Below are 135,000 nucleotides of genomic sequence, written 5' to 3'. Positions count from 1 at the left end.
AGGCGATACGCGAGTTGTGTAAGCGCTAAAGCGTTCACAGTGGTCCTGCGTTCATTAGCATGGCAGCCGCTATGACGTATTCGCAAGGCATTCCTATGAAGGTTGTACGAACTGGAAGGCTCATCAATGGCAGCCTTTTTGAGCATCATAACAATGTCGAAAATAGTAACGGTCGGTTTCAACGTGCGGCAGTTTGGGCATCTCTTATAAAGCCTTCATTTTAAGGGAAAGCCCGCTGCACCTAACTATCACAGCATAGGCGTTATGAGGATGACGTAACCTTCAAGACGAAGGGGCACTGTATCAGTAACTCATCTACTGCATGGTTCTATTCCTACCGTCCCTTTGTTGCATGTCATCGAAAAATTAGAAGCGATGCGGTTTTTCCACACTACCTTCATAAATTTATGGCTGCGAAAGAATCCTTCTGATCAGCGCTACAACACTCGCTTGATAGACTGTCAAAATTAATAAAATTCGTTTCTACTCACAAGAAAGATGCTGCTACTTACGATCTGGTGGAATGGAACGCTTGGGGTCCTTCTTCTTGGAAGCTGCGGTTGGTTCGAGACGTTGGCGAGCAATAACACCCAGCGCATCAGTTATTCGTTTTCTCGTTTATACCATTGTCGATGTGATACGCGTTTAGGACAACAGTGGAAAGCCGCAAAGGCCAGAAACCGAGTTTCGCAGTCGACATGCACCTCTATGAAATGTGGTTGCACAACGGTTAACAAGTATAGCAATGCCGTTGAACAACATCCACACCATCGATGTTGTCTGTTTGAAAGTCTACGTCACTGATAATGGTTCATTTTTACTACTGGCCAAAACAATAATATAGCTTCATTTCCGTGAAGCTGCACAAAGTAGAAAGGAGGAGTATTGTTTGGAGCGGTTCGGAAATAATAAGAAAAACTGAACGAATTTAACTGCTAACCATGTGCCGGCGTATATCATCAATCGGAAGCACAGTTGTCGCACGGTTTTAAATTGCAAGGCATATCGATAACCCTCCCCCCCCCCTACCTCCGTAAGTGTAGTTTCAGGCTGATTCTACTTGAAAATGTTTTGTTAGATTTAATGTGGCCATCCAATCTTCGTCGGTTAAAAACTTAAATACCTGAAGGCATTGAGAAGCGCCTTTAGAATTGAATGTTTAAAAACGTTTAAAAGAGCCTTTGAAAATGTTCAGCACTAATCGTAAATACACGAAAAGGAGCTTTATGCGTGAGTGAGCATGCGGCCGTTGAATGGTGCTCAGGAATGAGGTTTAGGTAAGGAATGTAAATACTCCTGATGAACGGGAGTGCAAAGGGTTCACGGAGAATCTACGGCGAGCATAATGGTCATGGGACGTTTATAGAAAATTTCTGCACCCATAGCGCGGATAAAAAAAGAAACTTGCACAAGTGCACTTGCCAGAGATTTTAGATGTAGTTCTTGAGGCTGAAAAAAAAAGATAGCAGAGGTTTAGCGCTTGTTGAACCTAGTGATACAAGCGAAAGATCTGTTAATCATGGCAGTGCAATTTTTGGCTCCGGAGTCGGTACGGAGCGCCACGGAGAGACTGAGCGACCGAGCGCCAGCGCCAAGCAGCTGTTATACCCCCGCTAGTCACGTGGTACAGCAACGGCGCCTGTCCACAGCGAGTCACGTGGTATGACGTCACTTGCCACGCCTCCTTTCCGCCTGCTCAAGGTCAAACAATAATAACAGTAATAACAATAATTGGTTTTGGGGGGAAGGAAAAGGCGCAGTATCTGTCTCATAGATCGGCGGACACCTGAACCGCGCTGTAAGGGAAGGGATAAAGGAGGGAGTGAAAGAAGAAAGGAAGAATTAGAGGTGTCGTAGTGGAGGGCTCCGGAATAATTTCAACCGCCTGTGGATCTTTAACGTGCACTGGCATTGCACAGCACACGGGCGCCTTAGCGTTTTGAGTCCATAAAAACGCAGCCGCCGCGGTCGGGTTCGAACCCGGCAAACGCGCGCCAAATTTGACCTAGGGAGTTGTAGTGCGCAGAGTAGAGCTCTCGCTCTAAAACTCACCAGTAGCTGATGCCTCTGTCTCTTTCCTGGCCGAGGCCTGCTTATCTGCGCATGATGCCACCATGTGGTCGTTAGATGTCAGGTAATAGTAAGGAGCAGAATTGCTTAATTGACGGAAGTGACTTCATGCACTTCAATACCCGCTAAGAAACTTACCTGTCGTTCCCTCCTTTCGCTTCTTCTTTTTTGATTTCTTCGTCTCTGCACAAGACACCGCCACCGCGCGGTAGTGAGACGTTTCGGCAAACAGAAAAGTGTTCTTCAAACAAGCATAAAACATGAAAACATATGTATCTATATCTTTTTCGCTATGCAACTACTATAATCAAGAGAAGCTCTGTATTCGTTGTCTCGATGTCAGAAAGCGAGCTCTGTGAGATGTGGCCGCTATAATTGGCCGCGAATGACATTTGCGGGGAACCTGCGAATGTAGGTGCTGCAGATGATTGGGATGCCGCGGTACTACATGACACAGCGAAGGTGGAGCGAAAAATTAAAGCTACGGGATGCAAGGAGGCGCTTCTTAGCTTGAGAGCTTCAGTGTTAATGGTGTTTTACTGAAATAAACACCGTGTGCGTTTAAAGCTGAGAATGTCGCCAGTAGTACCCGACATTTACTCCGAGGAAGAATAGGGAGAACTTAATAATTTCTTGCAGTGTAATGTCTCGTCGAGCAAATGGGCAGCGTCGTGATTCTAACAAAGTCAAGTCCCCGCCGTAATGGCGTAACCCGGGCTGGGATCGGTTTCATGTTTACTTATTGTAACTGAACTCCCTCATTTTGTGTGCATTTGAGGGTGCTAAAACTGCGGCATGGCAGCGCAGTCACGTGATAGAAACTTAATTTGGCGGATTTACTTTATGCTCACTGAAATAAAAGGGAACGGCCTAAGGTTTACATCGCAAAAAAGGAAATTGAAAGGGAATTTCTTCACATGGGTTAATATCGAAAATTCTATGGTCAGGTTAAAAATAAAAAGTTACAATATTTATGTTTGTTAATTATAAAAAAGAGGTGGCTTTAAAAAATATGCGGGTCTAGTGAGAACTAGCGCCTACAACAATGAGCTAGACCAGTATTCGCAGAGCAGGTGGCCACCTTTTTTAACGTTTGACAGGACTTAGCGGAAACCGTTTGCATAAGCGCACTCACCAGAAGTCTGTGATTCAGTTCCTGATAGAAAAAATAAAACAGGTGTGTGATCAGTATTCACTCTATGCATTTATCGATAAACAAAAATCATACCCAGCAAATCTGGACAGAAGCATTTTTCAGCGGGAAACCGTTTATGAACGCCATTTTTTTCATATAACGGAATATATCACTACAACAATCAATATATCCGAGATCACCTAACGGCAGACTTGTATTTTTTTTTCTATTAACGTTTTCTTCTGCCGTCAAAAGCGTTCCGAATTGGTTTTCTATGGCAGTCTTAGCTGCTCAATGAGGTCGATGGAAACACTGTAAAATAAAGGTTGTACGGGTACAATAACATTGTATGGGCATGTACATAAACCGAAAAAAAAAAGCCCGGAAGACAGGTTTACAGCGTTAGTGAGAGAAGAAAAACTGAAACGAACATTTAGAAAGTCACAAAATATGAAAGATAGCGGGAAACCTTTGTGAGCAAGGAACAGCAGTAACTCGTTCCCGGAGAGACTAACCTGTAGTTTCCGCATCGGATTTCTTCTTTTTCGGGGTCTTCGTTTCTGGGGGAGATAAATTGATTGATTGATGGCCCCAGTGGGTTATTTACAAACGCTCATGTGAACAAGAACTACAGCACGATTATAAGTACTGAGGCCCTTCATAGTATCATAACATTTATTGGACAAAGAATGTAACTTTAAAACACCGCGTAAAAAAGTCGCGGTCAGGGTGGTCTCTATAGACGCTTTACAGCGCCGTATCATGGGGGCTGCCATCTTTGGTCACGTGAGCACGCCGCCATTGCACGCCTCCTGACTGCCCCGAGCGCGCCTCGTCGCGACGGCTGCCGCGTCTGATGGTTCGGTTCCAACAGGCTGTGTTTCGGCTGATACGGTTGTAAAATAGTGGGAAGGAGACAGTATGGTTTGCCCAAAGATTCGAGGGGCACGTGAGAACTCTAATTTGATCTCTTGTGGCCTTGAAAACGGTGTCCGGTTTCATAGCCAGCCAATGGATCGATTTCCTGATACTTGTCTTTGCGTCCGCAGAAGGCTTTGCTGAATGTTTTTTTATTGTTATTATCTTAAACGGCAAGGTTTAATGCTTCTGCGCCAGCGCAGGTCGTTGTAGTATTCTGTGCATGCACGCAGACACCGCTCTAAAACGCTCGCATGCACATCGTACGCATTTGTTTACAACCTGTTAACGGTGCTTAGGAAACCGAAAATATTTTCTATTGGTTTGTTAAGCACACAAAGGTGAGAAAAATAAATAGACACACAAATGTTAACTACCATGTATAGCAGTACCATTCATCAAGCAGCCTTCACAATCTGGCGCGCAATCGTTTCGAAGGATTCCGCGATATAATTGTTATAACGCGCACAGCAACGCATTCACACTACACGAAGTTCATAATTATGTCAGTCTCACATATGAAATTGCGGTACGCTCCACTCTCGATATGCGGACATGAAAATGCTCGAGGTCTCGTTGTTGGTAAGTAATCAGCTTCTCTCTGAGCGCTGGCCTGCGGGGTAACTTTTAGTGGCTGTCTCGCATGGACCGCGAGGAATTGGCAATCATCCAGCCCAGCAGCCGTAACGCAAATGCTGTATTCCGAATCTGGTCCACGAAAAGCGCTCTACTTGGAGCGAAGTTCAAGAGTAGCACCAAGACGGCATACAATACACGGACGGTAAGCGTTGTCCGTTCGTACGGCTGTGCAGCGCACGATCTACAGTAGCGGCATGTAGGAGCATAAGTCGTCCTTCTTTTCCGTACCTGATCTGGCCTCCGGCGCTGCTGTTACTACAATTGCCGAACACCTTAACTTACGAGCAATGGGGCCTCACTACACACGTAGGCGCAACTGCACAGCAACTGAAAGCACGAAGTGACGGTTTCGGTGGCGGAACACTTTGATCATGAAGCAATGTTGCGCTCTTACCCTCGCAGATTTTCCAAGATCGTAACCTTTCTTTCTATATTGGCCATCTAGCACTGGCGGACGTGTTTGTCGCGTTCGCCCGTTCGGAAATGATGCATGGCAAAGGGCGCGAACAGGGGCAGTACTTCCTTGTGCAGTTCGGTTCCGTGAGGCTCGCAAACGATCGCATCCTGCACCTTTAACTCTCTGTCGCATTTCTTGCAATCCACAATAAAGCACGTATTTCCTCTGCCTTTCCCCATCTTCGCAGAAAGAACACTTCGGCAGCCACCCGCGATATTTCCATTACTGCATCGAGGCGTACACTCCGGCGACTTACGAGGTGCGTAATGGCGCCGTGTTCCGAGCGCGTCTGTGGCGCCATCTGGTCTCAAACGGAAGAACTGCGCGCTGTAAACGGTCTATATAGCGTCCGTACGGTCCTCGCCTTTTCTGCGTGGTGTTTTCTACATTTTTTTTGCTCCAACATTAGGTCTGACCAATTAATTGGCCCCATAGACTACAGTGTTAGCGTAATACTTAATCAAAACACTTCGTAGTGCCCTTAAAATGCACCACTATAATATAGTTTCTATTACAGGGATAGCACACACCATAAGCCTAGAGTCCACATGGCGAAGAAAGCCAAAACTACTGAAAGTATACAATCTGAATAATAATAATAATAATTGGTTTTTTGGGGGAAAGGAAATGGCGCAGTATCTGTCTCATATATCGTTGGACACCTGAACCGCGCCGTAAGGGGAGGGATAAAGGAAGGAGTGAAAGAAGAAAGGAAGAAGAGGTGCCGTAGTGGAGGGCTCCGGAATAATTTCGACCACCTGGGGATCTTTAACGTGCACTGTCATCGCACAGCACACGGGCGCCTTAGCGTTTTTCCTCCATAAAAACGCAGCCGCCACGGTCGGGTTCGAACCCGGGAACTCCGGATCAGTAGTCAAGCGCCCTAACCACTGAGCCACCGCGGCGGGGCTATATTCTGAAGTACAAAAAATTCTTAGACAGGTATGCGTGCCACAAAATATCTACCTGAGGTATCCGTCATTGGTTCCTTCCTTTCCGAGGCCTTTGACTCTGCGAAAAATACAATGAATTGGGTGTCACACATTAAGGAGTAACCCATATTACGAACAGGATCCCTCTATAACGTAGAACACTTATTGAGCTAACGGCAATAATATATTCGAAGAAGTAAACCTGCAATTAGCTCTTTTTTAGGCGCGCTTTGTTCAAGTCCGAGCATACTGTAAAGCGTTGTATGAAGTGCACCATTTGCGTTGACAGCTAACGCCGACAGGACTTACTCGAACTTTTCTTTGAGCCCCTTGACTCTGCGGAAGTAAACCGAAAACATCGCATCGCGTAATGCATTTGGCGTTGATAATGCGCTCACAGGAAATTCCAACAGAAGTGTTGCTTGTAGAACTTTTTCTTCATAGGCACGTCATCGATTTCTTATCAATAATAGCATGCGGAGCACTCCCTCTGTGCGAGCATATGCGTACGGTTTTGATTTCACCTCCTTTTTCAGCGCTTGTTATTGCACTACTCAACTACTAATAAAGTGGCAGCAGGCTGACAAACCAATGGCACGTAACCCGCTTACGTAGCTAATATCTATGAGCATTGGCGTACCATTGGAACAGCGTAAGGAATAAAATTGGCATAATACATATAACATCACATTGCCAATCGTGAAGGTGACTTTTAGGAACCAAAAATTTAAGAAAGGCATAAATGCAGGAATGTTGTGGCAGTAATAAAAAACTGATACTAGACCAGATCTGGCTGTATATGCTACAGCATCTGACACATGATGAAATGCTCAGTTATTTTTGATAGGATATATTATTCACCCGTTGGGGGGTATAAGCGCTCAGAAGGGAACTTTCTTTACCGATATTATGCAGCACTAAAACGCTGGTATTTATTATGTGAAGGGTGTTTCGCAAACTTGTTGCATTACTGGTCATAAACCCGCCGCGGTGGCTCAGTGGTTAGGGCGCTCGACTACTGAGCCGGAGTTCCCGGGTTCGAACCCGACCGCGGCGGCTGCGTTTTTATGGAGGTAAGGCGCCAGTGTGCTGTGCGATGTCAGTGCACGTTAAAGATCCCCAGGTGGTCGAAATTATTCCGGAGCCCTCCACTACGGCACCTCTTTCTCCCTTTCTTTTTTCACTCCTTCCTTTATCCCTTCCCTTACGGCGCGGTTCAGGTGTCCAACGATATATGAGACAGATGCTGCGCCATTTCCTTTCTCCAAAAACCAATTATAATTACTGGTCATAAGATAACCTGAGCACATGATACTACTAGCTTGCTCTTTCGGGTACAAAATGATAGGAAGCTTGCCCTAGTCTATAGATTCCTGAATTTCAGCCCCGCATCCTTCAACGCTACATGCGGTACCATCAGAGTGCTTTGGTCGGAGCGCGGTAAATAATTGCGAAACTGCACTGATGCAGTTCATTGCATCCAAGAGCTACCGAATAGACTGAAAAGGAATCTCAAAGGGTGAATTGAAAAGATGGCCTAGAAACACATTACCCTTCTTTTGTGTTCTTTTATTTCATTCTTATCACCCGAGCTGACTGGTCGATGTGGACGATTAGAGAGGCGTGGTGCCGATCGAATCCTCGGCGCAATGAGAGAAGCAACAGAATCACAATGGAATATGTGCAACTCGGCTCTCGGCAACGTGCACGTATGTCCACTAATTCTCAGCAATCAAAAATACAAAGAAAAGCCGCTTTGGTTAGAAATTCATTCATTTTTTTGGTTTGTGAGGAAAGGAAAATGTGCAATATCGTCTCACGTCTCGTAGGACACCAGAAAGAAATGTAATGAGAAAGGGATAAAACGTATTAATTTTGAAATCACTTCTTTCAGTTGTCAGGGGATGCTGAAAATTTCAAACGAATGCTGTGTGTTCAAAGTTAATTCTTTTGTAGCGTGTTTCGCAGCCTAAATCAGTCTTTTTAGACAGAGCCTCGACCACCAGCGAATTCTCTTCATGAGGAACTCAAGAGTGTGCAACATTAATCCTGAACTCGACGGATCTCTAGACGCGTTATATGTAACCGGCGGAAGAAGCATGGGGCCAGAAATGATGCGAATTCGAAGAAAATGAAAGATAAAACGAGCTGCGTGGATGTTTTATAGACTTGAAGGATAACTTAGAGCGTAGTGGTGACGGTACGCAGCGGAAAATGAACACCACTGCGAACTTTTCTAATAGAGTGAGACTGACTCATTACGTCATTACGTAGTTAAACACAGTGAAGTACTTACTGGTGCTGCCTGCGCTCTTTTTCGAAACTCTCGATTCTGAAACAGAAGTACAGGAACAATAAAGTATAAGTAAAGAAAGAGGAAGGGCATTTCACGCTGCTTTCCAATCCAATCCCCCCCACCTTCTTTCTCCGATCTCTCGTTCAGCTCTTTGCCTGAAACGTACAATCATAGCTGAGAAGACATGCACTAATCTCGCGGATTTCTTTGCGTGACATCAAAGGTTCGTCTTCGCCGCCTTCAAACCATGCACGCACGTGGGGCAGCTAAAAGGAGAAACACATAACTGCTCACTGCACTCAAAGTACAGATACAGTTCACCGTAATACCGGCGGTACAATTCATGCCAGCAATGAACTAATAAATGCACAGCGGTAAATAACAAGCACTTTCAAGCATTACCAGGGGATTTCAACATCTGCACTGGGTTATGAACAGGTCTTGAGCAACGCAGCAGAAGGGGAAACAATCTGAAACGTCAGATTAAATACGTATAGCTTTTTTTTCTACGTTACCTCTTCTGGCTGTGAACCTTCTACATGACACCACATGTAAGCGGTGCATAGTCAAAGGCCACATAGATGCTGGAACTGAGCGAACACTTCATTCGAATGCTTCATAACCTATCTCAGTCGCAGGTATTGCGCACATGTTGTAAGGCTATATAAGGGATGTTATGGGGGAAAAAAAGGGCTCGAAACACAACATATGATTGGATGCATCTAGTTCACACCACTATATCCAAATTGCCTGTAATAAAAACGAAAATATTTATTAATTCATATCCCTCATGGAATCCTTGTTTTGTGTTAAAAAAAGCGAAAACAAAAAGGCAACACCAATCGCGACGTGTCCTTTTATACCTTCTTTCTCTGATCGGTCGGTCAGCTCCTTTCCTGAAATAAAAAAGGGGGGGGGGGGGGGGGTTAAGAAGGCGTGCACTGTTCTCTTATAGCGTAACGAGAAATACCTATTCAACTCGAGTAAAGGAATACAGAAACTCGAAGGGCAATCAACGTGGTTCAGGTACTACATTATCGCCTCTCATGCTGGTGTTTCGAGTGTTCGGTGCAATTCATTACAAATCAAGTAAGTGCTGCCGTATTACGGGAGTTCTTGAATAGTGAAGCGTTATGCTCTCGGCAGTTTAGCTGGTCCCGAGAGGTTGAACGCCTGATGAGCCTCATCTGTCAACGACACGAAGTATTTGAACTAACATAAAGAGTTCATTTCACTTTCACAACTCGAAGGACAGCAGTGCAATGCTCCCATGAGGCGATGAATCCACGGCTACGGGCTGCACCGATGCATTCTGTGACACGCGGTGAGTCTTTACTGCTGAATAGCATGAACGTGTCTTCTAGTACATAGCCAGCCTAGTCGGAAAAAGCGGAGGCTCTTTCCGACCAGGAAACTTAATAGAAAAAAAGCGTATCGTTAAGTACAAGCCGAGCCCTCTTTAAAATGGTGCTCAACACCACGATGTCATCGCTCAGTTGCAAAGGAAGCAAGATTTTTAATTCTTCAGCTACGTTGTGGTTTTCTCTGCTCTCGTCAACTGGGACATCGCGCAAAATCAGTCTGCTAGTGACTTCGGTGTGTGTATTTGTAGTGTTGATGCTGCGAAGATCAGTGCTGCAGAAAAGAAGCGAAGAAAGCTCACCTGACATTTCTACCTCTGACCCCCTGCGTCCTTCAGCTGTCTTCTCAGGTGCTAGACGACAATCAGTGAACAGTTGAATTAAGCGTACGCGTATATTATTATTCTGTAATATGCATCATGACCGTATACCAGGAGCGAGTTCTATAGTATGCATCAATGATGACTCGCAACGCAAAAATTAGTCAGACACCGAGAAGTAATGTATTAGATTATCTGAACAAAAAAATGTAAGCGCAAAATACACCCAAAAGCGAACTTGCAGTCAGCAAATTATCATTAACACAGCCGAGTCAGTTTTAGTTATACAAGCACGTGCTACCGCTGTCCAGATGTCGTTAGTCAGAGTCGGGTCTCACAGCTGCAGACACTTTTCAGTTGAGAAGCTTTACTTTCTCTCTCTCTCTTTATGCGTTATGTACAGCGCAAGCCACTTATTTGAATCTTATATGAAACATGCGAAAAGTTTCTTACAGGTCGTTGCAGTTTCCTCCTTCATGGTCTTGCTCTCTTCCTTAGGTTCTGTTAAAGAACGAAAATGTTGCAGAGCGGAACTCTATTAGTCGCTAAAAGTACCTGCAGTCGATGGTTTGACGGCATAGAGTCTGGTCAGGAATCATGGATAATGATGAAGTTCAGGATGATGAAGTTCTATGATGAAGTTCGCTGGTTAAAGAACGAAAATGTTGCGGAGCGGAAATCTATTAGTCGCTAAAAGTACCTGCAGTCGATGGTTTGACGGCATACAGTCTGGTCAGGAATCATGGATAATGATGAAGTTCAGGATGATGAAGTTTTATGATGAAGTTCGCTGGTTAAAGAACGAAAATGTTGCGGAGCGGAAATCTATTAGTCGCTAAAAGTACCTGCAGTCGATGGTTTGACGGCATACAGTCTGGTCAGGAATCATGGATAATGATGAAGTTCAGGATGATGAAGTTTTATGATGAAGTTCGCTGGTTAAAGAACGAAAATGTTGCGGAGCGGAACTCTATTAGTCGCTAAAAGTACCTGCAGTCGATGGTTTGACGGCATACAGTCTGGTCAGGAATCATGGATAATGATGAAGTTCAGGATGATGAAGTTTTATGATGAAGTTCGCTGGTTAAAGAACGAAAATGTTGCGGAGCGGAAATCTATTAGTCGCTAAAAGTACCTGCAGTCGATGGTTTGACGGCATACAGTCTGGTCAGGAATTATGGATAATGATGAAGTTCAGGATGATTAAGTTTTATGATGAAGTTCACTGGTTAAAGAACGAAAATGTTGTGGAGCGGAAATCTATTCATCGCTAAATGTACCTGTAGCCGATGGTTTGACGGCATACAGACTGGTCAGGAATCATAGATGATGACGAAGTTCAGGATTATGAAGTTTTATGATGAAGTTCACTGGTTAAAGAACGAAAATGTTGCGGAGCGGAGATCTATTAGTCGCTAAAAGTGCCTGCAGCCGATGGTTTGACGGCATACAGTCTGGTCAGGAAGCATGGATGATGATGAGGTTCAGGATGATAAAGTTTATAATTAAGTTCACTGCATCACTGATCAAGCAAAAGAAATGGCGTGTCGGAAGCGCTACGGCTCCCGTCATTTTTTTTATACCATAGTCAGTGACCAGCGAACTTCACGCTGGTCACTAACTATATTAAAAAAAAATGACGAGAGCCATAGCGCTCCCGAAACGCCATTTCTTTAGCATGGTCAGTGACCAGTGAACATCATAAAAGTACATTTCGACAAATATCAATTAACACTACATTTTAAGTGCACCTTCTTGGCTCTAAGTCCTGCCTGAGAGATGGAAAGTATAATAATAATAATAATAATAATAATAATAATTGGTTTTTGGGAAAAGGAAATGGCGCAGTATCTGTCTCATATATCGTTGGACACCTGAACCGCGCCGTAAGGGAAGGGATAAAGGAGGGAGTGAAAGAAGAAAGAAAGAGGTGCCGTAGTGGAGGGCTCCGGAATAATTTCGACCACCTGGGGATCTTTAACGTGCACTGACATCGCACAGCACACGGGCGCCTTAGCGTCTTTCCTCCATAAAAACGCAGCTGCCGCGGTCGGGTTCTAAACCGGGTACTCCGGATCAGTAGCCGAGCGCCCTAACCACTGAGCCACCGCGGCGGGTTGGAAAGTATACATGTTTTCAGTTTTTCATAAAGTTTGTTAAGTGTTCACAAAAGCGTGGTCATGCACGGGGCAGACCATGCATTACCACCGTCTGCGCTATCCGATATTAGAAATGTGATCGTTATTTATGACTGCCTCATACTGTTTAAAGTTCCCCGAACGTGCAGTGCAAAAGCGTATTTTCACTTACGGCGCAGTTCAGGTGTCCGCCGATATATGAGCCAGATACTGCGCCATTTCCTTTCCCCAAAAACCAATTATTATTATTTTCACTTCGCCTGCACACCGGGAGGAGGTCGAATCCGTTTCATGCAGATAGATTTGAGCCACCTTGGTGGGTTGAGTAGAGTACCATAAATATATAACGCTCACTTGGTATAAAAATAACTTGCTTAAAATCTTGTGTTGTGCATTAGGCTACGCTCTAGACATGAATACGCATATGTGGGAGTGAAAAAGGGAGTAAGCTGCCCTCTAGTACACTCCCTTTTATAAAAGAGAATGCTCTAGAGGAAGCGGGCAGAGTGGGTGTGGGAACAAACTCGTGTTAATGACATCCTAGTCGAAATCAAGAGGAATAAATGGGCTTGGGCAGGGCATGTAATGCGAAGGCAAGATAACCACTGGTCGTTAACGGTAACAAAGTGGATCCCAAGAGAAGACAAGCGTAGCAGGGGGCGGCGGAAAGTTTGAGATTAATAACTGCGTGGATACGGTGGCCGCAGCTGGCAAAGGACAGGGTTGATTGGAGAGACATGGGACAGGTCTTTGCCCTGCAGTGGGTGTTGTCAGGCTGAGGATGATGATGATGATGACTATGATGCACGAGAGGGCAGTTTACTCCCTTTCAACTCCTTTCTGTTTAGACTGTTGGAGTAAATACAGTAAATGTCATTTTAGTTTAGCCTAATACACAGAGTGAAGACAGAGGAAAGCAGCCCCACAGAGCTTTACTTTATCTTTGTTCTGTAACAGGCTCGAGAAAATGCTCTGTAGGCTGCGGAAAATTGGCGAAGCTCAATTTACTCCACCCCAATGCACAGAGTAAGCAAGAGTAAAGTTATGCGAATAAATAAGAAGGAGCTAAACACTTCAGTTACTTTCGGAAACTATTGTGCGCACAAGGCAGGACATGAAAGGACGCGCATAGGCGCCAACGTGTGTCCCTTTTGGTATCCTGCCTGGTGTGTGCGCAATTGTTTCCAAAAGTATCGGATACCAACTCTCCCAAAATGCACTGCTTCTGAACTTCAAATTAAAATGATGCTCACCTTCAGCCATTTCTCGTGACTTGTAGGTGAGGCTGAGCCGACCGGAACGCAACTGGAACGAACCTTTTGAAAGCGAAGACAGTGATTAAAACGCGTATCAAAAAGTACGTATTTAACGAATTCGCACACCTAGAAGCTGTCCTGCAAGTTTAGAGGAACTCGAAGTCTGAGGGCTTCGCTTTAGCTACGACCACTCAAGTGCATAATTTGAACTGATGTCTTGAAGCACAAGCGCACGTATTTGCCTCTTGCCTGCGTCGAAATGCATCGGCTGCAACCGATTATCGAACCTGCGACCTCGACATTGCTGAGACGCAGAACGATACAACATCAAATGGAAAAACAATAAGGGTAACGTTAAGAGATACGAAGGGTGGCGGTGGTGGCGTTTGCTTGCAGGCCGGATTATAGCTTTACTCTCTGCATGTTGGCAACTGCTCCGCCTGTGCCACTTAATAGAACGGAAAAGTTTCTCCTAACGCTATACGCTAAGGCCAGTGTTATATAAAAACGTAGAGTATTTGTCGCGGTTAGCCGCTCAATCCGCTTGCCTTCATGGTACCCGGTGCGACAGGCGTTCAATGGCACAATGCCCTAACCCAAGGTATATGAGGCGGTCAGTGGGATTAGTGACAAAATGGGAGCTCGGCGATATCCTTGAAGAACAAGAAAAAGTAACGAAGTGGAGACAGGGAAAACGTAGCACCTAGGTACGTCAGATATTCAATGTGGAGCTGAGATCGAGAATATATACCAGCCTACCGTGGGCACAACTGGTATAGTGCCGGGTTAACAGGAAATGAACGGGTAATAGTTTTTCCTTGCATCGGGCGTAGTTAAAGGCTGATGATAGCGATTAGTAACCCCGTTTCTTGCCTTATTCAAGGCATAGTTGTAGACACACTTGTTGGAAGCCGAGTTATATGCCCTCTCTGCCAGCTATTTATACCATATTTAAGTTACTCGCTCTTGCTGTCAGCACCTAAAGCAGCGTACCAAATCTAGAAGAAATATGCTGAGCTGCACACTTTCAAGGTGTGTCCACAATCTTTTAAACGTATCTTTTATACGACGTAAGCGAGAGCAAGGAAATACTTTAGGAGGCAGAAAACCTACTAAGAACCTCCCCAGCTTGTCTCTTAAAGTGGTGCTGCTGAAGAAGAGCCAAAGACACGTAACGCTTAAACCTTACAACAACGTTGGAAATCGTACCGAGACGGCCGCGCAACCTGAGCAGCAACGTTTTCATGCAACAGTGTGAGATGAGACGACTTACCTTAAAAAGGTGGCAGCGTGTGTTTCGAAAGATGCGAGCTAGGCCCGTCAGAACCGCTGCTTCTAAAGGACAAAAACTATACCTCAGGCTACCTCAACAGCTACGAGCGAGCGTGCTGCCTCGAGACGGAGGTTATGATGATGATGACGACGATGATGATGATGATGATGACGACGATGATGACTATGATGATGTCCTCAGGCTTAATGGCACATACCCACAGTGGGCGATTGGCCAGGGTGTATTGCGGATACAAACGCACTCATGGGCAAGGAGTGGAGTAACTGGATAATTTGGTGTTCTAGACAGGAATTTGGACCAATAAATGAAAAAAAGAAAGAAATGAAAAATAGTGAATTCTCATTCCAGCAGAGGAATCTAGATACCTGATGCAATTATAAACTCGTGAATATAATCGCACACTGGTTTCAGGGCATATCCCTTGGCGCTTGCCCCGAAGGAGAGGAGAATCGGAAGAAATGAGAGGAAGCCCTAGTCGAGTCAGGGGGAACTCCAAGCAAATTCTATGAACAGAAGCGACCTGCCGCAGCAGATAAGAGCGAGTGAGCTGCCTAGAAACGCAGATCTCACGAGAGCTATCCATTTGTCCTCTTCTTCACACCGTTCGCATAGTTGTGAATATTGATTTCGCTATATTTCTTCATTAATCACGAGGTGGTTAGCAGCTCTACCCGGTTTTTTGGGGCTATCATTACCATCTTCATCTTCTTCTTTATCTGTGGGGACGTTTCCATGCGGTATGTGAGATTGGCACGACCGTAAGGTTTCTTGCCGGCCAGGTTAATACACTTACGGGGTGATCCGCATGGATCACCGCAAATACGTATAGGACCACAAGGTCCTAAATGTGTTTGAGGTGGTCAATAAAAATTCTCTGCAAACAGTGCGGCCACGAAATGCCAGCCTAGACCATATACTATATGAATGTCCACGGAACGATCTTGCCGGCCAGGTTAATACACTTACGGGGTGATCCGCATGGATCACCGCAAATACGTATAGGACCACAAGGTCCTAAATATGTTTGAAGTGGTCCATAAGAATTCTCTGCAAACAGTGCGGCCACGAGATGCCAGCCTAGACCATATACTATATGAATGTCCACGGAACGAACCCTAAACAATGGGGAGGCAGCGTTGCCCAGTTCTACCCTGGAGGGACAACTCCGGGTAGTGAGACTAGCCATAGAGGTCGCAGAGTGCCAAGGGCTCATGGGCACCTGACGTGGTCTCAGCCCCCTCCCTCCTCCTTCCTATAGCATATAGCCCTATAGCCTCTGAGCTGACGAAATAAAGTTTCACCACCACCAAGACCACAAGACTTCTTACAGGCCAGGCTAAGACGCTTGCGAAGGAATCGAGAAGGTCCAAATGTTGTAATGTAAAGGGGGGAGCTTCGTATCCAATCCAGTTTATCCTACTTACATTCGCTGTAGGATGAAAGCTTCTTCCAGTAGCTTCTATTAATACAACCGTGCGCCAGCAGTGGTCAGCGTACGCCTGCGAAGTTCCACAGCTCGTCACTTAATCTGACTATGCAGTTTTCGAGGTTTCTATTTTATGGGTATCCAGTTTATACCATTAATAAATTGGATGATCAGTCAGTCATAGGATGACATCACAAGCGGAAACGTGCAATTTTTTGGCCTCCTTAGTACTTCATAACGGTGATGGTTTATTTACACTTGGTGAAACTTTAAAGTCTTGAAGCTGTACGTTCTCCTCGATGTAGAAACTAACTCATGGAGATGGAAAGGAAAATGAGCCAATCTGTCCGCATTAGCACGCTGCGTCTTGTCATTGGACGAATATGCAGAGCAGATAGAAGCCAAAATCAGCGGCAAATTGTGTCCTCTTTCTGGAAGCCCGCGTGTTTTTGTGCGCCGTTTTGAGGTGGATCGTTACCAACTAACCCAACTTTCTACTTTACTGAACCCTCCTGAAATAACCAGGCGTTGAGTCCTCTGTGCTGCCGGTTGCCAACATCTCTCTCCGGTGTTATGTTTTTTACATTGACTATTTCTGTATTCGTAACAGTCCTTTTTTCTCCGTATCTCATCGACCTGCTCTTGTTCAATCACAACTTGGCTCCGTTACTTATGCATGCGGCTACATTAAGAGGAGGAAATTTGGCTCCATTCGTTCATAGGATCCTTCCGCCCTTCTCTTGCCGGACGCCTCATTCTCACGCGGTAAATTTCCGCTCCACCCTTGTGTCACACAGCGCAGCCGCTGTGGTCAAAAGTAGATCTGTTTTCTATACGTCAGTATGAAGCGTGAATCGCAACCGATAAACACGAAAGAACGGAAACCGCGCATTCATTTGTTTTGAAACAAACTGCTATAATGAATTTTTATGCAAGCGACGCTTGCGATCGAGTAACGGGATGTAATATATCCCAGCACATCCGCTCTGCATTAAATTAGAACTTTGCGTGCAAGAAAACACCCACTACCTGACCGAGGTGTAATTTTGTGCGCCTTGTTTGCAAGATGCGAGGCTGCGATAACGGTGGCCAGAGAATTGGATGTAACTGAAGTTAAGCATCACGTGACGTGCATCGTGTGATAAGCGACATGCGAAGCTGGACCTTAAAATTGGCTAATCGGCTCGGTGATCACTTGCTGCAACTGCGCTAACCCTAAAGTGAAGTAAACAACCTGGTTGTCAAGGCTCAGACAAGTTCGCTCAAGCTGAAGCAGGGCTCCAGTGTTGCACCCAAAGGTGCGGTTGTGCTATAACGCTGTTCCTGTTTGCTGGTAGCGCTCTTGGAAGCCTGCATTTCACATGTGGATGGAGTTTTCAAGTCGTAAGTAGCATCAGCCCAGTAGCCTACATAGTGTATACCAGTACCTGCACAACTTCATCAAGCTTTTCCGCGGTCACTGCGAGCAGTAAATGTGTTTGGCCTGACGGATATTGTTTATTACGCCACGTTCAATTAATACGGTAATAATAAATCAAGCAGCAAGTAGTTCCAAATTACAAGACTAGAAAGTGTACATAGACATGAGCACTGAGTACTCTTTATTTTAGTGAGTAACGTAGGCTAACAACAAGAACTGAGTTGTACAGAAACAATTTGCTATAGCATATCTTATACCAAATGAAGTATTATAATTCTAGGAATTCGCTAGCTTTTCTTTTAATCTGTCAGAGTATTAACCAAGCTGAAGAGCACACATGTAACAAAACCAGTATTCTTCACCCTCTACGCGTGAGATTACTTAATCGTAGCAATAGGCCCCGCATTAGTCGAGCCGCACCACAAACGTATTTTTATTTCCAGGTGTGTCTGTGATAATGGACGCTGTTGTGCGTGGAACTTGGTATGTCTATAAGCACACACCGTTACGTAATTCACATCTTGGGCTAACGGCCTATTTACATGAGCAAAACCAGCCACCGCGCCTACCCATGAATTTTATGTCGTGTGCGTAGCCACAGTGCTCTCATGGAAAGAGCGTTAAGGTAAAAAAAAAAGTGGACTGTATAAAAGGAACCTAATAGTTTTTGAAGTGTTTTGGTTTGCTATTCTTGATGGAAGTTCTTTGCTTTCTGAGAAAGTCTGCACTTACATATGATATGTGAGTGTAGAGCAAAACGGGACAAGGGACAAGTCTGCGCTTACATATGAGGAATAAAGATTATGACCAGAGGCTATGGGTGAGTGGCTTCGGAGATCAGCTGCTGATCCGAGGGTCGCGCTAAACAACCCCGGTCATAGAGGTCGCGTTTTGAAGGAGGCGAAACGCTAGAAAGCCCATGTCCTCTGCGATGTTAGCGCACCTCAAAGAACCCCAAGGCGGTCTAAACGATTTTTTATTGCTCCACTGCGGCGTCCCTCTTAAAACATGTGTCGCGTCAGGACCTTAGGCTTCACATATCAACACAAAGACTATGCACAAGAATCCATGAAGCGGGACGAAGAAGAGCACTCTAGATGCCAGCAACCCGTGTCATTCAGGAGGACAGGCCTTCTCATATTTGCGTTCAGATTTCGCTGCTTCACTTTTGGACCATTCTCCTCAATATTCTCCCATGCTTGTATATTATACAGGGAACTATTTACAGAGGGATATAACAAGCGTGTCCAAAGACTATCAACACAAAGACTATGCACAAGAATCCATGAAGCGGGGCGAAGAAGAGTACTCTAGCTGCCAGCAACCCGTGTCATTCAGGAGGACAGGCCTTCTCATATTTGTGTTCAGATTTCGCTGCTTCACTTTTGGACCATTCTTCTCAATATTCTCCCATGCTTGTATATTATACAGGGAACTATTTACAGAGGGATATAACAAGCGTGTCCAAAGTCAACTGCCTGAGATGAAATCAGCTCACGCCTGGGGTCGATAAGAGTCGTCGGAGTTCTGTGCATCCGTAATAACTTCATTGTCGTCTAGCAGATCACTACCCGCAAGTAACACGGTTTAAAACTTCATTCCAGGCAAGCACATCAAAGTGAAGACTAAGCAACCTGGCGAGAATACTCAGTCGGACCCTATTGTCAGTTTGGAGTCATGGGTTATAGAACCAGCGAAGGAATCGCTCATGGTTCGCAGCTTCCTTTGGTACGCGAGGCTTGGTCGAATCTTCGGATGCCTATTCATACGGAACCTAAGCGACAAGTCCCTAGACGAAGCGACGGCCACCTGGAAGAGCTTCTACACGCTCTACTCTGCCGCTTGGCTCTCGATGCTCGTGTTGTTCGAAGGAAGCAGTATTGTAGCAGCAACCGAATGCCGCACGAACTGGATCTGCAAGTTCACCGAGTCACTGGGCGTCGCATCCCACTGCGTCGCCGCCGTGAAAATGTTCGTGAACTTCATATGCCTGGCCTTCGGCTCCACGAAGCTCCTGGCCTTCTTAAGAGACTCGGTAGCTTTTGAGAGGTCTAATGTCTTTCTGCCTGCCTACAGATGCATGACCCGCAGCCGCTCCTGGCTGAACATGATCTTGAAAGTGGCCGTGATAGCTAGCTTGATCACAACACTGACTTGCGCGGTCGCTGTCCATTTAAGAAGCTTCTCTTCGAACCGCCAGGACTGGCACCCTGTCCTCAAATCTCTGGCCATGTGCAGCTCATTTACGTTCATATTCTACGAGTCTTTCATGTACTTAGCAGTGACGAAGTTCTGCGAGGTACTGGTGCAGTATTTGAAGGCCCAGGTTGCATGCTTCGAAGAATACCAGAGGACGATGGGACCTCAGAGGATGGCTGCTTCGTCTATAGAAGCAGCGCGCTACAACGTCTGCAAGATAAAGGTGCTCAAGGCGGCAATGAATGATGTCTGTGGTCCGGCGATCGTGACCTCCACTGCCTGTCTCATGGTCATGCTGTGCACGGCGCTCTACAGGTCGTTTCACATCACAGCAGACCAGGTCGAGGCCTGGTTGGGCGTCACCTACACGACCTACTGCACGCTCTGCTTCGTGGACATGGTCCTTGTCAGCGACCAGCTAGGAACTCAAGTGAGATACGTATTTATTACAGCATTATTAGGTTCCGCAGCACGGTTTGTGCGAAAAGTGTTTGTAAAAGCGAAAGTGCATCAATGCAGCTGAAAAACTGCCGCAATCTTCTGCCGCTCTCGAAACGAAACAGTGTCACCGATAACTATATCATACACCCGTCTCCCGTGAGAGCGGTCTTGAGAAGAGGGGATGAGTAGTTTGGTTCTTTGGTAATTTAATTGAAAGTAACCTGCGCAAGGAGTAAACGATGGACTAAGAAAGGAGTTCTACACCATCGCTCACCGCTAGCATATAGTTGTTGAATCTTCGATCGCCCGAAGAAAGCTGTGTTGATACCTTTGGCTCAGCTTAGGTGTGCATGTTCTAGAAGTGCTATCGCACTCAACTGACATTGGCCTTCAATTGGCCTTTGGGCGGTATTGCTTCCTGCTGAGGCAAACCATCATTGGCTGGGGCGATTCAGAACTGAGGCAGATAAGGTTATCCAGCGACTGACGCAGAGCATGGTCAGCTGCTGGAGAAACTCTCAAATCACTGGCATCTGCATCCACTTTCTGAAGGCCAAAACAGCCCTCTAGAAACGACTCTTACGAATGTCCTTGACGTGATGAGCCAGCAAAGCTTGGTTTGGGCTAGTTGGTTCGGGTTTCTTGTATACATAGTTCAAAAAAGACACAAGGACGACATATAATGAGACTTAACTGGCGCTTGATTCTGCACCTTGTAACAACAGGGCCTATTAGCGTCTTCCCACATGCACCTGCAGTTCTGCTTTAATCTATTCTCAGACGTAGGGAATGTAGGATTACCTTTCACGGCATGGCAAACGCAGTTCTCACTGCTATCGCTTCACGCTCTCCTGTTTAAGGCACAGAAGTTGAAGGATGCCACAAAGGCACTGAGCATGCTCGAGTCAGCGGACAGCTACTCGCGGCAGGTGAGCATTGTGCGCTTTCGCTAACACTGAACGAGGTGCCCCGACCAGAGCATGATTTCCCACTCGTTTTCTAGGTTCATTATCTTCATGACGTCATCTGTCCCGAAGAAATGTATCTCAGTGCCGCCGGTTTCTGTCGGCTTGACCGCTCGCTCCTTGTCGCGGTAAGTGCGAGAATTCGCGCCGAGTTCGTGTAAGTGTTTTAACACCTATATGTTTGAACGACGTCAGCTTATATATTTCCCTTCAGATTCGGTTTGCAAACTAGTATAGAGATGTAGGGCAAGATACCGTGGTTTGAACTGTGTATTCATGTGCCACGTAAGCACACCTTCTTTTCCGCAGATGACTGGCTCAGTCATCACGTTCACAGTAATCCTGGTGCAAACCAGCGACGACCTCAAGCCCGAGATCGGAACAAGCGGATGATCTGTACGACCTCAGCTACCCACGTGACCACTGGACTTCGCTCTTTCGGCATAGTTCGTTGGCCACCTGAAAAGTTTGCACGCGAAGCCTGTCAGTCACAGAAAGCACGGTTTTCATTCTCCTGTGCTCTTTGTGAAGGAATCTCTGCCAGGCACCGATATGTTTTGCATGTAACCCCGAATAAAATCCTTCAGCGTAACAATCCAGCGCCTGCAGCAGTCTTAAGCGCCTCTGCCGGACTTTGTTCGACTTGACTGCTTGCGTGAAGTGTTTTGAAAAGCTACTGCACCAAAAAAAAAAAAGGCTGCTTCTGCAGTGTTTTAATGAAATGTATTTCTCAGTATGTTCGGGGCCGGTTTTGGCTCCAGTGGGTAGTTATTTAGAACAGGCGCTCTAAAAAAGACAAATATTACAACGATGGAGCATATTAGGGGCTCAATAGTTTCAGTATCTTATTGGCAAAACACATAGATATTTATCAAAGTTAGTGGTGTCACATGCAAACTCCATTAAGTGTGCGAAATTTGTTTGAGCTACACCTAGTAGTTCTTTAGTTTTCTTTGTTCAAAGTTAGCCCTAATCGCCAAAACGCCACAATCAGAGGTCCGGTACTATGTCTTTAGACCTAGATGAGTAGCTTTCGTAGATTACACGTCTATATAGGCATCGGAATTCAGAAGACCTTTTGTATGCATACAGTTTTCAATAAACAAGTAACGACACAATGACTCGAAAAAAAAATAATGCTAGTTGCCTGCACGGTTGTCTTGCAATATGGAATTAGTCGTTTTTTATAATGTTCCCTGTTTATGTGGAGAAGGGTGTTAAAGAAAATATGGCTGCTCAGCTAATGCATACTTCGTTTCTCATCCGTTGCCTCTGAGAGGGTGTTTTTTTTTTCAATGTTTGTAATGTGGAGGAACGCGCGCGAAAAAAAAATCGGTTCATTGCGTGTGTAAATAAATACGTACATATAAATAGCATTAGTTTATTTTTTGAGTCTAGATGAGATATATATATGAGTGCCGTTTTTAACAGCCAGCGTGCGCGTGCGCACAATAAAAAGAGCGGTAAGACCACATCTTTGGGTCATCTATCGCGGTACGTGTGTTTGCCCGAACATGAATTATTTATACCTCAATATGCGGCTCATTTTCTCATGCATCGATCACGCTGGGCAACGCTCCTGTGCCAGCAGCGCTATGAGTGACACCAACGGCAAGATCCGCAACAGCTCACAGGACACGAATCCGGTCTCGCGCTTTCATCGGATATCCCACAACTTCTCTACAGTAAGGCTGAAATCTATAAGTTAGGCAGCCGATCAGGTGAGTGAGTCACTGCCCTTACAAACATTTCTTTAGACAGTCTATAGACTGCCCACAGACTTTTGTCTACAAAGTATATAGACTCTCTATAGACAAACCCTAGAGAACAGTCTAAAGTCAATACAAATCCTATAGACCGTCTATAGACAACCTATAGATTTATGGCCATACACTTTTAGTAGACTTTTGTCTAGACAGCCTATAGACTATGAATAGACAAAAATAAATATCTAGGGAGGCAGTGAGTCTATAATAAGTCTATATACTGTCTATAGACCATTTTTGTAAGGGTGGGGTCAAATGATGATATCGGTATACCTCTACTGATGCGTCCAGCAGCACACAGGGAAAAGTTGCACAGCACGAATTGACAACTTCGCCAAAGTGAATCAGACCTATCAAATTTTTGACGAGATTTAAGAGCTTTTAAATATTTTTCAGTCACCATCACCTTTGTAAACAGTCGGCATTATTGGGTGTGAGCCGTATAATTTCGAGTGAGCAGTAGCAAAAATCAGTAGTATCGTTCGGGCTAGTTGGTGATCGTTCATGTTGACTATAGGAGGCACGAGCACCCAAGGATGACAGATATAGAACGACACCGTAAACAACAAATTTACTACGCAGCGGTCAGGACGAAATGGCGAACTCACGGTCATGGCCACGAAGAAAATAAGAAGCAAATAGATGGGGTTAAGGGAAGCAGATCATAAAAATGTGGACACAGCAACCGGACAGGGTGATTGACAGTGACAAAGACGTGCGTAGAGAAAACAAAATTACATTTTTTGTGACCTACGTGTACTTCAAATTTGTGGCAGTAGGCACATGTCGCAACGAGTGAAACGGATTATTGCGAGTTCCACAATTAACATGCTCAAAGCAGCGAGAACTCAAGCTAGCAAACAAGAATGAGTGAACAGGACTGGAGGGTACAGTTCATAGCACTAATAGAGCACCGCGCATCTGATTACGATGCCGTCAATCAAGGCTAACAGTTTTTTCGCTTGCTCCGTAGCATCAGCGCTGTTCCCCTACGATTATCCACTACCCCTCCGACCACTGCCGTAAGAAGCCCACAATGGCCAGCGCAATGGCCGAACGCTTCAAGCCTTACGGATGGCTGTGCCGAGCGGCTGGCGCCTTCTACATACAGAACCTACAGGCCGCCAACACCGACGACATGGTCATCACGTGGCGGTGCTGGTACAGCCTCTACTCCCTCGTCTGCCTTCTGGCCTTCAGCACGGGCGAGCTGGTCTTCGTGGCGAACAACCTGCGCCGTCTGTACGCCACGGTCCGCCACTTCACCAGGTCCCTCGTGGTCGTCATTCCGGCCGTGGTCATCGTGAAGGTGGTCGTGAACATCGCCAGCGCCATCTTTGGGTCCTGGGCCATGCTCGAGTTTTTCAAGAAGTCCGCGGAACACGAGAGGAGGACTGGGTTCGACCGCAAGGAACACCGCTACGGATGCCGGGTCTCGTATATTCTGAGGTTCGATTCTGTAACTGTCTATGAAAATGGTCTTTAACCACTTGTGTGATGGTTTTTAGATTATGCTACCTCGTTTCGAGACCTTTGAGAGTGTTCCGAAAATAAAGTTATTGAACATTTAATGAGGAACCAAGAGAGCTTGGAACTTCTAAAGGGGTCGCAGTTGAGCTGGCTTTGTAATGCGGCAAAATATGAAAGGATCCACGAATAAGGGACAATTAATAAAACGGCACAGACACAGCCGCCACCTTTGATATGGAGCAGAACTTTTTGACAAAGAGTATAATACACGCCATTACTGTTGCGTATCTATGGAAATACTCGTGTAGGTAGTGGCAGTGTACAAGCTTTTACAATTCAGGAGCTGAACAACGTATGTGCATTGCCGACCGCACCAAACAGATATCCTAATATGTATAGCCCTGTGTTGTGACGCAGGTCAGCGCTGGGTCTACACCTTTCTTTTTCTTGTCATACGCTTAATGCGCTTTTAATTTTACCACGTAAAAGATTTGAACTACGACGCGATAGTCCAAGGAAAGCTCGTGGTCTGCAATGTGCGCTACAGTTGTCTATGGCAGAAGTAGCTCTTCGATATTTAAACTAACGATAAAGAACGCTGGAACTAATACTGCTACTCTATCCTGTCTCTCAACAGTTCCAAACTGCAAAGGCCCAGAGGGATATTTTCTTGTTTGAGAAAGACAGCACACTGATTAAAATGCGTTCAGAGAGAGAGAGCCAATTCGCTGGCTCGTGATAGTGACGACTACGTGTTTTCTAATTGTGTAATCCTCTTTTCCGACGTCTTTTCTATTTTTCAACTAAATCGTGGGTGACAACTAAGCTTTATACAGGTTTCATTTGTCTGTCCACTCTTGTTCCCTTTGTATGAACGCCTTTTCGTTTAAAGCTGAGCTCACTGTTTCATGGCGGAATATTTCCACGTCACCTTTCTTTTATACTTGCTTCATAGCAATCTTCCCAACACATGCTATCGTGAAAAGTCTAGCGTTAAAATGCTTGCCACTCATATTATTTTGTTGCAATTATTTATTCGCGAACAGAATGTCAAGACGGCTTCTTAGTTTAGTAAGCAAGCACTGCCAAGATTTGTTGTTTACTCTGGGCAACGGAGAATAAACTCTCCACTAAAATAACAAAAGAGCAAAATAGAGAAAGGAGGAAAAGTCACTTCCATGAAGTCCTTCGGAATGCGTCCCATACCGCTTTTTAGACATTCCCGATAAATATGTGTCGCTTAACCAATCACTCGTCTTGAAAAGGATGTGCTGGTGTAGTCCCGTTGATTAATATTTTGTTCTCGGTTAGTCGGCTACATATCATGTACCAATAAACGGCACTATAAACTAGGGCGACCAACAAGCAACACAGAAATGATGTGCCATGTAACTAATAGCAACGACTATGATAGGGAGCGCCTGTCGTTTCTGCGTTGCTTCTTTGTCGCCCATTGTTTTCCGCGTTCCTTTATGGTTATCGACGTTGGGCCATCCGGAAAATGGCGCACGTATCCAAAAGCGACAAATAACCGTGCCTTACCAGATTTAACAGCGGTGTTAACTCGACATTGGAGAATATCTCAATGTGCTCACTTCAAATTTTTTTATAATGCAGGTTCCTCATCGCGGCTTCCTTCCTTATTCACCAAATCGCCAACGCGAACATCACCGTGAGGATGCTGGATGCTGAGGGCAATTCTTTCCTCGAGTTCGCGCTAAAATCCGGAATGCTGCTGTTCAACTTCCTCTTCTTCATCTACGACATGCTGCACTTCATTGTCTTAAGACCCTGCTGCGAAGGGCTCATCAGCTACGTCCTTCAGGAGCAAAATACGCTCAAGTCTATCCTGGATAGCGACTACGTGTTCGTCGCCAAGCTTTCAGGAGTCACAGAGTTGGAGAGGGTCCGGATAAACGTGGCCTCCATCGCTAACCTGAGGAGGTTGTTAAATGGGATTTGGCAGTACTCTATCATGACGTCGGCTGTCGTACTCCTCACCATGTCGTGCATATGCATCTACAGCGCGTTTGACGATGGCGTGCCTACGGACCAGCTTCTTCTCACCATGTCCTACTGTTTCTTTTCGACCATCGATTTCGTTGACATCGCGCGTCTGAGCCAGACAATGGCCAACGAGGTAATGAAAAGGGTAACCTATCGGGCAAGCTGCTTTTTTATGAAAAATGAAAATTGGTTTTTGGGGAAAGGAAATGGCACAGTATCTGTCACATATCGGAGGACACCTGAACCACGCCGTAAGGGAAGGGATAAAGGAGGGAGTGAAAGAAGAAAGAGGTGCCGTAGTGGAGGGCTCCAGAATAATTTCGACCACGGGCGCCTATGCGTTTCGCCTCCATCGAAAAGCTGCCTCCGCGGTCGGGTTCGAACCCGGGAACTCAGGATAAGTAGGCGAGCAGCCTTAACACTGAGCCAGCGTGGTGGAGCAATTTTTTTTTGTTTGCTCGCAAAACATGCATACGCAAACACATAAACTCGTAGAAAACATCTATATGCATGTATGAACATTACGCGTCAACAATGCACCCTGGGACAGCAATGCTTTCGCATTGCCACAATTAACAAATCTTAAGTGTGTCTGCCGATTTTTTTTTCCCCAACAACTTTTTGCCGCATCACAGCTTACGACCGATAGAGTAACATGCAGTCGGGTTTGAAGGGCTAGCGAAATTTTAGGGAGCTTAAGAAAAAGTTTAGTTTTCTCCAAGCTGTTTAACCTCTATAAAATCGGCATGTTCACATGCTTCAAATGTTTCACACAGCCTTTGTGTTTTTGGCAAGGTTCGGCGGCTGAAGGAAAGCTTGATGAAGGTGACAATGTTCCACGACTCACCTGTGCAGTTTCGTCAGGTACTGTGAAACTTTCCAGTTGCCACGCTCATTTGACTGACTTCTTAACAGAAAATATGAAGTCCTTTACAAAAGTGGTCTATAGACAGTCTATAGACTTCTTATAGACTCTATTGCCTTCCTATATATATATTTTATTTTGTCTATTTGCAGTCACAAGAGTGCCTGTAGACAAAAGTCTAGTAAAAGTGTATGACCATATTTCTATAGATTGTCCATAGACTGTCAATAGTATTTGTATTGTCCATAGACTATTCTCTAGGATTGGTGTATAGCCAATCTATCGACTTCATAGACAAAAGCCTATGGACAGTCTATAAACTGCCTAAAGAAATTTTTGTATGGGAATGCGCCTTGCGTCTTTTCACGATGGAAAGTTTTGGGGATTGAAAAGCATCAGAATTTTCGCACGTATTGACCTCGTCTTTCATATTACAGTGAAAAGTTCCTTGTTTTCTTTTTTTGTTCTTTGCTTGTATTTACTCATTGCCACATGCAAGCACCAACACCGCATTACATCCTGCTCCAGACTCGATCAGATTCCTCTAGAAAAATTGTGATTGTGGGCAATACTTTCTACGGCGTTTGATATTTTTATCGGTGTTTTCCTCGTCTTATGCGAAGTTCTTCCTCGCGTTTAAATACGGCTCACCTGAGTTCGCTTGATTATGGGTAAGACTTAGCCAAATAAACAGTTTTTAAGTTAGACCATCCGCCCTTATTTTGTCTACGACATTCGCCTGGGAATTGTCTTACTATATAACGCGACTATACAAAAACTCTATCTCCTAATATCTGCGCAAAAAAGCATTTCCTAACTACTTACGTTCTTCGCAGGTTGCATATCTGCACAATTCTCTCCGCCCAGAAGATATGTTTCTCAGTGGAGGAAACTTTTTCAATCTGAACCTGCCGCTTCTAGTGTCGGTAAGTGTTGTTGTTGTTGTTTTTTTTCTTTTGGAGCAAACACTGGTAGATACAAGTGCTGCCTTAAACCTCATTTTATTGTCATATCTTGAAGACCTTGCACAAAGCCTTACCCAACCTGCGTACAGATCGCCATAGACATCAGCCTACTCATCCTCTGGTAAAGCATTCCAGCTGCGAGCAGTCAATGAACAGGACGGAATTATGAAGTAAGAGACGGTACCGGCATTACTTCGCAAAGTGTGCATATACTAGAACGGTATGGTTTGTGGCATGTGGTGTTTAACACCCTGAAAATTGCCATGGGCTGTTGTAGAACCCGTAGTTGAGGGCTCCGGGCTAATATCCCAATGGGCACTGAAAATACACTGGACGTTCAGTGGACGTTCACAGGACGTCCCACACGTCCTCAGGACATCCGAGGGATCTTCAGTGTCCATTGGGATATGAACCACATGGGATTCTTCAAAGTGCGCTGACATCACTCAAAAGTACTGAAACCAAATATAAGCATAGATAAAGAGGTATATTATATATCCGTTGTGTTCGACTATTCTTGTTCTGCTGATACACCAGCAGGTCCTCGTATTCCCCGTATGGAGTGAGAAGTGGCGTATCTTGGATGGATTATGATCGAAGATAAAAAAAAATAAAACAGCAGCTAATTTCAATCTATTTTCATCACAAGCTGTGGCTGACTGCATTCACTCCTCGTACATTCTGATTTAAGTAGGTCTTTGAGGGTGAATATTGCGCGTCTGGTGAGCATATATTTATAGCAGACGCGGACATGTTTTTCGTAGTCGCTGCCTGAAAAGAAAACATCTGTTCTGATGTGTATGAACTTGCACCGATAGTTGTAACTTTATTATTTCGTCTAGAAAAGGCGAATCTGCTTCTAGTCCACTAAAATTGACTTCTCTTTCCTGTCTTCAAGGTATGGAAAATCGTAGACAATAAATTAAATCGCGTTATCTTATCTCAGTGATGTGTTGTTGTAGTATTCTGCCCCTTGTGCCTCCTTGGAAAATTTTGTAGCTCTTGCATAGACGTCATCAGAACATTTATTGCATAGGTAATAATTATGTGCTGAGCTTCGCTAATGTTCCGTTCACGTGCCTTTAATAATGCCAGTTTCACCCCCTGGAGTAGCCGCGGACGACTTGAAACTGGAAAACTACAAAATTGTACCTCCACCTGCAGCACATGTTTTATATATAGCGAAAGACCTTTCAGGACAACGGCTGTCCTTGGTAGGACTGAGATGAGTTCATACACTGAGAACTCAGATCCTGACCACGTCGCCGTGACTCACGACCTCGCAAAATCTTCACAGCCCTTTCAGGACTCCTTTTTGAAATTAGTTTGTACAAAGCTTGAAAACATTGATTGCTTTAACCCTGGGAAATACCAATTGCTTTAGAGCAACTCTTGCCGCCTGAATGGAGCATCAACACTTTCTGAAGCGAAGAGCTTCACTACGCTAGGTAAAGCAGTCGTCACGTAGGCCAGAGAATGACCTTGAACGACCTTCAGCCCAACCACGTTAGCCGTGTATGACCTTTGTAGTACAGTTATGGTGGTGTCGAACACTTGACCCCTGACCTTGACCCATGACCTTTAGTATACCCTTTACCTTTGCATTTCACCTCTAACCTTTGACATTGGGTGACGTTTGGGTTGACCTTTGACCTTAAGAGCATTCGATGGGGTGATGTGAAGCCACGTGATGACATCCGATGGGGGTGTCGTAAGACCGCGTGATACACGTCATAGCCACGTGGTTGTGTGGGTATATATATAGAACGGCTGTCGCGAGCGTGTAGCGGAGCTGCCATGGACGAGCCTGAGACGCTTAGCAAGCGTGCTTGCTTTTCGCTGATTTCCAGGGTTAGCTAAGTTAAGACACTGCCAATTTTTTTTTCACATCGGGTGTTTCGCTATCAAGAAAACGACGTGAGTTCTGTGTTGCAGCTTGCGGGGTCTGTCATCACCTATTCTGTCATCTTGGTGCAAACCAGCGACAGCATGGAGCACATGACCACTCTGAGATTAAATCGCAGTGTCTCGGAGGCATGATCGAGGAGCCTTCTTTTCCTGAAGAGGTCACAAGACGATGACAAGACGACAAAAAAATGTTTGAAATAAACTATTTGACACGAACGTTGTCAAAAAAAATTTTTGTGCTCGCAACTGGCATTTGCCGCTCTTCTAATAAACGTCCCTCTAAATCTTGTTTTCGCTTAGCCTTTCTTCTGAGTTCTCGTTTCCCACTCAAGCGGCGGTGAAAGCAAATTATAATCTAGATGAACAGCAACTGCCTCACCTGAGTGATCGTGCCAGTAAAATGGCAAGAAACAATCATGTATTTTTTATTACTAAGTCCTCCTTCTTAACGGTAATTAACCTAAAGCTTTCGAGTGGTTCCAGCTCATTAAAACAAGCTGCAATCGATTTTTTTATGATATAAGCCAACCTTCAGAGATGTCATAAGAAATCAGAAAAATTACCCGTAGCTACCCGAGCCATGAATCAAGGTATGTTATTCTCTCATGGAACAACGGTGCATACCTGTCTTGCTGAAGCATGAGCTCTTTATCCCCTTTATTTCATTTCTGACGCCACACGTCAGTAGTTCTTGTGGTTAAGCTTTAATACCATGATCCGGCCATGGTTTGCCCAAGAATATCTGGGAAAGATATCTTTCTACAGTATTTGGTTGAATGTTGCATAAAGCATTGCTGATATTTGTACTATAAAACAACACGGAGGCGTTTTGTTAAAATGATAAAAAAGAAAGTGTTTCCAATTTAGGTTTCACCAGATAAACGAACTTTGCAGTTTCAAGAATATGGCCGCATCGATGGCTTCGCACTTTGATAAAGATGGCGTTGTGGTAATTCCTACCGCAGTCGTGGCGAGTGTCATATGCTATAGAGGAAAAGCTAATTAAAAAACACCGCTACACCTAATCTGACTATGTGTTGACAATGTGATAGCGTTCGAAGCTGTCGATGCCTTTGCCGGAAGTGGCTGGTGTGGCTTGTGGGACCCAGCTTGCTCTACTCGTACGCACGCCACCTACCACTGTTGTTAGGTGGAGTCTCAACACAGGCGAACCAGGTATGGTGAGTCACTGCTAGTGTGATGACGTTCCTTCCGTTCGGTGACGTCACTTAGTACAGCCAATGGCTACTCAACGCTTTGGTGACGTTCCTACTAGGCTGATATGACATCACTGCCGGTGGTCTGGCGACGTCATGTCCCTCCAGCCCATGAGATCTCTCCGGGCTGGCGACGTCACTGCCCGCCAGCCAATCAGAGGCCCAGGGACACGTAACTCAATTATGTGTTGCCAATGCGACAGCAGTCGAAGCTGTTGTCTTTGCTGGAAGCGACAGGCGGCGCTTGTGCTATCCAGCTGGTCTTTCCGAGCTGTTTCCGTGCATTGCCTGCCACGTGCCACAGTCGGCAGTTCGAGGCTTCACACAGGCGAACTTGGTTTGGTGACGCAACTTCCGGTTTGCGGACGTCACTCCCCTACAGCTTCGTTCTGTCGACGTCACTGATGACGTCACTGCACTCCAGCTCATCAGCTCAGCCGGACGTTCGCCACCGACTTCTTGACAAAAATCCCTCCGCAGTTTAGGGACGCACCAACCTGTCGTCAGAAAATCGCTCGTCATTCCTTGTGTCATAAATTGTATCACACTTCCAGTCACAAAGCTCTGCGTGTCGGACGCGCTCATCGTGTTTCCCGTAATAGTCACTTTGATGCCGTCTACGCTGAGCAATCTTGTGCCGACGCATATCATCAGTGTATGTGCCCTTGCACATCCGTGACTGAATTTAGAAATAATTTTTAAAAATCGCTGGTCGCGGTAGCTCGCAACCGATTAGGGCGACACACCTCCCCGCGCGTTCTCTACCCCAATGACGTCAGTGGGCAGACGGGACGACCCCGCCGTGCAGAAAAAAGTCATTCACCTGGCACTGGAGGCCGCAAGAGACCAAGAACTCTATGCCTGCCTTTAGATGCGAGGCTCCCGGCCCCCACCCCTAGGCCTGCGTGCCAGGGATGGGGAGTAGGGGAGCCTCTTCTCTGGTGGAAATAAAGGTTTTGGAATGGAATGAATGGACGAGCTTGAACGCTGGCTCTTCTGCCCACTGACGTCATCGGGGTAGGGGACGCGCTTTGAGGCGTGGCGCCCCAATCGGTTGCGACCTACTGCGAGCAGCGATTTTTAAAAATTATTTTTAAATTACAGAGCCCGCGCAAAGCTTTCACATTTGACTCGAATACCCACGACGATCACCTCTACAGATTTGTTGCACTAGAATATGCCCATCAAAATCAGGTCAGGGTCCCTTTAACGAGACCCTAACTTCTCTACCTTTGCCTAGGCAAGTTTTAGGCGTCGAATGACAGCAAAGTCGATAGCTTTGGCCTTTTTATGGGCCTTTGCAATAAGGGCTCCCTGGGTGCTGCCATGTTGTTCACTGGACTGTCCTGAACACCTCGCACTAACACGGTGCAAGTGGCGGTGGAACCGGTTTCGGACAGTCCAGAGAGGAGGCGTTTCGACAACCCCCTCGCCCGACTGCGACCTTCCAATGCGCAGCTGCAGCGATTGCGCAGTCCAGAGAGGAGGCGTTTCGACAACTCCCTCGCCCTTAAATGCACAGCTGCAGTGAATGCAGACATGAAAAGCTGAAAGAAAAAAAAACATATTCCCCAGGTGAGGCTCGAACTCACAACCCCGGCATAGCTCACGAAGCACTGTCGTATAAGTACCGTGCGCTAACCAATTGCGCCACTGGGGAACGACGGGCCAGCTCATGTATCCCGCCTCGAGATCTCATGTCGTCTCCATCTGTCCCTGCTTCGCTGTTCGTGATAATAGTCGCTCTCGTAATGTCGGGATCGTGTGTGGGTCGTCGACATACGAGTCATTCTTCTCGCTGCGTTTTTTTGCAACCTCGGGTGTCAATGCGACATTTGAAACACGAGTGAATCAATCGACCCGACGCATGCGCGTGACTACATAAGGATAGAGTGTTGGGTTAGTTGGTAACGCATTATTAAAGAGTTTAGCGCGGAAACACGATGGATAGTAATGGCACTTTATCTCTTCCCTTACGGCGCGGTTCAGGTGTCCGCCGATATATGAGACAGATACTGCGCCATTTCCTTTTCCCAAAACCAATTATTATTATTATTATTATTATTATTATTATTATTATTATTATTATTATTATTATTATTATTATTATTATTATTATTATAGTAACGGCACACAACACGAGCGCATCTTTTGCGTTCGCGTTGTGAGCCTCACTGTCAGTCTTGTGTTTCGGCGCTAAACTTTCTAATTATAGTGCGTGTCTGATTCGTCAGTCAAACAATGGATCTTTGTTACAGCATTTTATTCCTCAACGAACTTACGAAAGAAAAATATATGAACGCACAAAGAATCTCTTGTAAAAAGGCACGTGACATTTTTGGGACGTATTCCTTTCTGAAACGAACGAAAATGTAGTTACAATGTACAAAGCTGCGAGTTCTTTCAACACTGCTGTATTAGTAGGAGGAACTTAACTTTATTATTAGTCCTTTGAGGAAAATGAATGTATTTTTGTAAGTGCGTACGGCGTACAGCACCAAGATTTTTGGGTTGTTCTTGGGCACCTAAAATAACTGATTTATTGACAGTAGCGGGAAATACTTTGTACACTCCCTACTGTCGGGTATAACTTGTCTGCAGTGAAGTTCCGCCCACATTTAGGGCCGCCGCGCACAATTCCTCCACGAGAAAAAAAAAAGCCCGTTGCTAAAACTTTTCTTGTCACTTAAACAAGAAACCAATCACAAGAAAAAAATTATAAGCTCTAAAATTTTGATAAATGGCTCGTTTAATAAATTCGAACATTAAAGAGCTGATTTTGTTTAGTGTTCTGATTGGTTAGCGGAGTAATACAGGACTCCATCGACCGCGGCCCAGTGTTGAATGCTGCTTTTTAAAGCTGTATCCTACATAGTCACTACAGGACTCAGTCGACCATGGCCCAGTGTTAACTGGTCTTTTTTTTTAAGTTGTATCTTACTATAGTCGCTATTGCCCTATAGCCTGGAAATCAGCTTGTATTCTTCTTTTGGCGTCCCTGCTATTTTTACTGTCTATGTTGTTGGTACTCTCAATGTGTGCCTTAATGAAAAAGGGCTGCACCTTATTTTAGTTTACATCTGTTTCATCAATTACTTCTTCCAAAGAAATGGCCGAGGCAGACTGCGATGAAAAGTGTGGCGAGAAACCGGAAACGCGTGTTGTAATAAGCTTGTTTGTTCACCCACAGTAACCTTGCGCTTGTATGAAATACCAAAAAGCCCAGAAAGTAGCTTCATTTTCGCCTATATTCAATGCGTGTGCGTCTAGATTAGTGAAATGAATCCCAACCTCGCTATAACGAAACTGTTTATAACGAAATAATGGATATAACGAAGGAATGACGATTTCCCTTAAAAGCTCGGTCAACACGCGCTATAACGAAGTTACGGTTATAACGAAGTAATCACGGAAGCTATCCCTGTATTGAGGCCGTTGCTTTGGAGAAACATTCCCAGAATGCGGAGTTTCTGTATCTCCGGTGCTCGGAGGCCGTCGACCTTCACTTGTATAGAGGGGTTCCCCTTTTTGTGACGGCCCGCGGTCGTGTAGAGCAGCAGGATTTCGGTTTTGGTCGGCGAGCATCCGCGTCCGCTTGGAGGGTTTCCTCCGTTTCGCCGAAATTTCCCGTGTTGCGTGCACCGTCGTGTGGCAGGCTACGTGCTTCTGAACGCGAACAAAAAGCAATGGTCAAGCGCAGACGGTCCCACACTGCAGGCTTCAGACTTCAAGTGGCAAATTATGCCGAGGAACACGGTAAACGGGAGGCCGGGCGCAAGTTTGACGTCGACGAAAATTGTGTTCGCTGCTCGTGTATGCAAATGCAAGACCATGCCGACACTGCCCGAACCCGGAAGGCTTTCCGTGGTTAACAATGCAAGTTCCCAAAACTTAAAGAGGACCTCATCGAGTACGTTCGCACTACTAGGAGAAACGGCTTCGCGGTCTCTACGGAAATGATGCGCATGAAAGTAATCGCCATCGCTCAGCACATGAACATTCGTCCTGCGGACTTCAAAGCTCGTCGAGGATGGCTTTAACGCTTTAAGCAACGGCACCAACTATCCACCCGCCGTCGAACGACGACATGCCAGAAGCTGGCAGCCGAATACGAGGACCGAAAAATGGAGTGTCATCACTTTATCAACGCACTTCGGAGGGCGCATGAGTACGACCTCTCACAGGTATAGGCAATGCTGATCAGACCACCGTCTGCTTCGATGCCGCTGAAAATTGCACGGTGGAGGTGTCTCCGTGCGTACTACTGGCGCCTAACGGCAAAGGTGCAGTGATGCTATGCATCACCGCCGATGGAAGGAAGCTTCCGCCCTGCGTTGTCGTTAAGAGAAAGACTCAAGCCAAGAGAGAAGTTCCCCTGCAAATATCGTAGTCCGGGTGAAAGAATAATGTCGGATGTCGACGAATTGGCCATAGACTGGCTGAAAACAGTGTGGCAAATCCGACCAGGAGGCTTGCACATCGCAAAGCCCTTCTTGTGGTCGACAGCTTTAGAGGGCAGCTAACAGACTCAGTAAAGACTCGGCTGCAGCAGATTGCCAAATGGACTTGGCCGTAATTCCTGCTGGCCTGGAAAGCGTGCTGATGCCACTCGATGTTTGCGTTAACCGCCCATTCAAGACGGAATTTCCTCGGTGCTACACCGAGTGGATGGCCGCCGGCAACCACGGAACAACTCAGAGAGGGCGGCTGAAGCGAGCGTCCCTCCAGCAAGTGTGTGCTTGGATTCTGCATGCGCGGCGTTCGTTGTTAGTGGATACCATCTCAAAATGTTATAGAATCACAGTGCTGTCAAACGCCATGGATGGCACAGACCATAAACAGCTTTGGGAGCATGCCAATGAGGCGAGCTAGCCTGACAGCGGTGAGTGCCAATGAGCTCAGCTCGTCCGACGGCGATTAGGGCGGAAGCGGCGATGAATGGTGAAAAAAAATGTTCGTCTCTGTCGCCAGGTTTCTCATTATCTGACGCAGTAGTCGCAGCAGCACCACAGTGTGTTAATGTGTAGCTATAGGCCGGATTCATGTATAACGCGCAACTGAAAAAATTTGATGAAAAAATGCGGCTTATACATGAGTATATATATGGTACACAAAAAATTTGCTATAAAAGCTTTTAGCAAGTTTATTTCTAACAAAAGTAAAATGTAACAGTGTAGATGCAAGTATAACTTTTTGGCAACATTCTTTTCACTAGTTATCCAGGCGGCCATCCCAGCTGGCGGCCACCAAGGACATGCAGGTGGAGGTGGTAGACAGACTGGCAGCCTTGCTTCCCGTTGTTGATCACTGCAAAACCAAATAAATAAAAACAAATGCTACTGCCTCAGCAAACATCCTCCATAAGGCTTACATAGGTGTTGGCCAGGACCATGTTTGCAGCTGGAGTCGAATTAATGAGGTTTTACTGTATATGTCCATATGCGTGTTTGGAACGCATCAAAAAATAGTTTTTTAAAAGTCTAGTTACTTTCATCCTTAGCTGTTATTTTCTTGAAGAACCCACTGGTATGTGGCAAATACAAAGCCAACAATGCAGTCATACCATAAAAGCGGCCATACTCACAATAAAATTCAATACATAGGTGTCCATGAAACAATGTGTATCAAACAATGCCATCAGATATTTTGTGTATTCAGACATAACATGCACTTCTGCTCAATACCCCACTTTTCTCATCCCATGACAAAGTAAAAAAAATATGTGATCCTTAAACAGGCCTTGAACTACCGCTGTCCACCTCTCGTGTGTGACTGCACCTCCGTGCAGATATCAGTCAGGTTATACGATGCATACCAACTGCAAACAACAACGCAAAAGTGGGGTCTTTCTCTCGACTTTCCCATTATGTTAACATGATACACTATTGCAGCCAGTACAAGTGGGGGGGGGTGTCACCATTCACACTAACACGCACTGTGCCCAGTGCCCCTGCATCAGTACAGTAGTGGGAGCCAGGTTGCTGGGGGCAGCAGCACCAGTCAGAATTGGGAAATGAGGCAATGCACCCACAGACATAAATTACAAGTAAACAGAAGAAAGAAATTATTCTCAGAAAAATTGCAAAAGTTAAACATTGTACACTTGATTCTAACGTCCCTGTCGAAGATATAAGAAAGGCTCTTCTGGGACACAGCAGACAACACTGAGTATTATATTGTCTTCAAGGCATTTGCCATGATGATCAAAGCAGTGAAATGGGGCTTCTTTAACAAGACTGAATCACTAAGTCTATTTAAAGTTGAGGGTTTGAAAATTTATTCCAAGCCACGGAAGCAGCAATGGCCAGTTACATTACTTCCTCACTCCATCCTGCACACAACTTGCACTTCAGCAAATGACCATAGTGATATATCAATCTGCAATGATTATTTGAAAACCAATGGTTAGGTGTGCTATCTCAAAATCCATTTTTTACCCAATGTGAAAGCACCGCTAGCATCAGCAGCCAAGGTGATTAATTCCCCAAGCCTGTCAGAGCAGTCCACGACTGACTGCCGTCTTGGCTATTGTAAGCCAGGCTGTCGCAACAACTGAAACCACAGAGAGACAGTTGCATGCCCTGCACACAAATTTTTCCCACCAAACAGAACCACTTGTAACTGAAACCACAGGCGCAGGCCAGTCTCAAACAGTTCTTATGTCTAAGGTGTTTTATGAATTCAGCCAGCCCGATTTCACTGGCATCGGCTGTAGTTTCATTTCAGTGTCAGCAACTATAAGACACAGTGTAGTTGAACGGTTAGCAAAAGTGGCATGCGCAAACTAAAGGTAAGACCTAACCCATACCTAGCCTGTAACCATCCACAAGCTTTTCTTGTGCAGCCACTTTCTTAGCTGCCAGCATCAGGTGACCCAGCAGCTGGAACATAAATAAGGAACCAAATATAACACGCACAAATTTGCACTAGAACTGCAAAACAAACAGCACAAAAATTTGGTCACTACCCATTATTAGAGGGGCAACACAACAATTTGGGTATGGTGATGCAGGTTGGCCATTCACAAACCAGAAGCTGGAAAAGGCAGCCACTTGCATCACCAATACAGATCTAGGTTTTTGCTAGACCGCAGTTTTATGGCCGGACCCTGGCAAGAACGAAAATGCCAAGTAAAAGCAGAAAGCATGCTGGTTGCTACCAAGCTCCCAATATGGCAGTAAAACCAGCATTCTTCTTCGTATTAAAGTGGCATTAAACTGAGCTACCCATCCCAAGCCTATTATTTGTGCAACCTCAGGTGTTTTGTGGTTAGGTAATCTGCTCAAGGGCAAACTATTCATCATAATTATAATCTTATGTTCTATTCCAACGAGTAGGTTACAGCGCCAAAATAGGCTACAGCTCGTACAGCCAAAGGAAAGCTATTCACAACACTGTTGTGACATAAATAACAAACTTTAACAAAAAATACATATGACTCCATATGTACTGCGTATAAGGCCCCTTGACTTCCTCTACAAAAAATTATGAATTCCGCAAACTGAAAACAAAGAATCCGCAAAATTCCCCAGGGGAGATATAATAGTGCTTTAGAATGTCCCTCTCCCATTGTATTCGGAACCAAGGTACCATCATGAATTTTTGTTTCCCCTGAGGTTTTCAACGTAGCTAAAGGAACCTTCACTACTAGGGTTGAGAGTTTCCAGGAGGAGAAGCCAGCTCTTTACTTACCCCAGGGCAAAGCACATGACATGCAACTGCAAAGGAAAAGGCTATGGATGCGGAAAAAAGGCGGTGCTGGCCATTGGGAAAGACAAAGAATTGAAAAAGTTCAGTGGAGTAAGGGAAGCAAATAATGGTGAACCGGCGCAGGGCTAGGCAGTTCAAAGCACAGAGTAGCATGAGCACCCTGGTGACAGTACTTGCTGCTGCATGGGAGGATGTATGCGTTAAAGAAAATTAAGCTTGGCTTCACTTAAATGTGGTGTGCATGTCTGATGCATTGCCCTTCAAAAATGTCGACGTATCACAGCTTCTGTATTCTAGCATGCCATCTGTGTTTTCTCGGGGGCCTTCAGCTATGGCTGCCCTGAACAGATTTTAAGATTTTTCTTTTTTTAATTTCACCCAAGTTGTCCAACTCCCCCCTCATGATATATTCATGCAAATAAGGTATGGTTTGGTTTATGGGGTTTAACGTCCCAAAGCGACTCAGGCTATGAGGGATGCCGCAGTGAAGGGCTCCGGAAATTTCGACCACCAAAGGTTCTTTAACATGCACTGACATCGCACAGTACATGGGCCTCTAGAATTTCGCCTCCATCGAAATTCGACTGCCGCGGCCTGGACAAATAAGGTATATTAGTAATTTTTCTATCATACTGTTGTTCCTACTGATGTCTGTAACAAAAACAGCACCAAAAATGAAAATGTGGCTGTTAACACACAGTTCTGCTAAAAATGCTTAAATCCGAAATTTTTCACAGAACCAAGGGAAACTACAGGCCTGAACTATGTATGCATCACAGAAATTTGCCCTTTTATGGTGGCAGAGCAGTACCTTTAATGACGAGAATGAATGAGGAAACAACGTATGGGGGTTTAACGTCCCAAAGCGACTCAGGCTATGAGGGATGCCGTAGTGAAGGGCTCCGGAAATTTCGACCACCAAAGGTTCTTTAACGTGCACTGACATCGCACAGTACATGGTCCTCTAGAATTTTGCCTCCATCGAAATTCGACTGCCGCGGCCTGGACAAATAAGGTATATTCGTAATTTTTCTATCATACTGTTGTTCCTACTGATGTCTAACAAAAACAGCACCAAAAATGAAAATGCGGCTGTTAACACACAGTTCTGCTAAAAATGCTTAAATCCGAAATTTTTCACAGAACCAAGGGAAACTACAGGCCTTAACTATGTATGCATCACAGAAATTTGCCCTTTTATGGTGGCAGAGCAGTACCTTTAATGACGAGAATGAATGAGGAAACAACGATTTTCAAGCGGTAGATGACAGTTAAGAGCTAATCAACCAAAACTGTCAACACTGACATTGCTACAGGCTCTGCAGGCAAATATGCAAACAGGTCTATGGAACAAATGTTTCACCCATGACTGGGTTAACAAGCGTGGCCATCACCTATTACAACTATCGCTGCACTTTACTAACAGGCAAAGGTGACTATATAATTTGGAAGTCTAATTTGCAACCACGGTTCATCACAAATGCTAAGACAGCCACATGCTGAAAGAAAGTATAACTGGGATGCCAGCACTTTCGTCACTCTTTTCTACTACTACTATAAGAGCTTATTGCTACAATACCGAGGTGAGCCTAACTAGTTCACAGCATCCTCTCCACTAACAAGGCAGACCTGGCTAGCATTCGACCACCCAATAGACCACACAGTCTTGGCATACCACATGATATGCTCGAAGCATTGTGCTCCACATCAACAAAGTGCTTTCTCTTTATGGACACTCCCAATACCTGCTCAAAGGTATCCAGTTATTTAAGCTCACCCAAGCTTATGAACAGTACAATCTAGCGCCAGCTTCCATTGCTTCTGCTCATTACCATTAGGTTGTTGTTCTGACAAGAGATTTACACCAAGCAGTTTATCACCACAAACACAACAAGCTAAACACAAGCAGCATTCACCAACTACTAGGAGCATGCAAGGAGGTTGCATTACTACCAAAGGTAAGGCTTTTTAAAAGTCTTTAATAAATACACTCAGCAGACAATAATTAGTTTCACGAGCACTAACCAAGCTAGGATCAGCACATCTAAGAGCAAATAATGCTTTGTGTTCATTTCATGAGGTCAGTGGTGCACACAACTACCACTTAAAATAATAACTAAATGATTTCTACGCCCCCAGAGTTTCACTGTGGGATGTAATACATGTATTGGTGGGTTCTGGACCAATTCTGACCATGTAGTGTCTTTTTACGTACACCAATATCACACACAAGCTTTAATGCACTTCATCTCCATAAAAACGCAGCAACCATGGCCAAGATCGAATCTACAAATCCTCTCTGAGCACATCACAACTGGAATGCTGTTATAACATCCCAAAGCGACTCAGGCTATGAGGGATGGCGTAGTGGAGATCTTCAGATAATTTCGACCACCTGGGTTGTTTAATGCACAATGATATCGCACAGTACACGGGCCTCTAGCATTTCGCCTCCATGGAAATGCGACTGCCGTGGCCGGGAGAAGTGCTATGATATCTGTAGTGACAATCTGTTCTGGTAAAGTCTGCGATGTGTAGACAGGTTTTGAAAGGGCGGGCAGCTAACTTTACCGCAACATCTGCCTCGGTGGCCGAGTCCAGCATGGGAATCGGCTTCCGCGGAATGACCAGAAAGTGGACAGGGGCCTGTGGATTCACATCCCTGAAGGCAATGCACTGCACAACAAAAGATAAAGAAACGGAAGAGATGTCGACCTCAATTCAAGCCAGAGTTACCACAACCAGAGTCTATTCACACTGACTGTTTCATGCCACTGACAAGGAATGCAGTGCCATTCAGAGTTCAAAGACAGCCACAGTTGTATCACAAAGAAAACACAGATCGATTTTCAAAACACTGCACTAGGCTTACAACCAAGGTGTGACAACACCCCTTGCTCAAAATGTTTAAGCAATGGTTTCAAACATTCCAGCAGCACCTCTTTGCAACTGCTAATGTTACCCACATAATAACCTGCTCTACATGTTCACTTCACTCCAACAACGTCAAAATTTCTTTCTCGCTCAGCGGCTTCAAGAGCTGACACAGGACAACTTTTAGGTGCATTTACGTGTTCATCATGTACAATATCAAATCCGACCTCTGTACATGTACAAACATGTCTTCAGAGAAACTTAATAATTGGTTTTTCTGGAAAGGGAATGGTGCAGTATCTGTCTCATATATTGTTGGACACCTGAACCGCGGCCGTAAGGGGAAGGATAAAGGAGGGAGTTAAAGAAGAAAGGGGTGTCGTAGTGGAGGGCTCCGGAATAATTTCGACCACCTGGGGATCTTTTTAACCTGCACTGACATCACACAGCACACAGACGCTTCTGAAATTCAATTTAGTGATGCAACTCATTTCTGCAGCCAAACTTACAATGAGAAAGCCTTTCGTTAACTACAACACATATACCCTATAACCACTTCCTTGTTCAGTTTTCACAGTGACACTTGGTTATCTCACATTTTTCTTACATTGTCTTCAATGAACTGCAGATGTAGTAAGTCCACGTGCACGTTATTAAAGGTCTGCTAGAGCTAAACAATAACAGCCAGCAAAGCCGCCAACAAAACTGCATTTAACCCGCGCTGACTGGCCTGCAGGCCAGCGCTTTCAGCTGGCAGAGGTCACTTTCATCGGAAACCACTCAGCTCATCGTAAATGCACTGCCCTACAAACGCGAGATCTGGGTTGCCGCATAAAACCAGTTCGACCAATGCATATCAGACTGCTCGGCGAGATTCTTCTCGTCGTCTCCGCATACCTTGTCGTCCTTGTAAATTATGTCGGCCGGCAAGCTTCCATCAAGGATCTTGGAAAAGATGGTCGGCTTGGTGTCCGACGCTGTCGCATTCTGCGCCTTGAACACTTCGTCGCTGCTGCTGTTAGATGTTTTCGAACTCTGGAAGAGCGCAACGACCACAAGGCAACTCAGAAACAACGACGGCATCACTGTGAAAGCAGCGGTATTGGCGCAACCGGTCAGCATACCATGTAGTTTCGCGAAAGCTGCTAGCGCGCTGTCGACAAAATATAAAGGTGGCCCAACAGGTCGGCGTGGCACCGTGAGAGAGAAAAATAATGGCCGAAAAAAAAAAGTGATTTGCTTCTGCGCGTGTTTTCTTCGGACCCACTTTATTTTCTTCCGTCTAGCAAGATCGCGCGAGCTAAATCGCGAGTGTTTTTTTGGCACACACTCAAAACTCAAGACCACGCGGGTTCAATCGCGGTGTTCCAGAAAGTTCAACCGATAAGCTTTCTGCGCCCTTTTATCTATCGAGCAACTAAACGCACGTCACCACGCATCGCCAAATCCTCGGAACCACCAGCGCGGGTTCCCACGGGAACCCAAGTCCCATATCCGTATCACAACACGTGAAGGACAACACGCGACCAAAAGCTTAGGAGGAAAATAAAAAGCTCACAGAAGATAATGCGAGCCTTGCAGTCACAGAAAGCAGTCTCCTCTGCGTACTCGAGCCCGGAAATATTCGCTGGAGCGAACAAGAACTCCGAGAGACGAAGGCGACACAAACTTTCCGTGCAAAGTCAGCTGACGACAAGGCCCTGAGGGCGGCCATGTCACGTACCGCACTCTCGCGCGCTTGTGGTCTGTGTGCGCGGTTTTGTTTTTGCCGCTACAGGCGCTGCTCGCGCATGCGCGGTGGCGCCGTTAAATGCCTCTCCAACATGGCGGCGCGGAGGTGAGGCTGGCGAGCTGAAAACAATGTCTGGCCCGGGCGCCTAGTTGTGTCTCAATTTCCCCTCACCGAGCTATGACTTCTCTGGGGTCGGTCTTCGCGTCCGAGAAACGCCTAGCCGATTACTTCGTCGTGTGTGGACTCGACCTCGAGTCGGGCCTCGAACCAGACGCGCTTTCGGGTAAGACCCTTCTGTATGTCCCTACCACAGTTGGCGCAGAGAAGAAAAAAAAGAATTGTGCTGTGCTTTGAGGCGTTAAGAAGTGGGATTTTCTTATAGAAGTGTACTTCTGTGTTTTGCTTGCCGAAGCAGTTCCCTATCTTCGCAGAACGGCGGAAATTCTGTCAAGTTTGCAACTGCGCGGAAAGAAGACTGTGTGTTGCTGTTTCGCTCAGGCCCGTTTCCTCGAATCGTCACTCGCACACCTTGATGCTGCGAACAACGTAGTTGCGTGGTCTTTCGCGAAAACTTTTTTTTTTTTTGCGTGTGGTGTGATTCTGAGATGGCCCTTCTCTGGTCGTTCAGCCCAGTAACCTTCGCTAGCGCTCGGTATTTTTTTTTTTTTACTGCCGGAACGGTTTCCGCGACGGTGCGTGACCCGTCGACAAGTCGGCCGCGCCAGGAAGCGAGCTTCTCGCTGCGACAGCGCATTGTCAGAGGTGAACTCGCCACTTTCTCTTCACTTTCTCCGAGCAACCCGGATTTCGAAATTCCTTGCTCGCGTGAGCGGTGTCAGGTGCAGCATTTTTCCACCCGCGAATGTGCCTTCAACCCCGCACTGTTGGTTGAGCAAAGCAGCTCGCGTGCTGCATCGTTAAGCGCACGTGCGTTTTTTTTTCTTTTTAATCGAATCTCCCCCTCGCAGTAATCCACCCGGTGCAGTGCGCCCCAGATATCGAACTTTCTCGGGCGCGTGCTATATTTAATTCTTGGTCTCTGTATGTCTTGAGGCGTCATTTGCTCGCTGGTCCATGGCAATTCTCTAAACCGCCGCGTTTGAATCGACCTTGTAGTTTCTTTAGCTCCCCTGAAACGTCCATCGCAGACGCGGGTGTTCACTAATTAGGTTAAGGTGTTTGCGTTAATCCGAGCGCTAGTCCAATTGATTACCTGAACTCCGAGTTGTTGTAGCTGTCGCATTGCTGTATAAAACGGGCTTTGATGAAGGTTGCCTATTTATGTGACCGGCGTATTGGAAGCTGTGCCCTTAACCATAACTGAAATGTGAACTTTCACGCCGTGGTCGGCCATGGCGTCACGCTTTTCACCTGAGCAGGAAGCTATACACATCCTGTGTAGCTAGTTTCGTGACTCACACCAGCTTCACAGTTGCCATGGCAACGACATTCCGCGGTGACACATGTGAAACACTTGCTGCATCCTGAACAGCTGAGATCATCATGTATTGTGTTTTCATTGTTAACTTCCTGAAATGACATAGCGGCAGCAGCTGTGCAGGTCGTTCTTTGGCGGGATTGGAATTCAGTCGCATTGCCTGCAGCTGCATTGCATTTCATCTTTGATTTTGTGTTTAACCTGCGCAGCATTATTTGCTTAGTAAGGTGTGGGTGCGGGCTAGTTGGTAATGCATTGTAAGACGAAAAGTGCGAAAAAAACACGGGCGCAAAGAAAGGCGAAGGACAAGCGCTAACTTCCAACTGATGTTTATTAGAAACATCGAAAGATATATAGGCACATGAAAGTGGGGAAGACAGAAACTAACAATGACAGCAGCATACAAAAAGTCATATCGCTCGATACCCGCTCAGATACATCATCTCCTTTTTTGAAAGGCCGATTGATGGCGTGCTTACGCAACCACTGCCCGTCCTATCAATCTCTAGCGCCTCCAATATCTCCCTTGTGATTTGCGAAGGATGCCGGTCGATAATTACAGATTATTCGCCACCCTTGACATGTACTCAAGGTGGTTGTAATGAAAAATGTTTTTCGGTGCTGAGAAAATTATGATACCACATGCACTATCTGGCCGGTTTATTCACCTTGCAGCTATTTTACGCTTAATTCACTCGTTCAGATTTTTTTTATGTGTGTGTTGCATTCTACTGAAGGCCACGTAATCATGCTTTCTAGCTTTGAATGACTGCCAAGAGTTGTTTTAAAACTTTTTGGAAGACAAAATTGTTATGTTCTTGGACCCTGAAGGTAATGAAATAAATTAATACATGCATTTTTTGCCACTGATAGCCACGCACTAAACACCGTGCCTTGCTTTGTACGGAGTACTGGGACTCTGAGTGCAGAAAATTTTTGACTACCAGCATAACTCACAAGTGAGGAGCTGAATAATTTCTAGCACTGTTCAGGGCTAGCAAGTGATGGTTGTAGCATTGTTCATTTCAGTATGTGAGTAGCGGTAGCGTAGAGTTCAGAAGTTGACCATTGAATAATCTGGGTTCAAGAAATAGATGCAGCCTTTAATTTGTGAAAATAAAAGAAGTCTAGCTTTCTGAAGCTTTAATATATGAGATCCTTCACAGCAAACGGTATTACACGTAAAGGGTGTTATGTGTTAAAAATTATTTTTAACTGGCAAACATCAATTGATGCACATTCATTAACATGACGACTTGGGCAAGAAAATCATTCCAGCCCACGTCATATGCAGAAAAACAAACTTTCAAAATGTTATTGTGTGGGCACATTGTAGGCACTCTGCATTAGAATAGCGTTTTGGCATGCACGATAAGCTTGTCAGACAAAGTTATTGTCCAGGGTCACAGTATGAAAAAAAACTGTGGTGGAGGCATGCTACCTTGTTATCTGTGGAGGCAAGCGTGAAAAGGCGAAGGTGCAGTTTTAGTTTGTTACGTTCATCCAATATGATAGCTGAAGAAAACGAATGTCTACATAGGTGTGAATAAATGGGTATATCGCATAGCTTTTTAACGTATATCCCTCTTTTAATATCTCATACCTGGGGCTTTTGAGGTATACTCTGCAAAAAAATAAAAAGTAAATAAAAATGTGCTAACACCCATGAGTTTGAGACTGAACATTCTTTTGCAGGCATGCAGTTTGGCAAGGAAGATGCGAGGGCAAGGTTATTGCAAACTAGCCATTAAAAAGGCATTGAGAAGAATAATTTGGTTAATATGCTGGGACCAAGTTGGATCGCGGGAATTGGGAGCGCCTTCTTTTGGGGGCACATGTGAAAGGCACTTGTGAAAGTGGCAGGTAGTTTTAACTTTTATTGTATACCTTGAAGGCCCTATAATTGAGTATCGCATGAGGGCAAAGCACAGTGGACGTTGTACCTGTACATCCTCACAAAATCAAATGCTCTAGATCCCTAGAAAAAAAAAGCTTTGAGGACACGCATGAGCTGTACACAGTTTGCTGTGATTCACATACCACATTTATTGATGTGTATGAGAGGAATTGGCATGACGACTATCATAGTAGAGCGGCAAAGAAAAAAAAATTATCATTGTGAGAGGGAACAATCCATGACATCTTGGACAAACAGGTGTGAAATTGGTTATGATTTTAGGTCTCCTCGATTTGGCTGCACTTTCTGCACTAGTTCACAAAAGTGCCGTGTCAGTGTAGTGCCAGTTCTTGCAGCGCGAGTGTAGCCCGACACTAGTGCTGTCGGTGGAGCGGCCAAATCGAGTGCAAAAGTGCAGTAACTTTCGTCTGCTGCAGCCATGTGTTTATGTTTGTCGCGTGTGTTCACATATGCGTGAGATTGTGCTATGTGCATTGAACATTGTGCAAATTTGCTCGAAGTGGCACATCTCGTGGAGCGGCTATAAAATTTGTTAATTCCAAAAGTGGTGAAGAATTTGACACCATTCTTTCCGTTGCGTTGTGCAAAGTGGCGCAGGCTGGTAGACCACTGCTTCAATGGGTACTTCGAAGAGGCAACAATGAATTCGAGAGGTTATTCAGAGTACCGCTCGAGACAATCTTTTACAGTCCATACGTGTGATTCAGGCTGCTTCCGTTCTATCGAAAAGTGACTGCGGTTGTCCGCCAAGAGTTGCCTGATCTATATTTGAACTCAATATTTGAACTATTTTTGAACTTTCGGCGGACGGTGACAGCGACGTGGCTGTCAGAGGCTAACTGGCAATTTGAAGATGTGGGCTGACGGCGACCTCAAGCCCAGTCGCTGTCGTAAGCGGAAGTACTGATGTCGCAGCGAGTCACAAACGTTGCGATCACCCACGTATTATAAATCATCTCACAATCTGCCTCTTATGGAAGCGCTCCACCGTGCTGCGTCTATAATAATAATTGCACACAAAAGAGAAATAGTGTAAGCAACGTGCGAGGCTGGACAGAAAGACGAGAACCCATACGCAGTACGTACTTGCGCCATGACAGCCAGTCGCTTACGCACGTACACAGACACGCGCACATACACACACTTACGCGCACTGTCATTTCAGCTGTTTGGTGAGGGCCCGGCGCAGATGCCGCATCTTTCACGGGTACGCGGCCGTCTCAGCCATGGTCTCAACACCGCTCACTGAAACAGGCATAGTCACCGTAGCATGGCCACGGAACCGTCTGCTACGGAGCGCGCCAATCACCTTGCACTACTTGCACGAGAAGAGAACTCGCCAGGAGGCTAGTGCAGCAGTGCAGAAGAACTCTTGTAGCACGAGGCCAAATCGAGTGCCGAAGTGCAGGTGGCACAAGCTGCACTCTCAAATCGAGTGCGAGAGTGCTGCACTTCCTGAACTGGTGCAGAAAGTGCAGCCAAATCAAGAAGACCTTTTACCATTCGTTTCAGCACTTTTCATAGAAGTTATTCAAGTTATTTTTCTTTGTTTTCTTTCCCTTTCTTTTAGCAATGTAACAACACAAAACTTTTATGGGTTGAGCCAGAGGGGAGTTGTTGCTATTCCTATCGTGCTACGTGGAGAACAAATGTTACCCAAGAAGTTCTTGAAGAAAAGCTTATGAGACCACACGAGTTGTCATTTATTCTTTAGTCCTCTGTTCATTACTCCTAGCTGGTCGCTTTCATTGAGTGCTGGTTTATTTGCTGGGCCTTCCATGTCATCCTTTTTGTGTTCCTGGTCTGACTACATTGTAGTTTCTCCTGTAATTGTGCCTGTAGTGACTTTGCCACAAAGACCTATGTTTGCTTCCTCTCATTATTTGTTCATTACTGCCAGGATGCAGTGTTGTCACCTCTCTGTTTGCTGTGTGAGATGCGAACAAAGTGCGTGGCATGGCACATAGTATGATCGTGGTCGTATGCTGCAGTTCCTGCGATACATGTGCCTTATCTCGAAAGTTTGCTGTTTTCATCTTTGACTTTAGGACAGCTGACAACGACGGTCGTTCAAACCACTGTGTGGCGTGTTTATGTTGCGATCACTGCTGTCAAGCTGAGTTTCTTTTGACGGCACATGTTTGGCCAGATAAACAGTGTGTTTTTCAGCGCATTAGTGTCCTTCTTTGCCTGAGTGCTATCATAGCTACCTGACAACATTTGGCGCTTTCTTGATGTCTCAATTCTGGGTCCTGTCCCCAGGCGACCACCTGCATTTTACGCCGTTGGACCGCTGTTACAAGGGCAAGGTCCTAGCACACTACCCAGAGAATGTCCCTTGGAACCCGTTCGACCCAAGCGCCATTGGCATGGTGAGGGAAACAAAACTACTGGAATGCTCGCTGTTTTTGTTTTTAGCTTTTCGTTGTTTTTTTCTGCATTCGTTGCAGCAAATTCTGCGCTTACAAAGGCAGCCCGAGGCCCTGGGCGAGTCATTTGTTCAGATAACTGTTGGAATGCGAAACGTGGGCTTGTTGCTACTTTGATAGCAGGGCATTCATTTTCACGGATGCGTTGAAAGAAAGGTCATTTCATCGTGTTGCTGCTCCGATAAATGGAGATAATTGAAAGACAGCAGTGGTTTGCTGTTAGGCTTAGCAATCCTACGAGGTACACAGAACAGAGTGCCTCTTTGTGGGACAAGATAAGGGAAAAATGTCAAAAGACAGTGTTTGCAAAGCTGTGGTTCCCTGATATGGGCTTGCAAATTCTTTGGGGTCCCTGCAGGACTTTACAGTTGTCTGGCCACTTGCTCCTAACAAATCAATTGAATTGAATTTTATTTTATTTGTGAACATTTATACAAAGCATGTTTGAAACAACATCTGGATCCCTAGCTAAAAGCTAGTTGGGAACCATGGAAATAATATCTAGTGAAACTAAGGGCAGGCATAAGATCAAACTGTTTATATTACACATGATGAAGGTCAGATGAGGCAGTGTGTTCTGTTCCAAGTTTGGAACATGGATTCAATCATGCACAACTCAAGACTAATTGTTTAAATGTCCAGAACCGCCGTGTAGCAGTTATAACGCATGTGTGAGCTAGCAAAACAAAGTTCTGCAAAACTTTTGTTTGTCTATTGATTGTTCCTTCATATATATATATATATATATATATATATATATATATATATATATATATATATATATATATATATATATATATATATATATATATATATATATATATATATATATATATATATATATATATATATATATAGCAATGGAAAATCCAGATTCTTAATCATGTCTTGCTGCTTCAGCTGCTGTTTTGTCATCATAATATTTCTGCTCCCATTCTTCTGCAGTTTTCGATCACCTTCATTAGTACACAGGCAAAGGCCCAATAACCAATTAATTTGTGGCTGAAAACTACTTTTGCGAAGTGTCAGAGAAGTGGGTAGTTATAGCATTTGTTGTAACCTAGTGTTGATTCTTAGAAGGCACTGTCAGTTGACCAGTGATGCCTTTTAGGTAGCAGCGGATTGGCGAAGGCAATGGCTAAGCTCACCTTGCCTCCCCTTGGGCTAGGTACAGCCAAAATAAAAAAAACAGCTTGATTTGCATTTGTTGTTGTACTACCTTATGGGACACGCAGCATTACCAATTCACGCGCGGGTGTCCATCCTGGCTGCTATGTTGTGTGATAGCGTATGTGGCTGACCTGCTGCATGTTCACCTTGAAAAACATGTAAACGCCGCATCACACTCCGATAAGATAAGGGTAGTGTCGGCAGAGCTTTCAAGTGGCAGAGGCACGTTTCTTCACCCCAGCGGCAGAGCTTTCAAGTGGCCGAGACCCGTTTCTTCACCCTGGCCAGAGGCGTTGTCAGCACTCAGAAGGAGGCTAGGTCGTCAGTCCGCACAGAATCATTATCAGTGGTCAGGTTCATTACAGGACAAAGGCCACTCTGTGAACGATTCCCGGCTACTCCTGTCTTGCATCATTGTGGTCATGCTAGAACTTGTTGGAGTAGAACAGGATGGAACACGAAGGGAGACGACGGGAACAAGCACCACTTCCAACCGGCTTATTGCACCCACGATGTACAAATATATCTTTTATCGTCATATGCACAGACATGATAAAGCATGCACAAAGAACCGCCAAGAAGAAATTCTTTCAGTGTGCTTTATCACGTCATTCTTTACCATCACACACTTGCATGTGTGTGTGTGATGAAAAGTTATGTGCATATGTGTTGTGGGTTCAGGAAAGCAGTTGAAAGTAGCACTTCATCCCATCGTCTCTCTTCATGTTTCATCCATTTTTTTTTTCACTCTTTTCTTTTTAAGCATCTAAAATCAATGCCTGCAGATTTCCCAACTATGCAAGCTAAAACCCACGAAGTACAAGGCTAGTATAGCCATCACTGCAGCCTACTTGAGCTTGGGCCGCGCTTTGACACGCAGAGGCTGCAGATCAGCTCATCGCAGTATCTTTCTTTCCCTGCTTGCAGCTTACTTTTCTGTAAGAAGAATGAAATGGGAGCACCTTGCATGTGGTGCTGAAGTTGTTGTTAACTATTTGCATCATCTGTTATTAATTAATGAGCCCTCTGTTTTTCTATATTGCATTAGCTTTTAGGCATACGTTTCAGTTAATAGGCAGCGAGGATTTTGTTTTCAATACAGAAGTACATCCTAGAGCTTGCACACTAGACTTTCGCATGAACAATTGGGTAGCTGCACTGCGGAGCTGGCCCATATTACAATCGGGGATCAAGCTCACCTTGATAACATAACGTTCAGGTATTGTCTTCGGCAGTGTGGTCTGTATACATCGACCGGGTAGCATACACTTCGTACAGGGCTGTTTGAGTAGGGGGACATAGATCATCCGTGTCGTCAAGGTGAGCTTGGAAGCAGCAGCAGGTGACGATGTAGGAGAGTTTCCATATGAAGGAGAGCAAAAATAGAGGCAAGGCAGGTAATCCGTCACAAGTGCGGTCGGTCGGACTGTCATTTCTGCAGCAGCTACATCCGTCAATTTGAGGGGTGTGTCTGCAACTCTTTTTTTTTTCACGGTGCCTTCTCACGTATGTCTGCCTCTCATCTCGCGTGTGCAGCTCTGCCTGCCACATGGGCTGTCATTCCGGACGCAGAAGCATGTGCGGGAGCCCTTCTTCCACCCGTTTGTCGTCACGCGGGAGGACGGCTCCCGTACATACGGCCAGGCGCTCACCTTCTACGAGGAGGTCACCGACCGGCAGATCTGCTCCGCCATGCAGACACTGCAGGTGAGGATCTGTGTGTGCAGTGGATGAGTTGTAACTAGTCTGGGTAATGTTTGTCATCTCTCTTAAGCTTCTGTGCCTTTATGGAACCCTGAAATGTTTTCAATTGATGTATCCTAGTGTAACAGATCTGTAGAGGAGGTCTTTGCAGGTATTCGAGTCAAATTTGAAAGCTGTGCATGGACCCTATAATTTAGAAATAATTTTTAAAAATTGCTGCTCACAATAGCTCGCAACCAATTAGGGCGACATCTCACCGCTGTGTCCCCACCCCGATGACGTCAGTGGACAGTTTTGGTGAAACGTCGCTTGGCAGCTAGCCGAGCCGAGAGAGGGCAAATACGGACTATCTTGACCAACTTATGAACAATTCTATCGTTACAGATTTATCGTATTAGCTGTGCTAGAACCTTCTGTTTGCGTCACAGGTGTGGCTTGCGTGCAACTTTTCCAAAAACAAATGGCAAAAACAAAACAAAGAGCAGTAAGAAACTTGTGCTACGAAGGCATGACTTATGGGCATCATGCGTGATGATTGCACGTAAAGCGCAACTTAGGCTTCAGTGACTGAAAGGCAGGGGGGGTCAACAATTTGTTGTTCCACCCTGACAGCAACGTAGTGGCACGTGCATAATAAACAAGGTAGTGTTATGGCAGCAAATCACTTGTAATGCAGAGGAAAAATAGCTGTTGGTTTGTTGGGTCAACAAAGTGGAGGCCAGTCTAGGGGCAGTTGAGAGTCTCGTTGGATGATGTTAGATTTTCATAAATATGGTAGCTGCAGCTTGACATAGAGAAGACTTGATTGGGCACCCTGTTATGGATGCAGCCAAGATGATAAAGACTACAAAGATTGTATGGTGGTTGTGGTGCTAACAATGATGGCAGTGTCGTTGCATGGTCACGATCAGTTGTCGCACTTTGCTGCGATACTGTTGTTCACTTTAAATGCACTGTGGTCTCTCTTGTGAACTCTGGATGCACCTATTTTGTTGTCCTGCAGTCATTGTGGATGTTAAACTGCAGTGGAGCCGGTATCAAACCCTTGCTCTCTCTCTCTCTCGCATCGCACTGTGGTTGCAGGCGATGCACCTGACTGAACTGAGCTCGAGTGGGAACAAGGCACCACTTGCGCGGACAGCGGCCATCAAGACAGAGGCACCCGTGTCGAGGTCACTGCCCAGGTCGTTTCGGCTCATGACAACCTCGAGGTCGTCAGATTCGACTGCTGGAGCCCTCTATGACATTACTAAGGTGAGGAGCGGATGCTGGGCACGATATTTCTTTGCTTTTTTTTTAATGCATAAACGCATCCTAGGGGTTGCAAGCAAGATTTCTGCGGACCATGTTTTGTATACATGCAATGCAGCAACGCCTTTCTGTCCACACTGCAGGGCCCACGTGACCGCTTACATCTTCATAGGCACACGCTGGGTACTATCACACTCAGTACAACCTGCAATATTGTTACGTGACGGCAAGCCCATGAATGAGATGAGGTGTCAGATGGCTACAGAATCATTTTAATAGTGGACGGCCTGGCGCGAGCACTCCTGCTTGCGCCACTGCATAGTTCGTCTTCTTATATTTTGTCACAATATGTTTAAAGTGAGCTATCTGAGGTTTCTGCCTGATTGCAAATCAGTGTGCCTTCATACAGAGCACCAAACATCCACTAAACAGTCGCTGAAAGCTTGCGCTGCATTGTGAACTGAACACAACAAGTGCACTTTACTATATCTTCTTTGTTGCACCTCTATTGAGCATGATAGTGCATGGTCGGGCGCGGAGGAGACTGGTTATTCATATTATCTAGGCAGCCTTCGAATCATCAAAAGCTGGAGAAGAGGGAGACTTGTAGACTGAGAAGATAGTCTTGATTGACATCTGTGGGCTTGTGTAGGTGGTAATGCATTTGTGCTGCAGTTGCACCCGGCATTCTGCTTGTGTGTCTCCAAATTATCATTTTTAGAGAGAAACTCTTAAGCACCCGTTCCTGGATCGGGCATCAGCGTAACTGAAGCGCACGAGAAAAAAAAAATTTGAAAGAAAAGAACACCAGAGGATGAAAGTACAGTGATAGCAAAGGGCGCAAGGAGGACAGTGGAGGATGAGAGTAGATAGCATGAGGGGGAAAGCTATGGAGGAGAGTACGGCGTGACTGGCTGAGAGCGGTGCAGCGGAGGAAGACGGTTTCTGCGAGAGCCGGGCTCCATCAGTGGCCGTAGCTGCTGCAAAATGCGCCACCCATGAAGAGACTCGGCGACAGTGGATAGTTGCGTGCACTGCCCAAGTCGAAACTGAGAGCTGCCTCCAATCGCCACTGCATGTTCTGTGTGCAGTCACGTATGGTTCACATACCGTAGCAGCTGCAATCAAAAAGCGCGTTACAGAGAAGCGCAGTCATTAGCATTTTTTTTTTTTTCACACTGCGTTTTGTGTTGTGGCCCCCCAGGACACGCTGTATGTGAGCAAGGCATTGTGTCTGGTGACCCCGATGCCCCTGGTCAGTGCCTGCCGGACAATACTGCACAAGCTGCTTGCACTGGTTCAAGCTCGAGACTCACCGCCCTTGCCGCTCGAGTGCTACGTGTACAACCTGCTCTACGAGCTGCCCCTGCCTCCGCCGGGGCGGTCGCTGCGCCTCAGCTACCTCTACCAGGACCATGTGTGCCAGAGGCCAGGTATTCCTCCCTTCTCTTATCCCTCATAGTGCGTGGTCTTGAATCAGGCATCAAGTCCCATAGTAAACCCTTGTTGACCAGCGTGTCCACGAACGGGGAAAACCAGGAAATTGCAGGTAATTTTGAAAATGTCGAAAAGTCATGGAAAGCCAGAGAATACCTGCTCCAATCCTTGCCAGTCAAAGTTGGCAACTTGTGGAATTGTGCAAGCTAGATTCACACAACTGCAAGCTGGGACCGTCGCGAATACAGCACCATGTGGTGTGCATCGGTTATGAGAGCAGCTTTTTCTTTTCATTTGCTTGACTAGAGAGGTACTGTTGTGTCTTATCATTTACCTTTATGGGAACCACATCTGTTGGAAGCCAAGTCGTCCGGCCATCACCTCTTTCACCTCTTCGAAATAGTGCTGGTCGATATGCGTTACGTACATCTCTCAGAATAGCCTTCTTTCCTCATCATTCAGCGTCACTGTTCTGGAATGTCAACTTTCTTGCCTGTGTCCTCACAGAGCTGTGCGTTCTTGCAGGAACGAGTGAGCTGCCATTTTTCGACTACTCGTTCCGGGAGCTCTTCGCAATACTGGGCCTGGAGAACTGCATCCAGCTGTTTACCAGTGTGCTATTCGAGAACCAGATCCTGCTCTGCTCCGAAGGTGAGCGGTCCTCCCATTATGTCATTTCACACCATGCAACACAATGTGGCATGCCTTGTGTTTAGTATGTGGACTTTCAGAATTAGCAGCTTTTGTTGCTGCATGCATTGTAGTCATTACACCTGGATGGTTCATTTGGTAAGACAGTGCTTGCCAAGGACAGATTTATCTGATTTTTATTCATAGTAAAATTCGAACATTTGGTATTTGGCAACTATCTTGATGTTCGAGTTGAAAATGTGATATTTTTCCCGTCACGTGATCCAAACTCATGATGGCAGGGGTGACGTCTAGACTGTTATGATCGATAGCTAGAAATGGAAAGTAGCGTGGCCTAGATTCAGAGATTTGCATAAAAAGAAAAAGAAGGCATTGACATCACCTTTGTCTGCTTGTGAAAGTGGCCACTGGCAGTGACACCTGTATTTGATTTCTTGGATTATTTTTAGCTTAAAAACTGTGTTTTCGGTCAAAGCTGCCCCTTTGCCATTAGAAAATGGTAATCAGTCGATATAGTTCAACTCGAATTTGTCCCCAGTGTACCTACCTTCCAACCGTCATTGCACTGTGTATTTGGGGGCCGCCGTGGTGGCTCAGTGATTATGGTGCTCAGCTGCTGACCCGGAAGATGCGGGTGCGAACCCCTCTGCAGCGGTCGAATTTTGATGGAGGCGAAATTCTAGAGGTCCATGTACTGTGCGATGTCAGTGCACGTTAAAAAACCCCAGGTGGTCGAAATTTCCGGAGCCCTTCACTAAGGCCTGAGTCGCTTTGGGACGTTAAGCCCCATAGACCCCATAGACCAATAGAAAGTGTACTGGGGCACTCATTGCCCGTATAAAATAGCAACAGGCCAAAAGCTGGGCAATCTGGTTTGACAAGTATGAACTACGCTTGTTTGTTTGGAACCCAAAAGTCCTTCAGACATACTAACCCTTAGTAAAATATATGTGATCCATACCCTGTTACGATTTGCAAATGCAGCATGGCAGTGGCCTAATGGTTTGAGTATTCACATTGTATGCGGGAGGTGTGGCTTTTGATTCCCAGTGCTGCCGGGTATACCCACCGGATATTTAATGGCTCTAAAGTTACCCTCACTCGTCTGCTGTGGAGTGAAATGTTTCGAAAATGGGACTTTTACCCCATCTGGTGCAGCCACAACTCTTTTTGGCCACGTTACCCTCGCACCTGCAAAGAATCAACTGCCATCATGATCAACGATAGTTTGCCAGGGCAGCATGTCTGACGGGACCCTGTTCCCCCCCTGTGCAGACTACCACCGGCTGATGCTGGTGGCGGAGTGCGTCACGTGCCTGCTGATGCCCTTCCAGTGGCAGCACGTGTATGTCCCCATCCTGCCGCACTCACTGCACCACTTCCTGGACGCCCCCGTGCCCTTCCTCATGGGCCTCAAGCACGTGTGCGGAGGGGAAGAGGCCGATGCCATCTGCCCCGGCGAGGTACCACCGCTGTCGCGGACTTGCTTACCTCAAGGACAGCCTTGTTTCCAAAGACACATACAGATAACACACATACAGTGACAGCCAGTGCTCCTTCTAGCATTTCCAAGCAGTGTGTGTGAGGAAATTTCTTTTACACCTGAAGGGAAGTTTCCTGCTTCAAATTAATGAGGTTTCACTAGTCACAACGCTGCTCGCTAGTTGTTTTTTTAGGAGAAAAAGTTCTCTGCACAAGACTCTAGGGGAAATTTTTCTTTGGAGAACATTTAGGGAACTGCCCGTATAGGAAACTTCTTTCCTAGCAAACACTTGCGGGACTTTTTCTGTACAGGGAAATTGCATAGAGGTTAATGTTGTTTTTGTGCACACAAACTGGAACCACATTAATTTAAAGCCAGAAAAAAATCATCATCGCGGTTATGATGCGATCAAAGTGGACAAGAAACTTCTTTCCTAGGGGACACTTGCAGGACTTTTCCAGTGCAGGAAAACTTCATAGAGGTTAATGTTTTTTTTGTATGCGCAGGCTGGAACCAAGTCAATTCAATGTCTGCCAAACCATCATCATCGAGGTTATGATGCAATCGAACTGGATGAAGTTGTCCTTGACTTTTTGTGTGTTATGCTGGGAGCATGTTTGTTCTCAGTGTTACTGTTGTATAGTGGCCCGGTGTTGGCACAATATGGCATATTTGATAATTTGACCCTTGGATAATTCAGATGCTCTACCCAGCCCTTTGTTCTCCAAGTTAACAAAATTTTACAGCTGCCCAGGTCATTCTCTTTCAAAGCTGGATATCTTTTGTCCAGCCCCGACTCTTGCCTCTGCTCATTTTTGTTCCAAGAAGTATGCGCCAAGACAGTGCCTGTTTTGTGCCTTAGTTGTTGTGCTGTTCCTTCTGCGACCCAGCACGTGTGATCTTTTTTCGCAGGCGAACTTGTGCCTCGTGGACATAGACGGCTGCAGTGTGCAGGTGCCCGAGGACCTGCCGAGTTTCCCCAACAAGCAGGAGCTCCTTGCCGAGCTGCAGGACCTGCTCGTGCAGTTTGGTGTCCGAACGCCGGGTGGCGCGCCTTCCCTCTTGACGGCGTCGACACAAAACGTGGTGACATCAGCCACCCTGGGCCGCAACCTCAATGATAGGTGAGTCAGGAAATGAAATTTTTCTCCTCCGTTCTTCCTTATTTCTTATTACTTCTTTCGTTATAAAGAGTAGTTTTAGGGGTGTGCAGATATTCGACATTTTGAATATGAACCGTTCAGTTCATATTCAATTTGAAAAAATTGATACTTGAGACTCTAGTTCAGTAGAATCTTGATCATATGAATCTTACGGGGTGACTAAAAATATTCATATCATTCAAAAAGAACAAAATTCTTCTGCAGAATTGAGGCACATCTGTATTTGGCTGATGAGGGTTACAAGACAGCATGGCCCTGAAGCAAAGCCCTTTGGGCTCTGTACTTTTGACACAGGCCGTACACATGGTCTCCAGTTTGGGCTCAGGGATCTCTGTCCCAAATAAACAGGGAGGGTTTCACTGGCACGCAGGCCGTTCCCACGTCGGAAGCACTCCTGGAGCCTGGAGAGCGGCGACTCCGGAGTGAGCAGCACGGACAGCAGTGCGCGGAGTTCCTACACCAGCCTGGGCAACCCCTCGCCCCTCTTGCAGCACAGTGAGGCGTTCCAACGCATCACAGCGGTCGCCAAGAGAGCTGGTGGGTGGGACCTCCTCTCTCCTTCCGCAGCTGCTGGCCTTCTTGCATAGACTCCTTGCAGTGTTCTTGTGTCCTCTTTCCCCTATGCAAATACAATTGCAAAAGTGGAAATAAACTCTTCAAGCAATTCACAGGGGTGAAAAGTCGCAGGAAACGATTGTGGAACTGCAGATGTGTTGAGGGGTGGTTTGTGCATTGTGCTTGCAGAACTCGCTACCCTTTAGACACAGTCCCTCATGACTTTGAGCATACCAGAAGCATGGAGGAGTGTGAACGGCTTATTAATCTGCAAGAAAGAGGGTGTTGAAGATTTGAAAAATTTTAACCCGATTAGCTTGCTATCCGTAGCTTACAAGGAATTGCAGTTCAGGAGCAGTCAATTTGCTTTTGACGTGCATCATTCGTTGGTGCAGCGAAGTGCTGAGGAAAAGAAGAAAGGAGGGTGCGATCATTTAATTTAGCTTTGTGCTGTTTCTGAGACCATTGATGGAGATCTCTAGAACCGAACTGTGTCCTGTGATTGCTTCTCTGTTTCTTATTGCCTATGCCAACGAGAATGACAGTCTTGCGGCTGGTGTATTTCATTTGATGTGCTTAAAGAAGTGCTGAATCATTGTGCTCGAAGCCGAAGCCAGAATTTGTAAGGTTGAACTAATTTCAGCAGGCATGTTGACCTTGGTAGAACGCACCTTCAGAAACACAGTGGCATTGTTTGGAAAGGCCAGTTGATGCAGTGAGACACTGGGCGGGTGATCTCGCTACACATAGACGAAACTTATTGCTTGAGACTGCAATCCTTGCAGTGACAACTTATTAATTAGAGCTGGCTTAAAACAAACTTCAGTTTATTTGATCTGCTAGTTTGATGCTCTCAGCATCACATGTTGAGGCCAGTCAGTTCTCTTTGGAGCCACAGCTGTGGCTCAGTAAGGGTGCTCGGCTGCTGACACGAAAAACGTGGGTTCGACCCCGGCCCCAGTGATCGCATTTTGTTGGAAGAAAAATGCTAGAGGCCCATGTACTGTGCGATGTCAGCGCATGTTAAAAGAACCCCAGGTGATTGAAATTGGCCAAAGCCCTACACACAGTGTTCTTTCTAATGTGAGCCAAAACAAGTGTCTCATTAATTTCAACTCCGTGTAATTTGAACAGGTTTCCCTTCAAGTTCAAATCGTTGAGATTCAATTGTGTATCATCAGTTAACCTGTCTTTATTGTGAAACAGTTGTAATGCCCTAACTGCATGCAGCATCTGCTATGAAAACACTTCTGGAGTTACATTTTCTGCTTGTTTTAAAGGTCTAATGTGATGTGTACTGCTTAGCACTACCACTTATCGTAACCCTCAGCCCTCAGCCACTGCTGGTTGGTTGTGGTAAGTGATATACGGTTTGCTGAAACTTTTTGTCGGTGTCAAAGGTGGCGTGAACTCATTCTTTTTTTTTATTTCCCTCCGTAGGTGTAATGAACTCCTTGGAGGACCTGCGAAGGCCGCGTTGTCAGGACAACAGTGAAGGCAAGCTCAGCCTGCTTCGGCAACAGCAGCATCAGCAGCATACCCCCAGCACCGCGGCAGACCGCCACCCGCAGCTGGAAGAGCTGCGGCTAAACAACGCCGTGCGTGAAATCTTCTTCAACCGCTTCCTGCACATGTTCCGCTCATACGACCATTTTGTCATCCAGCCCAACCAGGTGAGTCGCTTGGCTTTCAGTTCCCAAACCCTAGAACGCTATGCTGTCAGTTGATCAGTAATCAAGTAGTTAATCAGCCAAGTTTATTATGGTAAAACCTCGGTAATTTGGGTTTTACGGGGCTGGAGGCAATGTTGAAAACAAACGAATGTGAAGTTATCGGCAGACTAAAAAAAACTGTGACACAGTGTTTTCAGTCGACACAACATTATGACTGAAAGAAAAAAAAACAACTGCAAATGCTGATTTGTTGGTGTGCGGAATTTGAGGCCTCTTAGATTTGTCATTACGGGCGGGTTGGAGCTGCCCGGATCCTGTAATTGCTTCTACTAAATTTGCCAAGATTGCGCCGCCCACCAGTAGAAGTCGGAGGACTCTCCTCAGCTTACCCCCACATTTTCATTCTGACAGGGAGCAGACAGCTACATGGTATGTGCTGCTTACAGCCATATTGAAAGAGTTTTTGCTGAAATACTCCCTGTTGCTTTTCCAAATAAAGGCGGACTGTAGCAGCTAATGTATAAAGAAACAGTTACATTGTTCAGTGTCTCTTTTGGTGCATGGGATATCACTTCAGGCGCTCAGATTCACATTAATTTCATTTTTGGTTGTCATCTGCTCTACCTCTCCCACGGAAGAGGCGGCGCAACCTCAAGGTTCCAGACACGGATGTATGCGGTTCAAATTATGGATGGGGGAACCGGTTCACATTCGAAATTATGGGCTATTTGTCACACTGACTTCAATGGAGCATGAGCAGTGGAACCGGTTCACATTCAAAATCACGGGCTGTGTGTTACACAGACTCCAATCGAGCATGAGCAGCGGAACCGATTTATGTTTTAAATACAGGCTATGTGTTACACAGACTCCAATGGAGCATGAGTGGCGGAACCGGTTCGCGTTCGAAATTACGGGCTATGTGTTACACAGACTCCAATGGAGCATGGGCAATGGAACCGGTTCATGTTTGAAATACAGGCTATGTGTTACACAGACTCCAGTGGAGCATGGGTGGCGGAACCAGTTCATGTTTGAAATACAGGCTATGTGCTACACATACTCCAATGGAGCATGGGCAGTAGCCTAAGCCACATAGTTGAATTATACAGAAATTTGGATTGAATGTCAAATTAACGAGCTTTCACTGTATACTAATCGTCCTGCTCACTTCGCATTACAGAAGGACATGGAGCAGTGGCTGGCATCGCGCGACACAGTGCACAACTTCGACAAGACGACATTCCTGTCGGACCAGCCTGAGCCACACCTGCCCTTCCTGTCACGCTTCATCGAGACTCAGATGTTTGCCAGCTTCATTGACAGCAAGATTCTGTCGCTCTGGGAAGAGCCTGACCCGTGCCTCAAGGTTGGTAACATAACGACATTGGCCATCAGATGTTGATCTTGTGGTCCATCATCACGCAGCAATATGTTCCTATGTACCAGCATGCCACTGTGTGGTGCATTGTTTGGTGGTTCGCATTGCTTCATATTTTTAGGATAAAGTGTATGAACAAAGTGCTCGAGAAATAGAGGGAACAAATAAGTTGCCCTACAAAAAATAAACAGCAGCTTGAATGCATAAACAAACACCGATAAAGAGCATCAGTTGACGCTCATTCTCCTTTTGTTAGTTTTTCATGTATAGTAAAACCTTGTTAAAGCGTACTCACTTAAGTGACAGTTCTACTTAGGACATAGTAGCACGAAATCCCCAACTCGGCTTCCAATAATCCTCGTGCATTTGGTGCCCACTCACAGCCTAGTGGCTTATCATAAACATCTCAGTTAGTGCGTACCTATCACCGCAAGCGAGGCTGAAGAGTTATCTCGTAAAGCATCCACAAACTATTCTGCGCATCGTAAGGAAGTTTCATCACTGCTAACGTGTAAATCCAAATCCTAATGCATAAACGTCGAGAGCAGACATTGGCAATAGGTGTGCACTACTTCCCACGCATCCTGAACTGTCATTTAGATGCCACAAATAGGTCGGCTCCACGTGTAGATCACCCCTTAACCTCAGATGGTCGTTTTTCTAAGGAATGGTCGATTTATGTGCAGCAATATATGGCAAAAAGCATTCAGTATAGTGGAAGAACTCTTGCACAAACTGTGTTTACTATTTATTGAATATTGAGGAACACTGTGGAGCAATTAAAAGCTAGAAGTGGGATTCAGAAAACGAGAGCAGGAAATAAGAAGCCATTAGGATTTATGACCTAGTCGAACCTCATTAGGCACTGCACCGCCCTGCTAGAAACGTGTTTGATGTTTTGTTTTGTTTATTTTTCAGATTTTTGACAACCGGATAAAACTCCTCCGGAACAATTCCAGTGAGCCCATCATCAACCGCTATGAGCGTTGCACAATGTACAAAGAAACAGGTGAGCCATCCCGTGATGGTCAGACGGTGTAAACAATTTACTGCTGGCGTTACCATTTTTACCCTTTATAAATTGTGCACAGTGAAATGCGATGAACCTCCGCTTCAGAGACCACGGCAGAGCCTCGAAATGTTTTCATGCATGATCAGCTTTATCAGCTGTGTTGAATCAGTTGGTAGGTGAACAGTTAAAGCCGTCTGTGCCAAACGCAGTGTCAAGGTTGGATTTTTTTCTAACTTTTCAAAAAAATGTGCTCAAAGGTTAGAAAGATGTGGCATGGGAACCAGTCACAAGTGCAAATTTTCACTGCTGAGCCGCACTGTCACTTGGTTCTTTCCAAATGCATTCAGAGCTGTCCATTGAGAGCCGGTTATCAGCGCCAGACTTGGTGGCGCCGGTTCCAAAGATAATCGACCCCACGGTGGATCTGCCGGGGCGCCGGAATCACCGGCCGGGTGTCTTCCCAACGTTGGAGTCGGCTGTGCTGAACCGGGAACCTGCACAGTCAAAGTAAGCTGACCTCTGACTGCGTTCATGACAGTTGTTTCATCTATGGGACGCTGAGCATGTCAAAAAAATTTGAGAAAAGATTGCTCTGTTCTCTCATCAGGCCACTTCCTGACACTATTGTGCTGCATTACTTGGTACTGTGAAAGGTCGTCAATTTGAACTTCGTTAGTTAGAATTTTTAAATAATTCAAACTGTCCGACTGGGTCCGTCTAGGCTCCACTGCAGTCTGTGCAAAACACGGCTCATTAATTCAAACGCGAATCATTTTCTCCGCCGATAATTTGAACTGTGAGCCGCCACCACTTGGCTGCTCAGGCAGCCAAAATGTTTCAAGAAAGACCGAAACACTGCTTGGAGTCGATGCCGATTTGTTATCAAAGTAGGATATCGCCAAAAAGCTCACTCATTGGTTTAGCGGTTTTCGACTCTGGCTAGAAAAGCTGAAAAATCTCGCAACTTGCAGCTGTCCCGGCGACTCTCCTCCTTGCAACATGAACGGTCATGCAAACTCCGCATCTGGAAAGTGTGCGGCCGCAGGAGTCGTCGCAACTGTTTTGGAAAGCGGCACTCGCGCGATGGTCGCTCACTGCTCGATTTTCCAGCCTTTCGATTATGCTCACAGGCCGTCGCACACCCTTCACAACTACGGTGCACAAATCGGGACACATGGAACACCTCTTCTTCAGTTTCGGAGGCAGAGCGAAGGCCTTCCGCTAAGTTTGGGCTTTGGTACAGATGCTGGCAGTTTCCTCCCAGGAACAAAGGCGGAAGGACGGAAGGCGATTGCGGAATTTTTTAGGCCAATAATAGAAGGCAGTCTCACCTCCCATCCGTTTCTCAGACACAGTGTACTGCATTTTCTGTTCGCTTTCGTTAGTTTGAACTTCAGTTAATTCATACTGCGTTGCTGTCCCCGTGAAGTTTGAATTATTGAGATTTTGCTGTACTAATGGTGTGCAATCAGACCAGTCACCAAGCTGTGCAGTTGTTTTCACTGTTTTTCTTGTGATTTCAGTGGTTTAGACTGAGGTAACCACAGTGCATAGGCAGTTTTAAGCTGTGTGCACAATTCTCTTGACTGTCTGAAATATCTGGCTATAGGCTACGTCAGGGACATGTAGGTCTCGCCACTTTTTTTGATTATGGTGAGGAGGCAGTGAAAAGATCTCCTGAAGCACTTCTGAAGGTGTGAGAGTACACACTGCATTGCTTTGATGCACACCTGCCGTTGTCTCTATTCTTGCTCGGTGACCTCTGACCTCAGCGGTGACCTTTGCAGGGTGAAGAAACGCCCTCATGCCCAGTTCCGAAGGAAGGACCGCTCCATACAGCAGGCAGAGCACTTGAAACTCACTGCCGAACAGCGCGAGGTCAGTAAGTACAGGACATCTGAAAAAGGACGGGGTCACCTCGTACCTTTCCCAGCCGTCCACACTGACATTTGTCTGATGTTTGCATTCAGTAGGTTTATTTTTTTTGTTCTGTCAGTGCAACTTTTTTTTTTCTTTTTCGTTTGAGTTTTGCTTGTATGTTCAATCCTTTGGTTACACCAGTAATTGATGGTTGCGTCTAGTCTGACTGAATTACTGATCATAGTGTTTAGGGCACTCAGCTACTGAGCCGTAAGGCCCGGGTTCAGTCCCGGTCACAAAGGTGCCGATGGGCTGTACGATGTCGGCGCACATTATTGTGGGGGGTTCCCACGCAGTAGTGGATCTCAGATAAATTTGGCACGCTGAACGAAATGTGCACATGCCCCACACGTACCAAATATGCATGTGTTTTGCCAAATTAGACAGGAAGCTATTAAGCCTCTATTTTGGCTCATTTTTGTAATTTATGGTCTTTTTTTTTAGAGCGCAGATTCGAAACTATTCACTGGAGCCCAAATACGCCACAAACTTAACGAGATCAGTGTTTCACGTAAACGCTGCAAAAGCAGCCCTCAATTTGGTGCTCTAGTTTTTTGCTCAACGGGCAAGTCGAACTAAACTATTGTTTTATGCACTACATTTTTTGCTCACTTTGCTCATATCGACAGTTATTACTGTTAACAGCGGATACTGATGAAATGTAAATGCATTTATATTCCCAATGAGCTAGAACCTGTCTTTCTGTCATGAACAAGAGGACAATAGCGATTGTGCAAACATAGTTAAAAATGGCTAGTGGCCTCGCAAGTGTGGGACCCCAACCTTAAAGGTCTCCAGGCAGTTCAAATTAATCTGGAAATTTCACTTCTGATATATGATAGGTAGTCATGTTGTGTTTTATTGCCATATGTGTGTTTACTGGCATACAAAGGGCTAACAGTCTCTAGTTTTAGCATTTTTTAGAGAGAGCTTATCAGCCTTCCTCATGAATTGGAACAGAGAAATTAAAGTTGTGTGTAACCCATAGCTTTTTCTTTGGGGTTTGAAGAACTATCATTGCGTGCCTTTAAATGCTCAGTGCTAAAAGAAACGAAACTGGAGGATATATGGTTGTGTGCCTTTAAGTATGTGTACGAGCATAATGTTGAACCAAGACAGGCATGAAGAGTCTTAATAAGGAGCAATCGTCCCAAGATGGAAAAATCGGAGAACTTTTGCTTGTTCCTAATGTTACTGCTGTTTCAGGTTATTTGGAAAGTAAGTTGATCCGCCACTTTTGTTCATTTGTTTGCAAACCCTATCGTTATTGTGTTGTTACATTTGTTACTATATTATTGTTTTCTGACTTACTGATGTTGCATTGTGGAATCTTGCTAGTGTGAAAGTTAGCGTGACCACCTTTCCCTTTTTTCTTTCTCCTTGCATGACAATGCATTGCTTTCTAGCCCTTTCTTCTTCCGTTTTGCATTCTGCCATTTTGTTTTTTTGTTTTCCTTAGTCTGCCTGTGTCGGCTCGAAATCGAAGCATGCTGAGTTGTGGCAAGTGAGTACGGCGTTGACGCAGTTTTTGTTTTGTGCTTTACGTCCTCGTATTGAATGAGTCATTGTTGTGCTGTGCATTCTTGTGTCAGCTTCAAGTGGACGTGCAGTGTGTGTGTGTGGTGTGGGACTGGCACTTGACAGGCTGTGGACTGGAATATGTTTGATGTAAATCATTAGTCACCGCCGTGTTTGCACATGACAACTGCACTATAGTTAGTGGTCTTTGAAGTTTGTTTCGAAAACTCGATTTTATAGCATCTTTTGCATAAGCCATGTTGTGCTGAGCACATGCCCCCTACAATATGAGGAATAAATATGGGGAATGTGTCTGTTTTTGTCTGGAACCAGGAGACAGTGGAGCAGAATTTCTCTCTACAGCATGCTAGGGGGAAATGTTATCATACTTTGCCCTTCCTATAGCATATTCTATCATTTTTTTCTACAGTATGCAGACTGTGCCCATATCCTAAAAGGAGCGTGATGTAGGGAACTTGTGTTATTTCCCCATAACATGTCGTGCAGGAAATTTAGCAACAATAAAGCACATGTTCCCTGTATTAATGACATTCTTGTGCAGGAATGTTTAGCGTTCGTTGTTTATTGTGTTTTTTTTTTTGCCTTCTGTGTTGCGATTTGGAGAACTTCAGATTAGCAGTGTCCTACTACAAACTGCCGCTTGCTAATTGGTGCAGGATTTGTACTTTGTGTATCCCATAAGGGAACAGTGGGAAAATTTTGCACTAAGCCTAACGGCTTTATGATAAGCCTGTTTGTGCGATGGCAATGGTCCTGGGTGGACACACAGTCAGAAATCAGTAGCGTCGAATTTCATTATGCAAAGCTGTCGAAACCTGTAAATTGTTTTCATACGCAAATTCAGTTGCATAAAAAACATTGAAGCCAGTAGTTTGTTGTGAGGAAGCTGACTGTGTTTGTTAAATCAACAGGTTTATAATTTCGGAAGGTTTTGTTACGTTCAACATGATTTTTTTTTAATCTTTTAGTGTAGCTCGGTATGCATACTCGTGTCAGCCAGTTTAGATGAGCTAGAAACTTGTAAGCCACTTTCTTAACCGACGCAAAACGGCAGAAACTAATGCTAGTTAACGGAATAACGAGTTCATGTTCACTCCATGCCTAGAAAAGGAGTGATAGCTTTGTTTTCTTCACTGTCCCTGTATAATCTCGATCAGGTCGTCATCGTCATGTTCTTGATGGTAAGCATTTGGAGTGGAAAAAGAAAGTCTATTACTGTGCGTTCTAACATGTGGCAGTTTTCACAGTGCTGTTCTGAATGTTTCTTGTGCCGGAGACACTCGTTACCATTATTACCCGATCCTAATGCTCCACCAGTTCTTCCGCTCATTTGATTTTCATATTAGCGAACATGAAGTAAGCAAAATCTATACAGATACCTGAGGCGCATTGATGTCCTTCGTTGCGACAGGCCTTTAGAGATGCCAGTGCTGTCTTCGTTCTTGAACAGTAGCAAGGATATCCGGTGCATTAGCTATAAATAGCAGCAAATAGCACAGTGAAATAGTTGAGCCTAACTTCTCCACGATACCTACCGTGGCAATGCAAAAAGGCATCTTGTGATCGCAGTAGTACTGAGGCTGTTTTGTTTCATGGCTTCAGTTTTGTATACAATTGTATGGCATTACGAGGCTTGACTTATGTGAAAAAGTGTGTACACTACAATTGGGTAAATATGGTAAGTGGTGTTAAAATTGCATTAGTTTATTGCAGTGCTATCAGAAGGCAGCTGACACGTTTTACGGATGAGCACTTGTAAATCTCTTATTAGCTGTGCTGTCAAGATCATCATTTAGAGAAGCTTATCCTTCGTGAACATCATTATTGGTGAAGAGAAGGGTCATTTAGGGAATCAAACTTTTTATCCTCGGCGCTTTGTCAGCAAAATAAAACAGTCAATCCACGGTCGGTTTCCAGCTAGTAGTTGTTCTTAAAAAAAAAAATCAATTTGGGTTTTGTTTTTGGGACTGAAGCACTGGTTTTGGGCACGGCGGTCATTGTTGCAACTGTTGCTCTTGTCACTTGGGTGGGGACGTTCTGAACAAGTGTATCACTCTTCCTTTTTTAATTTTTTTTATTTTGTTTCGGTGTGGCTTTAACACGCTGTTTGTTTGTTTTTTCTGTTCGGTCTTCCTGGTTTTCTGTTTTTCCTCTCCCCCACTTCGCACCAAACAAAAGTACCAAGTGAGTCGCACCACTGGCCATGTGTGCACTTCATTTTGTGTGCATGCCCTCTTTGGGTGATTATCTTATCAGACATCTGGCACCCTGATGCAGATGAGATAAAGCAGTGTGCAGTGGTGGTGGCTGGTTGGCTGGGAAAACAGAAGCTCATATCCAGTTCAACTTTTTTTAGTCTTGTTTGTTTTTTTTGTCTCCAAGATTTCCTTTAATCTTATTCTGCCACATATCTCATAGAAATAAACATCGTTAAGCTGTGTGGCCGGTGAAGATAACACTGAAGGCTGTGCGTTTGACTGAGGAATTGTGTGGGCATGTGTGCTTAAGCATATTGGTGGCATGTTTGTCATTTAGTGGCATGTTCAATGTTTTGGCATAACCAGGAGTTATCTGTTTAATCTTACTAATCAATAACACTTGTGTAGCACTGACTAAAACCTGTTTCTGGCATGTTTTATTTTTTGTTTGTGCTTTTACTAACGTCTAACAGTCTTAAGTCTCGGGTTTTAAAGTGTAGAATTACTTAGGCACTCTCAGCAACGGTTCAGTGTTCGAGGTGTTACCTGTGAAGGATTCAAGCTCCAACCATTGAAGCTTTTACCAGAGATGTGGCAGGTTGTAGGTGTCGTAGGTGTAGTGCTACCTATAGCAGAGGAGAGTGTTGGCTTTGCATTTCACTATGAAAAGTTCACAGGTAGCAAATTTTTCTTTTTTAAATCAACGTCCATTTGCACTGTGAAGCCTGAAGTCGCCTAAAAGGCCAGTTAAAGAAAAAAACTTTATCATAGCTTAACGGGGGACATGGCAAATAAAACGGCCAAAGTGGTAAAAAATTTTGGTTTCTCAATTTACCTTTTTTTTCTAGAACTGATGGGTCAACCCTGAGACATTTAGGAGAGCAGTAAAGGTCTCGATTATCCTGTTTATGTGTGAAATAGTCTCTGTAAGGTATCTTTGTAAGAAACGTCTTCATGTAATTATGTATGCTGGACTTAGCGTTTGTTGCCATGAGCATTGGGCATCTAAAGAAAGAACCAGTAGCTTTATCGTGTAGAACATGGCCTTGTGACCATATTGATGTTAACAAGAAAACGTGTGCACCTTATTCTTAAATATTTAATGCTCCGGGGATGACTTTACGAGGGTATTAATTACTGAACAACTGTAGCAGCTAGCTTAAAATAAAATGCAGTTCTGAAATCTGCATAAGAAGTTTCGTCTCTGTGTCAGATTCGGTTACATTTCAAGCATAAACAACAAAAATAGTTCTAATTACTGCGTCCCCCCTTTAAAACATAAAAAAAAAAATGATAATCCTTTATTCAATTGCCCTTTCAACATTTTTTTCTCTTGGCACTATAGTATATTCTCATGTCTAACGTCAGGCTTCAAAGCTGAAACATTGACTGCTAGTATCTACCAGATCTGCACCATTCACTGTTATGCATTTAAAAATTACTGCCGCCTAGGTTGAATAGGGTGAGGTTCAAAATGTTTTTCACGTTAACAGTGGCATTAAACTGTAAAACATGCATTTCATTATTTACTGCATAAGGAACGTTCAACACTGACCAGTCGAGTCGCAGTTAGCTAACTGCTAACTGAATATAGCAGCTTCGTGGTTTGGAAATTTCAGTGCGTTAACAGCTGTGCCTGCCGCAGTGTACATTAAGCCAGTGCCACCACATCTTCAGCAGCTTCTCACGGCATGAACTTGTTTGACAGAGATTCTTCAGTTAAGGCACAAGCTTTTGCACATTTGCCAGAACAAAAATTTATTTTAAATATTGAGTTGATATTGGAAACACTTTTGCGTGTTGTGCAGTGCCAACAGCAGTGCTAACGTTGCCTCTTGCCTTTCTGTTGTCATGGTCGTCGTGTGCCACCTGCAGAAGTACATAAACGAAGCCCGGGCCAAGCACATGAAGCAGCCTAAATTCAGTGACACTGCGTCGGCCGCGGTCATCGCTCAGACCAACTGGAAGTTTGTGGAGGCATTGCTCATGGAGTGCAAGACCAGGGTGAGGGCCATGTGGGAACAAAATGTTTCCAAATTTGAGTGTGTGGTGTGATCTGGCATGGTGCGTGCATTGCGGTGTTATGTGGTATATGGTCACACTTGATGGTCACGTGTGGTGCATGGTCTCGTAGTGTATGAACTGCAGTGCGCGTGCAATATCTGTGGTTTTAAGACTCAGTCCACTGTATTGTGGCACCGACTTAGTGCGAGACCTCTGTACAGTGTTGCACAGCAATGTTGTCATCCACATGCTTGCAAGTGCCGTTGGTGCACTCAAGTATGAAGCAAAGAAAGCTTCACAGTTTCTATGGAATGCACTATAAATGTTTTCACGCCGGAGCTTGCTCCCTATTATTTTTGGCTGTAGCTGTACAGTCACTGCCATGATAATGCGCAGCACACTTTGACAGTCCAGCTCCTTTTACGTCATGCCTTGAAAAAAGCCGGGGTGCCGAATGCATTTGCGAAAAAATGCCATTCGTGCAATCACTTTCATGCATCCTCTGCTTAGCAGAGGAGAATAGATAAAGCACCAAAGTGTGCTCGATATTATACCAGCTGCTGCTGTACACTGGTGCACCTGTATGCATCTGTGCACTGCATCAGGGCAGCAGTGTTTCGTTTTACCAGTTGCCTGCACTGCTACGCCACATGCAACATAACTGTCATCGTCACTTCTTTGTTCCTAGGAGGGAAGAAATGTCTAGGAATGGGGGCATGTGGGATTTGATTTTCATATACTGATTGTATGATGTGGCTGGATTTTGTATTGATTGTAAGATGGGCTGCACGTCAGTGCAGCTGTTTTCTCTCTGGCTCACCGACACTGGTCTTGTGCCATTGTGCGCAGACCAAGCGCATGCTGGTGGAAAAGATGGGTGTGGAGGCCGTCGAACTGGGCCACGCAGAGGCCAGCATCACGGGCCTAGAAGAGAACACCCTGCTGGCATCGTTCTGTGACCTCCTCGAGCGCATCTGGTCGCACGGACTGCAGGCCAAGCAAGTAGGCAGCTCTCCAAACACTGGCGACCACTTAGGTTAACTGTTGGCAGCCAAGCATTTTGCGAGGTTGCCTTGATTACTCGTGTAATGAATGCACTTTCTTGTCCAAAAGAAAGATGTGGTGCTAATTTCGAACCTGTGTTTCATACATGACGTAGAATTTGCACTGCCGGTCAGTTGAAATTTTTTCAAATTTCAATGACTAATGAGAAGGTGCATTAATTATGCGAGCGTTTGTTATACAAGTAACTGTGGCAAGTGTAGAATCCTCATTGAGGACAAATACTTTTTGAGAAAATTGGGATATCTCGGGCTAGGAATTATTTATGCCGGTGACTGGTAGGCCCGGGCTAGGAACTGCACTAGATAATGTTTACATATCGTGCCATCAGAACAAAGAGCACTTTCAGTCGTGCTATGCAGTTCACGTGACAAAATGCTGCTCGGTATCTTGCTACTCATCTCTGCACTTCTGTACACTCACATCAGCCTGCAGTTTCACACAGGTCAGCGTGTTGGGTATACAGTAGTCAACCAATTACTTGAACCCCAATGATTCAGACTTGTGTGATATTTCAGACTTCATTGAGGAACCATCACACACTTGATAGGAATTTGTACATATTCACGACCGATATTTCAGACTGTGTGGGATCCAAAAGTTCAGTTTTCTGGACTAAAATAGACGCCAGCTTGTAGAGATTGTTTTTCAACCTATAGTTCGTTTATTTTTGGCCTAATATAGACGTGTGAGCAAGCATCGCAGTCGCAACCAACCGGTTCTTCGCTGCCATGAAAGGCACCATCTTGGATAGGCTTTGCTATTTCTTGATCATTGCCATTTGAGATAATGACATAATGGCACGCCTACATTGCTATAGGCGTGGCCTACAAAAAAAGAATGTGTAATTATTGCATTGAAAACGGGAACACTGTAGCATTTGCCATGTAAATGACACCGCCCGCTGTGCCAGGCAGATAGTGCGGGGGCACTTCATTCAGAGGCACTCACCTCTGCTTGCTTCTTCCCATGGGCTTCCTCTCTTGGTCTATGTAACCATTGTCGCCCATGGAAACAGACTGTTCTTCACAGCATGACCTGTGGCTGCATCGCACTGTCCGGTATCGTGACATGAGGAGGTGCGGACATGACTAAAGTGTGGCTCTGGCTCAGTTACAGTCTGAAATTATTGCTTGCAAATGAAATCTGGAGAGCAGTGAAGTTCGCAATGCTTAAAGCCGTTTTTTTTTCGCAGAAGAATGATTTTTTTTAAATTCAGTGGTATCTCGTTTATACGATTCTCACAGGCACTGAAAATAAAAGCATATTATCCGAAAATCGTTTTATCCAAAACGGGCTCCAAAAGATCGCTAATAGTACATGCTCGTGGGGCTTTTCTTAATGAGAATAAGGTTCTGCATTAGTGGACCAGCTGCTCACAGTATCTCCCAATTGTCGCAGGGCAAGTCGGCACTGTGGTCCCACCTGCTCAACTATCTGGAAGTTGAAGAATGTCGATCTAGCGGCAAACCGATTGACCGAAATTTTTTGACTCCAGGTGAGTAACTTTTTCCCGCAATTGCTATCTTGGCTGTTCGTGAAGTCGTACCTGCAGTCGCGCATTCATGATTCATCAAACTCAAATGCTGAACTCTAGCTGACTCTTTGAGCTTGCCCTGGGCTCTGCTTCAAGTGCTTTTTCCTGCCTTCCCTGCTAACTATTATCTCATTAATGACAGTCCTGCTATAGCAGCAGTTGCATTGGCTGTACGGTCATAGTTATTGCTCATAGTGGCAAACAGCGCGCAGAAATGCATGACAATGCCTAACAACCTCTGGAATTGGCCAGTTTGAAAAAAAAAAAACATGGCTGGTTTTGTTCATTTACTCTACTAATTGTTGGCAGTTGTCTTACGCTAACCAGCTTTGTCTTGCATGGTGACTGTATGCATGTTAACAGTGTATTCTGCAGCAAATATTGGCTAAAATTAGTAGCCTGTGTACGCCTTCATTGGTGGTCACCATAGTTGGACTGTAGAGAGGCGGGGCTACAAATATCATTGTCACATGTTCACGTTCACCAATATGTGTGACATTGCTTGTCAGGGAGGTCGTGACAGGCTGTAAACCAAATCTGCAGTTTCTGATTGAAATATCAGTGTTATATTAAGCATCACTAACAGAAAACAGTTTTATTAAGAATATCAAAATTGAGTCTACATGTAGTTATGGACCTTAAATTCATAACGGGCTGATGAAGTAAGCATTAAATTTTTCTTTCTTGTTGCTGTATATGAGTGCCTGGTGACTTTATTAATTTATTTGTAAATACTGCTGTTTCTTCTGTTAGAGACATAGCAGCGGTGCTTTTCTGGGCATTTGTGTACGACGTCAAGTAACTTAAGGCCATTCTTTCTGAAATTTATTAGTCAACAATGAACGCAAAGAACTATCTAAGTTATTTCAAAATTCAACAGTATGTAAAAAAATAAAACTTAAAACCATCTAAAACGGAACAATCTATGTTCATTGAGCCAGTCCGCCGGGTAACTCACGCATCAAGAGTGATGAGTGAGATAGGTGCTTGAATGTCAGTCGACCCGTGCAAAATTCTGTGCACCATGATTACAGTTATACGTGCATTGATATGACAGTGGCTCCAGTGATAAAGTGCCGCATGAGATGATGGTGAAGACCTACGTTCGTAACGGCTGTAGATAAATCTGACAGCCACGGTGATCAGTTCCAGAGCTTACCACTTTCTTTGAAATTATGTTGCTGCCTTGCATGGCATAAAAGCACTTAGAAGGCCTGTGCCAGGCTTGAAAGAGCTTTGCCTTCCTTCGTCTATCTGTTACTAATCCTCTGCTCTCTGCATTTTTTTTCTTGCCATTCTTCTGCGCAGCTCTCGCTTGGTGCGTCTTGAGGAGAAGGATTGACTGTATGTCCCGCTTTTTCTCCTAACCGCACTGTGTATGTTTGCGTGCGATTGGCCTGCCAGGCTGGGTTGAGCCCTCACTGGCTGCTTGAAACTGCACGTCCGCAGGCACCCTGGAGGGTAGGCTGGGATTCGCAGGTCTACTGTTCAGAGAGTTCTGATGAAGGGGAGTTCGTTCTACTCCCTTCAGAGAGGAGTTTGTACTACTCCCTTCAGAGGGGAGTTCCTTTCATTGTTTTGCTAGCAAGACAAATACAGAACTTGGGCACATCATGTGATTTCTCTTGCGTGCATGCTTGTTGTGGCTGCGGTAGTGTAGTGTCTGTCGAGTTCTTGTTTAACTTGTCTAGCTTCAGTGTTTCATTGTCTGGGATGCATATTGTAACATTGTGGTTTGAAAAAAAAACGCTTTACAAAGTATCGATTTCCCAGCATCTGTTTTGGTAACTGTTGCTACAATATTGATTTGTTAATTATTGTTACAATTTCATTATAACAAATATATGTATGTTTGTTAGGGCAGACATACTTTTTTTTTGCTGCAGCTTCATTTTATTAGAGCTTCACTAGTTAGTTTTCTTAATAGTTGCCGCATTATATAGATTGCACAAGTGACTGACACGTAAGCTAAATGCGCACGAGGCTTTCGACTCTGGTTTGAAAAAGACATGGCGGCTGAGCCGCCGAATTTGCTCTGCTTGGCTCCCTTCAGATAACTCTCCAGATTCCATTCTGTTGCACCGTTAGAAAAAGAGTCATCGCTCATACAAACTGAGCGTAGCTGCATAGTTGTTTTAGTTTATGTAATTTCTGCTTTTTTTTCTGTTTTTGTTCTCGTAAACCCTGATTGAGTTGTCAAGCTGAACTCGTCAGTTCACCCCGTAGTTAATGTAAACATATTCTGCTGTTTTCCTGCTTTTGTGCTTTATGCCGTTCTTTCTTTCCTTCCCTGTCTTTTTTTCTATTTTGCGACGCTTGGTGTGTTGCGTGATGTTTGCTGCTGGTGGCTGCTTTTTGGTGGTGAAGGAAGGTGCACCCGCTTTTTGTTTTTGTTTTGTTTTCTCCCCCCCCTCTCCTCCGTCCACGTAGTGCCGGTGCGTGCCCAGGGGCCCAAGAGTTTTGGTTTCCCCGAAATTATTCTCTCCCTTAAGTCAGGTGCCATAAGTGCTGTTGCCAAACACCTGACCAACCTGGGTAAGTGGGTCGCCGGCAGCTGCTGTTTCCCTTTCCCATCCTCCTCTCAACCACCACCACACCTGCCCTACCTCACCTGTGTGCATCCTGCCTTTTGCCTTAACCTGGCCACATTCACACGAAAGCTCACGCACACAGTTCTGTGCTGACTCAGTTGAGATCGATTGAACAGGGTGGTCCAGATTGGCCAGCTGGATTATGCGAGCTTGCTTTTCGTGCATGCAACACAGTCGCTGGTAGGGAGCTTTTTTTTTTTGTTTTTCCAAGAGCATGACTGATCATGCACTTGATGAACTTACAGTGGAGATACCTGTCATATGAAGGTCTGGGCGGGAGTAGTGATTGGATTTATTTGCGAAACCATGGGCACCGTCTTTTTAATATTTTCGGTGATTCTGCAGCATCAAAGAATGTGCCAACAGGTGATGCGGCTAGCTCACATGCAGTTGTAAATGTAGACTTGTCGATCGTTTTGCTGAGTCCGCTTTGATGGCATAGAAGCGGTTATCATCTTCATTGTCATGTACTCACGAGCATTACTGTGGTGAGCTAAAATGGTGGGAATAATGCGTCTTCGTGGCTATAAATGTGGCGGAAGTTGGGCAAGTTGGCGACACATGAGTGATATGCAGCTTCATTTCACCATCCCCGTACTAATTAGCAGTAGTTTAGCGCAGCCGTCTTCATCCCACCAGGCGCGTGGGCTTTCGAGCTCATGCTACTTAAGGTGTAGACGAAAACATAGGGAGCAGTGCTTTTTCAAACAAAAATAGTGTTGTCATCGTGACAAAGTCAGGTTCGGTTATTAAAATTTCGGCTCAGCATCCATTTATTCATCTGTGGCGTTCTTCCTCACTTCTGGCTTCCATCATATTTCCTTTCTTTCTTTCTTTACATTTTTTACATTTGTGGTGTGAGTGTGTGCGCTGCATGTAGGTGAAGTGTGGTCGAATGGTGGTGTTGTCGCTGTCACTTTTCGTTCTTCACTTCATTTGCTCCCGTGTGAGCTTGTCAGCTTCAGGCATCACTGTATTAGAACATTAGGCTCAGTTGTCTAGTCATTAGCCTCATTGTTCAGTTGAGGCACTTAAGTACCTCATAAGTGTCAGGAGGTTGGCCTGAACACAGTCCGACTTTCCTAGCCTTCTCAGCTAAAGAGAACGTAAAAGACAGCAGTTTTTTGGGGGATATGCATGCAGGAACTGTCCACAGAATATTCTATCCCATCATTGAAGTTTTTCATGTCTATGTTCTGGCTGCTGTAGTTGTCACACTAGAATTCTGTATGATTGCTTTCAGTGTATACGTTCTCTGCAGTAGGCTTGATTGTAGGTGGCGGCTCCACTAGGTTCTATCATTCAGCCAAAGAAGCCAGAAAAGCATGGGATATCTTTGGGAACCTCAAAAGGGTCTTGCAAGCCCGGTCCTCCGGACCAGGAGCTCTTAAACTGGATTCTGCATATCCCCTGGGTTCCCTGGGAAGTGTTAAAATGGTTGAGGACTCCTGCACTAGACCACTTCCTCATGACCTGACCTTGTTGAGTTTTCAGTATCTACTGGATATTTATCCTACCTATAGTGCTATGAAGTGTGGTTTAACAAAAGAAAGATATGAATTTTAAATTGGCCACTCGACTCGGCACAAGCTGGCTTCAATGGGTGGTGTGCCATCGTCAGGCATCGTCAGCATCATCATGCTTTCGTCATCATCAGGGTGCAAATCTAGGAATTTGTTGTGCCATTGAAGGAGTTGCTGGAGGGTCTTCCTGTGAGCCACTGATGTGAGGGATTCTAGCTGGCTGTATTTTCTTGCCAGCAGTGTGCAGTTTCAAGCAGCCACGTGGCAGGCTGCGTAGGCCAAGTGTGTTTCATTTCTCAGTAGCAGCAGCAGCTTGTGTTTTTGTTTACCGCACGTGACCTCGGACTTGCCTAGTCCTGCCCGTCAACCACTTAGTGAATGTCATGTGCCCTTGACTTGCTTTGATTCGAATTCAAATGATGCGCACTTTGGGTTAATTTCATTTAATTCTCATAATGTTGGTTGCAGTGCATTCCGGGGATGTATAATTGATACATTTCCTCCTCCCCTCAATGGTCAGGCAGGAAGGATACGGTGTACAGGGGCAGTTTTTCTTAGAATGTGCGGTTCTCCGAGCTGGTGAATAAGATTTCATTTCTGGCTGTTTTTATCCAGCCATAGCCACTGCATTATCCAGTGCAGCCTCACCTCCATGCTTGCTATACTCTTCTCAAATATGTCTTTTGTGGAGAGGGAATAAATTGACCTTTTGTTGTTAAAGCAGTCATGTGTAGGGTATGAGCACATGTAGGTTAGAGAGTGTGTAAACATGTTTCGATATCTTTTTGCCTGTATCAATTGACGCACAGTGATCACCAGGTTCATGAGACGAAAACATCAAAAATTGGCCCTTGTGCATATGTGCTCGCACTGAAATTCATAACTTCGTCCTCAGCTGCAAGTTTAAAGTGGCTAATTATAATGGACATCTGTGGCCTTCAACGGGATGTGAGCTGTGTGCGTACATAAATAATTGGGAAAGTGGTGAAAAAGAGTGCATGCTGCAAGGCTGCCCCACCCTAGTGCAGTAGTGGGCTGTGTTGATGCTTCAGCTTCGACATAGCGTGTGATTGAGTACGAGGCTTCTGTGTGGGTATTAGCAGGCAAGCCACAACTGGTTATATGCAGGATTTTGCATACTGTAGGACGCTCTGGAGTCTAAAACATGCATTGTCGGTGGAGACCACAAGCACCTTGCTGTGTAGCGCTACCCAAGCCTCCGGTGTACAGATGTGTGGCATTCTGTAGCTCATGGGTGGCTCAGACACATTGCGAAATCTTCTGGAGCATGCATTAACAGATAGGAGCTATACAAGCAGTGTACATTTTCTGAAGCTTTGCGCATCACATGTCAGACATTGGAGAGTTCTTCAGTTTGAATGAATGCGGGCAGCTGCGACACGCATGACTGTTAAACTTGCTATTTGGTGAATACAGTTTTATCTCTTTAAAAAGCAAAAGTTGCTTGCAAATGGAGCACGGCTTGTTGTGTTTTCTTTCTCATTGCTTTGGCTCTTGTGGTTTTGACCGCCCTGTCATTCTGCCGCCTTTGCACCGTAGTCTTGTACGGCAGCTCTCTTGCCAAAGCTTGTTGGCTGATGTACTCCTGTCGCGTGTCGCGTGTGCGCGGACGGATGCCGCCGCAGACCTGTCGAACCTGGTGCCAGACGAGATGCCGGCGTCGCGGGGCAGGGAAGCCAAGGAGCGGAGTCGTCGGGTCAGGACACCGGACCTGCCCGGCCTCAAGCCGCTTCCTGTCTCCCTCTTGCTGGACGTCAAGTGAGTACGGCCACCATTTCGGTTGCTTTGTCGGTTATACGCACTCAGGTGCAGCAGGAACGGGGCTAAGTGGAAATGGGGGATGAATTTTTGCATCTGGTGCACCCAGTGCTTCGAGAGCGTGTCGGCAAATATTTTTTTAAGCAGAAGCAAGACTGTCATGCCACATGTGTCTTGTTCTGCTACAGGACTGTGCAGGCAATGACAGAGGTGAAGACGGACATCGGCTATGCTCGGGCATGGGTCCGCCTGGCCCTGGAAAAGAAGCTGCTGTCCAAGCATCTCAAGAAGCTACTCTCGAACCAGGAACTGGTCAGGTCAGTGTCTTTCATTCTGCCAGAGGGCAAAGGTCACGAGGCAGACGAACCGGGAAAGGAAAGAGGAGTTTCCTGCATTCGCGATCCGAACGCAGAATACTTTCGAGCTGTCTTAGCAGCCATCATGTCGCATCGAAGCCTTTTTCAAGACCAGTCAATCTATGTACAGCGAGCTTCATGTTTTGTGTTCTATCTGCTATAATTGTCTTGTGGTGTCTGTTGCTTGGTGAACTGACGATGTTTGCTAAGCCTATTTCTCAGAACTTTGCAGAGCACTTGTTGAAGATAATTAATTCGCCAAGTGACGTCTCTTTTTATTCAACAGTTGGTATAAAGTTGGTTAGGACCAGGTAGCAGCAACAGCAGTAGGTACAGGTTATAGGTCTTTTTTCTTATTATTATCGTTACGTTGGTAATGGTGGTAGCAGCATTGCCCACTTTTTATTTTGCTGTTGTTTTTTTCGCTGCTTTCTTAACCCACCAGAGCCAACATAATTGACACGTATGGTTTCCTTCTGAACTACTAATTCATGATTGCGGCCAATGTAGTGACATTCTCTTTCTTTGTTGGTGCAGGAGCTCTTACAAGCGGTACGCGTTTCTGCGGTGCGAGGATGAAAAAGAGCAGTTCCTGTACTACCTGCTGACGCTCAACGCCGTTGACTACAAGTGCTTCACCAACACCTACACGGCCACAGGTGTGCAGATGATGACACTTTTCACCCGCAGACATGGTCTGTCTGCATGAGCCCCCCCTCCCCATTAGTTGTGCGCAGGATATTGTGAATGGTTTCAGCATTCACTTAATGATTATGCCATAATTATGTGTGGTGAGCACACTTTTCCTTGTTTCTAACCAGTTTTTCTCTTGACGTATAATATCAACGAGTAGTCTTGAAATTTAGTGGAGAAATATAAAAAAAAAATTAAACTTCTTGTGCAAACTGGTTGTTCTCTTTCATACTGAACAGCCCTGTACATGCCAGCCTCGGGCAGATACGCCAAACTCTCAGCAATTCAAACCCACTAAGTTGAAGCGTCCGATTTATTCAAACTGACACTTTGCCCGCGAGACTCAAGTGTTTGCAGAATGTGAATGGCAGATACATGGAAAAGGAGCATCCGCATCTGGACGATGTTAGTTTCTTTTCTTCAAGGTGCACAGTACGGTGTACTGTCCAAGGGAACATGCGATTGCGTGGCCTCCGCGCTTCATCAAGCCCTGCTGCTTAGATGCAGTGAGAATAGGTGTCATCAGGCACATTCGCGGAGAGGCTCGCCGTCATGCTTACTGCGCATGCACCTTGTGCCGACAAGTCCCAAAGGTTCTCGGCGGCAGCGCTCCGCGAGGCCACGCGGTTGCATGTTCCCTTTAACAGTTGACCGCACTTGAGCGATGTCTTCAGCCAGACCAATTCACTCATCCTTCGACCGTAATGGCACTCGTGCTGAATGCTGTTTCATATCTACCTCCCAGTTTTCAGCTTTGTGGACTAACTGTCTTTCTAGAGCTTTCCTCCTGTTTTCCACTCAAAGGGCCCTTGCTGCCTCTGCCTTGCCTCTCTGCGCTCGCAGTGTGCGTGTCTAATGGCTTCTTCGCTCTGAACCCCTCCGCCCTTCCCTCCTCCTCCTTCCCCTCGCTGCCGTGGCTGCCCCACCCAGAGATGCCGTATCGAGTGGTGGTCTTTCCGAGTCGCAAGCTGAGTGCCTCGACGACTTCGGCCAATGCCTGGGTCAGCGTTTCGGGCACCATGGGCACCACGGGCATCATCCCGGTGCCCAAGCAGTCCCTGGAGTTTGTCTGCCATGTGAGTGTGTCTCCAGTGTCTGCTTCGGTATGATTCTGATTTTGATCTGACCATTACCAGAATGAGAATAATTTTCCTCGAGTTCGGTGCCACCGCGGCGGCTCAGTGGTTATGGCACTCGTCTGCTGACCCGAAAGACGCGGGTTTGATATCGGCCACGGCAGTCGAGTTTCGATGGAGGCGAAATTCTAGAGGTCCGTGTATTGTGCGATGTCAGTGCACGTTAAGGAACCCCAGGTGGTCGACTTCTCCGGAGCCCTTCACTACGGTGTCACTCATGGCCGGAGTTGCTTTGGGACGTTAAACCCTTATAAGCCTAAACCTTTCCTTCAGTTCGCCCAAGAGGTCTCATGGTTGGTTTATATATCAAGAAGTCCTGTCATTGTCGATTCTGATTCTGACTGGAATCATGTTTGACTGTGATCAGATTCTTTTTTTTTTTACAATTTTCAGAAGGACATCCTTTAGTCAGTGACTGTATTGGGACCTACTGTCATTGTAGAGTTCACTGATGTCTCTCTAGAACATAAGTTTGATTTATTCACTGCATACACACAAGTGAAGGTGATGAGATACTGTATTTTTCAGACTCCAATAATAATAATTCGGGCTTGCATGATATTTAGGACTCTACTGAGGAACTGTCAGGCACTTGATAGGAATGTGTACATACTCACAACCGATATTTTGGGCTCTGTGGAATCCGAAAGTTCAATTTTTTCAGACAATAGATACCAGCAATGCTGTTGAGATTATTTTCTCACCCAAAAGTTTGTTTTTCGATCCAATATAGACTCAAGCGGTCATTGCTGGCTGTCATAAACAACTGGCCCTTTGCTGCCGGTAATGGTGTCGTTATGGATTTAAATTAAGATAATTGGACGGGCTGACTTGGCTATTTGCACCTTGTTGCTGCTCGAGTTAACGGCAGGATTTTCGTTGCGATCGGAGTGTTGTGCAAAGAAGTGCACATGATCGCGTTGAAAACAGGACAGCGGCAGCATCCGTCACGGCTTGGATGATGCGACGACGGTACACTTGGTGCGAGAGGCAGCTGGAAGCACTCCTTTCATCTCTTCTCTTCCAGAATTCCCCAACGCCAATATGTTCCTTCTCTCAGTCTTCATGACTGGCATTTCACAGGGAAACACTCTGTTCATGCGGCGCTTGTAGAGCGGTGTAGCACAGGGCAGTCATTGTGGCGTGTTCACGGCATGACCCCCACAGCCATGTCGCACAGTCTGGTGCTGGTGACGTGAAATGGTGCAGACACAATGAAAGGATTACTTTGGCTTGAATACAGCATAGTATTATCGCTTTGCTATTGGAATGTGGAATGTGGGAAACTGTGAAGATCGCAGTTTTATAAATTTGCGGATTTTTGGACTGTTTATGATTCGGACAGTTTGTCTGGTCTTGCTGAGTTTAAAATATCAGTCAACTACTGTGTAATCAATGGAGAACGTATACACGTGATCACAGCGAATGAACAGAGCGAGGAAAAAAAAATAGGAAGGCTAGAAGAAAGAAAGTTGAAGTCTGTCTCATGGCTAAGAGAAAAACTCAGCATGAAACTTTTAAAGGCAATGGTCTTTCGTCTGCTTGTTGCGTGTGTGCTCGTTGTGATCGTCTTCTGTCACTTGCATGAAAAGTCAGCACTTTACGAAATCGATTAAAACCGAAGCCTTGAGAACAAAAAAAGACAGCTCGGTCATTTTGTAAAGAGTTGTTAATGTACCAGGGTGACTCATTTTTACATGTGACCTCTTAGGTGCCATTTAACGCCTGTCCTGGGAACGCCTGTATTAGTTGAACGCCATGTTTTGATTGTAGGGGTGATTGTGCACTTGTTGCCTTGCCCCATGTGCCACTTGTGTCAGGGATCACAATCCAGCCGTTTTTGCATGCCCTTTGCAGTTGTGCTTGCGTGCAATCTTGGTGGCATCTGTGACTCTTTTTTTTCGTGTTTTCCTGTCTGCAGCATAAAAACCTGGGTCTGCTGACGACGCTACGAATTGGCCATGATAACACGGGTCTTTCGCCCAAGTGGATGATCGAGCACTGTCTCGTGCGCAACGATGTCACGGGACACACCTACAAGTGGGTTGTGGTCGATTTCTCATGCGCGAGAATAATGAGCTGCTGCTCATGCAAGGCTGAAACCTCTGTCCTCACAAAGCATAGGGTTGACAGGAGAGGTGTTTTGGCATGTGTAATTTGTTTGTGGGAGGATGTTCATATTGTAGTAGCTGTGTGTCTTGCCTGTAGTCGCTTATAAGGGTTAAGTGACAAGCTAACAAAATGGGTGAACATTTTTTGAATGAGGATGACACAGCGAGCCATATAAAGGAAAATGAAAAAATAGGTTTAATAAAGCAAACGCAAGTTTATGACCTCCTTGTTAAAATCAAGACATGACCATGGGCAGGGCATGTAATGCGAAGGCAAGATAATCGGGGGTAATGCAGTGGTTCCAAGAGTGGGCGAGCATAGCAGGGACAGCTGAGGCTCAGGTAGGTGGATGAGATAAGATAGTTTTCGGGGAGAGGGTGGCCATGGCTTGCACACGACAGGACTAATTGGGGCTCAGTATAAGAGAGGCCTTTGTTCCGCAGTAATCATAACAGAGATGATGATAACAATGTGCGCAAAATGGTTGTTCTTTTCCTCCGTGGAAAATCTGATGAAGTTTTGAAGGGAATTGATACGCATTTTTGGGGCAACTTTATAGCTATTGGGAAAAGAAAAATTTTGTGTTGACACCTTAGGTAACCAAGCCATTGTTCAGTCTGCACTGTCTTGCCCAGCAAGTTACCTGGTTACAGGCGCGGAAAAAGAACACAAGGCAGAAAGATGGGACGGAGCACTTCGTCCTGTTTTTCTGCCTTGTGTTGTGTCTTTCTTCGCGCCTGTAATTAAAGATGAACCGCGCTGTCTCCTACAGGTTTCCCTGCGGCCGCTGGTTGGGGAGGGGAATCGATGATGGCAGCACAGAAAGGCTTTTGGTTGCAGAGCTGGTTCCCGCAGACGTCGATAACGAAGGTAGGCCTCATTAGCCCTGCATCTTATCCAACAGATTGGTAGCACAAGGGTCAAAATCTTTATTGCAATGGACTGGTGCCATTTTCAAGCATTTTTGTCTTCTTTATTCTTGACAAGTTTGTGAATTTTTGCACTTCACAACAGTATGAAACCTCTGCCAGCTCAGAAGTACAGTAGACGCTCATTTGGACCAGAGGTTTCTGTTTCAATTATCACAAGTGCATCTTAATATGATCCAAGACCAAATGTGATTGCCTTCATGGATATTTGTGCATACAAATATGTTGGAGCTATTTCTTTATGCAACCATGCCCAAAGGCGCAAGCACAGTATAACGTAGGGCGAAAGCCATTGATATATTTACTGAACGAGCAATCTCCAGCTGGTTGTGTTTTTAAGAAAAAAGTTATTACTAATGCAGTGGTTTTTATATACGAAGTCATTTGGTACCTGAAGAGGCTGTGAAAAATGTCCGAATTATCCGAAGATCGAGTCATTGAATGTCCAAAGAAAATTAGCTGGGGTTTAACTACTGCTGAACCTGGTTAGAGAGCGAAAGCTATGGTGTATTTGCAAGTAGACGTGGCTTGGCGTCTGTAACGTTGAGTCCGTTCCGCACACTGGATAGGCAGCACGCCCTGGCAGGTGGCAGTTAAATTAATGGTTGATCGCAAGAGGTTGGTCACCCAATGAATGCTGCGGCCTATTGCTGCAGTGCCACGTGTCTGCCACAATGTTGTCAACGCTAATGTACGCAGCCAACGTCTCTTTCTCACCCCCGCCACATTGAGGCGTCCACTGACCCAGGGAGCCAGTTATGCGCCCTTCATTTCCTGAAATTCATCGGAGTCTAGAACGTTGTCAATGCCAACCCCAGTGAACACTGTGAATGCTGGTGGCCTATAGAAAGAGAGGCGAGGGCTCGGTTTCGGCGGTGGCGGCTGAGGGACATCATAGCTGTCTCGTGGTTTCTCCTCGGTTCAAGATCAAACTCGCATACACGGCGCACACAGCAAAGGTACTACAGAGGGGATAGTAAAGGCTTTAAAGAATGTTTCGCATTGCAGCAAATTTCATTGATGAAATAATACTCTGTGGTCGTCTTCTTTTGAATGAGAACTGCACGGCAGTGACGATTTTTCGCAATTCTGTCGTGCTGCATTGCATGCCCACTGCAAGACTGCTGCAAAAAAGTGAGGCCTTCTGCACAGCCTCCTTGCAACGCGGTAGCGGTGGAGCTTCTTCACATGCATGGTTCCTCTGCGAACATTGTCCGTCCGAGCGGTTGGAGGGGCCAGATTTTCAGCTTGCTCAGCACCTCATGCCTAAAACATCCTGCCTCACCTACCGCTCTTTCGCGCCACACGCCGGGAGCGTTGGAGCAAGACAAAAAGTTTGAATTAAGCGAACCTGCAGTAGGAATTAGGCGGTTTTAGAATGCATTGAAAATATTTCCTGCCAGCCGAAATTCTGAAATTTGTTTGTGCGAACAAAAAGTGCCAATTATCGCGATTCTACTATAGTTAGAACAGTGACCTTTCTAATTGATGCTGAGCTGAAGCCCCACATATATTAGAAGTGTAGTCATTCATTCATTTCTGCACTGCTTTCTCATTCAACCTCTTTTTTCAAAATCTTGGCTCACACACAAAAAAAAAAAGCCTGATTGCACCAGTCTGGGAAGTCTCTCATGTCTAATGTCTCCAGTAATGCTGATCTTGGCATGTTTTCTGCTGCCTGCATTGGACTTGAGAAGTTCTCGAGTCCTTTAAAAAAATTTGGTGCAGTTTGGTGCTCGTGGCGGTTGTATATTTTTGATTCCGATGGACTCCTTCTTTGAAAAGTGAGCAGATACTTGTCTTTCCAGTTCAGTTTACATATTAATGTCAGTAGTGCTAGCCGCCGCGGTGACTCAGTGAATATGGTGCTTGGTCGCTGGGCCAGAAGATGCTGGTTCAGTCCCGGCCCCGGCGGTCGCGTTTCGGTGGAGGCGAAATGCTAGTGGTCTGTGATCTGCGCGTTGAAGAACCCCAAGGTGGCCGACACTACCCAGAGCCCTCCATTATGGCGTCCCTCATAACTCGAGTGGCTTTGGGACGTTAAACCCCATACACCTAAGCCGGTTAGTAGTGGTGGTAGTGATAGTGTCTGTTTGTGGAGAAAAGAAGGCAGGGGAGCTGGCCACTATAACAGTCTCATTCATGGCGAGCACCTGAACAGTGACTGCCAGGAAGAAAAAGGTAGTAAGGAGATCGACGAAAGACTGGAGGTTGAATAGGGGATAGAACAGTGAGGTAATGGTAGTTTACAAGGTGCATACATAGGGGCACATTCAAGCAAACACATTCACAGAAAGAAATGTGTGCAAAGTACAGCTAATGGCTTCCTGTTACAGTTCTCAATGTTTGGTCTGGATGATTGCTCTTTAGAATCCACGTATTTATGTGCAGCTTTACTGTAAATCCCTTGCTATGTGCAGAGCTCATGGAGGCCTGCCGCACGCCTCCCAGGTGCCGGTCGCCAAGCGTTCCGCGAAGGCCAAGTGAACCACGTACGTTGGATGTTTTTATCTTCTGGCAATGGTAATGCATGCGAGTTTGACTCTGTGAACGCTGAACTGTGAGAGGTGCCACAAATGAGAGTTCTGCATTAAGGGCGTCTACTGCACGTCCTTGTTTACCCGGTAACATTTGACGTGCTTTGCCTCGTGTATTTTAATGCCTTTGAAAACTTGCATGTATACCATATTTGCTCGCATAATGATTGCAATTTTTCCTTTAAGATCAATCTGCAAAAATTTGGGATTGTTGCGCATGAAAATACAGTATAAACTAGAGCAGAAGTTGTTGCGGATGTGTTGAGTTCCAGTTAGAAAGTAGTGAGATTGCAGGAAAATTTTTCAGTTTCACAACAATACTCGGTGTTGCCACATGGTTGAGCATGACCTCTGGGCTCTGTACCTAACCATTAGCTGCTGGCATGAAGCATGTGACATGCTAGACCTTATTGTACATTGCCTCTGGAAGTGGTCACGACTTTTACTTCTAAAAACTTCGCTGTTATTCATGCTACTTTTGCTTTCTTTCCCATTTCTTTGCAGGGCTAACCATTCCAGAAATTCAGCAGCTACTTGGCGATGCGGTCAACAATATAGTCAAGTATTTTTACAAGTCCGAGCGAGAGGTGACTGTGACTTGTTCATTTTGGCTGTATCTGCTTTTATTGACATAACGCTGAATTGTGGAAAAGTAACAACAGGAAGGGTAAAGAAAAAACACCTCTGTTGGCTGCTCTCTCTCTAGCTGGAGGCCCTTTCGGCATTTGTTGAACAATCAATGAGCCGTTAACCTGTAGCACAGACTTAGGCAGCAGTGATGGCTTGGTTGGTACACCGCAAATGTCAATACTTGGAGTTCGGGACTCGGCAGTGTGAGATTTTTTACTGGTTATTACAGCTGTGCATAGCTTGCTCATTGGTATGCTTAAAACGCCATTTCCTTATAAATGTCAGTGATGAATGCACGTGTCAGTGATGAGCGCATGTGTGACCTATGAACAACCTCTTCTTTTACCAGAGGGGCAACCTTACCATTCTGCTCTGTGGAGAGCTGGGCCTGGTCTACTGCCTTGAGCAGGTATTCCTGTACGGCTTCAAGGACACACGTTTCTTCAGGCATGTCTACCTCTGGGAATACTTTGGTATGTCCTGGCTTTGTACTTTGCGAACCCTGCCTGGCTGGCTCCCTTTCTCTTGATGAAAGTTTTGGAATTGTGGGGGGCACACTTCCAACGATACAGCTGGACATCTGTCTAGAGGTTGGCTTCACAGCAGCTGAAGTGATGGCCATGGAGAAAGGAAGGCTGAGGGGGAGTGTATAGGGAGTAAATGGGGAGTTGGTGTCTTACACTGTGAAGAGAGTAAAACGAGAAAGCGAGAGAGTGGGGTTGGTCCGGTGGTGGTTGTCGGAGCCTTGGTGCGCTGGATTGGAGGAAGAGGGGGCCGGACACTCTTCACAATGGAGACTGGAAACTTTTATACAACTGTTTACAAGGCATAAATATATCGGGCCCCTTTTTTATTTTTTGTTTTTTCCCCAAAATTTAAAAAGTAAAAATCGGACAATATCTTTTTTTAGTTCAAATTCTGGTAGAAAACGGATTATTCAGCAAAACTTTCCATAATTCTTTTTTTTTTTCAGGTTCTTTTTTGCAGCAAAAAACAATTTACCGTATGCGCTCGTTTTTGTGTGGGACACAAAATGCCATATGTTTTGCTCAATAGTACTTCACAAACGGAATGAAAATGACAGGAGGTCGCGCAGAAAAAAAAAACTGATCACCAAATTAGATTTTTCCTCATCTACAATCGAGCCAGCTTATAACGAACATGAGCGTCACGCGGCGTCCGTTTGTTATATCCCGAAGTTCGTAGTAAGTGGACCACAGCTTTAAAGACAATTGCTTGTCGAAACACAAAATTTTTTCTTTGCTAAAATGTCCGTGATGGACGTCTGTTTTTGCAGCGCAGATCCGATGAGGGAGGTTTTCAGTTTATTTAAAGCAGAAGTGTGCTCTTCGCCGAGGCCCTTGGCATAGACAAGTTGTCTGAGGCTCTCTATGTAGCCCATTTCTACAGGCGTGCTTACGGGTGCTGGCTCCGAAGTTTCATCCTCATCCGATTCCTCCGCGTCACTCTCGTCCTACAGTTCAGAAATGATGCCCTCGTCCGTGCATGGTCCTTGATATAGACATCGTCATCGACAGAAATAAAATCATTCCAACCAATGTCATGACCCCCATGTCGGAGTCGACGACGCACTGCCATAAATCGCCGCCAGGCTGATCATCTTCCGAAGCATCAGGCTCGGCATCGGACGCTGTGTCAACGAAGCCGGCCTTGCGGAAGCAGTTCCGCTCGCCAGTGGCCGTCACTTCCGCCCAGGCCGCTATCATCATCTCTACCGCTGAATACAGTGGAAATGGGCACGGTGTTCCCGTCCGCCATCCCGAATTACAACCACGGCCCGAGATTTGAACGAAGCCAACGAAACGTCCGCATCGCAACAAGAGTGACAAAAGTGCGCGATGGTGCAACGTGCACAGGCGGCAGTCAAGCCAGTCAAGCTAAACACGCAGACGCACAGCGCCAGCGGAGAGACCAATAAGGTGCATCCGTGACCGTCAGTGCAGCCACCTCTTGGCTCCCACAGAAGGCCTGCTTCACGGGGCGTGGCCTCTGCGATCAACCATCGTTGCTTTCGCGGAGATGATCGCGGAGACCGCGCGCGGATTTGCAAGAGAGTGAGGAGAGGGGAGCGGAGTTGCGAAAAGGGGCGGGGAAGGCGCCTCGGTGCGGAAAGGGCAGCTCGCTTGAGAGCGGCACGAAAAGGGGCGGGTATTTCGCCTGAGATGAGGCTCAGGAAAACATACCGTGCGCCGGGCGCACAAAGGGGTCGGAGGCAGGTTATCTCTCATCGTGGCGCAGGGTTTACGCCGTCCGTTCGCTGTAACCGATCAGCAGGGCTTAATGACGTTTGTTATACGTGTGATTTTGTGCCAGTGAAACAATGTATATTTTGACGGTCGCGCAGGTCTCGTTAGTTATAAGCGAAAGTTCGTCTTAAGTGGGGCCGTTATATGTGGGCTTGACTGTGTTACATTTGTTTCAGTCTGTAAACAGCCAATGCAAGACCTGCTTGCCTTGTACGCTGCGAGAACGTTCATTAAACATCAGAGAGGCAGTTTTAAAATGGCTAGAGCCCTGGAGCAAGGCTTTGTTATCGTGGATAGCGCTTGATACGCGATGTCGAATAAATTCGCCGTCAGTACCCTTGACCTGGCCTCTCGCTTCTAAAAGTTACTTTTCGAACATATCCTCAAATTAATTTTTAACCTTGAAAGGTTAACAAAATCATCTCTATGCGTGAGTTTCTATTTCTCCAATTTGCTGTCGGGGGCCCCCTCGCCTCTTATATGCGGTCACTGTCCCCCCCCCCCCCCTCTCGTCATTGCGTGCTGTTTTAGTTGTGACGATGCTGGCGTCGACAAGTAATTGGCAGGAGGGAGCAAGTCCATTGGGACAGAGGGGATTCTCAACAGCCACCTTTGAGAACAATGCAGCACTTACCTGGTCTCATGCGATGGACCCATCGCCAAAGCATCACTGGCACTTTAGTAATTGTCACACTTATGAAAGAATGGTTACATGGACCTGTCAGAAAACGCAGGCAGCGCCAATAAATAACACACCAGCACCGGAGCAGTGGGAGACTGCTCTGTCCTGCTCAAAGGCTGAAGAACAGCTCAAGCTGATTGACAGGGCTAACAAGACTGCAAAGGCCACTGGGGCCCTGGACTTAAGGACCCACCTACGCCTCGAGAATCCTCCTTAATAATAAAGTTTTTCATTTATTCATACACTGTAAGATGCAAACATTGTAAACTGCTCTTTGCTGAGTGTTTATTCGGCATAAGCAAGGATGCGCACCTGCACAAAATTATCGGCAGACAAAATAGCCAGACCAGGAAGCGCTTGCATGAGCACCCCATCTAGTATGTATCTCTCTGACAAAGAACTTGTTTGTCTTCGTTCTGGATAGAAATCACACATATCATTTGGTGCCGCAGCAGGGGTGTGTGTGTATAGATATAGGTGTCCTAATAAAGTTGTATGATGTGAGCCATGCGTGTGTGCGCACTTCTGTCTCTGTCCCTTGCTTTCTGCCGGGCTAGAACCTCATCAAACCATACTTGTGTCCTAGTGAATTCATGCTTTAGATGTCGTCATCGTGCGACCCACAGTGTAGTCACATGTACTTCTCCCTGCCTGCCTGTCTTTACAGTGAAGGTGAAGGAGTACTTTGAGTCAGCCCTGCAGGACAACATGGAAGACGAGCGGCCCAACCATGTGTGGCGCTGCTACTGCCACTTGGCTAACAAGGTGGAGAGGGCCTCGCACACCATGGGCAAGGACGGAAAATTCCAGCTGTTCATTTGCCTAGCCGCCAGGTGGGTGAACGCCCTTGATCACAGCTGCATAGCACGCCTTTACCACTTGATGTCTGTTATTCATTAATTTACCACAGATTCTATTCAGTTTGATCTTATTGTCGCAGTTTTTTTACAGCAATAGCGTTTAACCCCCATTTCTTAGTTTCACCTCGTAGTAGTAGTAGTAGTAGTAGTAGTAACCTGTGGGTGCATTGTCATGGAAGCCACTCTAAGGGTGGTTATCGTGGAGCAAGCTGGGTATGACGGAAGCACAGCAATGCATAATTGAAGGGTGGTTACCACGACAACCATCCTGAAGGTGGTTAGCATGAAAGGAGGAATGTATGATGATAGTGTAAGGCACAAGCGGAGGGTGGTTGCCACGGGAACCACACGGTGGATAGTTACCCTGAAAGGAGCAGGCAGAGGGTTACCGTTTTGCACAAAGTGCACTAACCGAATTCAACTGAGGTATAACAGGAGTAGATGAAGTGCACTTGCAGTTAGTGGCAGTGCATCTCAGCATCACCATTCCGTTTTTTCCTCCAACCTCCATTTCTGTAGGGAGCACTTCCTGCACCAGATGATGTTCGACCTGGCGGCGTGTCCCGTGACGGCCACTATGTACGAAGAACGGTCGTTCCTGCGCGACCCCAACCTGGTGGTCTTTCTCGTCCAAATTCTCGAGGCCCTGTCCGAGTTTGACATCGCTCTCGAGAGCTCCATCACCCGCGGAGTGGACAACTGAGCCGCAGCGGGGTCAGCGCCTCCGCAAAGTGCGACTATCACAGAGGTGCGTTTTCCACACTCTTGTATGGTTTGGTAGTTTGTCTTGCATACCATGTCCTCTTCAGACCTGAGTGGAACGTAAATTTTTCTGCAGTAATCAAAATATATTTCTCAAGACTGGACGTTCCCGTGAACACAGAGGAGTTCTTTGCTTCTTTTCTCCATGTTTTGCGCATTGTGTTCCTTTACCTTCAGAAACATGCGACATCTTGCGATGCATGTTCAGTTAAAAGTGTACTCAGCAAAATGCTTATTTAAATGAAAGTTGCAAATGATCTCATGGCAGAGAGATGGGATTCTTGAGCCGAGCATGTTGTCAGGCTGGTTTGCAGGATTCTTCGGACATGGCAGTGTTGCACAAAAAGCACACACACACAAGACGGGACATGGAATGAGGGCACCCGGCACAAGCACAGGGGACGAGTGCTCCCTCTCCCGTCTTTTATGTGTGCGTGCTTTTCGTAAAACATTTCTCCGAGGGCATTTCCGTACAAAGACTGGCACTGCAGAAATTTATGTGCACGAGAAGAGGAAACACACACACGGGGTTCTTGTGTGTGCTTCGATTCCTGCTGCACCAGTCTTCACAAATCATGTCTCACCAACTTGCCCAAAATTTTACACTTCTTGATGGGATTCGTGACAACACAAAGCAAAGTCTACAAAGCCTGAGAGGGAAGCCTCGGTCCCCCTGCCAGCATTTTGACAAGAGGGCTTGTCCTCAGCTGAATCTCTTGTCATGGTGAAGGGCTGTTTGGCCACTGGAGGAATCTGGTTTAGACAAAGCAACCAAATAGGAAGGCAGCTCAGGTTGCTCCTATTGCTGCACAGTTCTAGGAAAGGCAGCAACTGCGTGGAAGCACATTTAGTCAGCTCTGTCAGTCTTCCATTGGCACTTCGGCTGCAGGAAAGTAGTGCAGTTTTCTTGTTTTTGCTTTTTATGCACAGGGCAGCTGCCACTGTGTAAAGTGATGCTCAGGGACATTTGTTTGCAGTGAAGAATATGCTTACACATTATTGCTCGTCTTCTTCTATAATAGAATGCACGGGACATCACTATGCTGTCACTGATGTCATCTGTGTTCACACCATTTGGCGTGGTGCACCACCATGGTGCATTGCAGTGGCATCATCCGTGACGTCAATGCATGCTGACCGATCAGTGTGACACAGTGTTACGCTGACGACGCCAGAGCTGACACCTCAGAACCATTGGTCACTATAAGGATATCACCTGACATTTATTATTGTTGTAATGCGAATTTCACTGGTGCAAAATGCTGATTCTAGTCCAAGTCTTTAGTTGTTTCGATTTGAGCGGGTAGGTACGCATCGTGTACAGCCATGCATGTGCATGTGATCATGCGTCACGCGCTGACAAGCATGGACAGGTGCAGTGAGAGTAGCGGATGAGGGGTTGAACCAGTGAGTATGGTGCGCTGCACCTGTTGGCTCTCTCCCTACGACTCCACAAGTGGCAGGTGTGTTCCAACCAATCAGCATGACACATTTGCATTACAATGTATTCAGGGTCTGAACAGGATATGTACTCTTGTATCTGGTTTATTTAATTTGCTACGCAAGATGATGTTATCTGAGCACGAAAGCAGGTGAGCCAGTTAAGGAGAGCAGCTCTAGCGTTGCACTGCTTTTTACCTTCCAGAGCATTGACATAACTGAACGAGCATTCATTCAACTGGTTGGTGTAAAACGCATCTTAATGCTTTTGCAGTGCCCTGCCGCCTGATGGCTTGACAAGCTCTCCGGTTCTTCATTCGAAAATGGATTGCTGCAGCAGTTGTCAGTGTCGGTGGAGAGGTGGTGGTGCACAGATTCGGCCAGCCCGTTAAACGGCGAACTGAAGTTGGCCAAAGGTTGGCTGAGAGTCGGCCAGAAGTCGGCCACAAGTTGCCTTCACAAGTCACTACGCAAAGTACACCATGTTGCGCTCTTAGTTCCTCGGGCAAAAAGAAAGAAAGTGGAGAAACAGATTCCCCGGCGTGGTTCATATGCGAAAGAGAGAAAACAAATTTTCCATTCCTAGCCCCTGTGGTAGCAGCCACTTCCAAGGCGGCAGTAGTTTTGCTGCCTGTGTGTTTTGTCTTTGTTTATTAATGCTTGAGATGTGTTGCAATCTCTGTGATGACTGCATCTCAAAGGGTTGCGCATCATATCTGTGTTGTGCATAATCAGAATGCCCATCTCAGTCGTGGTAACTAAAGAAATGCCTTCTTGACGAAATACTCCCTGCATGTTCTCATTGTTATGATATTTTCGCCCCATCTCACCTGCATTTCGTAGTGTACATAAGGAACAAACAGTCATCTGTGAGGTGATCTGTCAGAGCAAGAGCCGGGCAAGCAACAGTGCAGAGGATTTTTGAAGACAAGAGTTTGGCAGAAATCTCGCTGCGTTCTTACGTGCATTGCCGCTTCTTGTTGCCGCATTGTGTTTTCATTTTTATAGTCATTGTACATAGTTTTAAAATGTTATGCAGCTGTGACGCATCATCGTAATATTTTAGCCTCGCAGGTGTTGAAAAAGTTTTCAGCAATCCAGTGGTTCAGGACCCTCATCTTTCTTTTAGCACAGGAAGGGCAGGGAAGGTGGAAAGAGTGGCCGAAGGGAAGCCTCAGTCTGCTAGCCAACATTTCGATAAGAACACTGCTCTTCATCTGGGCGAGTCCTCTCGTCAAAACGTTCGCTACCGCAGTAAGGCTTCTCTCCAGCTGCTTGTTCATTTTGGTTCACTTTAACTGGCCAGCAGGAGCTCAAATCCTGCTTAACACCTCTTGGTGTGAGCCATTTTGATATCGATTAAGTAACTAGTAAAATTTTAATGAATTTGAAACCTAAGACAGGATTAATGCAAAAAGGCTAATTCAACCATGTGGCTTTGGGTGCAAATTTGTGGTGGAACCAAACTAAAGCTTTAGGTGTACATACAAAGTTTCTCAAGTTTATTTAATTCTGAAGCGTTAGAAAAATCTATTCTGTGTAAAAACGAAACAATAGCTAAGTCATTTGAGAAAAGCAGCTCTAATATTGCCCTACTTAGTTCCTTTCAGACCCTTGGCTTGTGTTCGCGTTTTGACACTTTCACGCCTCACTCGTCTGAATATTCTGCGCCTTGCTCAGTTAGGAATACTAGCATCCTGCTATTTTAAGTGCCATTGTCTCCTGTTCACGTATTTTCAGTCAGTTCCTTTGTAGCAGATGTTTTAATTATTGACATATCAGCGTTGTTGCATTGTCACCTAGCTAGTGTTGCTAAGTGAAAAGCGTTTTGGTGTTGTTGTTGTTCGCTGCTTTTAGTCAGGAAACTACGTTTTAGTGTGATCCTTTTTTTTTTAGCTCCTCGGTAAGGTTGTCTTTTGCTGGGAATTGCTTAAAGTCAAATGGGACAGTATCTTTCTTGGCATTTTAATTTTTTTTTTTGCATTGTCTGGCATGAGAAGCACCGGCCAGTATTATTGCAAGCGCGAAAAAATAAAAGCGCTGAGAAAAATACGTTTTCAAAGCTAATCTTTGCATTTTCTTGCTCCTTGCCTGTACCTGAACAAAACTTCCTTTAAAACTAAATAAATTTTTAAATTTTAATCTTGGCCTAAACGGCTCGAATTTTCACAAGACCATTTCATGGCGTTACATGAGACGTGCATTTGCGCATAGAAAGCAAATATTTTTTTTTTTTATGCCCATGACAATTCATTACTTGTCTTGTACATTTTCATGCATTTTTTTACTCGTATTGCTTTTTTACTATTACACTCATCCACATGAATAAATGAAATGGCCCAGCTGACTATCTATCTTACTATCTTGACTAGCTGACTATCTTCATCACATTTTGCAATTCCCAGTAGCAGACCGCCTCACGGATGGTGCAAAGCCAGTGTAGCCTGTGCTCAGCCTTTGCTAAACGGTGTTTGAACTTCATCTTCTGTGGCAGCTCGGACCTTTTTTTTTCATTTACTTTACAGCTGTGGTGATGCAATTTCTCGCAAGGACGAAATTTGTCTGGGGACCAGAGCACGCGCGTTGTTTGTGAAGTATTATTTTAGATGCAACAGTGTCTGACATGCTAAACTAGGTGTTGTCCAGAAGTTCACAGATAAATCGGTGCTGCCGTGTGCGTTCTTTGTATTTTTTGCGAGACAGTTTGCACCTCATTACAGGATGGATTCATGTCTTAGAGACGTAGCTCCACACCCATGTTATCTGCACTTTGCATTTTCAAACAGATTGAGAAATGAGCTAAGTTGTCGCACTATTTGTGAGGAACACAATTAGCGGTTCAAGGATGGCACAGGTTTGTCTTTGACTGGTAACCTACATTTAGTTAAGTGGTGTACAACGCAATAGCTTAGTTTACGTGGTACAGTTCAAGTTAAGGAAAGAGGGCCTTAAACCGAAAATTTTTATTTATGATGCCACAATTGTGAAATCATCAGGGAATATCTATTTTTTTGATCGAATTATAAGTATGGAATTCAATTTCACGTAAAACAAGTCCTTGTGCACCTATGTAATATGTTGCGTGATGTTGTGGGCTTTCGAGAAATTTTGCAGCAGTGAACTTGCTGAAGTGTATTCCTTGATATCAAGGAATGAATGCTTTGAGGGTAAAATTACTGTCCTGCCTATTTTGAATTTGAGTTATAGAGCTTCGGAATTGCCATTACAGAAGTGGGGAAAGAAAGGGCTTTTTTTTTTCCCACCCCTTGCTTAGCTGAGTCTTGCTTGGTATTCTAGCTTCATAACATGAACAGTCACAGCCACAGTAATATGGGCCTCGCTTCTGTTATCAAGCTCATCATCATTAGGAGGTACTCTATACATATACAAGCAGATGCCACTGCTGCATTTACATAGAACTCCAAGATGCCATCATTTTTTCTCTACAGAACGCATGAGACAAGCTCAGATGCCAAAACGCGCTTCGTATTATTCTGGTCCCACCTGCACACACACTCCAAGATTTATGGAGCACTGTGATAGAAATTTTAACTTTTTTTGTTGCATCCACTCTACATTGCATACGCTAAGAATTAGGTTACATGTGTCTATTCCATGCTAATGGCACAGATGTGGTGAATTTTTCTTCGCTAATATAGCATTTCATAAACTTTTGACTGCAGGTGTATTCTGTCAGGACCATAAAGCGATGCTTATTGGTGTACAAAGGGTCCATGATCTGTTACATTGAATTTCAATTTATCCTTAGAATTTTTTTAGTTTGACAAACATACTGCTGTGCTGATAACGTAAATAGCGGGTACCATTTTTACTGTTTGGACTTTTCAGTTGAGCAGAATAATTCACAGCTCTTCTTGATTTCGATATTTTTAGTTTGAACGGTAACTAGTGGCCTGCGGTTGTTCAAATGTCTTTCCATCACGCCTGTTACTGTATCTGTGCAATTCTGGACAACACCTTATGTGACTGCTAGTTTTTAGGTTCGTGCTAACACAGACACATATGTGTTCTAATGAGAAAGCATTGTATGTTTTGAAACGGGAAGCATCATTTGTCATGATTTTTGAACCCAGGTGGACTGATTCAAGTCATGCCATCGGAAAGAAAGTACCTGTGATTTTTTTTTTTTTTGTGTTAATATCCGTGAACCACATCTTGACATGTTTGAATGTGTGTTTGTGACTGTTGGAAAACCTGATATGTTGTTTTATTCATTGTCTTGTTCATTAGTTCTTTGCAAGTTGTTCTTGAGTTGATGGGTCAGATCATGAGTTCTGTGCCTGGGAAAAGCTGCATTTGTCTTATTTATTGTGAAGTTTCCAGTTTCTTTTAGGAAAAGGATTGTTTCCACTCTGCTCTTGTTCTTTCACTATATATCACTTTCTGTATGTGGTTGTTCCCTTTTGGTTGCCTTTTTTGTTGAATATAATATGTGTAGTTTGGAAGATGCTTCGTCCCACAAAGTTACGCCGGTATGTATTTAGCTGTTTAATGTGGACTGTTGTTTCTAATGGGGATGAGTATAAAGGCACAGACTATCTTATGCTCAAATGTTTCGCAAAGGTGCAATTTTACGGAAAATGTCATCACCACACTACGTGATGGGACAGAATCGCATTGATACCTAAAGACGGCACAGGTAATGACATTTCACCTTTCTAGTATTAAGGTGCACCCTAATTTACAAACTTCTATAGTTCCAATCTGATACTGCAATTGGTAGGTCATTTGTATATTGTGGACCCAAAATGCATGTAACATAACGAGAGTGTTGTACGAAAGGTACTGCATAACAAAACTGCAGAATGCAAGAATGCAACAGTAGAGACAAAGAACAAATAGAGATAACGTAAAGTCAACCACAACATGCTACGTTTGTGTAAAATTTGAGCATGACGTAGTTAGTGATTTAGGAAGAGGCATATTACATTATTCTTTTATTACTCAGAATTTCAAATACATTTACTGTATGTTGATTTCTAGAATCACAAGCAATGTCTAAAGCACTGTCCCTTGTGTCTCAAGTGCTCTGGTCATTTTGGAGAGCTCCAACGTGGCCGACGTTTAGTTGTGCTTACTGCTGCCTGTTAGCTAGTTTTGATTGTACTGAAACCGTTGCTCATTAGAAGGTCGGTGACATGACTTAAGCCTTTCGACTCAAGCCATCTCAGGTTTGCTCTTGACAAAATAAATCTCAGGCAACCATAGTACAATGTTTCCTTTTGTTTTGTGTAATGACTGCGTGGTGCAAGAATTTCAGTCTTTCCTTCCTCGTACAGCCTGCTTGGATTTTATTTTATTGGTGCAGCTCGCAGCAGTGGGTTGAGTCATTTGTTAATGTTTCAAGCATTTCCACCTTGAATGCCTAACATGACTGTGTAATGAACCGATTTTGTTTTGAAAAGTCTTCCTTGAACGTGCATTATCCGCGTCTCGCATAACGAGCTCACACCAATCACTGGCTCGAGAGTGAAGAATATACTGACTTCACGCAATTCAAGATAAGCGCATTTGACAGTAGAGAGGATTTCATGCCATTGTTGTATTCCTGCTGAGACCCTTTCTCCACTTCGTTTTTATTTGTTTTACATTGGAGGTGTGAGTAACATGAAAACGTAAGCACCTTTTCATCATGAAAGCTGCGATATGACTATTTTCAATATTTTTTTCTGAAAGAGTGGCTTTGAAGCACAGTTGCAAAGGCTCTCACTAGGAGACCTTGAAACTTCGTCATTGATGCCAACAAGATGGGGCATTCATTGCTCACAATTTCATAAAGCCCAGACATATTGTCAGTCCAGTATTTGTGACGACTTGCGGACGTGAAGCCCTGGTTATCACAGCTACTATGTTAAGAGCGTTCATTGTGTGAACACTAGCAGCATTTCTGTCGCTTAGTGTGGCCCACGTGTTGATATCCTTAAGTACCTCCCTCCCCTCCCCCCACACACACATGTGCGAAAAGGTTCTGTAGGTAATAGATAAAAGTAAAAAAGAAATGACTCGCTGAAAAAGAGTGCAATTCTTGCTGAAACATCTTGGCTAGCAAGGCAAAGACTTACAGTTTCCACATTGCTTTCTGATGTTGTCATAATTATTAGCTGAAATATTTGTGCTCTGGGCTTAATGAGACAAACTTTCAGCAAATGAATGTTGTTTTTTTTTCAGCTTAAAATGTATAAACTCTGTTGAACCATGCCCAAAACAGTAAATTGTGTTTTGAAAGGCTAAGTTATATTTTTCACATGTTCATATGCGAAAAAGTTAACTTTCATGTTAGGACTGTTCATGTCATTTGGTCATGTCTGTCAGCCATTGTAACCATTGGAATGTGAGAATATGTCATATTGTTTTGTTTGCATGCCTTGAAGAAAGTGCAATGAAAAGGTTTTTCTGCCATCATTTAAGCATGAAGCTTTCATGAGTGTTCATGCTTGTCTCAAGTGCTCGTGTGTGCTTATCAGTTGGTCTGATCAAATTTTTATCATTTGTTAATGAGGTGTCAGTGCATTTTGGGGGTCAGCACCTTGTAAGTTGATTTGCATAAGCCTTTTTGGGAGAGTCTGCTCATTGTTTCATCAAGCGTTGTCTGAATGAGTGCAAAGATGCCTTATAAAAGTAAATGTGCGGATGTTCTATGCTCAGGTGTGACCTCTTAATCCTCTTGATTCCAGAGTTATTAGTACTGCTCAGAAAACATAACCGCCCTGTAGTACCAGTTATGCTAATCAAAGATGCTGACTTGAGAGGATAGGCGTGGCACATTGTATTGTTCATTCACTAGCATAGTGTCCCTAAATAGTCCACAGCTCTGCAGAGCTGAGCACAATCTGTTAAATTAAAAAAAAAAAATAGAAGTGGTCAATTTCGTTTTTATGAAATTTATTAGCACATAACATCAGATAAAAGATTTGCTTATAGGACCCACCAGGAAATTTGTTTGTTCTACACTAAATGAAATTGGATTCTTTAGCATTTTTAATATTCATTAATGCCATTTAATTTTATCATTTGTGTACTTTGATCAAATGTGTATTTTGTACTCTGCCAGAGAAATTTGAGGGGCCTGCTGCTTTTATAAATATTTGACCTTCATTTTTTAAATGGACCCCTTGCACCCATGTCAAGTGGCAGGCTTCTAACAGTCATATAAATAACAAAAATATTGTATTTTTTGAAGCCATATTAATAGTCAATAGATTTTTGTCATTTAATAAGCCCTATTCTTTTTTTTATGTAAGCCGTCGCAACTAGAATGTTAGTTTTATCATATGTTAACAGAGCATATTTAGAGAGAATGACTGGAATTCAACAAATGCTTTGTGGTACAGACCTTTTCCTCAAATACCTGGAGTGCATGCCGAGTAGTTAGAGGACATTGGCAGAAGCTTGTCCTAATGCAGCCTTTCTGGGTTGACGTTGTGTTAGTGTACATAATGGGAAAGCAAAGTCTATATTTTTATCTGGCTACATCCAGAATAGCTTTATCTAGTGATTTCATGTGAGTTGTTCCTCGTCACTTTTATCTGCTGGAACAAGGCAAGACGGACGTGGCTGCCCAAATGTGTTTTTCTATTGGTTGCTTCACCACACACAGCGACATGTGTGGACATGGATAATATATATGTGTTCGTTCTTATTGTGTAAATATGTACATAGCCCAGTTTTTGTTACTCAAGAGAAGAGTTTTGTGAACACACGTGGTTGGCTGCGTTTACAGTGCTTTGTGTGTGCTTGTTGTGTGGCAATGTAGACGTACCTTGGTGGTTTTATTTCGTTCCTTCAGGGGCATCAGAACCACAGTTTCCGGTTATGCCTTGCAGCTCATTTCTTAGCTTTACAAGCGGCGATTTTGGCTCAAAAGCACTTGAGTATCTGAATATCAACACACTCTCATTGGAGATCATAATTTCTTTCAACTGCTAAGTGGCACTGTTTAACCGGAAGGTGTGGTGCCATGCTGTCTCTGGAGAATGGAACCAAGCCCCTCGGTGTGCATTTGTTTTGCTTCTGTGGTCACCAGTGTCGCGCTGCAAAAGGGAATGTGTGTAGGCCTTTGTGTGTCCTTGGTGATGTACCACTAGTGAGCATACCGAAGAGAGCATAACATGCTGCCTTCTTTTTGGACATGTGGACAAATACAGAGGGCATGTGTGCCTCAAATGATGAACCTGCGTGTACTCCTTTTGTTCGGGACGCTCGCGTATATCACTTTTAAATAACTATGGTCTCCGAGTTCAAATGCGACTCAAACGTGAACACTTCCAAACATGACTTAAACAAAGGACATGTAGTGAATATTGCAGGAAAGGCTTGGTACGAGCGATCTGACTCGGTCAGACTTCACGTCTGCCTTTCTGGGCAGCTGCATGGCTCGCCGCTAGTGTACCATTGGTGCTCACGTCGTTGTTACGAAATAGTGGCAGTACTACTTGTAGAACTCTATGGATTACAAATAAATGCAGATGTCAAAGGGAGGCAAAAGACAGTAAGAGAACCATGAAAGACTACGAACCTCAGAAAATTCTGGACAAACCGACGTTGGAGCTTTATAGTATGGCTAAAACTAAACTGGGAAAACTTTTTTGATGATAATGCTGGGCACTTGAGGATGAAGAGCTGCCACTAACTATTTCTGTTGCTAAGTACAAGATTGAGAACAGAATGTTATCCACTGTAAATCCTTCTAGCCCTCTTTGCGTGAGGCCATCACTGAGGTCCGAGCTGCACTGGGGTTTAGGAGCTTCCAGAGCATGCTCAACTTTCATGAAAAAGCGAGAGAATTTGAAGATTGGTGGAGAAGGGCAAGAAGAAAATTGGCAGTTTATCCAAAAAAATTTACCGCACCAAGGTTTAGTACGCAAGTGGCGGTTACCACCACCCAGATACAAAGGGGATAACTAAAGCGCAGGGGAGACAGCTATCTCCCTCTTCGGTTCGGCCGGGAATTCGTTGCGCGCGGACATTCCGGAGCGGCGCTTTGCTCTCCGCCAGCGAGACCGAGCCTCGTGGGAACGTTTCCCGCGAGCTCGTCCCGTTTGGTTCCAGAGCTCCCCTGCCTTAGCGTGGGCGAACACTCGCTCGTAACCCTGCTAGTGAGTCGGACAACCTTGATTCCTTGGCGTATTTGTTGCTTGCGGGCGTTAAAATGCCTTTTTGGTGTCAGGCAATCCTTTGTTCCTCCGTGCAAAGGCCCGCTGTGGTCGACATTTGCTCGATAGCCCTCGCGATCACGAGGTGGGGTCGGCGATTTGGACGGAACGTAGTTTTCCCCCTTTTCAACGCCACAAAATCTTCAAATACACGGTACGGGACCAGACGGAGCCTGCAGCACGAAGCATGCAGCTCGTGTGTCTGAAGAGGGTAGGGCGTTTTCACTACAACGCTGAAGGCAGCCTGCCTCAAGTGACGGAGTGACAACGAATAAAGTGATTGCGATTTTTTCCTGCCTCACATGACCTATACGGAACTTTGACGTCACAGAGGTGTCGGAACCGAAACAGCATGAGAGAAAAATGCGATTATAAATTATTTAGTGGTTTGAAGCCGAACACCATGTGGTGATTCATTTATATAGCAATGTATTACGCATCATTGCAATGAAGAAAACATGCCACCAAAATTAGGTGTCTACTGGTTTAGCTTATGGTTAAATTCCAGCCGGAGCTGAAATCCATTTGGTCCAGCTGTACTACAGTGTTCTACATATTCTAGTTCACTGCATGTAGCAAACGGATTTGCCTCGCATCTCCCGTTCAAACTCATTCATCCAGAACGGGACAGCGTTGTCTACGAGTGGTTTGCTGATTGGAGAGAGAGCTAGAGAACAACTTTTATTGTCAACAAAGTTTGGAGGAGCTAGGCTCCCAGAGAGTGAAGCCCGTGATTAGTACAGGGCCCCATTTGCATTAGTTATATCCAAATGACCTGGGCGATACCTCGATGCCACGACACCGCGTAGGCGATACCTCGTGGCCTTACCACGTGGAAGTCCGTGGCGTGCCTTCAGATTCACAGGATCCATGATTGGAGGTCGGGTACCCGAGTTATATGTAGGCCTAGGGGTACGCTTGAGTCCTTCAAGCCGGTTTAATGGGCTTCTATAAGCTCGTCGATTGTACTTGGATGCTATAAATCAATTCCGTTTCGGTAGCCGATGGTAGGTGGCGCGGTATGAAAGACGACAATGTCATCGTCAGGTGACACGTACGTGGCACCTTGGCCCGTGTAGCACGCGGGGTCTTCAAAACGTCTATTTCAGGGATAGATCGATCGGATGGAATGAATTTTCGACCAAAAAAAAACGCTTTGAAGAGGTCTCTTACCGGCCGCGGTGGCTCAGTGGTTAGGGCCGGCTACTGATCCGGAGTTCCTTCCCGGGTTCGAACCCGACCGCGGCGGCCGCGTTTCGATGGAGGCGGAACGCTAGGGCGCCCGTGTGCTGTGCGATGTCAGTGCACGTTAAAGAGCCCCAGGTGGTCTAAATTATTCCGGAGCCCATCACTACGGCATCTATTTTTTCCTTTCTTCTTTCACTCCCTCCTTTATCCCTTCCCTTACGGCGCGGTTCAGGTGTCCAACGATATATGAGACAGATACTGCGCCATTTCCTTTCCCCGAAAACGTATTTCATTCATTCAAGAGATTTCTTACTGCCTGTATTCAGTCTGTCTTAACGATACCTTAAAAGAGGACTTGAAAAGATGGGTCCTATATCTGCAACAACAAATGTTCTGTAAGCACCTGAGCATAACGAAGAAAGTTGTCCATTTTTGTTGGCAACCACAGCAACTTGAAATAGAGGCTAAAGGTTTTTAATTGTTTCTTTCACAGCGGTGAGCCTGTCTCCTAATTCCTTCTGTCACCGAATGTGCAGAAGCACAAGGTATTCGTCGTCTATATGGTAAACAATGGACGTCGGAACAATGAAGACTGGGCTGGCTGACGGCGCCAGCCCCACTGGTATCGTCTCTTTCTAGTTGTACTCCATTCCTCTTTTTTTTTTTTTTGTATGCTACCGCCTCGGAGAGCACCGCTGGTCCAAACTCTTGGCTCACAGCAGCCTCAGAACCTGCGGCAAACTAATTTTTTTTTTAGTATCGAGTATCGTTAAAGTACACGATACAATAAAAATTATTTTCGGTACCGATACTTCGTACCCGCCGCGGTGGCTCAGCGGTTAGAGCGCTCGGCTACTGAGCCGGAGTTCCCGGGTTCGAACCCGGCCGCGGCGGCTGTGTTTTTATGGAGGAGAAACGCTAAGGCAGGCGCCCGTGTGCTGTATGTCAGTGACGTTATAAAGATCCCCAGGTGATCGAAATTATTCCAGAGCCCATCACTACGGCATCTCTTTTTTTCCTTTCTTCTTTCACTCCCTCCTTTATCCCTTCCTTTACGGTGCGGTTCAGGTGTCCAACGATATATGAGACAGATACTGCGCCATTTCCTCTCCCCCAAAACAAATTATTATTATGCCGATACTCCGATACATTCATTTTTGGCAAGCGATAGCTAATACCGATGCACAAAATGTATCGAAAGACGATACTGCCCATGGCTGGTGCATGTTACGGGTTCAAAAATAAATAAGGCAATAAAAAACATTCCCCAGGTGAGGCTCGAACTCACAACCCCGGCATAGCTCACGAAGCACTGTCGTATAAGTACCGTGCGCTAACCAATTGCGCCACTGGGGAACGACGGCTCAGCTGTCACTTCGCACAAAGATCTTATCTGGCCTTTTTCTTTTCTCTTCTTGACAGATGCGCGGGTGACGTCGTTTGTCATTCGACGCGTCGCATATGTGCGTTTCGTTCGTCACGCGCCAGCGCAGCTTTCGAATGCGGCCGTCTTTTGTACTTGTTTCAACGAAGGTAAAGCTGTCGCATGGTTCAGTATCACTTGCACTGGGGAGTTCTTTTGTTATTCTGCCTAATTATGGGGCCGTTTATTTATTTTTGGCTGCTCCAAGTTTTTACGCGAACGGAAAGGAAAGGGAAGTGTTCAGCTCAAAGCATTAATATTTGAGGCTGGCAAGTTTCAAAGAAACAGACAGACAGGCAGCATATAAAAGATTTTAAAAACCCCTGCTCTGACACGACTGCTGTGTCGTATTCCGAAAAGAGGTATCTGCGTCGCCTATAATGATAATAATAATTATTGGTTTTGGGGGGAAAGGAAATGGCGCAGTATCTGTCTCATATATCGCTGGACACCTGAACCGCGCCGTCAAGGAAGGGATAAAGGAGGGAGTGAAAGAAGAAAGGAAGAAGAGGTGCCGTAGTGGAGGGCTCCGGAATAATTTCGACCACCTGGGTGGTCTTTAACGTGCACTGACATCGCACAGCACACGGGCGCCTTAGCGTTTTGCCTCCATAAAAACGCAGCCGCCGCGGTCGGGTTCGCGTCACCTGTGCGATTACAAAAATTGCCGCAAGTTTGGAGCTCCGTGGGTTGATCTGACGGTGCATACAGGCGTGCACAAAATTATGGCGCCAATGCTGGCAATGCAATTACTCGAAGCAGCATTCAATGCCTTTCCCAGCATCTACACTAATCGCGACCAGGTACCAGGTGTCTCAAGGAGTAGAGATGAAAGCGAGTAAACAGAAAACTTACTCCCTTTTTAATCCTGTTTGTTTGGAGTGAAGCCGCCTCAAGAGAGCGCACATATTTTGTTCATTCAAAACGCGTTTGGCAGCTCTAAAGTACGGTTGTATAAGGGTTATATATATATATATATATATATATATATATATATATATATATATATATATATATATATATATATATATATATATATATATATATATATATATATATATATATATATATATATATATATATATATATATATATATATCGCGAGCTTTAAATTCCAGACGAAAGGACCATGTAGGAGATACCTCGCTGAAAAAACCCAGGTTGGTTGTTTATATTCTTACACCATGGTTGTTTAGTAACCCCCTCTACAGTGTAACGAATCGACCCTAAAGTGAATATTTAAAAATTCGTAATTATTCTAATTTAATCAACAAGTTCAGTGCAATTTAAACACAAATTAAATTTTCTGCCTTTAGTGCGCGTTGGTATATCGAGTGCTGTGCCAAATGGGGCGAGGGAGGGAGGCTGACACTTGTCAGGACATGTCTATGCCTTTTTTACCGGCTCGGTAGGAAACTGCGCCATGTTCTCTAAATAAAGATATGTTTTGATTTTGAAACCTGTCTTTTATTATTTCTATTTGAGTCAATAGTGCTGTTTCTGCGGATCTATTCTTTCGACAACCATGCTGATAATCAAGAAGCAGGTCATATTTGTTAAAGGATGATGGCATACCCTCATACGTTAATTACTCTCTACCTTTGGAGAATACCAGTAATATAGAGGTTGGGCGGTGGCTCTTAATTAAATGTCCGCCGCCTCTTTGAAAACCGGTATCACTAAAGCAATTTGCAAGGCCTTCCGAAATAAAGCCGTAGATGTTATCATATTATTACTGTGGATATGTAATAATCGGGCATATCAAGTGAAGACCGTAATAGGGGCTATTCGAAGACCATTTGCGCCTACTGACTTGCTATTTTTTAATATTGTTCCTTGACGAGAAAACTTCTGTGTACTTAGCCGGAGCAAAGGAAAGGGATGATGAACTGCTGCTTCCCTGCAAAAATTCGTGTAATTTTGGCCGCTCTTTGACTGTGACAAGGCTGCTGATCAAAAAAGTTGCTAAAGGCGTCAGCTAAATGAGCATCAAAAACTTTTCCCTCGTGCTGAAAGTTATCACGCCATAACCTTGAGAGTGTTCACCAGCGCTACTCTCGTCTCCAATGGTGAACACAGAACATCCTGTATTACCGCAAGCGCCGCATGGAATGCGATCGAACACTGGGGGTGCATGGTAGCAATGCGGGAACCCTCTTATGCATGCTTAACTATCTTAAATAGTTTTAATATTAGGAAAGTGTAAGCTGCTGTTATGGAAATATTGAAGGAAATGGTCGATTCTTCCAATGTGTAGGAAAAACTTTCTTTTAAAGTGTTTCCATCGCTCGCATTTTGCAGTTAAGACGCATAAAAAACCAATGGGGAACGCCTTTGACGATAGCATAAACGTTAATAAGAAAAAATACAAGCCTGCCGACGGAAGATCTACGGATATATTGATCTTTATGGTTTAATCTTACAATATATTAAAAAATTGCGCTCATAAACCCTTTCCGGTTCAAAAACGTTTTCGTCCAGAGCTGGTGTGTAGCTTGGGTATGAGTTTCGACAACCAAAGGAAACGCAAAAATCAAACCGAGAGAAGAAATGAGCAAATTAAGAGAAGCAATTAATAAAAAATTGCATTCTTCGAAGGTTGTTGCTGCTACTTTTTTTTTAGAGACTTCAGTGGCACCTATAATGCCACTTCGAATGCTGGTAAGTAAAGCGCTACATTGCGATCACGTGGGATCAATTAATTATACCCAATGAGCTCTGAAACTCCCTTAGACATCCTGTGGACGTCCAGGACGTTCATAGGACGTCCAAGGGAGTTTCAGTGCCCATTGGCAATATTCAAAGCTTCGCTGGCCAGCAACTCCAATCTTGGAGTCACGTTAAGAGTCTATTACATTGGGTTCATTGCGTGATGCGGAAGTGGCTGGAAAACCAAGAAGAGCCCAGCGAGAATTGTCTGGCTGGGACTAGCAGTATAGTAAAATTCTCAGACGAACGCATTTAATCGAGGCTAACTTCAGGCCAACTGTTATAAGCTATATTCTTCTTCTGTGGACAATACAGCAACAACATCGCCTGTCTCCCAACATGAAACACATTTTTACTCATCGGTTTTAGTGGTTGTGGCGTTCGGCTGCAGATCCCAAATTCGTGGAATGGATACCCGGCCGTGGCGGCCGCGTTTCGAGACGGTCTAATGTTATCATCGTTAAAGGACCCGAACTTGTTGAAACTCATCCGAAGCCATCCACTATTGTCCACAGGCAGCTTTGGGGCGTTAAGCCGCACACAACACACCACACTACATTACATCACATCATGCCTATCTGCAGTCACTTGTGACTAAATGCTAGTAAGCACTCCCCGATTGCCGACTGCGTCTAACGGACGCTGCGGACTTCACTGGCCATTAAAACTGCCTATGTTTTGGCAGGAACGCCCTAAGCGAAACCAAGTGCGCATCCGAAGGCTCTTCCATATTCCTGCTTGCTTATTTAATTGAGCTTACGTACAAGTCATTTTCCACGCCTTGTTTCCTTAGCCTCGTTTACGCACAAGGAATGGCCGATGACGTCACTGCGCCGACGGCCGGGGATTCCAAGGACCCTGGTGGGTTCGTAGGCCTTCCACTTGCTGTGTCTACTGCCTTCATCACCCCCTGTGCCTTTCTTTTTTTCTCTCTTTATTTCTTTCTTTCTTTCTGTCCTGCTTAATTCTTTCATTTACTCATCTTCGTTTCTGTCTTTCCTTATATTCTCCCCTCTTCTTTTTATTTAGGCATTATTTACTTATTTATCACCCTGTTCACTTATTTATCACACTGTTCCTATCTTTCTTCATCTATTCTTTCTTCGATCGTTTTTTCCTTTACCAGATTTCTTGATTCAGTGCTGGTTCCGCTGTGGGTGTCATTTTGCCTGCTTACGTAGACCGTATATCTTTACAGGGCTTTACCACCCAAGTCATAGCATTGTTAGACGGTGAATCATTAGAGTGGTTGAACTTGTGTAACAGATGTATAAAGGCTCAATTAGCAATTATTTGTTTATTTATTTTTGTTTGTATATAACTATAGCTTCTGAAGTTGGCATTCCACACAGCGTTTCTTTATCTTAATTTCTTTTTGTGTTGCTTGTGAATTTTGCAAATTTTGAAAAGTTACTTCTGCTCGCAATTTTTACACCTCTGTGCGCCCCGCGTGTGGTAGAGTTACACCTGCGCATACTGATAGTGCCAGAAAGCTTTCTGCCGATAGAGCATAACTTCAACCGTATTTATCACCGCGCTTAACGTGTGCTGCTGAAAGTTTCTATGTGCTTCTGCGCCAGCGACCTGTTATCCTCTTTGAGCGCGCGCGCGGCGTGGAAGGGGTTTCAGGCGAGAGATCAAGTACTTCTCTCTCTCTCGAAAGAGCAAGAAAATGCGGGGCCAGTTTGTTTTATCACATCTTCCGACTCCACTCCTCTCCGAGTGGAAATGCCGATAAGCGCTACGTTTCCCCGCCTCCTAGGACTAGACTCTGTAGTAGTTTCGAGACCGTTGCGAATCCGTACAGACGATCGCACATTTCACTGCGGCGCGCTGCCCTAAACCGCGCATGCGCGTCCGCCGAAGCCTTGGGAGGGCCTGTACGCTGCCTCGCGGACTTCAGATAAAGCGAAAAACGGATCTTGTCGCTAGCTACGATGGTCGCCGGAGGCAAAAAATAACCCGGGGAGAGCCCTGCCAGCCGTCGAAACGGATCTGCTGTGGCCATGAACGAGGCCGGCAACAACGAGGAGGAGGGCGAAGTTGCCGCGGTGGCGATGGTTATCGCGATTGTGTGCGCTGCGTTCGCGGTTTTTGCCGCTCGTTTCCGTGCGCTTGTGGAGTCAGTAAGTGATCGGCTACCTGTGAAAATGCAACGACGAGGTGGTCGGCGGAAGGATATCCTACACTTGGAGCTTCGTACTGTGCTCGAGGGTGAGTGGCGACCGCTTGAACGTTTGTTTTTCGGAACTTAAGAGGCACCGCCCGCACACGTTTGGCTTTGTTGGGGTTTCAGTTTCGTTTTTAAAGAGAAGCTGCCGATCGTGCGTCGTCTGCTTGCCTCCGTTGCGGGTCGCCATCTTGCGTGTATCGCAGTGGAAGTTGTGGGAAGTGTCGGAAATGGTGCCGGCTACGTCTGTTTGAATGATTCGTCTCATTTGTGCCCCCCCCCCCATTAATAAACCCTGCTTTCTTCCAGAAAATTCGTTGACGTCACTTGTATCTTGAGCTAGAATGAAGGAACAACAAAATTGTAGTTAGCGAAGTTACCACTGTCATCTTCACCCGGAATATGCTCATTGCAAGACGAAGGCTTCCCTCACTTCGAACGGCCCTGCGCCAGCAGAAAGCACTTAATCCCGGCAAACTTAACCACGTTATCCTTGCCGTGCTCTAACTACACCGAATGTGTAGTTAGTCCGACAGAGGTTCAGTATAAGCCCAACGGGTATTGAAACTCTTTTAGACGTCCTGTGGACGTCCAGGACGTCCATGTGACATCCAAGGGAGCTGCAGTGCCCATTGGGAGGAAAGCCGTGAGATAACAAGCAATACATTTCCGTGACAAAGCGGAAGTCGTCGAGGAAACATTAACGGTCTGGAAGCGTTAGATGAATCCAGACAGAAACGAAAACGAATAAAATTAACAGTCAGGGGCAGTGTGAACTCATTTCTTCGATACAACTGCACAAAGAGAGAAGCAAAGCATGTTTGTCCGAAATGACGTTTTTAAGCTTATTGTTTCTCTACAACCATGGAACATGCTACCTGACGACCTTGCAGTTACTCAGAGAATATTTAGGTAACCTGCAAAGTGTTTTACCCTGCATTTAATTTCATTTTAGTGTTATGCGGTTTGGCAAACTGTGATCGTATAGATTCCGCTCCGGTATCACTATTGGTGTCTCGGGCGCTTTTCTGTATTGCTCTATAACCTTGAGCATCATGAAAGAAGAAGACTGGACAGCGCTTGCTGTTGGGCGAGTTTGTTTCCATGTATGCAGGACACAGCGCAAGAATGAACGGAAAACAAGAAACAAGGAAACGCAGCGCTGAACTGTACGGGTTCACCTCTTTTCTAGATTAAAGTTGTCAGTTCAGAGCTCCTCCCTATCGTCCTCCTTGTTTCTTGTGTTCCGTTCATTATTGCGCTGTGCCCTGCAAACAGAATTTTGGACAGACGTCGCGGTAGCTCAGTTGGTAAAGCGCCGGACGCGAAACTCGGAGGTCATGGGTTTGGATCCCACCGGCGGCATGTGGTTGTTTTTTCTTCTGCTTTCTAATCAATTATCTTTAAGAAACATAAGTACCCTATTAGTCTCCCATTGATGGGCACCACAAATAAAAAATAAAAAACATCCCCTATGCTCCATGGTTTCTGTGGCTATATCCGTCATGCATGTCTTGTAATAACTGTCTATTTAGCATGCCTGGCAGTGAATGACATACGCAGACGATTTTCCCGGATGTGCTTGCGAGACAAGATTACTGCTTCTCTTTCTGCCCGTCTAAAAAAATGAAAATAAGACCCCCATATCGATTCCACGTCTGGTTGTATTGTAACTCATATGACTTGTTTACGTCTTCCACATGAGTATTCCCCCCCTGTGCTTTTGTCAAGTCGAACTCGTCGTGGAGTCGTCAGCCTTTCGAAAACACTCTGTGAATACACGTACGGCTGGTCACGCGTGTAACGGTCGCGGCATTGGAACTATCCTCTACCTTCAAGTTGCCGCCACATACACTACGCCCTAGCGGACGTGACTCCTGTCGACCACAAGGCCGGGTTATTTTGGTCGGCATCAAGGGCGTTCGCTTTCTTGGGGTGGAAAGAGTTGAGGTCAGAGACCGCAGTAAGCGCGGGGAAGCTGTCGTTTCGTCACCGCTGAACTGTCTGCTCTTATCGAAGATTTCCCTCTTTCTTTTTAATTTTAGGGTGCTGCTAGCAGTATATACCATAATACGGGGACTTTCCCATGGACTTGCAAACGGTGAATATATGTCTCCCACGTGGTTTCCCAAGTTTCCAAGTTCATCGGGGAGCAGACGGCCTCGATAAAATACAGTCCTCGCGAAAAAGTGTGTGTGTGTGTGTGTGTGTGTGTGTGTGTGTGTGTGTGTGTGTGTGTGTGTGTGTGTGTGTGTGTGTGTGTGTGTGTGTGTGTGTGTGTGTGTGTGTGTGTGTGTGTGTGTGTGTGTGTGTGTGTGTGTGTGTGTGTGTGTGTGTGTGCGTGCGTGCGTGTACGTGCGTGCGTGTGTGTGTGTGTGTGCGCGCGCGTGTGTGTGTGTGAGTGCGTGCGTGCGTGTGTGTGTGCGCGCGTGCATGCGTGCGTGTGCGTGCGTGCGTGCGTGTGTGTGTGTGTGTGTGTGCGCGCGCGCACTTGTTCCCTGGAGAATTGAAGCATATATTAGACGTTTTTAGCATACCGGTATACGTCTCCGGTAGTACGTCTCCGGTGTGCTAAAAACGTCTATTGGCTGGTGACCACATGATCATGTGGTGCCGTTATCTAGGTGGGCCTGACCCATGTTACCTCGGGAGTGAGGGGAGGGGTGGTCACATGGGAGAGGGGGTGACTATAAATAGTGTTTTTTTAGAGAGGTAGCCAGAAGCAAATTTATGGGAAGCTGTGGGACGGGATGATTTGGGGGCGGTGCGGTGGGCTCCATTCGTCAGAGTCCTCTTCTCCGCACCAGACCTATAAGTTCATAAAACGTGCTCCAAAACAGCTTGGGGCGACTTATACAGCGAACTAATTGTTTTCGTTTTTTTTTCCCTCACTTGAAACTAAAGTGCGTAAGTGTCCTACTTCAACTCTTTCATGCGCTCCACTCTTTCCCGTCCACATTGTGAGACCTTGTCCACGAGACCTTGTAGCACACCACGATAAACGATCAGAAATCAGTTCTTAGTTTACCTTTAGGCGCTAGCTTTTGACATGTGTTTTTCATTATGCTCGAAGTGGGTCGAACGTGACGTCAGCGCCATGTAGCTACGCAATACGACGCGCAAAGTACAACAGTTTCTTGAAATTCTTGGACTTGACTCTAATTCAAAACAATGCGGACCCAAAAGGTTGATTATCGATGCCAAGAGAAAAAACACGAGCATCTGGGGAGGAGAGCGATAATTGTATCGTGTTTCTCTGCGTGACGGATTTAGTACTTCATTAACGAAAGCAAGATGAGCAACGAATAAGGTTCCGGCGCTACGAACATGAAAACGTATGAATAATAGCTATATAAGCATAAGCCTGGTATCCGCTCGGAGGTGAGGGTCCGAGTTGCGTGTACTGTCTGTGCTGCATTGTCCCGGTCCCAAAATACAACAGAAATTTTTATCGTCCTGTCGCTCCGACAGACTTTTCTGTTGTATTGCGAAGTTATCTGTTGTTGCGACAGAATTGTCCTTGTCGTTACAACAGGAGACTGCTCAGCTACACAAAATTCTGTTGTTACTATAGAAATTTCTGTCGTTAGGTCCGAAAATAGTACAATAAAATGTGTTGTGACGGCGGAAAATTTTCCGTTGTGTTTTTCGATGGGGTGGGTCATGCATAATGTTGACAGAATCGAGTACCTTCCCAACTGGCAGGCCTGCATGCTCGTGCAAGGTTACTTTGCCATTTTAGAGAAAGCTGCATTTGTGTTGTTTAAGTGTTTATTTTTGGAACAGGTTGTTCCAAAATTTATCAAGAAACGTTAAAAAAGGGTATTAAGAACAACCAGTTAACATTTGACCAAAACAAGAAAGTAACATTTTTGTAATGTTCGCTGCTACCTATGACCTCTTTAAACAGCATATACATATATATATATATATATATATATATATATATATATATATATATATATATATATATATATATATATATATATATATAGAGAGAGAGAGAGAGAGAGAGAGAGAGAGGCCGCACTAGCTAAAAGAGTAAAGCTATCCTGGAAGACAAGACCTGCCAATTATGTGAGTATGCAAATTTGATCAGCACTTTGCAAGGAGCAAATGGTAGTGAGGTTGACGAACACTACAGTAGAGCTAATGCACGCAGCTCATATACACTTCCCTTCAAACAGATACTATGGCCTCAGGCTTTTAAGCCAGCCAGAAAGGGAGTTTTATAGCCAGGGAAAAGGAGTAAATGATAGTGGTAATCGAATGGTTAATGAGCAAAGCTTTCTGATGAAGTTGGGGAGTGTGCCCGTAATCTGTGGCCGTCCCCATCTGAGAGCTGTGTGCCGAAATTCTGCTAGCAGAAGAATACGATTACCACACGAACAATGAAAATAGTTTTATGTACACATTTGTAATCTGCGATATTTATGTATGTTTGTAATGTTTATTTGCTGTTGGGATTTGAGCATTACAATAGTATTTAGAGAATAGCGCGTTATCATAATGTATAGTTTGAACGTTAAATTAGCGTTTGCAATGCAACATATAACTTTATACGTTAATCTTTAACATTAGCATAACATTTTCATGAAGCATGTAATCATTTTTGCAACTAACACCATTTAATAAGGTTTTTCTTTAATACGGTGTTCGGTGCCATCTGGATTTCATCACGTTTTACCAGGGTTTCATGTCTGGCCTCTTCTACAGTGCTGCGGTTGCCTGCCGTGGTGTTCATAACGCTCATTATGTTGTTTGGATTTTGTATAGAGAATCCGAGCCCTGCTTTGTCTAATTGGTTTTCCTTGGTACTCGGTCTCAGGATTTTACTGTCTGAATTATGGCACACCACTCAAATAGCTTGTGTTCTCATGTGTGCTCTTGCTAGGGTATTGCAACGAATAGCGATTCTTCAGCGCCATTTACAAACCACGAAAATTTGTACAAAACACTTTCGTTCCTATAGAAACTCAACTGCGTTTTATTCACCACTGTGCCTGGCGGCTCACTCTCTCAGTCAGCAAATAATGACACACGGATTCAGCTTCTCCAACGCGCGATACTGGTACAACTGTCCCGACACAAGGTGTAAAGAAAATTTGGTGATTCATCTCGAATCAAGCACACTACCCAATGGGCACTGGAACTCCCTCGGACGTCCCATGGACGTCCTAAACATCCACAGGACGTCCAAGGGAGTTTCAGTGCCCATTGGGTACGTCGGTGCTGGCAGAACTGCGAAGAGAGGCGTTGTTCCCTTAGGTGAAACTCGACGTAAGCGCTGCCTCGATCGGCCACCCGCTATGACATCACACTTCCGCTAGCAGAGGGGCTTTCAAGACAGCTGAAGCGCATTTTCATGCTTGTTACGTTGATTGAGGGTTTCCAGAGGCTTTTCCTTTTCTTGTTAAGCAGTCGCTTTCCTTTTTTTATATATTTCGACAGAAAAGACTCCGCCTTTTGCCGTCGTTATGTGGTTTTGTAGCGCAGTATGCAACGCCGAAGGCAGCCAGTAGATCGCATTGCCGGGGATGCCGCCTGTTTAAAGCGTATTAGCCTCAAAAGTAATCTGTACTTATGGGATCCCAAACCAATGACGCCAGTCAAAGGGCGGTGTCTTGGATTTTTCACACGGGTCGCTTCTCCGACCGGAAAGCGCGTTTTGGAATTCCTGCGAACCCGCCGCGGTGGCTCAGGTGTTAGGGCGCTCGACTACTGATCCGGAGGTCCCGGGTTCGAACCCGACCGCGGCGGCTGCGTTTTTATGGAGGAAAAACGCAAAGGCGCCCGTGTGCTGTGCGATGTCAGTGCACGTTAAAGATCCCGAGGTGGTCGAAATTATTCCGGAGCCCTCCACTACGGCACCTCTATCTTCCTTTCTTCTTTCACTCCCTCATTTACCCTTCCCTTACGGCGCGGTTCAGGTGTCCAACGATATATGAGACAGATACTGCGCCATTTCCTTTTCCCCCAAAACCAATTATTATTATTATTATTATTATTATTATTATTATTATTATTATTATTATTATTATTATTATTATTATTATTATTATTATTATTATTATTATTATTATTATTATTATTATTATTATTATTATTATTATTGCCGTCGTTATGTGGTTTTGTAGCGCCGTATGCAACTCCGAAGGCAGCCAGTAGATCGCATTGCCGAGGATGCCACCTGATTAAAGCGTATTAGCTTCAAAAGTATTCTGTACTCATGGGATGCCAAACCAATGACGCCAGTCAAAGGGCGATGTCTTAGATTTTTCACACGGGTCGCTTCTCCGACCGGAAAGCGCGTTTTGGAATTCCTGCGAAGGAAATCTCATTTGGTCTCGCATCACGCGGCGTGAATAAGCCGTAAGAACATTAAAAACAACTCCGCATTGTCTGCCTGACCGAGGTCGACGCGCGCACGTGCATACCAAGAAAGAAACGTAATGAAAATGAGGAGGAAAGTCGAGGATAGATAAACAAAGGAGCAAAAGATGGAGGTGGAGGGCAGACAACGAGCAGAAAGTCTCACGCGGCGGCGCAAAAACTAAAGTGGTCTGGCAACTACACGCAGCGTTCGCGTCGTCTGCTCTTCGCGCGCTCGCATTTCGTCGTCTGCATCAACGCGATCCGGACGCCATTGCTGTGCCCTTCTCTCCCGTCTTCCGAAAACCGGCACCAACGAAGCCTCGGGGAGTAGTCGTCAGGCGTCGCGTGGCATGACCGTGGGGTGGTGGGGTGTACGAGGAAAGGGCATCGGAAAGAAAGACAGAACGCCGAAGGCTGGTACGAAGAAAGAGAACTGATGACCAGTACCTCATCATCACACGTGCTTCGGAACACGGCGGCGGGGTAGTCCCGCGTGCGTGCCCTGCAGTGCCTCCGACGTCTCGGGGTCTGGTTCGTGACGACAGTGTTTCTGCCCGCGCTGAAGAGGGAAAAAAAAAGAAAGGAAAAAGAAAGTTTGCCCGCGCATATCGGCGTCAAGCGGCGGAGGAAAGTGTCGGCTGGCTCGCACTGAGCTACCTGCAGGGTTGCTCTCCGACAGTTACACGTATGTGATACCACATCGCTGAACTACTGAGCGAAGCGGACGGAAGTCCACCGAACTTTTGGATTATGGAGACATCGACTGGTGAGCAGTCTTTTCGTTAATCGAGTTTTATAGACTTTAACGGCCCGTTGGGATTATTTTTTACAGAGCTAATTCATTGACTTTAAGCACATGTTCTCCTGGGAAAAGAAATATTTTTACGGCCACGAATTTTTTTTTCGACTGAAGTTGGGAAAATCTTTACATGGTACTTTCAGAAGGCTTTGCGGATAGTTTATCGAATTTGTTTATCGAGTTTATCGAATGCAGATGGTTCAATTGTACTTCATGATAGCAGATATTTTTTCTTTCCTTCTGCATCAATTTGCCTGGAAATTGGTGCTCAAGTGTTTGATACAGTCTGGTGCAGTATTACAGGGAACGCCAGTAGTTTTGTAGAAAGTCGAAGGTAGCGTTCCCGTCTGCACCAAGCGTTAGGGGAAAACTTGGGCGGAACTGATTCTTCAACCGGGGCAGACATCTGCGAATGGCAATCGAGCTGAAATAGGGAAATAATCTCCGCTTGAATACTAATTAAATGTTATCCAAACTACTTGAACGTACATTTATGCCACGCGCTGAGTACTGCTTATTGCTATATCAAGGTTTATGGTTTATGGGGTTTAACGTCCCAAAGCGACTCAAGAGCTATCCGGGACCGCTATCTGCATGTTACATCGAACTCTGGACGTGTCCAAAGCTACCGCGTTCTCGAATACATTGGTTCGGATATCTCGCAGTAAACAGCGTCATACAGTGCTGAACTTTGCGTCAATCATACCCATCAGTTATGGACAACAGCATGTTTGAGTGGGAAACAGTTTATGAACTCAATTTTTTCATATAATGTAGCATTTCAGTATAGCAATCAATATATCCGCCGCTCAACCGTCGTCAGTCTTGAATTCTTTTTGCTATTAGCGTTTGTTCTATAGACAAAAGCGTTCTACATTGCTTTTCTGCGGAAGTCTTCACTGCTCGATGCGAGCAATGAAAACGCGTTAAAAGCAAGAATTCGTTACACATCAGAAGAATGGACCGTTACCTTTAATATTTCCATAACAGTATCTTACAATTTTTCAATATTCAAATTTTTTGTCCGAGAATGTTTAACACGGTAGTTACCTTTGTATATTGTCATTAGACATCGAAGTAGATGAATGACGTCAAGTTTCATCGAAGGTTCATGAAATCCCCGCTTTATAGAAACAATTGATCACTCCCACAATGACCTAACCCTGGAAGGTTTCTTCCCTTGTTTCAAAAACAGCTCGACGTTGTTTTCCGCATACCTCGGAATAATTGCCGTGTAGCTCACAAAGTTTACTGATTTTCATATTAAGCGGCAGATTTTACCGGATATTGGCGAACTTCTGAAGACCCATCGTCAATCCAGTTTAGCCTCTATAATATCATGCCCCGCCGCGGTGGCTCAGTGGTTAGGGCGCTCGACTACTGATCCGGAGTTCCCGCGTTCGAACCCGACCGCGGCGGCTGCGTTTTTATGGAGGAAAAACGCTAAGGCGCCCGTGTGCTGTGCGATGTCAATGCACGTTAAAGATCCCCAGGTGGTCGAAATTATTCCGGAGCCCTCCACTACGGACCTATTTGTTCTCTCTTCTTTCACTCCCTCCTTTATCCCTTCCCTTACGGCGCGGTTCAGGGGTCCAACGATATATGAGACAGATACTGCGCCATTTCCTTTCCACCAAAAACCAATTATTATTATTATTATTCTATAATATCACGAACAGCCACAAGTAGACGTTAGGAAAGGAACCTCCAGAACTGCTTCCAACTCAACAGACCTACCATCTTGCGGCGAGTTCAACTTATATAGTTTGAGACGGCTCCAAAGAAGACATGACTATCTGGAAATAAAAGACGCGGTAACTGTCTCACTTCTCAGCGGACACCTGAACCACGCCGTAAAGGAAGGGGTAAAGGAGGAGGGAGTGAAAGAACAAAAGAAGGAAGAGGTGCCGTAGTGGAAGGATCCGGAATAATTTCGACCACCTGGGGATCTTTAACGTGCACTGACATCGCACAGCTAGCACACGGGCAATTTCTGCGCTTCGCCTCCATCGAAACGCGGCCACCGTGGTCGGGTTCGAACCCGGGTTCTCCGGCTCGGTACCCGAGCGCTAACCGCTGAGCCACCACGGTGATTGAATGGCTCCGAACTCTCAGTCACGGCAGGCAAAAACAAGAAACAGAAAAGGAAAGGAAAAAAAGCTAATTACCGCACGGCTCGATCGTCATACATTACAAAACATCGCCACCAAAAAAAAAAAAAAATAACGAAGAAAATAGAGTCCCAACTACTGGCCTTTTTTCCGCGGGCACCAAAACGGTATCGTCGGGTACGACCGTTAAGTAGGCCACCAGTTCCCGAGCAGGAAAAAGCAAAAGTACTCCCTCTCTAGACGCCAGTAGGGGAATCACTGCTAGGAGGAGGAAGCACGGATGCGAAATAAAAAAGAAAGAGAACATAAAAAACGCTCGCCTTCACCACCTTTCCTTTTTCCTACGGACCGGCGGCAGAATTGAGCCTCGCGCGAACGCACACGCAGACGACTCCCCGTTTCCGGCTTAGTTTCGTATTCAGCCGTCACACGCGCTTTGCGTCGCAGCCCCAGCAGACGACGCACGTATGTGCGTAGCAGACGACCGCAGGCGACGGTGCGCGCGCCAATTCCGCGTCGTCTGCATGCATGCCAAGCCGTAGCCACGCCGTGTAGTCACCGGGTAACATGCTCGCATGGCTTCGAGTCTTCTTCCGCTTTGTGCTCGTCCTGCTGGGAATCAAGACTGTTCGACGGTCGACCAGTAGGCGGCGGGACCGTGAGTCCATCCTCAACACTCTTAAATAACCGGTCGCCATGTTACTTTCCTCCTCTCTCTCATCGCTTTCGTTTTCCTTTGTCCTGAGTTGCGTTCATTTCCGCATAGAGTGGTGGCCGGACCTCCACCATTTTTTTCCGCAGCTTTGGTGAAGCGGCGAGAGCCTCCAAGGTTTACAAGGGTTTTTTTAATCGTTGCATGCGTCTAAACTTCCTGTTAAATCAACTCAATAGATTGTAAGTTGAGTTGGGTTTGGCGTAACTCAACTAACTGTCGTTTATTGTTTGTAAACTCAACATCTGCCAACTCGTACTTCTACTGCTTAGGGTAGCCTTGAAAGCGCCGCTTACCACACCTTCAGTTGTACGAAGGGCCTTAACTGACTGTGGAATCAACCCACTAGACTGTCATTTAAGTTGGGCTGACACGGCTCAACAAACTTTCGACTACTTAAACTCAAGGTCACTCAACTTGCAGCGCTGTCAGCGCCGCTTAGGATGGTTTTTATTGGAGGGTGCGCCTCAACTGACTGCTCAGTCAACTCAGTAGATTGTCAATTAATTTGACTCAACGAACAGCCGACAACTTGTACGCGCAACGTCAACTAATTCGACTGACGTCAAAACGCATTTCATTGACTCCTTGTTTAGTCAACTCAATGGAAAATCAACCCCGGTCGACTTAAAAGAAGGGCGCTGTCGACAGTTCACCGACTATAGTTAGCTGCGCTCAGTAGACTTTCCACTGAGTTTACCTGACAAACCAACAACTGCACTTAACATGGCCTTGAATAAGGAGCTTCTCGTGTCGATCAACAGGAGGTCAATAACCATTAACATCCACGATGGTTCAAAGTGATCCAAGTATTTTTTAATATAAATCATTCTCTTTTTGTTCGGATGTAGATAAAGTGAAAAAGAGATACAAACTGCGACCTGTGGTGATCGAACTCAGGACCTAGCTTTGCACGTCGCATCTGTAGAGGGTAAAAAAATCTCTGCTCTGAGTGAATGGATGCCCCGCATACCTGTCTCCCACAGCACTGCGCGCAACTATAGCGGAACAGGTTCTCAGAAAAGAAAGTTGAATCACGGAGCGCAATTAGGCGCCCTTGATGGGCAGCTGTTCCCTTGGCTGTCGCGTCGTTTGAGTTCAAATGACGCAGGCTGTGGCTATTGTGCAGCGCGCACTCTGCCTCATTGTCATGCGCATACAAGGCGCACAGTTTCCACGACCTACTTGCCAAGTATTTTTTTCTTTGTTTACAAATTATCTTGTTAGTTCCTCTCCGTTAATTTTCTTTTTGTTCATGAAACCAGGCGTCCGAGATTGCTGGCGTGCATAGCGGTGTACTTAGCATAAGGAGACAGCAATAGTATAATCCCCCTTCATTGTCCCTCACTGCATTGTTCATTCTTCCAACACTTTGAGCGCGGTAGAGGACATGGAAAGCATGCAACTTCAACATAAGCATATGACTGAAAGTGGAGGACTCCGACTTAATTACAATCACGTGGGGGTTCTTTAACGTGCGCTGACATCGCCCGGAACGCGGGCGCCTCTTGCGTTCGGCCTCTGTAGTTACTGTTTGATGTACAGTAAAAGAACCCAGGTGGCCAAAACTATTCCGGGACCCTCCACTATACCCGCCGCGGTGGTTCAGTGGTTAGGGCGCTCGACTACTGATCCGGAGTTCCCGGGTTCGAACCCGACCGCGGCGGCTGCGTTTTTGTGGAGGAAAAACGCTAAGGCGCCCGTGTGCTGTGCGATGTCAGTGCACTGTAAAGATCCCCAGGTGGTCGAAATTATTCCGGAGCCCTCCACTACGGCACCTCTCTCTTCCTTTCTTATTTCACTCCCTCCCTTATCCCTTCCCTTACGGCGCGGTTCAGGTGTCCAACGATATATGAGACAGATACTGCGCCATTTCCTTTCCCCAAAAACCAAATATTATTATTACCCTCCACTATAGGGAATAGCTCACACTGCAATATTACTCTGGCGCATATGAGTCGATGAATTTAAATAAGTAACTATAATGTACACATGGTAACTTCTTCCGAGGCTGTAAACGGCACTGTTTACAGTCAGATGAAGTGAGGTTACAAAACTGAGGTAAGTGTATTAAATCGAGCATGAACTCAGCTGGAGTGAGCTGGCATTGAGTTCGAGTTTACTCTCGAATGCATGAACTCATTTGAACTTGAGCTTAGTTGAGCTTAGTTGACACAAAGTGTGTACTTAGTTTACTGAGGCCTGGCCATCAACTGAGTTTACGACATAGCAACAATAGCAAGCTGTTCTGAAGAGCACGCCTTTCTGAAGATTATCTATATGGAGTTGCTCACAGTCCTACATTACTCTGGCGCATATGAAACGATGAATTTAAATAATTAATTAATGTACACATGATACCTTATTCGGTCTGTAAACGGCACATTTTACACTCAGATGAAGTGAGATTATTAAACTCAGGTAAATGTATTAAATCGAGCATGAACTCAGCCGGAGTGAGCTCGCATTGAGTTCGAGTTTAAAGTCGAATGTATGAACTCCAGTGAACTTGGAAATCAGTTGAGCTTAGTTGACACATAGTGTGAACTCAGTTTTCTGAGGCCTGGACATCAACTGAGTTTACGACGTAGCAACAATATCAATAAGCTCAGCTGAAGAGCACACCTTTTCTTGTATGTTAACCTTGGCGTATCCGCCTACGTTGTCCTGCGAGGTTCTTAAAATGAATTGTATATTGATTCATCAAGCCCGTTCGTTGATTATAAATTAAGTTACCCGAAGCCTCCTTTGTACGTGACAGTCGAGGTGCGCCTTCGGGCGTTGACGACAGTTCATTCTCTGCATTGCGCGAGCTAGCGTAAGCTGCGTGCTACATCGCCGCGCTCTACAGCAGACCTTGATGGTGGTCGGTTTTGATAAATAGTGAAATCGAAGGAGCCGCGCTGCAGGCGTGCTCACGGTAGCCCCTCGGGAAAGAACTACACGCGTCCTGATGCTTGCGTGGCGCAAGAAATACCAGCCTTGAAACACGGCGCGGCGCTGAACGCGGCACCGAATACGTCGCCAAATGAGGAGTGCATTGATATTTTATGGATTCAGTCTAGTGGACTTTCGACGCAGGAATTCATTATCTGCACTTTCACGCGTTCCCCCTCTCTTAAAGTGGTTGAGCTGCCGTTTGAGAATTACGCTTTCTGTTGGCGTCAAAAATTCCATCGCCGAATCACTTTGATTGTTCGATTACCGCACAGATACCGTCCTCAATGCATTAGTAACAAGAACCCCGCCCCGGAACCGGGGGGGGGGGGGGGGGGGGGGGGGCTCCCTCCCTTAACATTTTTCCAGAGGGGGAAGAGCCCCCCTATAGTTCTCCAACTGGTTGCTCTCAGAGTAGATTGCTGATGAATGCTTCAGTTCTGTGGCGTTATTAATGTAACGCACAGTGGCTTCGTAGCTGGTCGTAAAGTTTTTCTTTCGATGAACGTAAACCAATTATGTGCCTTGTGGCAACATAAGTCATTGATTATCTGACCTCTGTTTATGATCATGATTAACATAATTGAAACAGACAATGCACAAACTGTTTTTAATGCAGCCGATCGCTCCTTCCGTGTACGTCTTATAAAGCTGTCCATTTCTAATCGAGTTTTATGTGCATTAACAGATACTCCTTTAAACAGTGCAAAATAAAAAAAATATAAAAAATATTCCATTTAATATGTAAATAAAACATCAAATAAATAACTCAGTCTTGCAGCCCCCCCCCCCACCCCCTCCCTGCCTCCACCCAAGATAAAATTGCGGAGTCCCTGATTAGTAATGAGCACGTGTTTAAACACAAAAGAGTATATTTCAACTTACATTGAGGGGTTCGTGGTGGAGACTGATTTGGAAGGGTTGCACTTTTTGGCTTATATTTGTCAGCGTGACGAAATGGGGTTAGTTCGATCTCACACGTATGAGCCGAGTTTCTCCCTTTTATTTTTTTTTCACAACCTGGCTTCAAAAATGTCCCGTGACGCTCCCTCCTGGCCTTGTCTTGCTGTATTCTCACCTTACTTATCCGAATCCGGCCATTCTTCAACAAAGTTCAGTACTAAAGCATGTGAAAACGAAAATTCTAACTTTAAAGAATGTGTCATACAGCGCTTCATTATTCGATAATCTAACATGACTAGTTTAACCTCCTTGTAACGAAGTTTAAGGGGCCCGACAATTACTTCGTTATAGCCACAGCTTCATTATAGCCCGTGTTGACCAAACTTCCAAGAGGAATCGTCATTCCTTCGTTATATCCAATATTTTGTTATAAGATGTTTCGTTATAACGAGGTTCGACTTCTTCATATACGATTCCTTTATTTAATTTGCATTTGCCCACCCCTAGATTGAAAATACGTGTATCGCGTATACACAGTGTGTACTAATGTACAATGTGTCACGGCAACTGTGCGCAATGCACTGTTGAACTCGTGAGCAAAGCTGTTAATCGTATGTTGGATATGTTGGATATGATGGATATAGTGGATATGATGGATATGATGGATTTGTTGGATATGGTAAATATGTTGGGTATGGTGGGTATGTTGAGTATGATGGAAGGCATGCTGCGCGCACATACCGTTGCGGCGGCAGCTTGTATAGCATGCACTGCGCGCATGTACCCACCGGCAAGGTCGGGCGACCTTGATGCTCGCAGAAACCGGTGGCGCCCAACCAGGAAAATACGAGACAGAATGGGAAACTTTTCACGCTACTCCGAGCGCCAGGGCATGAAAGATGCGCGCGCACTCACTTCGCCTTTATCCCTTGTAATTCCTTGTACTTCGCCGACCCTTGTCGGTCGACTCCACGATCGGGCGGCTTCCTTTTGCTGGAGGCGTGGTCTAAAATTGCTGATAATTCAGCACAAACAACGTCGCACGCATCTGCGGGAGGAGGAAACATGCCCAACAATTCTGGACAAAAGCATTTATGAACATGAAAGTGTTGAACACAAAAAAAATTGTCTATAGACTGCCCATAGACTTCTGTCTATAAAGTCTATAGTCACATCCTAGAGAACAGTCTATAGGCAATACAAATGCTATAGACAGTCTATAGACAATCTATATATCTAGGGTCACACTTTTAGTAGACCTTTGTCTGTAATGTCTATAGACTATATACAGACAAAAAGAAATATCTATAGGAAAGCAATAGAGTCTGTAAGAAGTATATAAGCTGCCTATAGGCCATTTTTAAAATGGAAGAACGCCATTTTTTATATATTGTAAGATTTCACTATAACAAACAATATATCAGCAGATCTCCCGTCGGCAGGCTTGAATTTTTTTGCTATTAGCGTTTTTGCTGTCGCAAGAAATGACCTCCATTGGTGTCCTATGACAGTCTTAACTGCTCGATGCGATTGATGGAAACTTGATGGAGAAAGCTTTTGCTACACCCCGGAAGAATGGACCATTCCCTTCATATTTCTATAGCAATACCTTAGAATATTCCAATGTTCGAAATTTTTATCTAGGAATGTTGGACATAAAATGAATCCACTTTTTTGAGTTTTTTTTTTTCAGATAATTGGTAGTTTCAGCAGCCTTTAGTTGAATATTTGCTGAGCGTAACAATACCTGCGTTGTAACCAGTGCAATATTAGCGTACTTGGTGACTCTGTACTGGGAGTCAAAAGTGTTACTTCCGAAAGTGGAGTTCGATAGGCTTTTCCTCACATTACATCGTAAAAGTTAATAAGCCCTGTGCTGTCAAAAAGTACGGTCTAATATATAGCGCTTGCACTATATATACTAAAAATAGTGTGTGTACATAGTAAGTCACACGACCTGCCATGTGACACCACGTGACACCTGTCACATGACTGCACTGACGCTGCCCTCCTGAAAACTTAGCGTAGTGAAGCTTTCGCTTCAAAAATACCTGGATTATCAGTCTAGTTCTGATATATATTTTATGTCACATTAAGGGCCGAAACAGGTTTCCGTCCAGGACCAACAAGTATCTGCGGCATGTATGAATCTGCTGTGCTCACATTGGTTGCGCTGTTTTGAACTAAGTACGCCAAACAGCCAATTAGTTACATTTCTGTCGACGTCCTATAGCGTCTGCTGCTGCGGCATACTTGAAGGAGGTATACGTAATGGTAGACCACAACCGAGCAGTACGAGCCAGCATTAATTAGTGCTTATCTTTTCTATTATCTTGCGACACATGCAGCTATTCACGAGTTTTTCATACAGAGCGTAGGTGGCGTAACACGTCATGCAGTGCTTTGGAAATCTCTCAGTACTATCACTCCTCTGAAGAGCGATAGGGATCGTGTCACAACATGCTTTCTGACGCGTGTCAGAGCTAAAAATAACTAATAACTGGTTTTGGGGGGAAAGGAAATGGCGCAGTATCTGTCTCATATATCATTGGACACCTGAACCGCGCCATAAGGGAAGGGGAAATGAGGGAGTGAAAGAAGAAAGGAAGAAAGAGGTGCCGTAGTGGAGGGCTCCAGGATAATTTCGACCACCTGGGGATCTTTAACGTGCACTGACATCACACAGCACGCGGGCGCCTTAGCGTTTTTCCTCCATAAAAACGCAGCCGCCGCGGTCGGGTTCGAACCCGGGAACTCCGGATCAGTAGTCGAGCACCCTAACCACTGAGCCACTGCGGCAGGTATGAGAGGTGGTGGTAGTGGTTTTATTAAAAGTAATAGTAAAAAGGAAGGAAAAGATTTTTGCTAGCCCCGGCATCTGCCATCGATACTGAAGCACCTGAGCTGGGGCAGCGGAAATAAAGGATAGCAGGCAGAATGGAGAAATGAAACGAAAGAGGTGAGGGGACAGGAAGAGAGGATAGAAGGAGAGGTAATATGTACAAACTATTTACACAATAAGAAATGTGTCCAGGTTGTGCGCGTGATTAGTTCATTTTAGAGGAATTAAATCACACACGCGCACAGCACTGTGTTGGTTACAACTGGAGTGGGGCGTCCAGTTATTAATCGTTCAAGGTAGAACTCGCGGAGCGTTCGGTCACTGCGTGTAACTACCTGACGGAGAAGAGACGGGACGTCAAGCCCGTGTGTTCTAGGAATGCACAGAGGCTCACCAAAGTTCGCTCACGAGTGCGCGCACTGCCCTGCGGCCACAATAGCGTCTTGATGGAGTCTGGTAGTATGCCCTGCGCCCTATAGGCCGCGAGCATATCGCGACTAGCATCGGCGAACGCGGTACAGTGAAGGAACAGGTGTTCTAGTGTTTCCACTGCACCGCATCCGTCACACACATCACTCGTCGCGATTCCGTGACGCACCCGTCGTTCCCCGGGCCACACGCAGCCAATGCGCGCGCGGGTATGAGAGCAAATTGGTTTTTTGAGTAAAGGAAATGACGCCTTAACTGTCTCACATATCTCGATGAACACCCGAACCGCGCCGTAACGGAAGGGGTAAAGGAGGGAGTGAAAGAAGAAAGAAATAGAAGCCGGAGTGGAGGTCGAAAAGTGTGTATGTAACTCGATGGGGATATTTTAGATTTGCAATTCTGAGAAAACTAGGGAGTCCCGAGAGATTTTGCAAGAGCATAGTCATTATCATGGCCAAGTCTTCCTCCTTGCTTCAAAATTTGACCTATAAAATCTTTCCTGCATTCACACCAACTAATTCCGATGGCGGCATGCCTGTGGGATGTATCGAACATACAAAACTCCCGCGATGATCTAGAGGGGTCAGCGCCATACGGAACATGGTGGCAGCCATGCAAACTAAAAGCGTTTGTCCAGGTTTCCTGGGCTTGTGTAATAACACAAAAGCGCAACGTAAAAACACAGTGGTACGAAAGACAAAAAAAAGAAAGGTAAAGGCCAGTTTGTAGAAGGAGGAAAAAAACAGCAAAAAAAGACTGCAGCAGATGAAGTGCAACAGAGCTGACAAGCTTGACAATTTCATACGGGACTCGAATAAGGCAAGAGTCATTAATAAAGATCTTTAATAATAATAATTGTTTTTTGGGGGGGAAAAGGAAATGGCGCAGTATCTGTCTCATATATCGTTGGACACCTGAACCGCGCCGTAAGGGAAGGGATGAAGGAGGGAGTGAAAGAAGAAAGAGAAATAGGTGCCGTAGTGGAGGGCTCCGGCATAATTTCGACCACCTGGGGATCTTTAACGTGCACTGACATCACACACCACACGGGCGCCTTAGCGTTTTGCCTCCATAAAAACGCAGCCGCCGCGGTCGCGTTCGAACCCGGGAACTCCGGATCAGTAGTCGAGCGCCCTAACCACTGAGCCACCGCGGCGGGTATAAAGATCTTTCTAATGCTGTTTTTTTTTTCAACGTTATCGAATTCTCGCGTAACCATTCCATTTCATCACATCGATGACCCTGGTAGTAGCGCGAACCGATAAGAATTCCATCTTCGCTCAATATAAATCCATGCTCCCAATTGGCACTGGAACTCTCTTGGACATCCTATGGACGTCCTAAACATACACAGGTCGTCCAAGGAAGTTTGAATGCCCATTGGGCTGTGGTTATTGAAGCAACACAACAAAAATGTCCTCAAGAGCTCATACGGTCTATGTTCTTGAGATTCGGCAATGTAAAATCTGTCCAATGTAGTGAACAACGGAACTGCAGACGGGGCAGCCATGGAAAAAAAGTCTAGTTCCGCGAAAAGCCCGCTATCTGCTTCTTCTAGAACCTACCCTGGTATATCTATAGGGAATGCATCATGACGTTTCTTTCGTTTTCAGAAGGTCACAGAAAGGTGGGACTCAGTGCTAGTACGTTTTGCGGTGGCGGTCAAAAATCATTAATAGATAAAACAAGCGGATTCTCCTCCGTTTTAAAGGACAGTAAAGCACGTTTACGGACTTATTGGCCCCATCGTAATAACTCAACCAACCCACATAAGTGCACGTTTGAGCTAATAGAGGGCTCTAGTTTTCCATCGCGCTTTGGGAGTTTCATAATTTTATCTATGCTCGACATTTCCCAACACACAGGCAATAGTTCAAAACGCAGCGAAATACATTTCGGTTATGTTTTCGCATCCAGGTTGTCATATCCTAAGGTTTCAAAAAAACAGTCGACGCAATTTTCCCCTCAGCTCTTGGGAAGGTATCTGTGAGGGCCAGATGGGTGGCAGAAACCTGGAATTCAGCTTCCCTGTGAGCCCCGCCGCGGTGGCTCAGTGGTTAGGGCGCTCGACTACTGATCCGGAGTTCCCGGGTTCGAACCCGACCGCGGCGGCTGCGTTTTTATGGAGGAAAAACGCTAAGGCGCCCGTGTGCTGTGCGATGTCAGTGCACGTTAAAGATCCCCAGGTGGTCGAAATTATTCCGGAGCCCTCCACCACGGCACATCTCTCTTCCTTCTTTCACTCCCTCCTTTACCCTTCCCTTACGGCGCGGTTCAGGTGTCCAACGATATATGAGACAGATACTGCGCCATTTCCTTTCCCCCCAAAACCAATTATTATTATTACTAAGCAGAAATTCCGCGAAATGATCTCAGGTCCTTTTTTTTCAGAGTATATCTTTATAATCAAGACCAGTATACTTTTCATTATACACATGAATGAAGCTTGGGCCAGAAATGTTCAGACCTGATGTCTGGACACTCAAGGTACATCTGAAGCTCGAGAAGCGTGGAAGGTAAGGACAAGGGTCCATCGCAGTGACTAGGAACATGCAGCCTGAACACTCTGACCGACGCTGCGCGTATCAATCAATCAATCAATCTGTTTTAGTTCAACTCGCACAGGAACAACCACTGCAGCGAAAATGAAAAAGTAAACAGTAGATATAGTATATATCATAAAGAGATGCCAGGCAATATAAGAGCAAAACAGCAGCAAAAGAAAGTTTATAGCAACAGGAAGCTGGGATATAGTTGTGAATGAGAACTCTGATAAGCGAAATTCACATGTGCACATCGTACAGCGCGGTGGCTGCGTTTTTATGGAGGCAAAGGAGGCAAAAAGACTGCGCACCGTTGAACCCGCCACGGTGGCTCAGTGGTTACGGCGCTCGACTACTGACTCGGAGTTCCCGGGCTCGAACCCGACCGCGGCGGCTGCGTTTTTATGGAGGCATAACGCTAAGGCGCCAGTGTGCTATGCGATGTCAGTGCACGTTCAAGATCCCCAGTTGGTCGAAATTATTCCGGAGCCCTCCACTACGGCACCTCTCTTTCTCTTCCTTTGTTCTTTCACTCCCTCCTTTATCCCTTCCCTTACGGTGTGGTTCAGGCGTCTAACAATATATGAGACAGATACTGCGCCACTTCCTTTTCCCAAAAACCAATTATCATCGTACAGAGAACATCCGCAAATGATAGATACCAGAAAAAAAAGGACTGTCAATGATGTAAAAATATCGAAGCGAACATGCTCAAGTACACCCGCCGCGGTGGCTCAGTGGTTAGGGCGCTCGACTACTGATCCGGAGTTCCCGGGTTCGAACCCGACCGCGGCGGCTGCGTTTTTACGGAGGAAAAACGCTAAGGCGACCGTGTGCTGTGCGATGTCAGTGCACGTTAAAGATCCCCAGGTGGTCGAAATTATTCCGGAGCCCTCCACTACGGCACCTCTCTCTTCCTTTCTTCTTTCACTCTAACTTATTCCGGAGCCCTCCACTACGGCACCTTCTTCTTCCTTTCCTCTTTCACTCTCTCCCTTATCCCTTCCCTTACGGCGCGGTTCAGGTGTCCAACGATATCTGAGACAGATACTGCGCCATTTCCTTCCCCAAAAAGCCAATTATATTATATATCACTCGATCCCTCATTTATTACTTCCCTTGCGGCGCGGTTCATGTGTCCAACGATATATGAGACAGATACTGCGCCATTTCCTTTCCCCAAAAAACCAATTATTAACATGCTCAAGTACCTTAGAGATCAGCAATATAATAAAGGCTGTCGCAGTGTATATCGATGAAAATTCCTATAAATGCTGCGTGCACGCCCAAGCCAGCAAATAGAAAGCCAGCCGCAGATTAAAAAAAAAACAGCGCGTGGAATTCGCTTTCTGCCTGTCAAGCTGCAGGTCTCCACCTGAAAGATTTTGATGCGTTGTTCGACTTTTTTTTTTAATTCCACCGAAAACAAGTGTGGCGCGAATCCAGCTGCGCTAGTCCTGGTCTAGTTGGTCCGTGCAACATTCTGTGAACCGTCCCTGAGGCCGCTAGGTGCGGGCGGATCAGTGCGGCATCAGTGGCGACTGCGACCGCCAGATGCATGGTGTTCGACCGGCACGTAGGAGAGCTAAGGGATCAGAAGATGCCTCTCGAACAGATTAATGTGAGTGGAATGCTCGATTGGTTGACTGATTAGTGAGTGGAGTATTCGAGGTGGTTGATTAATTGACTAGTGAAAACGAGGTTAGTGAGGCGACAGACTTATGGTTTATGGTTTACGGGGGTTTAACGTCCCAAAGCGACTCAGACTATATGAGAGACGCCGTAGTGAAGGGCTCCGGAAATTTCGACCACCTGGGGTTCTTTAACGTGCACTGGCGACAGGCTCAGACGTAAAGGAGTGGTGGTGTAGTTACAACGAGCCGAACATTCGATAGCCAGTGCAAAGCTGAAGATGAATTAATGGCGGTGCATGTCCAGCATTTTCGGGCAAAAATTTTGAAAATTGGAAAATTGTAAGACACTGCTATGGAAATATTGAAGGGAATGGTTCACTATTGTGATATGTGGCAATATCTTTCTTTTTAAATGTTTCCATCAACCGCATCAAAAACTTAAGACTGCCGTATAGAATACCATTGGGGAACGCTTTTTATGGTAGCAAAAACGTGAATAGAAAAAAAATACATGGCTACCGTCAGGTGATCTGCGGATATGTTGATTGCTTTAGTGATATCTTACAATATATGAAAAAAATTGCGTTCATAGATGGTTTCCCTCTCAAAACAGCTTTTGTCCAGAATTGTTGGGTACGTGATTTCAATGGCATACCCAATAATTCTAGACAAAGGCATTTTTCAACGGGAAAGAGTTTATGAACGCAATTTTTTTTCATATATTGTAAGATTTCACTATAGCAATCAATATATCAGCAGATCTTCTCTTGGCATGCTTCCATTTTTTTTTGCTGTTAACGTTTTTGCGGTCGCCAAAAACGTTCCCCATTGATCTCTATCGCCGTTTCCAAGCTAGCGCTAGTGGTCACAGTTTTTCGCAGAGCGATCTGGTCGCATTTACATATCGCAAGCATGAAATTAATTAGTCTGGCCTACTTGGTAAACTGAGAGAGAAATTAAAGTGCCGGCGGCTGTAGACAACAGAAAGTTGGAAGAGCATAGCAAAGCTTTGCGGCAACATATACGCACACACATAGTGTTCCGCTTTTTTATTTTATTTAATTCGGCGTAATAAACTCAATTTTTAGAGTTAGATGTTAATGAACACAAGTTAGACGATCAGTATTCACAAGCATGTTTTAACAAGATATCGATATACCACCTAGCCAGGCAACCGAACCTGAAAAGTGCTGGCCTGTTAGCCGTTGTATGTATCATAATAAAATTAGAAAGTATACATTCATATACCGGCAGAAATTGTGTCACGCTCAGAAAGGTCACGTGGTTTTTGTCAAGTGCGTCCATTTTCGATCAGAACAAAGGGCATTAGCCGAAGCTGTAACCTGTATATGACAGAAGCGAATCACCGTTCAAAGAGGAGCTGTCACAACTACATTACATCGCAGCGATCTCCCGCGCCTGTCTCTGTCATGCCTTTTCCCGCAAATGTTTGACGACAATGGAGTAGGTTTTGTTAAAGTAGAATAATAAAAAATGAAAAAAGCGGACGTGCCGACCCTAAGAAACTTGTTCGTCGAGGATTCCACTGGCGGCGACTAGAACAAACAGTGGTAAGGGCGATAGGCAACGTAAAAAGTGCCGAAAATGATTGAAGGAATTATAGTAAAGAGAAGTACACAATTTTTCAGCCCTATATACAACACTGAAACAAATTGACACAAGTGCACAGAAGGAGAAACAACTATTGTCAGTGACAATTAGCTCAAGACTGCAATGGTCAATGACCCTTAAAGGAGGCTGTATACAGCAAATGGCGCCGTTCAAGACACGGGCCTTTGTCCTCAGCCTGTTTTCAACTTCGCCCCACCCGTCCGCACCCATACAGCTCGAGCAACAAAGAAGTGGTATGGTTTTAATGCAGTTAAACCGATTTGACGTGCGAAGGCGTGTGTTCATTCTTCGCCTCTTCTTTCTGGAATCTGAATAATAATAATAATAATAATAATAATAATAATAATAATAATAATAATAATAATAATAATAATAATAATAATAATAATAATAATAATAATAATAATTGATTTGGGGGAAAGGAAATGTAATCTGTCTCATATATCGTTGGACACCTGAACCGCGCCGTAAGGGAAGGGATAAAGGAGAGAGTGAACAAAGAACGGAAGAAAGAGGTGCCGTAGTGGAGGGCTCCGGAATAATTTGGACCACCGGGGGATCTTTAACGTGCACTGACATGCGCACGCAACCGCTTTTCTCGCTCTTCTCTTCACATCCTCTATCCACTCGTTGGCAGCTGGCGCGACGTCCTCCTCCCATTGGCTACAGCTGGCGCGACGCTCTCCCCCGAACTTACCCGAGCTTCCTCCCATTGGCTGCAGCTTGCGCGACGAGCCTCCGAACTAACCCGAGCTCGCCCGAGTTACTCCGGGGCTTCACACAAGATTCGTGGTTGGGTTTGACCCCGTTAAGTAAGTGCTTTCGCACCAAAAGTGGTGGGGAGGGGGTTGTCCGTTGTTCGGGCTTGCTACGATGAGGGGAAGTTGAAATGAAGCTGAGGACAGAGGCCCGTGTCTTGAACGACGCCATTGGCTTGAGAACCTCCTTTGAAGGGCATTCGCCGCTGCCTTCTTGAGTTGTAACTGACTATATACACGCTCAGTGCGCCATCATAATCGTATTATGCTGCAGATGGTGGTGGTAGTGGTTTTATTAAAAATAATAATAAAAAGGAAGGAAAAGATTTTTGCTAGCCCCGGCATCTGCCATTGATACTGAAGCACCTGAGCTGGGGCAGCGGAAATAAAGGAATAAAGGACAGCAGGCAGAATGGAGAAATGAAATGAAAGAGGTGAGGGGACTGGAAGAGAGGATAGGGGGAGAAGTAATATGTACAAACTATTTACACAATAAGAAATGTGTCCAGGTCGTGCGCGTGATTAGTTCATTTTAGAGGAATTAAATCACACACGCGCACAGCACTGTGTTTGTTACAACTGGAGTGGGCGTCCAGTTATTAATCGTTCAAGGTAAAACTCGCGGAGCGTTCGGTCGCTGCGTGTAACAACTACCTGACGGGGGAACAGACGGGACGTCAAGCCCGTGTGTTCGAGGAATGCACAGAGGCTCACCAAAGTTCGCTCACGAGTGCGCGCACATGCCCTGCGGCCACAATAGCGTCTTGATGGAGTCTGGTAGTATGCCGTGCAAGAGTGAAAATTTTAAACGTTTCATTGTCTCCCCCCCCCCCCCCCCCCCCCCGCCGTGGTGGCTCAGTGGTTAGGGAGCTCGACTACTGATCCGGAGTTCCCGGGTTCGAACCCGACCGCGGCGGCTGCGTTTTTATGGAGGAACAACGCTAAGGCGCCCGTGTGCTGTGCGATGTCAGTGCACGTTTAAGATCCCCAGGTGGTCGAAATTATTCCGGAGCCCTCCTCTACGGCACCTCTCTCTTCCTTTCTGCTTTCACGTCCCTC

General features: G+C 45.3%; 4 protein-coding genes, 1 long non-coding RNA gene and 2 other non-coding genes across 20 annotated transcripts in view; 3 read left to right on the top strand and 4 right to left on the bottom strand.

Moving 5' to 3' along the window:
- Window positions 1-2,205: 2,205 nt before the first annotated feature.
- On the bottom strand, window positions 2,206-8,487 carry LOC144104301 (uncharacterized). The gene is made up of 6 exons (XR_013308493.1): window positions 8,448-8,487; window positions 6,461-6,487; window positions 6,186-6,230; window positions 3,721-3,765; window positions 3,206-3,226; window positions 2,206-2,253 (listed from the first exon to the last, which is right to left on the bottom strand). It is a non-coding gene; the product is annotated as an uncharacterized LOC144104301 (long non-coding RNA).
- Window positions 8,488-24,069: 15,582 nt separating this feature from the next.
- On the top strand, window positions 24,070-30,380 carry LOC144103700 (uncharacterized). The gene is made up of 5 exons (XM_077636356.1): window positions 24,070-24,482; window positions 26,121-26,643; window positions 27,306-27,374; window positions 28,212-28,301; window positions 30,276-30,380. The coding sequence occupies exons 1-5, from the start codon at window positions 24,070-24,072 to the stop codon at window positions 30,378-30,380; spliced, it is 1,200 nt and encodes a 399-aa protein (XP_077492482.1).
- A 2,652-nt stretch (window positions 30,381-33,032) lies between these two features.
- Window positions 33,033-33,125, bottom strand: TRNAI-UAU (transfer RNA isoleucine (anticodon UAU)). Its single transcript is given in 2 exon segments — window positions 33,033-33,068; window positions 33,088-33,125. It is a non-coding gene; the product is annotated as a tRNA-Ile (tRNA).
- A 3,458-nt stretch (window positions 33,126-36,583) lies between these two features.
- Window positions 36,584-43,800, bottom strand: LOC144104467 (adenosine 5'-monophosphoramidase HINT2-like). Of its 2 annotated transcripts, none has more exons than XM_077637507.1 (5): window positions 43,608-43,800; window positions 42,947-43,084; window positions 41,747-41,851; window positions 38,274-38,346; window positions 36,584-36,772 (listed from the first exon to the last, which is right to left on the bottom strand). In XM_077637507.1, the coding sequence occupies exons 1-5, from the start codon at window positions 43,761-43,763 to the stop codon at window positions 36,681-36,683; spliced, it is 564 nt and encodes a 187-aa protein (XP_077493633.1). In that variant the 5' UTR covers window positions 43,764-43,800; the 3' UTR covers window positions 36,584-36,680. The 2 variants fall into 2 exon arrangements, with proteins under 2 accessions (XP_077493633.1, XP_077493634.1); XM_077637508.1 differs by lacking the exon at window positions 43,608-43,800 and adding an exon at window positions 43,174-43,285.
- A 42-nt stretch (window positions 43,801-43,842) lies between these two features.
- On the top strand, window positions 43,843-101,794 carry pns (DENN domain containing pinstripe). 8 transcript variants are annotated; one of them, XM_077637499.1, is made up of 32 exons: window positions 43,843-44,064; window positions 49,400-49,509; window positions 52,273-52,443; window positions 53,524-53,694; window positions 54,896-55,124; window positions 55,654-55,779; window positions 57,055-57,242; window positions 58,175-58,386; window positions 58,796-58,962; window positions 60,421-60,653; window positions 61,837-62,022; window positions 62,953-63,043; window positions 63,394-63,553; window positions 64,834-64,924; window positions 66,426-66,470; window positions 67,663-67,686; window positions 70,579-70,707; window positions 71,557-71,709; window positions 73,171-73,267; window positions 75,737-75,841; window positions 79,067-79,199; window positions 79,388-79,516; window positions 80,093-80,214; window positions 81,092-81,324; window positions 83,306-83,424; window positions 84,269-84,366; window positions 86,846-86,917; window positions 87,467-87,549; window positions 87,942-88,065; window positions 91,209-91,374; window positions 91,921-92,149; window positions 93,878-101,794. In XM_077637499.1, exons 1-31 carry the CDS (start codon window positions 43,959-43,961, stop codon window positions 92,102-92,104), a joined length of 4,257 nt encoding a protein of 1,418 aa, XP_077493625.1. In that variant the 5' UTR covers window positions 43,843-43,958; the 3' UTR covers window positions 92,105-92,149; window positions 93,878-101,794. The 8 variants fall into 8 exon arrangements, with proteins under 8 accessions (XP_077493625.1, XP_077493628.1, XP_077493626.1 ...); XM_077637502.1 differs by lacking the exon at window positions 75,737-75,841 and adding an exon at window positions 74,615-74,650 and having other exon boundaries at window positions 81,179-81,324; XM_077637500.1 differs by lacking the exon at window positions 75,737-75,841 and adding an exon at window positions 74,615-74,650.
- A 3,433-nt stretch (window positions 101,795-105,227) lies between these two features.
- Window positions 105,228-105,320, bottom strand: TRNAI-UAU (transfer RNA isoleucine (anticodon UAU)). The gene is given in 2 exon segments: window positions 105,228-105,263; window positions 105,283-105,320. It is a non-coding gene; the product is annotated as a tRNA-Ile (tRNA).
- A 4,684-nt stretch (window positions 105,321-110,004) lies between these two features.
- Window positions 110,005-135,000, top strand: part of ACC (acetyl-CoA carboxylase) — an 87,423-nt gene continuing 62,427 nt past the window's right edge. For 2 of the 6 annotated variants that reach the window (XM_077637480.1, XM_077637479.1), the window contains exon 1: window positions 110,005-110,310. In XM_077637480.1, coding sequence (XP_077493606.1) covers window positions 110,103-110,310 — 208 coding nt within the window. In that variant the 5' untranslated portion in view covers window positions 110,005-110,102. Of the gene's footprint in view, window positions 110,311-117,271; window positions 117,408-120,010; window positions 120,210-135,000 lie in introns of those variants that run through there. The other 4 variants (XM_077637481.1, XM_077637484.1, XM_077637485.1 and 1 more) reach the window with 4 other exon arrangements.

Source organism: Amblyomma americanum, chromosome 9 (assembly GCF_052857255.1).
Source record: "Amblyomma americanum isolate KBUSLIRL-KWMA chromosome 9, ASM5285725v1, whole genome shotgun sequence".
NCBI lineage: Eukaryota > Metazoa > Arthropoda > Arachnida > Ixodida > Ixodidae > Amblyomma > Amblyomma americanum.
This window is presented reverse-complemented; position numbering and strand designations above follow the sequence as displayed.

Excerpts from the sequence above, each read along its gene's own strand:
- LOC144103700 (XM_077636356.1), top strand. The coding sequence starts at position 24,070 with ATGGCCAGCGCAATGGCCGAACGCTTCAAGCCTTACGGATGGCTGTGC. Across the intron at positions 26,644-27,305 it reads GCCAGACAATGGCCAACGAG|GTTCGGCGGCTGAAGGAAAG; the intron begins GTAATGAAAAGG and ends GTTTTTGGCAAG. Across the intron at positions 27,375-28,211 it reads CACCTGTGCAGTTTCGTCAG|GTTGCATATCTGCACAATTC; the intron begins GTACTGTGAAAC and ends CGTTCTTCGCAG.
- pns (XM_077637499.1), top strand. The coding sequence starts at position 43,959 with ATGACTTCTCTGGGGTCGGTCTTCGCGTCCGAGAAACGCCTAGCCGAT. Across the intron at positions 52,444-53,523 it reads CCGCCATGCAGACACTGCAG|GCGATGCACCTGACTGAACT; the intron begins GTGAGGATCTGT and ends CTGTGGTTGCAG. Across the intron at positions 70,708-71,556 it reads TCATGGAGTGCAAGACCAGG|ACCAAGCGCATGCTGGTGGA; the intron begins GTGAGGGCCATG and ends CATTGTGCGCAG.
- LOC144104467 (XM_077637507.1), bottom strand. The coding sequence starts at position 43,763 with ATGGCCGCCCTCAGGGCCTTGTCGTCAGCTGACTTTGCACGGAAAGTT. Across the intron at positions 43,085-43,607 it reads CAAGGCTCGCATTATCTTCT|AGTTCGAAAACATCTAACAG; the intron begins GTGAGCTTTTTA and ends GCGCTCTTCCAG. Across the intron at positions 36,773-38,273 it reads TGTGGATGGTTACAGGCTAG|TGATCAACAACGGGAAGCAA; the intron begins GTATGGGTTAGG and ends TTGGTTTTGCAG.